At 37.7% G+C, this 140460-nt stretch overlaps 13 protein-coding genes and 1 pseudogene across 27 annotated transcripts in view; 6 read left to right on the forward strand and 8 right to left on the reverse strand.

The window, feature by feature from the left end:
• The first annotated feature begins 3959 nt into the window (after positions 1-3959).
• On the forward strand, positions 3960-10361 carry LOC127449308 (enolase-like). Of its 2 annotated transcripts, none has more exons than XM_051712657.1 (12): positions 3960-4077; positions 5130-5218; positions 5402-5497; positions 6137-6195; positions 6304-6373; positions 7132-7265; positions 7609-7831; positions 7937-8134; positions 8396-8597; positions 9536-9644; positions 9726-9784; positions 9930-10361. In XM_051712657.1, the coding sequence occupies exons 2-12, from the start codon at positions 5134-5136 to the stop codon at positions 9994-9996; spliced, it is 1302 nt and encodes a 433-aa protein (XP_051568617.1). In that variant the 5' UTR covers positions 3960-4077; positions 5130-5133; the 3' UTR covers positions 9997-10361. The 2 variants fall into 2 exon arrangements, with proteins under 2 accessions (XP_051568617.1, XP_051568616.1); XM_051712656.1 differs by having other exon boundaries at positions 4017-4219.
• A 1650-nt stretch (positions 10362-12011) lies between these two features.
• LOC127449291 (arginine-glutamic acid dipeptide repeats protein-like) lies at positions 12012-30050 on the forward strand. Of its 9 annotated transcripts, XM_051712631.1 has the most exons (19): positions 12013-12216; positions 12641-12886; positions 13028-13076; positions 13232-13356; positions 13499-13598; positions 13918-14016; positions 14846-14926; positions 15014-15167; positions 15456-15548; positions 15946-16148; positions 16735-16911; positions 18160-18270; positions 18382-19529; positions 20471-20699; positions 21201-21891; positions 22198-22338; positions 24770-24814; positions 25595-25772; positions 26550-30050. In XM_051712631.1, exons 4-19 carry the CDS (start codon positions 13337-13339, stop codon positions 26581-26583), a joined length of 3504 nt encoding a protein of 1167 aa, XP_051568591.1. In that variant the 5' UTR covers positions 12013-12216; positions 12641-12886; positions 13028-13076; positions 13232-13336; the 3' UTR covers positions 26584-30050. The 9 variants fall into 9 exon arrangements, with proteins under 9 accessions (XP_051568584.1, XP_051568589.1, XP_051568586.1 ...); XM_051712624.1 differs by lacking the exon at positions 12641-12886 and having other exon boundaries at positions 12012-12216; XM_051712629.1 differs by lacking the exon at positions 12641-12886 and having other exon boundaries at positions 12012-12216; positions 22198-22293.
• Positions 29800-36301, reverse strand: LOC127449294 (PPARGC1 and ESRR induced regulator, muscle 1). Of its 2 annotated transcripts, XM_051712634.1 has the most exons (4): positions 36210-36301; positions 31665-34376; positions 30079-30195; positions 29800-29940 (listed from the first exon to the last, which is right to left on the reverse strand). In XM_051712634.1, the coding sequence occupies exons 2-4, from the start codon at positions 34342-34344 to the stop codon at positions 29858-29860; spliced, it is 2880 nt and encodes a 959-aa protein (XP_051568594.1). In that variant the 5' UTR covers positions 34345-34376; positions 36210-36301; the 3' UTR covers positions 29800-29857. The 2 variants fall into 2 exon arrangements, with proteins under 2 accessions (XP_051568594.1, XP_051568595.1); XM_051712635.1 differs by lacking the exon at positions 36210-36301 and having other exon boundaries at positions 31665-35536.
• Positions 36302-36785: 484 nt separating this feature from the next.
• LOC127449309 (RING finger protein 223-like) lies at positions 36786-39775 on the reverse strand. Of its 2 annotated transcripts, none has more exons than XM_051712659.1 (2): positions 39706-39775; positions 36786-38123 (listed from the first exon to the last, which is right to left on the reverse strand). In XM_051712659.1, exon 2 carries the CDS (start codon positions 38099-38101, stop codon positions 37421-37423), a length of 681 nt encoding a protein of 226 aa, XP_051568619.1. In that variant the 5' UTR covers positions 38102-38123; positions 39706-39775; the 3' UTR covers positions 36786-37420. The 2 variants fall into 2 exon arrangements, with proteins under 2 accessions (XP_051568619.1, XP_051568618.1); XM_051712658.1 differs by lacking the exon at positions 39706-39775 and adding an exon at positions 38973-39452 and having other exon boundaries at positions 36790-38123.
• Positions 39776-41039: 1264 nt separating this feature from the next.
• Positions 41040-45834, reverse strand: c12h1orf159 (chromosome 12 C1orf159 homolog). 2 transcript variants are annotated; one of them, XM_051712660.1, is made up of 9 exons: positions 45708-45784; positions 45104-45179; positions 44188-44272; positions 43942-44028; positions 43503-43544; positions 43170-43304; positions 42902-42927; positions 42747-42777; positions 41040-42334 (listed from the first exon to the last, which is right to left on the reverse strand). In XM_051712660.1, exons 2-9 carry the CDS (start codon positions 45164-45166, stop codon positions 42231-42233), a joined length of 573 nt encoding a protein of 190 aa, XP_051568620.1. In that variant the 5' UTR covers positions 45167-45179; positions 45708-45784; the 3' UTR covers positions 41040-42230. The 2 variants fall into 2 exon arrangements, with proteins under 2 accessions (XP_051568620.1, XP_051568621.1); XM_051712661.1 differs by lacking the exon at positions 45104-45179 and having other exon boundaries at positions 45708-45834.
• A 586-nt stretch (positions 45835-46420) lies between these two features.
• Positions 46421-51581, forward strand: LOC127449303 (interactor of HORMAD1 protein 1). Of its 2 annotated transcripts, none has more exons than XM_051712649.1 (8): positions 46421-46932; positions 47042-47105; positions 47274-47430; positions 47622-47773; positions 47891-47939; positions 48064-48154; positions 48359-48456; positions 50209-51581. In XM_051712649.1, the coding sequence occupies exons 1-8, from the start codon at positions 46899-46901 to the stop codon at positions 51259-51261; spliced, it is 1698 nt and encodes a 565-aa protein (XP_051568609.1). In that variant the 5' UTR covers positions 46421-46898; the 3' UTR covers positions 51262-51581. The 2 variants fall into 2 exon arrangements, with proteins under 2 accessions (XP_051568609.1, XP_051568610.1); XM_051712650.1 differs by having other exon boundaries at positions 46422-46717.
• A 148-nt stretch (positions 51582-51729) lies between these two features.
• LOC127449320 (kelch repeat and BTB domain-containing protein 12-like) lies at positions 51730-56424 on the reverse strand (annotated as a pseudogene).
• Positions 56425-62443: 6019 nt separating this feature from the next.
• On the forward strand, positions 62444-67929 carry LOC127449297 (solute carrier family 26 member 6-like). The gene is made up of 19 exons (XM_051712638.1): positions 62444-62577; positions 62700-62839; positions 62933-63043; positions 63253-63428; positions 63675-63839; positions 63932-64084; positions 64440-64522; positions 64740-64887; positions 64978-65091; positions 65178-65255; positions 65384-65479; positions 65626-65732; positions 65878-65947; positions 66208-66300; positions 66416-66526; positions 66714-67121; positions 67232-67286; positions 67470-67615; positions 67803-67929. Exons 1-19 carry the CDS (start codon positions 62444-62446, stop codon positions 67824-67826), a joined length of 2412 nt encoding a protein of 803 aa, XP_051568598.1. The 3' UTR covers positions 67827-67929.
• Positions 67899-76319, reverse strand: p4htmb (prolyl 4-hydroxylase, transmembrane b). The gene is made up of 9 exons (XM_051712651.1): positions 75169-76319; positions 74975-75056; positions 73587-73777; positions 73304-73400; positions 71837-71999; positions 71486-71671; positions 71156-71246; positions 70893-71016; positions 67899-70775 (listed from the first exon to the last, which is right to left on the reverse strand). Exons 1-9 carry the CDS (start codon positions 75508-75510, stop codon positions 70555-70557), a joined length of 1497 nt encoding a protein of 498 aa, XP_051568611.1. The 5' UTR covers positions 75511-76319; the 3' UTR covers positions 67899-70554.
• Positions 76320-79933: 3614 nt separating this feature from the next.
• On the reverse strand, positions 79934-93341 carry LOC127449289 (myosin heavy chain, fast skeletal muscle-like). Its single transcript, XM_051712622.1, has 39 exons — positions 93138-93341; positions 92893-93036; positions 92594-92750; positions 92362-92389; positions 91663-91774; positions 89695-89787; positions 89539-89602; positions 89351-89449; positions 89120-89223; positions 88313-88451; positions 88076-88194; positions 87778-87927; positions 87533-87703; positions 87132-87438; positions 86813-86886; positions 86623-86710; positions 86352-86469; positions 85914-86037; positions 85699-85835; positions 85329-85584; positions 85007-85249; positions 84749-84925; positions 84470-84615; positions 84274-84364; positions 83797-84186; positions 83567-83693; positions 83316-83434; positions 83036-83232; positions 82771-82954; positions 82503-82668; positions 82260-82384; positions 81861-82169; positions 81578-81781; positions 81322-81447; positions 80975-81145; positions 80751-80855; positions 80572-80667; positions 80224-80355; positions 79934-80051 (listed from the first exon to the last, which is right to left on the reverse strand). The coding sequence occupies exons 1-39, from the start codon at positions 93339-93341 to the stop codon at positions 80031-80033; spliced, it is 5817 nt and encodes a 1938-aa protein (XP_051568582.1). The 3' UTR covers positions 79934-80030.
• Positions 93342-100385: 7044 nt separating this feature from the next.
• LOC127449313 (actin-related protein 2/3 complex subunit 4) lies at positions 100386-106506 on the reverse strand. Its single transcript, XM_051712663.1, has 6 exons — positions 106446-106506; positions 105351-105469; positions 104226-104337; positions 102179-102274; positions 101751-101921; positions 100386-101647 (listed from the first exon to the last, which is right to left on the reverse strand). Exons 1-6 carry the CDS (start codon positions 106446-106448, stop codon positions 101642-101644), a joined length of 507 nt encoding a protein of 168 aa, XP_051568623.1. The 5' UTR covers positions 106449-106506; the 3' UTR covers positions 100386-101641.
• A 1693-nt stretch (positions 106507-108199) lies between these two features.
• Positions 108200-109429, reverse strand: LOC127449506 (histone H1.10-like). Of its 2 annotated transcripts, XM_051712991.1 has the most exons (2): positions 108757-109429; positions 108200-108503 (listed from the first exon to the last, which is right to left on the reverse strand). In XM_051712991.1, the coding sequence occupies exons 1-2, from the start codon at positions 109360-109362 to the stop codon at positions 108495-108497; spliced, it is 615 nt and encodes a 204-aa protein (XP_051568951.1). In that variant the 5' UTR covers positions 109363-109429; the 3' UTR covers positions 108200-108494. The 2 variants fall into 2 exon arrangements, with proteins under 2 accessions (XP_051568951.1, XP_051568950.1); XM_051712990.1 differs by lacking the exon at positions 108200-108503 and having other exon boundaries at positions 108686-109427.
• Positions 109430-114665: 5236 nt separating this feature from the next.
• Positions 114666-121320, forward strand: si:ch211-157b11.8 (fibroleukin). The gene is made up of 6 exons (XM_051711633.1): positions 114666-114830; positions 115592-115778; positions 118318-118416; positions 118533-118645; positions 119269-119531; positions 120679-121320. Exons 1-6 carry the CDS (start codon positions 114666-114668, stop codon positions 121007-121009), a joined length of 1158 nt encoding a protein of 385 aa, XP_051567593.1. The 3' UTR covers positions 121010-121320.
• A 7859-nt stretch (positions 121321-129179) lies between these two features.
• Positions 129180-140460, forward strand: part of LOC127449072 (GATA-binding factor 2-like) — a 13179-nt gene continuing 1898 nt past the window's right edge. The window contains exons 1-5 of the mRNA XM_051712213.1: positions 129180-129308; positions 129736-129991; positions 130812-131357; positions 132204-132346; positions 140398-140460. The exon at positions 140398-140460 is cut by the window's right edge and continues 63 nt beyond it. Of these exons, the coding sequence (XP_051568173.1) occupies positions 129736-129991; positions 130812-131357; positions 132204-132346; positions 140398-140460 (1008 nt within the window). The 5' untranslated portion in view covers positions 129180-129308. The remainder of the gene's footprint in view (positions 129309-129735; positions 129992-130811; positions 131358-132203; positions 132347-140397) is intronic.

Below are 140460 nucleotides of genomic sequence, written 5' to 3' on the forward strand. Positions count from 1 at the left end.
GAGCTGATGAAGATGCAGGAGAAGGAAAGGACAGTCGGAATGGAATCTCAAGCACAACAAGAAACACAATCTCCTAAATCTCCTCAAGCGAAGAAACTGTTCCTACAAAACATCTAGGTTTTCAGGTACACCTTGGAGCCCTGCCCAGGTGTCATTTTTATGCCGTGACCAATCCTAGCCGTTCTTCTATGAGCAGGTATGTCTTGTGGCCTGTGATTGGCTAGTTTAGTGTGAAAGTGCCTCTGGGTTTCTGAGTACACATATGAGGCAAGCTTTTAACCTTCAACAAGACCACGCCCCATACTCGGTGTCTTTTGTTCTGGGTTAGGCTGTAGGGCACTAGACAAGAATAAGCCTCCTCTTTTCTTTATTTAATGTCTACTCTCCTTTTCTTTGTTTATCAGTAGATAGTATTAAAAAGTGTCCAGGAATCGATTATTCATTTAACAAATGAAAAAGTTTACACTGATAATAAAATGCATTGAGGAAATTAATCAAAATAGCAAGAGAACAGCAAAACTGAAACTGAAGGAACTGATAGTGACTATTCTGTTAACATAATTTACTCCTTAGCAATTTCTATATTCACAGTTTTAGCAATATAAATAACTAAATCATTTAAACTATGATTCCACAAACATTTACATGTAACAATGAGGTAATAAATCACGTAACTCACGTTCTCTGATTCAAACATGTATAATAGACTACATGTGAGATGAATGGGATTGAGAATAATTATGCAAGGATATGTATAAACCCAAACAGCTCATAGCAAATGCCTCTTTCCAAAACTTTACTGAGAAGAAATGACGTTGTCTCTTTTTATAGATTCAGTGAATTTGACTATTAAATTCAGAATGACAAACAGCACAACCTGAAAAGTGAAATTGTTTTTTCTTTTATACCTTTACAGTTAAAAAGACAAAGAGAATCATTCATGGAACCGCAGATTTTGCAGAGTTACTAGCTTTGGGGGTTGTTTTTATGTTAAAATATTTATTTTTGTTTATTGTAAAAATATTTTTATGATGTTGATATAAATGATATTACCATACTGATTAGACTTTTAACTTATTGCTATTAGAAACAAATGCTGATATATTAATTCTTAAAACTGTTGCATTATGAATTGTATGTTTTTTTATTTCATGTTTTGTTAAAAATGCTTTACTAAATAGCTAATAATATGTTTTGGCTACATAGTTATTTCTGTTTCCTCTAGTGATATAGTATCTCTAACTGTTTAATTCACATTTCAATGAATTTTTCTGGCCATAAAACATAAACTAAATATTATGATTCTATGTTTGGAACCCCTAAATGGTTCTATATAGAACAGTTTGGCAAAAAGAATCCTAAATAGGGTTCTATATAGAACCTTTTAGGGGTTCAAAATATGTAGCGAGAGATACAACCAGATACTATTTAGCAGACACGGGCCACTTCAATTTAAATGAATGGGAGAAATGGGAACGCCCAACCAAAAAGCTCTAGCGCCAAATGGTCAACAGATGTAGAAAGGAAGTCCCACCTTACAGATAAAAGAGCCAATCATCTTTTAGATACAGACATCACCCGTCAATCAACTCACTAACGTGCATGCGCATTAGCTATACATGACGGGAAAATTGCATGTTTTAGCGTAATATGAGGTAAAGAAGCACAATTTATGATTCCAATATTTTCAAATTTTATTGCTGATTTGACATATGTTCTTTGATCGTAATCTCGACCAACTGTTTTGGAGATTTCGGTGTTCCTCCACTCAAGTAGATAGGAGCTGCACTGGCAGGACTAGAAATAGCCTCCCGAGAACATTCCAAAAATGGCCGACAGTGAACTGACTTGCTAGAAAAACTTTGATACAACCCTTTAGGGTTCTATATAGAACATTTTCTTCTAAGAGTGTACTTAAACCTGTCCTCCAATAAAATGTAAACCTTGTTCTTAAATCTGTTAGAAATACATTTTTATAGATGGAAAAAGGCAAGCTGCCAGTAAAGCAGTAGACTGTTTGTTGGCTGTAAAAATAGACCTACTCCCTAAGCCTTCATAAAAGCACTATTATATTCTGCTTGTAGCCTGGTGCTGCATTTTGAGCAATATTTAAAATTTCATTGAGACAATAAAGTACTTGTGTGCAAGGTCTGTTCAGGACGGGCCTGCTACATGGGTGTCAAGGATCGGTAGCATCAGTTGCATGGGCTGGTTTGAAAAGGGCTGGCAGGTAAAATGAAAGTCAGCATTACAGAATGAGCTCATTTTTCAGACCACATCTTAAAATGAAAATTCAGTCATCATTTACTAACCCTCATATTGATTCAAAACAATTTGATTTTTTTCTTCTGTGGAACACAAAAGGTGACATCATGCAAAAAGACAGCCTTAGTCACCATTCACTTCCATTGTATGGAAAAAAGATGAGACTAATTCCTTACATCTATTTCTGTGTTCAATGGAAGAAAGTCATAAAGGTTTGGAACGACATGAAGGAGAGTAAATGATGACAGAATTTTCATTGTTGAGTGAACTTTTTTATATACATTTATTGTATGTTTAAAATAAAAAATTAAGTAAACAGCTTGTGCAATCAATAAAGAAATGTAGATTTATTGTAGACTTTGATTAATCTTTTCTATATAGTTGCACAACTAGTAATGCTTCACCATTAGTGAGTCACAATTTAGAATATGGAGCTCTGTGTATTGGACAAAAGATCTAAGACTTTCAACTCTAAGAGGAGTTCATGCTGGGACAAAGGGACAGTATTATAACCCAGGCAACAGGTTACTACCTCAATATCCACAAGTCTGTGTGGATTGCTAATGAGATCCCTGAGGTCGTGAGGATGGAGGAGCACAGGGATTAGCTGGCTGTCAGGGAAGCCTCCAGAGAACCATGAACCTGAGATAAGCAACAAAACAAGAACCATCAACTTTTTCCACAAAACTAACTGTGCACAAGGGAAAATGACATACCTGCATGTGAGACTGATCTAAACTGACATGGCTGGACTGAGGATTCTAGAAAGAATAAGAGAGAAGTGTACGTGGGAGGGAAGGTGGAAAGAGAGATATATATAGAGAGAGAGAGAGAGCGAGAGAGATGGACAAAAAGAGGGAATGGAGGAGGGAGGGGTGGGGGCAATGACCTGAGGGATTACTGGTCCAAGGGAATGAGTTGCCAGGATTCTCCAGCACACAAACACTCTATTGTGCCTCATGCAGTTGCATCACTTTCTCTTCGTAGACAAGAATATGAAGAAGGTTAACGATTTAACTATTTGAAATAATTTCTGTTGCTTTCAAGTATAAATCCAATAAGATTATATTTTCTCCTGTATCTACCTGTATATCTGAGTGTTGTATGATGGGGGCAATGTCAAAATAAATTTCTCAGTTTAAAATAAATAAATAAATAAATAAATATATATATATATATATATCAGGAACAGTGCTGCAAGTCTTTGGGAATATTAGAGTATATCTGATATTCTTAAACATTCATATAAATAAAACTTAAGTCAATTCATGGTGTACAAGCAACTCAAGCAGGCTGCAATTTATTGTGAAAACGGTATTATTAATGTTGCACTGTTAAAGAAAAGACTTCCTCCATCATGACATCTTCCCCTTTGGAGGGCAACTTACTTACTATGCTTGCTACCTGTCATATAAATGTAAACCCGGCCTAGCAATCTCTCTCTCTCTCTCTCTCTCTCTCTCTCTCTCTCTCTCTCTCTCTCTCTCTCTCTCAAATGATTTATCCAGTAAATGACAGTGGTTGGTCCATCCTAACCAGCGCTGATAAAAGTAACAGGTAGAACGTGATTAAACCGCCCGCTTCAGTAGCGGTCTGGACAATAATTCACACCTGAATATTGACACTGAGAAACCTTAATAGCCGTTAAATTGAAAATACACAGTAAGTGAAGAGTTCAGATGGGAGCATTATTAGTTAGATTCATTTTGAGAATACCGCCCACTTTTAGAATCCACGCCCACTTTGAGAATCCCGTTTCAATCTAGCTGCCGTTCTACCAGCTTGTATTCGATTTCTTTGATCTCCCCGAAGGTATGTACTTTTGGTGAGCACATCTTCCACACAAGGCTACAGGCTGTGAGCGTTGACTTGAACGACAGCTTGAGTCAAGCAGCAGTTGCTTAATTTACCCGGATTTCTTCATCTTGTGCTTGAGTTACACGGTTTTGCTGTGGTAAGACACATTGTGTTACGCATTTTAACGCTTAATGACGACATTTTTATATCTGTTTTATAGCTAATATTGTACTTTTTATATCGCCATCAACCTTGGTGTTTGTCCGCTAATATGTAGATTTAGTCAAGTTCGTTTCGAGCACGATATTAGTGAAGAGTCATAAATGACTTATTCAGAATAAGGATGTGACATTGAGGTCCCGCATGCGTGATGAATCGTGCTTTCCATCACGCCCAGTTCCATTCACACGCGCTGAAATTAGATTCAGTATTTGTAGAACAAACTACACAGTACGATTCCTGGAAGAAATGAAACGAGAAATGGCCAAGCGTTAGACTGGACCATAAACCTGGACGGTTGCACAAATAATATTGTTAATTATCCTGTCTTTTTTATGTTTATGTCAAAAACTTCAAGGCCGAATCAAGTTCAGTAAGCTTTTGTTCTCTGTTGATATCGCAATGATGACCATAGAGTGACAGCTGTTAATCCAATTAGACCTGAGCAGTTCATGCCCCAAAGTGGTAGATTCTTCAATACACAATGTGCAAGTGTAAAAGCTGTTATTGCTATGTTTGGTTACAAATGTGGAGTCTGTCGTGATGTTGAATTACTCATGCAGATGTTTCCCTACAATATAGGTTCATAGTAATCAGCCATCACCCACTTACATAGAGTGAGGCCAGAGGATTTGACAAAGCTGATGATGGTGAATGCTAACCTGCTCAATGTTTGTTAGTATTACTGTAATGCAGGTGGTGACAAGAGAGTTCTGCATTAGGTTACCTTAAAATCACCCATTAGATGCAGGGACATATTTCAGTAGAAACAGAAAACAATGTAGGCATATCTGACACCTAAATGATAAGCCTTTATCTTAATCTTCTGTTCTTTCTTTAATTTTTAGAAACATGTCTATCTTGAAGATACATGCCCGTGAGATTTTTGATTCGAGGGGAAACCCCACTGTTGAGGTGGACCTTTACACAGAGAAAGGTGATTTTTCCCCTTGAGTTTTATCTTTGAAGGGGACACAAAAGGATTGATTGCTCACAACTGAAAACGATTTAGCATGCTGGCACTTCAAGCAAAATTAAAACTCATCTAGTCACTAATGTGTCATTTTGATTCTGGGCATAACCATTCACTTCTACAGTACCTCTTGTGATTTCGTAACAGGCCTGTTTCGAGCTGCTGTCCCTAGTGGAGCATCTACTGGAATCTATGAAGCTTTGGAGCTAAGAGACAATGATAAGTCACGTTACCTGGGCAAAGGTAAATAACTCTGCTTGGTTACATCTTAAATGAACTCAGTAATAACATAAAGAAATCGGATTCTGTCTGGTCTTACAGAATTGACTGGTACAAGGTTAATTGTTTTGGGGAAAAATAGACTTTTGCCTGCCTTGTCCAATAAGCGCTATATTTAATTTATTTACGCTACATTTTATTTATGAATGGACTGTTTTTCTCCTCACCTCTGTCTTTCTCTATTAGATTGTAAAGGAGGACTTATTAAATGTACTGATTAATTACTGGGTTCAGCCTTGTGTTAACAGGTGAAAAATTGCTCTGACTGATGCATTGTTGTCAGTTTTTTATTGAATTGCATGTTATTCTCATGCCAGTGCTCAATTCTGTAAACAAATAGTGTAAAATGCAAAATGCTTGTTGAGCATGCAATTTACAATAATTAATAATACATTCTTTAATGTAGAACATCAATGTTATTGAATGCACAGTGTTTGCATGGTTAAACTTGTTTCTGACTAATGTTTCTACAAATTCTGACAAATGTCTGTCTACGGCTTTGTTGTTCAGTTGAACCAGACATGTGCATGCCTCTGATTGCTGAACTGTAATGTGGGGCTTTCTCCTATATTGCTCAAAACCATCTTTGTCTCTGCTATTCAGGTGTGACAAAGGCTGTTGAGCATGTGAACCAAACTATCGCACCTGCACTGATCAGCCAGGTGAGAGTATTTTAAAACTACAGTAAACAAAAGAAAGAATTGTATTATTTTTAAGTTAGGAAGGTTGGTAATGATTATTTCTGTCGATCCCTTTGCCCTGCCATGTAGGCAATTCCTGTAGTTGAGCAAGAGAAGATTGACCAATTCATGCTGGAACTGGATGGAACCGACAACAAATGTAATTCATAATATTTGCATTTGACAAAAAAAAAGTGCTTGGTCTTCACATTTAAGTGGTTTTCTCTTATTGGTAGGTCTCCATTCTTCCATTCTCCATTCAAAATTTGTTACACTCCATACATCAGGTTATGTCCCAATTAAACTACATTTGTAAGACATTGTCAAGAAGAAAGGCAAATGGGGGCCTTGGTAGCTCAGCGACTATTGACACTGACTACCACCCCTGGAGTCGCGAGTTCGAATCCAGGGTGTGCTGAGTGACTCCAGCCAGGTCTCCTAAGCAACCTAATTGGCCCGGTTGCTAGGGAGGGTAGAGTCACATGGGGTAACCTCCTCATGGTCACGATTAGGGGTTCTCGCTCTTAACGGGGCACGTGTTAAGTTGTGCGTGGATCGCGGAGGGTAGCATGAGCCTCCACATGCGGAGTCTCCGCGGTGTCATGCACAACGAGCCACGTGATAAGATGCGTGGATTGACGGTCTCAGAAGCGCAGGCAACTGAGACTTGTCCTACGCCACCTGGATTGAGGTAAGTAACCGCGCCACCACGAGGACCTAGTAAGTAGTGAGATTTGGGCATTCCAAATTGGAGAAAAGGGGATAAAAATAGAATAATAAAAAAAAAAAAAGGCAAGTAATAACACCCAAAAGATGTAAAACGTGATTTGAAAATCTCAGTGTCACTGCCAAATAATTTACGTATCATGTCATGTCTAGAATTAGTCAATTAATGCTTTTGTCTGTTTCAATCATTAGCTAAATTTGGTGCCAATGCCATACTGGGTGTGTCCCTGGCTGTGTGCAAGGCAGGAGCTGCAGAGAAAGGTGTTCCTCTTTATCGTCACATTGCTGACCTTGCTGGAAACCCAGAGGTCATCCTGCCAGTACCGGTGAGGAACAGAGCACTCCTGTATTTAGAAATGAACAATAAGAAAAAGTGTGACATACTGTAGATGTATTACAGTTCAGTTAGTGCCTGAGCTGAAAGAGCTAATTGTGTCATTTCTAATTGTGTACTTTTCATTTTTACATTTTTATTTTAAGGTATTCAAATTTGACTAGCTTCATCTTCATGAATAACTTAAGATGTCTCCAAAGTGGTCTAAGCCATTCAGAGACAATCTTTGCTCTTTCGCCATTTAATTACTACCAATAAACATGTTGTGCATACAAATTATTGGACAAAACATTGTTACCATTTAAGTTTTGCACTTTTGATTGTTTTCTTTGAAGGCTTTTAATGTGATCAATGGTGGCTCACATGCAGGCAATAAGTTGGCCATGCAAGAATTTATGATCCTTCCTGCTGGTGCCAGTAGTTTTAAGGAGGCCATGCGCATTGGCGCAGAGGTGTACCACAATCTGAAGAATGTTATAAAGGAAAAGTATGGCAAGGATGCCACCAATGTCGGGGATGAGGGAGGATTTGCACCCAACATCCTGGAGAATAAAGAAGGTATTAAAACATCTGAGTCATATTGTTTGGGACTATCCAACTGAGATAGCTTAATAAAATCAACTATAATTTTTTTCATTGTTTTCTGGATGTTTGGGACAAAAGCTTTAGAGCTGCTGAAAAGTGCCATCAGTAAAGCTGGTTACACAGATGAGATTGTGATTGGCATGGATGTGGCTGCATCCGAGTTCTACCGTGATGGAAAGTATGACTTGGACTTCAAGTCTCCCGATGACCCCAATAGGTATATCAGCCCTGATGAGCTTGCTGATCTCTACAAGAGTTTTATTCAGGACTACCCAGGTATCCATCTGTCAGTTGCTCTCTTCATTAATAATTTCACTGATTTTGGTTTTCTTTGGGATTGTAATTACATGCTGTGTGAGATCAAATTTTGTTTATATTTACTGTATGTACATGCCCCCACAAAACTAGCATTTGTTTTTAGCATATTATATGTATCAGTGTATAAATGTAGTGTAGTTCATTTCTAGATGTGAGATTGCGAGCATAGTGAAGTGATTTTTTTTTTGTGTGTGTGTGTGTGCTCTCTCACTACTTCAGTGGTGTCTATTGAGGACCCTTTTGATCAGGATGACTGGGAGGCCTGGACCAATTTCACTAACAGCACAGACATCCAGGTGGTGGGAGATGATCTCACAGTCACCAACCCTAAACGTATTGCTAATGCAGTGGAGAACAAGGCTTGCAACTGCTTGTTGCTCAAAGTCAACCAGATCGGTAGTGTTACCGAATCTCTGCAGGCGTAAGTTCAAAGTCCTGTTCACACATTTATATATTTGCTGAGCAAAGGGTTCCTAAAAAAAATCAAGGTCATATTCTTACATAATTTATGAAAACCCTCTCTTAAAGGGATAGTTCACCCAAAAATGAAAATTCTCTCATCATTGACTCACCCTCATGCCATACCAGATGTGTATGACTTTCTTTCTTCTGTAGAACACAAATTAAGTTTCTTAGAGGAGGTCCTCATAATGCAAGTGAATTGTAATCAAAACTTTGAAGCTCCAAAAAGCACATAAAGGCAGCATAAAAGTAATCCATACAACTCCAGTGGTTAAATCCATGTCTTCAGAAGTGATATGATGGGTATGGGTGAGAAACAAATAAATATTTAAGTCCTTTTTTTTTTTTTTTAACTGTAAATCTACACTTCCACTTCCATATTCTGGTGTTTTAGGTGAGAACAGACCAAAATGTAACAACTTTTTACTGTACATCTTGCTATTGCATTCTCTATGGCGATCGTGATTTCAAGCTTGATTACACTTACTAGTGCATGTGTAGAGTGCTAAATGGTGCTAGAAAGTGTAATCAAGCTTGAAATCGTGATTGCCAAGGAGACTGCTGATGTCAATATTTATAATGAAAAGGAGTTGTATTTTGGTCTGTTCTCACTCTTGGATCACTTCAGAAGATGTGGATTAAACCACTGGGGTCATATGGATTACTTTTATGTGCTTTTTGTAGTTTCAAAGTTTTGGTCACAATTCATTTGCATTGAATGGACCTACATAGCTGAGATACTATGCTAAACATCTTTGTTTGTGTTCTGCAGAAGAAAGTAAGTCATACACATCTGAGATGGCATGAGTAAATGATAAGAGAATTTTCATTTTTGGGTGAACTGTTCCTTTAAGTAGTTATATTTGTGGAAACAATTTCTTGCATGCCACCCCATAGATGTAAAATGGCACAATCCAGTGGCTGGGGTGTGATGGTGAGCCATCGCTCAGGGGAAACAGAAGACACATTCATTGCTGACCTGGTTGTGGGACTTTGCACTGGACAGGTACAATGCTGCAGTCTTCATTAAATGTATGTACTATGTAATTTATCTACTCATGTATTTTATTTTCCTCTTCTTATTCAGATTAAGACTGGAGCTCCATGCCGCTCTGAGCGTCTGGCCAAGTACAATCAGATCCTTAGGTGTGTTGACATCGTTTCTATAAAAACACAGATTTATTGACCAGCTATTAATAAGCATATTGTATCTCCATTCTTCTGCACACCTTTTTTTGTAAACCTATGAAAAAAATCCATATTGTTCATGGCTTGCTTTCTTGATTGACAGAATTGAAGAGGAACTGGGGGATAAAGCTTGCTTTGCTGGGAAAAACTTCAGAAATCCACTGAACTGAGACTACACTATAAGTACAGTCCTATTCACACTTAGGACCAAATCACTTAACCTCCTACAATACAGTAAATCTACTCGTATTTCAGTTCAAGATGTGGCAATGCCAACGTAGAACAGTATATGACAAAAGATTAATTTTAGGTCATTATTAGGAGTGATGCAGAACATCAAGTGTACAGAAACACAAATTACTGTATAGGCATAAGGTATTCAGTTGAATCAGTGTTACATGTACTTTTCTGTTAATGACTGTAATGCAAAGAAAGAGCAAACTGTATTTTTCTGTAAATGCTGCGTAGCAGATTTCTGAGGTTTGTGCTTGTAATAGTGGATGCTGTTAAAATAAAAAATCAACAAGTGAATAGCCTTTTTGTAGCGTTATTTTGTACCTCATGGCAAAATTGCAACAAAAAAAATAAATAACTGCTTTTAACCCAAAAAGGAAAATTATCTTACCATTTACTCACCCTCCTGCCATCCCAGATGTATATTACTTTTTCTTCTGCAGAACACAAATGAAGATTTTTGGAAGAATATTTCAGCTCTGTAGGTCCTCAGAGTGCATGTAAACGATGATCAGACTTTTGTAGCTGCAAAAATCAGACAAAAGAAACACAGAAGTAATCCATACTCCAGTGGTTATATCCATGTCTTCAGAAGTGATATGATAGAGATATAATCTAAGATATGGCTGAGAAACAGATCAATATTTAAGTCCCTGTCTTTTTTTTTTTTTTTTTTTTTTTTTCTGTAAATCATTGAGTAAATGATGAGAATTAAAATTTTTGGGTGAACTACCTCTTTAATTACCCAAAGTGTATCGGGTCATTAAAGACCCAAGACCCCCCCCCCCCCTTTTTTTTTTCTTTCTTTTCTTTCTTTTTTTTATTTTTTTTATTTTTTTTTTTTTGGCACTAACAAAAATAATCTTTTTATGATTCTCATATCTATATAAATGTATTATCACTGGATATTTATTTGTTTATTACAAGACAAATTAGCACTTCATTATTCATACAAATGACTATTATATCACGTTGACTTTCTATGTGAATATGCGTGTGCACACATATTATACATGCTATTTATTACTCTAGGTGGTGCTGATGTTTCAGTGATTGACTTGATTTACATTTGACGTGGATATTTGATGAAGAAGCAACATGGCAGTTAACTATAGCAAATGCAGCACAAGAACAGTTTGATTTGGCTATTGCAATTTAGGTGTTCTACTAAAATTATGCAAGGTGTGCGTCTATTTAGACTCAAAAAGTGCCTGAGATCCATTTGTGATATGTATAAAATCCGGGTCGCTAAAGATCATGTTTGGCTAAACACCCATGCATTTAAGGGTTAAAGGTGTCTCAAAATTGAAAAGCAGCATAAATTTTGGTTTGCTTTGTCATCAAGAAGCTCATAGGTGGAAATGCCCGTCTTTTAATAGCTAATAAATTCTGATGAACTGTTTTATTATTAATAAAAAATACTGATTATTATTACAAATACTGATATTATTATTAATGAATAATTCTAACAATTAGCAGTATTTACTATTATGATTATTTATGTAAATTAGTCGTTAAAAGAAACATTTTAGTATTACATATTAAAGCATATTTAATTTGTTCCAGAAGAATCACCGGTTCTTTTGTGAACAGTAGAGAGATATGAAGCCGTTTAAGCAGTTTAATGCTTCTAGCCTACAGTAATTCCACTGAGCCGAAATAAATCCACCGTCTCAGCAGTGCAGTCCTTTAAATCTACACGCGCTGTATTTATTTCCCTCAACCCACACACAGAAAAAAAATAAACAAGACAACATTGTTATTCTTCATACTGTGTGGTGTCTTCTATTAAATATGACAAAGGAGTGTCATTAAGACTGTGCTAGTTCGGTTTATGAGGATGTCCATATTTATGTGTGAACATTGATACAGGAGGATGGTTAGAGACATGATCTCCATAGACAGCGGACACGGTGATGATCCCATTAGCGCTGGCTGCAGTGGCACATGCTCAGTTACGCTTGTTGAAGGGGATCTCAGTAGGCTGCGCGTGAACACTGAGGTCATCGCCTGCGCTGAGGAAAAAATACTCAGCGCAGCCTCCATTTTGGGTAGTATGAAATAGACGAAAGCATAGTTTTGAGCCGCAGCTGCAAACAAACTGTTAACACTAGCGAAACGGCCTCTGCCATGGACGACTTGTTCAGTCCGCGAAGGTTTGTTGTTTCTTTCTGTTCCGGATTACTCGATTTGCACGCGCCTGCGTTTTGCAGGCGCCGCGGATACTTTTGCATTCTAGTGCAAACCGAGATGATTTTGAACTTGACAGCTCGTCTCGCTCGGCCACACACACACAAACACGCAAAGGCCAGCTAGGAGCCTGACGAGATAAAATGGGGCAGATGTTGTGTAGAAACTGTTGCTAACTGTTATGTAGTGCATACTGAATACGATGCTGTTCTAACAAATTAGTTTTATCCGTCTGTTATGTACATATTTGTTTAGGGAAATAATTTTCTGTTTTAGCGTACTGTTTTCTTTTGCGAAAAATGTCAAGACAACGAACGGTATTTGTGCACGTCGAGGCAGTAAGTTAATTCTCCTGGTTTTGATTTGCACTGTAATTGATTCTGCACACAGCGATTAAATGATTTATGTGTAAATACATAAACTGGAAGAGCAAGCACACGTTTATATAACCTTTGGAGGGAACGAAGCAGTCGGACGTTGATTGGCTTGTTTCGCGAAGTGGGCGGGATTTGGATCGATCATCGCGACTGCTGATAGGCAAATCAGCTTTGATGAACACTGAAAGGAGGCGATTTAAATGTGTGGAAAAGTGACATGAAACAGTTCGGATGACAGGGCGTGAAGTTTTCCTACTAAGTATGTTTCCATTAAAACATTGTTTATGTGTAAAAGTGGGTGTATTTTCTAAATGTCATTTCTTGCTTCTGCCTTGGAACTTTAATGCATGTACACAGCCAAGTTGTATGTAATTAATTTTTTTTGGGGGGGGTATTTCAGGCAGCTGAACAGTACACAAGGAGAGATTCGGGTGGGACCAAGTCACCAGGTGAGTAAAATTCTTACAAAGAGTTTCTAAAAAGTCCATGTTTGCAGATATATGGGATGTATTTATTAATAAAAGTCCTTAAACACACTTGACTTTTGCTCTGTGACTGTTATTGTCACAGCTGTTAGATAAACATCATGCTATAATGTGTGTAGGCCAAACTACCTGAATTACAGCCCCCACCAGCCCTGGAAACAGAGTTTGTGACAGAAAATGAGGAGCTGGTGTGGGCACCTGGGGTCAATGACTGTGACCTCCTCATGTACTTGCGGGCTGCCAGGTAATAGCTGCAGGGCCAGATGCCAGTTCATATTAATGTTTTACATTTATCTTCATAACCGCTTCAGGTTGTGTCTAAAAAGGGAAGTGATGTGTATGATTCAACATAACCTTTTCTATTTTCGTGTTTGCTGAATAATCAGGAGCATGGCAGCTTTTGCAGGGATGTGTGATGGAGGTTCAACAGAGGATGGTTGCCTTGCGGCTTCACGGGATGATACCACCTTGAATGCTTTAAATACGGTCAGTGAATGTGAGATCCTAACCAGTCTGCCAACCCACTAAATTAGATCATTTTAATGAGGAATTTGATTGATTTGATGTGATTAATTCAAGTAAGATATCATTGTAGTATTTCCTAATATTTAAGCAAGTAATTAAGCAATTATATTTTAATAAAAATTAATTTATTACCTTCAGACATTGTAATTGGATTAAAGGCAGTGTCAAAAGTTTGGTTTGAAATAAATTGTAGCTGTGCAAGTTATAAATTATTTTACATAAAAAAAATGATTGAGGGTTTGTTTTGCAACTTGTAAATTTTAATTTGTTCTGTGAACAGCTCCATGAAAGTCAGTATGATGCAGCAAAAGCCCTGCAGTGTCTGGTGAAGAAACCAGTTCCAAAACTCATTGAGAAATGCTGGTCAGAAGATGAAGTGGTGAGTCTTTTTTTATTCTCTCTCTTTATAGTGTTAAAGGGATAGTTCACCCAAAAATGAAAATTCTCTTATTTACTCACCCTCATGCCATCCCAGATGTGTATGACTTACTTTCTACTGCTGAACACAAATTAAGATTTTTAGAAAAATATCTCAGCTCTGTATGTCTATACAATGCAAGTGAATGGGGATCAGACCTTTTGTAGCTCCAAAAATCACATAAGTAATCCATAAGACTCCAGTGATTAAATCCATGTCTTCTGAAGTGATCCAATCGGTTTTGAATGAGAACAGACCAAAATGTAACACATTTTTACTGTACATCTTGCCATTGCAGTCTCTAGGCACGATCATGATTTCAAGCTTGATTACACGTCCTAGTGCTTGATGCATGCACACAGCACTAGATGGTGCTAGGAAGTGTAATTAAGCTTGAAATCATAATCCCCAGGTAGACTGCTGCTGTCATTATTAGTGCAAAATTAGTTATATTTTGGCATGGTCTTACCTAAAACCGATTGGACCGCTTCAGAAGACATTGATTAAACCATTGGAGTCTTATGGATGACTTTTATGCTGCCTTTATGTGCTTTTTGGAGCTTTAAAATTTTGGTCACCATTCACTTGCATTATATGGACCTACAGAGCTGAGATATTCTTTGAAACATCTTTGTTTGTGTTCTACAGAAGAAGAAAAAGTCATTCACATCGGGGATGGCATGAGGGTGAGTAAATAATGAGAGAATTTAAACTATTCCTTTAAGGTCAAGTACGACATATTGTGAGCACATATTTAAGGTTAAAAAATCCTCTTTCTGTTCATTTACAGAAACGGTTTATTAAAGGCCTCAGACAGTACGGCAAAAACTTCTTTAAGATCCGCAAGGAGCTACTACCCAGTAAGAAGACGGTAAGAACACCTTGCATTTCATGTCTAAATGTGTGTTTGTTTCTGTCAAATTTAAGTCTTCAATTTAAAAAATGCATCTGTGCTTAGGGTGAGCTGATCACATTCTACTACTACTGGAAGAAAACTCCTGAGGCTGTGGGGTCACGACCTCACAGGCAGCAGAGAAGGCAGCCGGTGTCTCGCAAAGTCAAAACTCGCAACGCAACAGCTGCGAACAATACAACATCACGCACTTCCTCGAGTAAGTCTAGCACATTGCACCATTTGTTTGATAATTAATTTCAACCTGTTTTTCCAATTGTGATAGGAAATGTAATACTATTAGTCACTATGTTATAAAGGCAGTACTTCCTATCAGTGCTGGTATCAACTACTACCTCACAATACGATAGACATTGCAAAACACTATGTCAAGATTCAATATATCATGATGCATCACAATATAATAACTTTGCCAAACCTTATTTGACCTAATTGACCTTATATTTTATTTTGGGTTGACTGTGTATTTCCTGTCTTCTATCTATAGTGGAGCCTAGTTCAGCCAGTGAAGATGATCTGGACAGTGAAGATAGTGAGCTGGGGGGCAAAGGTCAAGCCTGCAGTCACTGTCTAATCACTAGTAAGTTCACTTTACCCTTCATCAGTGGTGTTTATTAGGCTGTATATTCTGTGTATGGTACTCCATTCTGTTCATGTCGTAATTCTGTGACGATATGTGTGCGTTCAATCAGTAAGATACTTTATTTGGCCTGAACTTGGTTGAAATGTATGTCACTGTAATTTACCTGAATAAAAAAGCAACAAATTTCCAGTTCCTGGTCACTACATGGGATTCAGTATTCTTATGTTTAAGCTTCTTAATTATCAGTTGAATTAATTAATTTGGCAACACTTGTTGCTGTAAATAGTAACACTTAACAATAAGGTTCTTTATTGCAGTAGGAATCATGAACTAAATATGAACAATCACACACTTTCGTGTTATTAGACATTTTCGCACAAATGTTTTTTCTCAGACTCCAAGGACTGGCATCATGGAGGGCGAGACAATGTCTTGCTGTGCTCTAGTTGCTATTCTCACTTCAACAAGCACAGACGCCTGCCGCCTGTTCCAAAACCAGCTGATCCACCCTACCTCTTCAAACCTGTCAAAGATGAGGAAGAGGGGCTTGGAGTCAGACATGGGATGAAGACTCGTCGAAGCCGTGTGCCGCAACATGTAGGACTTTTTGTATAATTGGTTGTGCTCAGGGCTCTGTGTAAAGAGTATTATCTAATAGAGCTGTTCAGTCATGACATGAATTTGTAGGCCAACCAGGGAGGCTAATTCGCCATGGGTTCCCACTGGAATTTCTAATTGGTTTTTAGAATAGCAGTTTTTGATTTATGAGTAAAATAAGGTCTGTGGTTAACATTACTTGAAAAGACTGTCAGGTTTTGTTCTACATCATAAATTACACAATTTCATACCCTAAACACAAATTTTGAGTTGCTACATATGGATTAAAACATTTGTTCCATTAATTACCCATTATTAATCAAGCATGTATGTGTACATATTATACTTTATGCTTAGTAAATGTAATTCATCAGACAACCATTGTACAGTCCTTATTTTACCTTATTGAAAACTACTATTGTGAACCCCCCCCCCCCCCCCCACCCCCACATATACAAACAGAACAGCTCTATACTTCAGCCATCTAGGTGCTTTTAGATTGTGCCTGCTACCACTCTTCAGTCTCATTTTCTTATTTCAAATAAAAACATTGTTTAATTTAATCTTCTTATGTTTCCCCATGTAGATGTCATCTCTTCGAAGTGGGCGAAACAGGCCAACTGGAAGCCCTGACTCAGGCATGTCTCCCACCCCTGAAGATGCGCGATCTAATGGACAGTCCCCCAGAGCCAGTTCTACTGCTATGGCAACCAGGGCTTCCATCTCTGATAGCAAGAATGGAGTGACTGGGAAGGCCAACAAGGTGCTGATAAAAAGGGACCTTTTTTACTATTATTAAAAGTAACTGCTACTAAATATCTTCCCTTTCTCTTCCTTCACTTCCTGGCGGTAAGAAAAAAAAAAAAAAAAAAGACTAATTGACACTTTGCTAAGCTCCGCCCCCTTGGTTACAGTTGCTCGCTCTGATAAGCTCTGCAGAACTCACCATTGGAATGAATGGGAGATTGCCGTGAAAGACACGGTTTTTGGCAAGATATTCTCAAACAGAATGGATCATATTTTTCCCATTCATGAAGTTTTTTGTAAAATAAATTGTTAAATTACTCCGTAATTTGATTAAAAAACTGTGGAGACTGTGAATCTAATTGAATTAAGGAAAACTATTATTAGAGTCACTTGAAAAGAGAAACTTAATTTAATAGCGATTACACATCTAGTAACATTAGCGTAAGGGAACAGAGCTGTTTATAACGTCTCATAACACACTCATTTTGATGCTGTGATGCTATGACTTGAATCAATACATAAATGAATTAACCTTCAGTTATTAGCTTTAATTCACTTAGAGCAAATGTAGGTGTCGTTGCAGATGTTATGTTCATTTGGGAATAAGGGCTGACAGTTTAATCCATAACATGTTCTTCTCCAGATTTATTTAAAGATTTATTTTTTTTTCTAAAGAAAGAAAAATACTGCGTGTTTCCTCTCTGGGTAACTCGTGTCACTATTACAAATGACCCGGCAACTATGGTTTTTACATGTTTTTTTTTTTTTTTTGGATTATTTAAAAAAAAAAAATCCCATTTAAAAGTACTCAAACCCACATTACTTCCATAGGCTCTCATTGGAAAATAGCACACACGTGTCAGAGTAATGGCGGAAGGGCAACAGTTGCTACGACAGGATTGGTCAGAAGCGCTTTTAAGCTGGGGCTTAGCGAAGGGTCAGTTGCCTTAGCACAACTCTATGTATTTAAAGTGTGTAATAAAGGTTACATATCACAATGCCCAGAAATAATTTGTAATGTCCTGTCAGTTGTCTATGTATTTGATAACAAACGTTATGTTATTATGTAGGTCTATGGCTTTGTTTATGTCTTTGTCTTCATTTGTCTATATGTTTCTTTTGAGTTGTTTATTGATTAAGAAAAAAAAGGGACCTTCTCAGTCCAGAGTTTGTAAAAAAAAAAAAACTAACTTTGCAGTGCACAGCTGTATATGTATCCTGTTTGTATTTGTTTTTTTTATGTTTCTTTCTCATTAATCTTTAGAAGATGAAAGTCGAGGTATCCATAGTAAAGGGTGTGAAGAGACAGAGAGAGGCTGCTGCTCCAGATGCTGATGAGCCAGAAAGGAAAAACATGAAACGACCCAAGAGTCAGGTAAGGGGAACTCACCCAACAGAACTGCTACTCGGTTTTATCTAGTTAGTGGCACACGCTAAGCCAACACAACTCTGTAGAAAGCTTAACTGGTTACTCTGTCTCACCCAGCAGGGTCCCGACTCCCCGTCAGAAGGCGAGGGTGAAGGTGAGAGCTCAGATAGCCGCAGTGCCAATGACGACGGCAGCAGTGACACTAAAGACATCGATCAAGACAACCGCAGCTCTTCCCCCAGCCTGGCCAGTCCCCTGCAGGCCAATGAGAGCGATTCAGACTCCCCAGCACCGCCCCCTCCACCTGGCACCACTCCCCAAACCCTGCCCCAGCAGGCTACTCCTACCCCAACAACAGATACCCCTTCTCAAACACCACCACCTCAGCCCTCAGTGCCTGTATCCTCATCTGCACCCTCTCCTGGAGCTTCTACTACCCCCTCAAAGCCAGCATCTTCTGTGGATCTTTCTCAGGAGGTTCCATCTCCAAGCGCTTTCAGAAGTGGTCCCAGAGGCCCTGAATCTCCCACCTCTTATTCAAGCTCTTCATCTCAGCAGGTGCAGGGTCAGGGGCAGTCTTTCTCTGCACCATCCCATCATAAGCACCATCCTGGCCAAATGCAGAATCCTTCAACTGGGTCCAATCAGCCACCAGGGTTTGCTCCCAGGCCGCTACACATTCAAAGGGAGAGTTCAGTCCCTCCTCTTCCCCCTACAGCAGCATCCCAAATCAAGCCACCTCCAACCACACCAATTCCACCCTCTCCCAAGCAGCCCTCTCACCTTCCTGCTCCTCCACCCCATTTTCTCCAGATCCACCACAATCTGCCACCACCTCCTGCTTTGAAACCTCTCACCTCTTTGCCCTCACAGCACTTGCCTTGCTCCCAGCCTCCTCCACTGCACGTAATTCCGCAAAATCACTCCTCTCAGCCATCCCCTTTGACTCCATCACAGAGCCAGCAGGTTAAAGGTCACCCAAGTGGTGCCCCTCCGGCTGCAGCTAGTTCTCACCCACCTCTACCACAAAATCGGCCCAACCCTGAGTCCACTGCTCCATTCTCTGTTTACTCCTCTTCAGTTCCTGTCCCTGCTCATCAACCCTCCACGTCCTCTTCAGAAAGCACTCCTGTTGGACAGGCTCATATCAAAGAAGAGCCAATTGATGAAGAGGAGGAGTGTGATAGCCCGCTTCCTCCTCGCAGGAGTCCTTCTCCAGAACCGACAGTCGTTGAAATACCCATCCATGCAAGCCAGTCAGCAAGGTATTTGAGAACTGAGATCAACTTTTTCAAAAATATACCACAATACAAGTATAGTAGCATATGCATTTATGGGTAGTTGATGCATAACATGTCCATGGAATTTTTGTTTATCAACATAAAGATTTTAGGTGAAAAGTTATATGAATGTATAAGGGAAAGTGTGTAACTGGTCCCCATTTCTTCCCATGTCCTGTGGTGTGACGTATTTTTTTAAAAGTACAAACATTCCATGTAGTCTCTAATTTAATATGAGGTCATTGAAATGGCATGCATGATATATAATATATATATATTTTTAGCAATATGCTGTTTAAAAAAGTTTTTGATTTTAGCATGCTACACCACATTAAAATGTATTGTATGTATTCCCCCCCCCACACACACACACACACACAATCTGTTAAAATCCCTTTTACATTTTTGTAAAAAAAAAATAAAAAAAAGTCTGTCTAAAGCCACATATATTATATTTGATACATGGCTTTCTATAGCATCTACATCATACTGAATGTACCTGATGTCTACTGCCTAGTTTCCATGCTCTTCTGGAAGCAGAAATCCTTTTAATATCATTTCCAAAATGGTCGCCTTAATATTGTGATAAAGTAAAAGCAGTGCGTAAAATTAACTGTGGCATGTATCAAGAGAAACTGACATAATTGAAGTCCTATACAAAAATGAATTGCTGGGTCTCACAAGGACAATGACCTTTAAAGCCTGATTAAATATGATGAAAAAATCACATATTTAGTTTTTTAGATATTTTCTATAGGTTAAAAACAATTTTTTTTTCCTGATTATTTCAAATGTTAGGGTTTATATGGTTAAAAGAGCCCTGCATTTCCTTTTAAAACAAACCAGGTTTCAAAATAACACTCTCTAAGATTTAACATTTATTTTTTTCAATTTAGCACACAGTATAATTTGTTTGCCACTTGCAGATTCATCAAACACCTCAACCGAGGCTACAACTCCTGCTCTCGCACAGACCTGTACTTTACTCCTTTGGCCTCCTCAAAACTGGCCAAAAAACGAGAGGAAGCTACCGAAAGATCCAGGAGAGAGGCAGAGCTGAGTGCTCGACAAGGACGGGAAAGAGAAAGAGAAAGAGAGCGGGAGAGGGAGAGGGAGAGAGAAAGACAGCGAGAGAGGGACTCTGATAAAGCTTCTGTAAGTGGACATCATATTTACTTTGAATTATACTTGCTGTATTTCACCTCAAAGTCAAAGAAAGAAAGAAAAAATTATAATTTGCTTAAAGAAAATTATGACATTATTTTCATGACTATTAAGCACACCCCAGTTCTCAGTACTGTAATGCAATGTATCTAATTTAAATTAAGTATTTATGGTATAGTATTTGTTGTACTTTATTTTAATGTAAATCATTTGATTACACTAACTACTTATTGTATTACATAAATGAGAATCACTACAAAATCCAGAAAACATTCGGATGCATTACCATAATGAGAATATCGGGAAATGTGCTTAAATGTTCATCATTACTGACTGCACTATTTTGAAGGTATTTGCTCCTGTTTTATAACAATAACAACAGAAAAAAATCTGTATCGTGAGAAATGTCTCATTTGATATCTTTTGAAAAAACAGCTCTTGGAAAAAGATTGTAATATACAATTTTCATTGTTGTCATTTTTTTATTTACAGCGTGCTTCAAGCTCATCACATGATGGTCGCATGAGCGATCACCTGCTTTCTGCCCATGTGCAACCAGGTCGCCTTTCATTTGAACCCCCTCCCCCCACAACCGTGGCAGCTGTTCCACCATATCTTGGCCCTGACACCCCAGCCCTCCGCACACTCAGCGAGTACGCCCGCCCCCATGTCATGTCGCCCTCCAATCGCAACCATCCTTTCTTCATGCCTCTTGGGCCAGGTGAGCACCTGCTAGCCTATCACATGCCAGGTCTCTATGCAGCAGACCCCGCCCTCCGGGAGCGAGAGCTTCGTGAGCTGAGAGAGAGAGAGATCAGAGAAAGAATGAAGCCCGGATTTGAGGTCAAGCCACCAGAGATGGAGAACCCACTCCATCCATCAGCTAATCCTATGGAGCATTTTGCTCGCCATGGGGCCCTGCCTCTGCCTCATGTGCCTGGGCCACACCCCTTCGCCCAGTTCCACCCAGCCATGGAGCGCAATGTAGCAGCACCCCCCCGGCCGGAGATAACCTATGCTGAGCGGCTGACAGCTGAGCGACTCCATGCTGAAAGAATGGCCTCTGTTGCCGCCAGTGACCCTGTTGCACGGTTACAGATGCTCAATGTTACGCCACACCACCACCAGCACTCACACATACACTCCCACCTTCATCTGCACCAACAGGATCCACTCAACCAAGGTGAGAACTGAATATTCTTTAGAGAATTCTTTAGAAAATTTGAGAGTTTAATTTAAAAAAAAAAAAAGGTGAAGTATGTAGCTTCTGTGTCATTAGCATCACAAAACAACATTTTAAACACCTGATTTCAAACACGGAGAATGTTTTGACATAGCCAAAATGTTACACTTTTAGGTGAAATCAGTCTGCAAATGGCTTACTGATAGTGGACTGTAGATTAAGCTGGGATATGAGAAAGAATTCTAACACTCTTTACCTTTAAAGAAAGTATACTCAATCTCTAATGTTGACATCTTTTTCTTTTAGGCTCAGGTCCTCATCCTCTGGTGGACCCATTAGCTGCTGGCCCCCCTCTGGCTCGATTCCCTTACCCACCTGGTGCCATTGCCAACCCTCTACTGAGTGAGTTACCCCATGAGCACGAAATGCTGCGCCACCCTCTGTTTGGTGAGTCACCAAATAGACTCCCCTGTTTCAACCTCTGTTCCAAAAAAGAGAAATCAGAGCTTATCTGAAATGACCGGTGAATGTTTCTAACTTGAATAGCTGCTGAAGATAATTATAATTTTTTTTTTTTTTTTTTTTTTCTTCTCCCAATTTGGAATGCCCAGTTCCCAATGTGCTTTTAAGTCCTCATGGTTGCATAGTGATTTGCCTCAGTCTGGGTGGCAGAGGACAAATCCCAGTTGCCTCTGCATCTGAGACCATCAACCCGCACATCTTATCACGTGGCTTGTTGAGCACATTGCCACGGAGACATAGCACGTGTGGAGGCTTCATGCCATCCACGCTCAACTCACCACGCGCCCCCCCAAGAACGAACCACATTATAGTGACCATGAGGAGTTTACCCCATGTGACTCTACACTCCCTAGCAACCGTGCCAATTTGGTTGCTTAGGAGACCTGGCTGGAGTCACTCAGCACACCCTGGGATTCGAACTAGCGAGCTAGCGATCTCCAGGAGTGGTAGCCAGCGTATTTTACCACTGAGCTACCCAGGCCCCCTCAAAGATAACTTTACATTTTTTTACACTTATTAAAAGTTAACAACTTTAGTAGCACCAAGCGACTGCTGTAATGCGACAAAACTACAGTGCACCCATTAATATCAATGAAGCTGTCTAAACTTAAAGGGGTCATGACATGAGGAATTAGATTTCCTTGATCTTTTGACTTAAGAGATCATTGTACTATAAAAACACTAATTTTCTGAACTCAAAACTTCCTCCTCACTGCAAAAAGAGCATTTGTTGAACCCAAACTGCATAAATGACTCATTCTCTACTTCCTCCACATTGTGATGTCTACCACAGTGTGACATATGCATCTGACCACCTCCACAACAACACACCAACACCTACTTTATCACTTCTGTAGCCAGCCCAGTAGTGGTGAGCAGTGAGATGGCAAGGAGAGAGCAGGTCAGTCAAGAGCAAAGAGCCAATCATAACAGAGGGTGTTTACTGTCAAGTCTTAAAGGAGAAGCAGCAGCAAAACCAAGCATTTATGACAGAGGGTCAGAATGAGGGTGGAAAAAGATCATGTTTGACTAATTTATTTATTTATTTTTATTTTTTTATTTTTTTTGTGCAGTAAAAAAAAGAGGATAATTTTCTATCCGTTCCGGAGTGGAACTTCAATAAGTTGCCCTTGAAGGTCTCTGCATTGTTCTGTCTTTTCTGAGTGCTGAAGTAAAGCAATTATTGTTAATTCACACATTTGATTCCGTTATTCACTTTATCTGACTCTGAATTTTATATTAATCTGACTCCAATTTTAAGTTGACCTCTAATTTATATTTAAGCTCTAATTAATTACTGATCATTCTTTTAATGTAACATTTTTAGGTTATTGATTACTCTAAATCCTCTTCTATTCATTGTCCTTTTGATCTTTGGAGACTTACGCCGGCCGTTATTAAATTACGTAAACCTCCCGAAAATGGATAGCCAGTTCCGTTCTTAGTCAGCGGTTGTAGGGTTAACTAATATCGTCTGGTTTGGCTTTTCTCATAACCAGACGATATTGCCGCTTATTCACATACATACAACTTGCTAAGACGGGCGGTGAGCAGTGACTGAGAGTCTTTAAATGGCGTTCTCCTACCCGGTTGTCCTGGGTGGTTTCTCCTATATTAAAGCTCCAGTATGGTCTACCCTGGTCTAATGAAATTCAAATCCTACCCGGTTGTCCTACCTGGTTGTCCTAGGTGGTTGTCCTACCTGATTGTCCTGAGTGGTTTAAGTTCAAACTGAGAGTCTTTAAATGGCTTCCTCCTATATTAAAGCTCCAGTAATGATTTCAGAGGAATTCAGAATAAATCAAATAATAACAATTTATTTGTCAGGTAGGATATAAAACATTGTTGCAGAAATTCAAATCAAAGCCAATTTCACATGATCAGAATAAACAAGCATTACTAAAAAATAAAAGACAAGTCAAAGAAACATACCTGACAAAACTACATGCAGCAGTACAGCATGGGAGATCTGCTTACAGATCCCCAGAGCTTCATGCCAACTTTTCTTAAATATCTAGACAGAATAAACATTGTGTACCAAATGGTATTATCCTTTGAACAATGAGAATTTGGGGGTGAATGGGTTCTTGACTTCCTGGGGTTTAACCTTGTTAACTTATAGGAGATCATTTCAATTGTAGGTCAAGGAGGGGGATAGACCTCCAGAATTATGCAGTATTTGGCAAAGACCTTATAACTTTGTTACCATTAGTTTTATCAACATGGGAAAGAGACCACTATACCAGTCGCACAGAGACCTCTTAAATGATATCAAACACATACAGTTGCATTCTTTGTTTTCATGGTATTTGTTATATTTTTACATATAAATCTTGTGTCTTTTGTGTTGGTCCAGAGCTGATGAAGGTGAGAAGGGGGAGAGAGAAGGGGGGGCAGCAAGGTGATTTGCAATTTATCACACTGTGGTGATATTCAGGTGTTGATTTCAGCTTTTGTGAGTTCTATGATGTTGATTCTCGCAGAGTTCTTTGACTTTTACCGGAAATGGTGCCTTTTGGTTGTAAACATTCTGGTGCCAGCCTTACATGCAAAAAACTTTATTAATATTATAAGTGAATCTCAAGGAACATATTGAAATAATAAAAAAGGCGTGTCATTACCCCTCTAAAGCATAGCGATTTTTGTGTGTGCTTCCTATGCAGACAATTTCATTGATTTTTTTTTTTGGTACTAATTTAGTTTTGTCCTGTCACACAGCTTGCTTGTAGTGTAGACACAGTGTATCGTTATAATGCATAACAGATGAGTTGTTCATGTAGGATGTTTCATAATATTTGTTACTATTTAATTTACATGAACTAATGACCTGTTAAGCATTAAATAATATGGGGATGGGCATGAGTACTCAGAAGTGACTGGAATGATCGATCACTACAGCACAATACATGTGGGACAGTTTTTGTTTATTCTCTCATAATGGAACCTCAACAAACATCCAATAACAGCCAATAATCTTCATTTTTAAGTGTGTTGATTTCTCTGTGTACTCGAGCTGCCAAAATGACCAAAATGCACATCCCTAATGTAACTTAATGTTTGTTAACCTATTATTGCTTTATTGTTTCACAATAACCATCCAGAGTCAATATATACAGTACATTATAGTCAAATAGCAGGAAGTACTGTAGTTAAATGTTACTGAAGGGAGTTTTCTTCACAGGGGCACCATTCCCCAGGGACTTACCAGGACCCCTGGTTCCCATGTCAGCTGCACATCAGTTGCAGGCGATGCAGGTGCAGTCAGCAGAGCTGCAGAGGCTGGCACTGGAACAGCAGTGGCTACATGGACATGCACACTTGCATAGTGCTCCTCTCCCAAGCCAAGAAGACTATTACAGGTGAACCACAGGGGCCTTGACATTTTGTTCTAAGTGCATGTGTAAATAAGCTCTTAGTTTGACATGGAAAACATCTGTGACATTAAAGTTACTCATAAAAGGCATCTGCCAACTTTTTACTTCCGTTATGTGACATTGGCTATTTTCTGTGAGAAGGGCTTGAATTTTATCTATTAGGAATTTATTGGATTGCGAAAAGGGGTCTCTATATGACAGGTGGTTGGAGGGTAAGTGTTGAAAAATAAGGGTGCTTGGTGAAATCAGCTGAAAAGGAAATTCATTTTAGAGGCAGAGCAAGTTATTACATTGTGATGAAAGATTACAAAGACAAACATGTTTTTTTCCTTTTTGAATAACATGCCCTGATGAATTGTTTACAATAACAACAGAAACGTCTATTAAGAAAGTAGTTGGGTCTATTCTACTTCCATTAACTTTAAGACTCAGAGTTTCAGAACACTATTCTCTGCTTTTAGTGCAGCCTGTAGAGCATACAAACATTTTTAGTTAACCAGAAAGTGGCTTTAATTTACAGTGTTTTTTATAACAGAATTTGCCGTCTCAGGCAGATTACAGCTGTTTTTAACATCATTATGGCGCATGAATTACTTCTTTTCGATCACTTTTGTGGGAATCACATTGTGTATTGTGCTCACAATGCAGTTTATCTCTGCAAAAAGACAAAGTGCACAGTAAGATTTCACATAGGCTTTTTTTTACCTGCCTGCTTTGATTCTCAATGGCTTTACCTATTTGTTCTTGTTTTCTTTTCAACAGTCGTCTGAAGAAAGAGGGAGACAAGCAGTCCTAAAATGATTGACACCTACACTGTTGAGTGGATTCTGTGTTCAGGGTATCAGACCTTTTATTTCAGAAGTCCCTGCATGGGTTTATCCCTTTTTCTGCACTTATTGACTCCTTTGTGCTATATGAAATAACTAGCCTTTGAGCACATTGAATTTGCTTTCCTTGCATGAACACTACTTAGAAATGGTTTCTATCAAAAATGAAAATCCCATGTAATGTTGCTACTACGCTAAAAGCAAAGTACTGTAGATTTCCTAAGTATTTGAAAAGTGTTGTCCAATCCAGAGTTTATCACAATTTAGTTTCAAAGTTTTTTGAAGCATTCGTTTTGAGATTGTAAATATTATATGTTTAAAATAATATATTAACTGTTAACTTTAAAAGTTGCAATGATAGATTTGGATACAAAAACTTCAAATGACCTGTGTGCAAAAAGTGCATGCTTTACATACTGTATCCTACTTTTTCTCTGACAGCCTCTTTTCATCTATACCTCAGAGCACTTATTAATATGTATAACCCAAGAACAGTAAACTCTACAATACTTTTTCACCTACCTAATTTAGCTTGTTCATCATTTGTTTTAGACCAAATGCAGCCTAAGTATTAGTATGTTGTTAACTGTAGTGCTGATCTTGCCCTGTATGGATGCAGTCCATTCCAGAGCTCGTCCATATTGGCATAAAAAGTTGCTTCACTGCCATGGTCATATTGAGGGAGTCCATATTTAAAAAAAAATATTTTCTCTATGACACCTGTAGACTTGAAAGTTGCAATAAAATACCTAATGGCATATATAATTATATCCTCATTACCAGCTACATTTGACATTTTAACTCCCCTCCAAGCATGTGCACTTGGTAGCAAATTTAACAACCTGGCATCTGTTTAGGAAGTGGTGACAATGTTACATTTTCATAATTAGGCAGGATGGGAAAGAGCACAGCATTATCACAATAAACTGAAATTTATTATAAACAAACCACAGACTAATTTTGTGACAGTTTATTGCATTACAAGTGGAATTGTTGTGCACTACTATTAATTGTTAATATAACAATATAAAACATGAAATGGTGTGCCATTGTTTTGTAAATGGGACCTGAGTGTTCAACAGCATTTTTTTTAAGTATATGAATATTTTAAATGGGAAATATACTCCCATTTTTAGTATCCATGTTTATATACTTGTCTTTACATGCAAGTGTTCTGTAGTTGCAAGTAGGTGAACATTTTCGAAACTACACTGTCATTTTGATAGATGATGATGATTATAAACAGCTTGCACCATAATTACCCTTCATACACCCCAGTACATTAATTAACTTGTCATACCAACGGCAACAGTCATCAACTCGAGATCTTTTTTTTTTTTTTTTTTACTAAATTCATTGTTTTTATGCGTTTTTATTTTTTCTGAAGCTGTTTCATATACACCTGTTCTTATCACACTGACATCAGTCTCCCTTTACAACCAGTGTGTTAGAAATATTTTACATACAGGAGTCATAATGGCACTTTCTGATAACTCCATAACTTCCAACTTTATTTTTATGCGCAAACTATATTCTTTCCTTCACTGAAAATTATATGAACTTTTTTTAAGCTTTGGTAGCATGATGTATTTGCATTTAATAGATACATCTAGAGTTATTATTATTGGAAAAATGAATTTTATTCACTGGCGACCAAAAGTTTGGACTAATGTACAGATTTTGCTGTTTCGGAAGGAAATTGGTACTTTAATTCACCAAAGTGGCATTCAACTGATCACAAAGTATAGTCAGGACATTACTGATGTAAAAAACAGCACCATCACTATTTGAAAAAATTAATTTTTGATCAAATCTAGACAGGCCCCATTTCCAGCAGCCATCATTCCAACACCTTATCCTTGAGGAAACATGCTAAATTACTTTGTTAAATTTGGTACTGTAAAATCACTTGCCATTATATCAACACAGCTGAAAGCTATTTGGTTCGTTAAATGAAGCTTAACATTGTGTTTGTTTTTGAGTTGCCACAGTATGCAATAGACTGGCATGTATTAAGGTCAATATTAGGTCAAAAATGGCAAAAAAGAAATGGCTTTCTCTAGAAACTCATCTGTCAATCATTATTTTGAGGAATGAAGGCTATACAATGCTTGAAATTGTGTACACTACAGTCTTCACAGACAAAGGACAACTGGCTCTAACAAGGACAGAAAGAGATGTGGAAGGCCAAATGTACAACTAAACAAGAGGATATGTACATCAGAGTCTATTTTGAGAAATAGATGCCTCACAGCTGACAGCTTCATTGAATTCTGCCCTATCAACACCAGTTTCATGTACAACAGTAAAGAGAAGACTCAGGGGTGCAGGCCTTATGGGAAGAATTGCAAAGAAAAAGCCACTTTTGAAACAGAAAAACAAAAAGAAAAGGTTAGAGTGGGTAAAGAAACACAGACATTGGACAACAGATAATTGGAAAAGAGTGTTATGGATCTTAACCCCATTGAGCATTTGTGGGATCAGCTAGACTGTAAGGTGCGTGAGAATTGCTCGAAAAGACACCCACATCTATGGCAAGTGCTACAGGAAGCGTGCAGTGAAATGTCACCTGAGTATCTGGACAAACTGACAGCTAGAATGTCAAGGATCTGCAAAGCTGTCATTGCTGCACATGGAGGATTTTTTGATGAGAACTCTTTGAAGCAGTTTAAGAAGTTCTGAACATTTTTTTCAAATTGTAATAGTAATTTTTCACTTTTCATTTTTTTTGATCAGTTGAATACCACTTTGGTGAATAAAAGCACCAATTTCTTTCCATAAGTGCAAAATCTGTACATTATTCCGAACTTTTGGCCACCAATGTATATACACCACAAATTAATTTGTATGTGAATTACATAAATATGTATAGCACAACTTGGGTCCTGAATATAACTGATGCAAAACCAGTTGCCACTTCTGGTCCATATCAACCTAATATCTAAAGCAATACATGTCTTCTAACTGAACAAGTGTTTGTACGGAAAAACATATTTGTTTCCCCTGTTACTTTGAAGGCTTTTCTTTAAAAAAAATAAATAAATTGTCCTTTGATAAGTTATTTATTGATTGAACACATATTTTGTAACATGAATATATTAAACATGAAAATATTAGACTGTTAGGAAATATGTCCTAATATGTGTATTTACTAAAGAGTGTTTGGTGTGAATTTGTGCAAAATGATCCCGTTCCTGTACACTGGCCCCTTTGTGAGAAATACTCCAAAATAATACTAGATTTTTATGGTTCATCCTCTGTTACCTCTTTTACGTATCGCCGCAAGTACTGGATAGCAGATATTGCGCTCACATTTGCCAGAAGAGCTAAGAATTAATAGAGGGAAAAAGGATTATGTTAATTTTGTGTGCTCATATTATCTGAATAAATTGCCTAATTTAATATGCAACAGACTGATCATTGTGTCTTATTATAGAAATCTAGCATTTTCAGGTTTGTCTTACCTGCTTTCCACATGTCTGCGGATTGTAGGTTGGTTGATTTTAGTACCCATGATGCAAAAGCAATGCAAACAAGGCACATGTCTGCTTGCTTCAAGGAAAAAAAGAAGCAATCTCTGTCTGCAAACACAATTTTCAATGTTAGTTTAAAAATTTTCAATCTCATCCATTTCCTCAAATTTTACTGACAGCATAAGGGTGCATGTCATTAAGAAATGTTCAGGTCATGTTTCACACCAAAAGGAAATAAATATACAGAACTGTTAAAAAGTCAGACAAATTAGATGTTTCACGAAAAACATTTGATGTTTATTTTATATTTTCTGCTTCAGTGTATCAATAGGAAATGTCAATTTTAGATTTTCAAAGATTTATTTTGCAAATAGAAAACAATAGAAGTAAAAAAAAAAAAAAGAGGTACACAGAGCCCGGACCTCAACATCACTGAGTCTGTCTGGAATTACATGAGAGACGGAATATTTTTTTAATTTAGTTTAGAAGTAGTTTTTTGTGTGTGTTGACTGCTCTTTGTATAAAGTTAATTGATAAAAATTATTCATCATTTTATTTTTGAAAACATCCTCACTTTACATTTTTCACATCTGCCTATAACTTTTGCACAGTACTGTATATCATTTTGCACAAATATATTGAAAAAATAAAGTTTTTTTTTTTTTTTTTGGCATTGTGACTATTTTTATTACAATTAAGCACAGTTCCCCTCAAATTGTCATTACTGTCACAATAAAAACGCTCCTACGCATTTTTTATTATAATCAGCATAAATGTAATTAAGTATAAGAAATACTTCCTTGATGTTTAAATACTGTACATTTGTACTTAAATGCACTTTGAAATGTAAATAATTTATTTTTATCTCCGCATTACAGTACATTACTTCATTAATTGTCATGAAAATAAAGCAAAAACATCTAATTGTCAGACGTAATCTGATTACAAAGTAATTAGTTACTGTAATCTAATTACGTTTAAGATAAAAATAATGTAACATTACATTTGAATTCTTGTAATCAGATTACAGTTACTGACTTTCAATTAAGTTAATTACTTTTAAGTACATTGCAAGGGATATATATTTCTAAAAAAATATTATGTAGAATTCATGTAAAACATGAATTATGTTCATATGTACATCTGTTTGCATTTCTGTGACAGCTGGAGGGCGAGCGTCCACTAATGTGTCATTGTAAGGGAGAAACGTATGGTGCTGAGAGTATGAGTTGTGGGACAATGAACAAAGAGGAAATATAGACTTTATTTAAATTCGTAGAGTGAAACAAATAATTAGTAATGATTACTTTTTCCATAAAATAATCAGTAAAGAAATCTGATTAGAAATTTGGAGAAGTAGTTAGTAATTTGTAGTGGATTACTTTTTGGGTAATTTACCCAATACTGATGGTCATAGACTTCATGCAAAATATATTTGCAAAATCTAATTTCTTGTTTTTTCCTTTTTGTTTTTGGTGTAAAATATTGTCAAGGCAGTTTTCATGAAGACAATGAAATTGTAAGACAAAGAAACTATTTTAACACACTTACATAAATACATGTTAAACAGACTTTACCTGGGCCTGAGAGAGTTGCCCCTACATGTATCTGCTGATCTGTCAATCGTCCCAAGGCCTGGTTCTCAAGGAGAAGCATTGGAAAATTTGAATGAGCTACAGAAGAATTTGAGGTTATTCTGGTTCCACAATTTGCTGTAATGGCTTTGTCAGCTGTTGTAGTCTTAGGAAAAACACATGAGGTGGCCATTCTACACCAGGTCTTTTCCATGAAAGACAATTTGATTCGTCTTAAGGAAAGGTTTCTCCATGTTCTTTGGTTACTATGGCTTGTAATATAGCACAGGTTTGGTGTTCCAGAGGGGCTTGCATACCTTGTTTGCTGATTTCGGATTTGGGCACTCTTTTTTTCACTGTCTGAATGTTTCACCTCTTCCACCTCTGGAAACACTAGGTCTCTGACCACAGAGTGAGAGGAGGAATATATAGGAACCATCTTTTTCTCACTTTTCGTCGTACTTTGCTCTGAAGTAAAGAGAACATCAACCTCAAAGTCTGACAACAAATAATCATATGTCTCAGGCACAGACAAGTTCTGTGCAAATGGAAGTGAAACGACAGAGGTGCTTCTGCCTGGACTTCTCTCCTGGCGTTGCTCTAATTGAGTGTCATTCCTCAAAATTTCAAACAAGGACAGCAAACACTGGTCTTCTAGAATATCAGAAATAGATAAAACTGGAGAAGGTGTTGATCTCCTCATGTTACAGTGATCCAATAGAAAGGTACTCATGGTGTTGTCTTGATCACTGGTTGTAAGAAGCATCTCTTGCATCTGTGCTTCCGAATACATGTAGGGTTGAAGTTCACTCTCAGGAGGACATAGACTTGCAATCTCCTCGGATTCACTTTGATAGCTTGACTTAGTTTGTTCTGGACCTTCTTGTAGGAGGTCTTTTCCAGATGTAGACCCAAGGAAATTTTGAGTTTGCTCTTGGCTGTCAAGGGGCTCAGGACTAGGGTTTGCACTTGTATGGAAAAGGTTTAGAAACTCTTCATCAAAATCCGAAAAAGTTGAGAATTCACAACTCGATCGGTCTGGTCTAGAGTCATCGACATGTGTGAAATAGTCCGAATCTGCAGCGTCATCTACCAGGCCACTATCTTCTACGCTCTCATCTTTAGAATCAACCTCACCCCTGTCTTGAAGATGGGCATCAGCAGTTTCTATAGGGCTGCATTCCCCTTGAATAATGCTTTCTCTCAATGGAGAGCTGTTATTTCCTGTTCTAAGCTGCAAAATATCATTTATCGTAAATTTTTCCATTTCATCCCAAAACGAGGAAATGGCATATATGGGTCGAGTTGGACCTACTGCTGCTTCTAGAGTCTTTGCACTGTTACTGGAGGATTGTAGACAATGTATCTCTTGGGGAGTTAAGGACTCTTTTACATTATCCATAGACTGTCTAAAAAGTTCTTGCAGTTCTTTTCTTTCTTCTTCAGTGTCTGAAGGAGCAGTTGGAGTGGAGGCACCCAGAATAAATCTGGGACTTCCCTCCCCTGTGTCATTAAAGTGGCTTAAATGATCAATTGTTGGTTGACATTCATAGTTGAAAGCTGTCCTTTCATGATTCCATATTTGTGGCAAAGGGCCATCAACATTCTTAAATACTGACTGTGGGATCTGTTTAGGAGTTAAAAGTGACGATGAATTTATAGAGGGAGGATTACTTTCTAATTTTGCTTCTGGAATATCTGTTGTGCTTTCTTTTTTTAAATGTATGGCATAGCTTATATTTTCCCATTCATCATCAGATGATCCAGCAGGTGATTCACATTTTATATCTTGATTATGAAGTACATCATGAATATTGGGCAAGTGAGAGGAAGAATTTTCATTGTGAGCATTGTTTTCTTCAGATGCACATTTGGGAGGTTGTTCAAATTTGACCTGTATTGTTTGTCTTTCAATTATTTTGATATCTGCCTCTGTATTGTTATTTAAGGAAGCATGATTCTCTATTATAACACCACTATGCTGACTCACATTTTTAGAAGATTTTTTTTTTCTTCTTTTTTTTTGCCCGGAAGTGCCAGCCTTTTCTCTCAGGCGAACTGGGCTGTCATTCACAGTCACAAACCAACGTTCCTTCTCTTTTGTTGGCACTGATGAACTGTCTGTCACCTCAGTTCCTGTTTCTGTACCATCTGTGCTGTTTCCATGCCCTATATCCTGGGTAAATGGTGAAGACATTTCCGAGACTAACTTGATGATGGCTTGGCTTGATCTATTCTCACCCTGACTCTCGCCATTTCCTCTTAAAATCCCTACATCTAAGTCTGTCTGGTCAGAGGAGTTGCTGTCTTCATTAGTTTTGTTGTGATCTAATTCCAAACATTCATAAGAGGCTCCCTGGTCATTCAATCTGATATCACAAGCCTGTCCAGCAGTCTTGGCATTGCATTCTGTAAACTCTGAATTCTCTAATTGACCTATTTCTTGTGTTTTGCACTGCGTCTGTCCTTCTGCACTGCTATCTTTTTTATAGAGAGGTTCAGAGCTTGCCTTTGTGGAAGGAGATGACACATGGATGGATGTTTTGTCATCGTCATTGTCACTTAGGCCAGAGTCATCCAAGACTGCAAGCTTGGCCTGCTGTACAGAGCATTCCTCACTCACTGTACAGAAACAGTCCCAGTCCTGCTCGGCTATTAGCATGCTGTGGTCAAAGTCATCCATTTCAGCTGGGCTTATACGCTTTGTTCTAACATCTGAAAAAAATAGAATATCTATTATTTAGAATTATCGATTAATTTGTTTTGTACACCTTACATTGCTTCTTTTGGAATATTTAGGTGGAGAGTAAATACTGGGCGCATAATCACTTTTGAAAGTAATAGACAAAGGTTTTAAAAGAAAAAAAAAACACCATAGCAACACATTAGCAACTGCTAGAACACCCTATCAACAAACTTGAAACAATTCCGAACACCTTTGAAAATATTGGGAAAGTTGCCTGGCCAACTATAAAATCATGGTGGCACACAAATGTCAAATTGCCTACAAATCTAGTTTGTTATTAAATGGTTGAGTGAAACTCAAGTGAAAGGTTGTGTTAGTAACAATAAGATTCTAAGTCAAAAGATCACTTGTACAAATGTGTGTTTCAATACAGAAACTGACTTGCAAAAATAAACCCACCCTAAGAAATATTCACTGGAGTAAAAAAGTGTGACAAATAGCGCCATTCTCCTATTAAAAAAACAAGATCTCTATAGATTATTATTATTATTTTTTTTTTTTATGGGTTATTCAAATATCCCCCCCCTCCCAAATATGTGGTCTTGGAAACCAAATACATTTTCAACAAATAAACAAAAAGGGAAACATCCTTCTGTCTCTAATTAATGCAAATAAAACCTTTTAAAACAATACTCTGTAATCTTCTTATAACTTGATGCTTCTTATAACTAGAATGCACCCAAAATGTCTCCAATGCCACTTTGGGAATCATCCTGTAAGCTGACTCCAGAGCAGACTGTACCCAGAGTACATATTCACAACAACTCACTAGAGAGTGATTTGTGGACTTAAAACATGTCTGGCAGTAGCAACAGCCAGACCCACAAAACATACCAGCATGCTCTCCTTTTGTCTTAGTGTTGTTGTGCCTTTTGCAAATATTTGCATGGCCCTAATTTTATGACCTGGATTTGTCACTTGATACCTACAATTAAGATCATGATTTACGACCATTAATAAGAAATAGTCTTATCTTATCTAGCTTGTGGGGTGTGTCCTTACAAACATTCTGGGTGCTGCAATAACTGCATTAAACTATGCTCTCTTTTGTTATTTTTTCCTTTCATTACAATTTAAAGGAAGGTGACTCAGTGTAATTTTCTGGGAAAATCATGGCAATAAAGAATCTTTACAATGTTCTTTCAATGTCCTTGCTCATTTGAGATTTTATGTAGGGGTTTTGCTAAATCATGTTTGAGTTTTATAGATATAGCCATCATTTTAATACACAGACTGAGTTTTTACTATTATGTTAGTGTGTGTAGTGTGCAATAATTCCATGATGCCAGTGCAGTGCCAGTCAATTTTCATATACAGGAAATCCCTTATCTGTGTGTTTCACTTCACAACCCTTAAAAAAGCCCATTTGCACTATATGATATGCAATATGATAGACCGGGCTAAAGTTTACATCAGGAGCCTTTAACATGCTTAAAATCTTGTATTACATGACCTAGGTCTTTTCTGTTGTGCAGCTGATATAATGTAGCATATTTTTAAGCATGCATTTTCATGCTGTGCACTGTTTTCTTTGACCCTCAATACATGTAATCGGCAGCCATTGAATAGTTGTATTTTGTTAATTTTAGAGCAAAAATAGTTGAACTCTTATGTATGAAGTGTTTTTTCCTTGGGTTCATGGTTAAGGACTGTTTTGGTACAGTATCACTAGTGCACACACCACAGGCCAATGGAAAATATCTCCACATGCAAAAACTACTGAAGCCCTTAAATAAATGCTCCACAAAGTTCTAACTCTTTCATATTTAGTTCCTATACAACATCTCTTATGTTTTTCCTACCTTTATCTGTTGATCACACTTTCAAAACTCTTCAGTGTTGATCAAGGACTGGCATGGCACACAAAATCCCACTGCCCTTGTGTGAAGGAGAGGGGGCCCTCTGTCCAGGTCTGTTATAAATAGAGCTATGTGTCTGATCACATGGAAGTTTATGTGTGTGCTGGAATTCTCAGAGGGGAATTCTGTTTCAGATTTATAATTAGGGTTTCTCTGGAGACATGATATGTATTTGTCACTGGTCAGCTATTATCTATTGCTCATCCATAAAGGGTTAAACCACTGAACAATGTGCTCGGTGGAAGGGTCTCCACTTTGTATAGCTTTAAGGGAGGAAAATAAGTCTCCAGGATCAGTCTCCACTTATTTAGTGTAATAAAAGCCAGAAAAGTGTCATAAAGAATGACTGTAATTGTAAAAGAACAATTACCCCCCACCCCCCCCAAAAAAAGCAAAAACAGACAACAGTGACTATTTGCAATAAAAATAAATTAAATAAATGTTAATTTAGTTGTAAATTTTTTTTATAACAAATAGATAGATTGATATATAAGACACATAATATAAAAAAGATAAACTACATAAATTAGATAAAAATTAACGAATTTCATATGTTACAAAAGATTTTTCTGGAAATTCTTGATAATACCACAATTTAAAAAAATGCCATTTGGTAATGTAAGTGCCAAAATACAAAAAGTGCTTACTATAATCAAAACACACAACAATAATTTGTAAATAAGAGAGCATACAAAAATAAAAATAAATGGTATGTTTTTGTATTTGACAGCAGGAACTATTATGGAGCTTTAGCCAAGACAATCTCTAAATAGGATGTTGAATAATTAAAAAATATTGTCAATTTGTAGTCAATTATTAAAGCTGTTTAACCTTAGAGTCAATGTTGTTAATCTGTTTTAAACACAGAAATACATTTTTAACATTTACAATGGAATATGGGAAGCATGATACATCAATGAAATGGCAAACAAATATTTTTGTTTTTTCTTTCACTTAGGTCAAATTAGAAATTTAAGGTCAGAGACTTGTACTATATCTAACCATTCGTGAGCTTATTACTGCTCTGTGGCGCTTTCAAAAACATTGCTCTGTTTGTTTAGTGCATCCTGACCAACACAACCTGGCAACATGAACTCAGCATAAAAGATAACCTTCTCTGTTTCACAACATTGCTGTGTGCACCTGTATGTGCCTTATGAACCCATTGTAGGCCTGGGAATGAACGGAGTTGGATTCATTGATGTGTCCCTGAAACATACTGACAGGGAGCCTTTGGTGAAAAAGCACTGGACAGGCCACAGTACCACAAAGAACAGCACAAGAAGAATCACAGTGAAGAGCACCAGCCTCTTCCAGTTACCGTAAAATCCCATGAATCGCAGCATGCTGCTCCAACAACCCTCTCTTCTCTCCTCTATCCTCTCATTCTCCTCCTGTTTATTCCCGCTGATGTCAATGCAGATGCAGTTGGGTATCATTGGGTTCGAGTAGCACAGCCTCTTTCCATCTAGGAAAACTTTCTCCACTTGTTGCTGGTGACTTGGGAGTTGACCCAAAACTTCCTGGCTTGTGACCAGATCTGGAGGACCATGTGCAGGCACAGACGTTGGCTGGCGACAAAGGGGGCAGGTGATCAGGGTGCCTGCCTGCTCCGGTGAAATAGTCACAAAGCGCGCGAGACATTCCAGACAGAAGGTATGGGTACAGTCTAGAAGCTTTGGTGTCTTGAATGTGTTGTCGTATGCACTGAAGCAGATTGAACATTCCGGACCGGCATCCCAGACATTGTCCACGTCATCGCCGGAGGGTACTGTCTTGTTTTTGTGCCGTATGGTTCCAGATGGTGTTACTGTTGACACTTCTGGTTCCTGCATCCTACTGTGTGCTCAGCAGAACCTGAAATGCATAAATAATCCCTCAGTTATTAATTGGCACAACCAATTAAAATGCTCTTTCCCAATCTCTGAAATGTTCAATGACACCTGAGAGAGGGTCACATTCATTACTGGAGGACATTGCTTTTACTTGTTATTAATAATATATATTCCCGATGTATAATCTGCTGATGAAAAGGTTGGAATTATAATAGATCACTTCTTAGGCCATTTTGATCTTGCTCTAAATAAGCACAAAAGTTAAATGCTGGATAACAAAAGCATGTGATCACAGTTAACTCTTTTTCAGAAGAAAAACAGTTTGAACTCCCTTATTTAAATACAATTATTAATGACTGACTGATTTGAGGCTTATCTGAATTTTATTATCCCATTAAGGTTATATGGAAAGATTACAGTATCTGACGTAGCATATACCAGAGTGTTAATGTGGTTGCTTTGGGCTATAGGTTGCTATAAGGTGATGCTGAGACTAAACACACAAAAGTCTAAATATCAGTTATGAAAGGAAAGTGCTTTGAATGCCAATTTAATGAGGATTATGATGGTATCTATAATTTTACACTTTTATTTGTCATCAAATGTACCTGTTCATTGTGACTCACTTGTTTGACATTTAATGCACAGTTACTGGGAAAGGATACACCTGTCCCCCACAGTACAATTTCCTTAATTGTTTACAATGTGGAAAATTTACACATTTAAAGATTTTCCTTTCTCATCATTGGAAAAAAATTGTGGACAAAACAATCTGCCTGAAAAATTGTTTACAGATTATTTTATAAAGTTACATTTGAACATCCATTCACCTAATGTACACCTAAAAGAAGTTGAAGAGCCATATTATTACCTTAAAAGTAGAAGAGAATATCTTTCTTTAAACCTTGTTGATGCTTTGAGATCTTAAAGCTGGATACAAATTTGGCTGAACACCGAAAAGTTTTCCAAACAAGTACTTCACCGCCTGTCTTTCTCCAGACTGGTCTGTTTCAGTCTTCCAGTAAACTCACTGCCCTCACCTGTTCCTCAGAAGTTTGATATACTTACAGTACAAGCTCTGACTCAAGTCAGTTAAGCTGTAAATCATTAAATTATTCTTCCTCTCTCCATTTGTGATCCTCAACTCGCCACCCCCATTGTACATACTCCAACTGACACACTTACATGTGCAAATTATGGAACAGCAGGTGGGACAAAGAAAGGGAAGTAGGAAGAAGTTTTCAGATAGGTTTTGTTTACAGTATGCAGTCATTGTAGACATATGGTAATGGAAGAATAACAAAACATTGTAAGTGACTAAGGTTTGCCATGCAGGACTTGTACATTTAAAGGTAGTTTAATTTGAATGAATAAAACATTTTTAACAAATAATTAGCCACTGAATTTGGTGAGACAATCTTTAGATAGATTGCATTAGGCAGTATGCTGTCTGTTTGTTGACAAACTGCAACATTGTTTACAACATTTACAAGTTTACTTTAAGTATTCTTCCAGTTCTTCAAAACAATACTTTTGGTCACTGATAAGACATCACTATGCATCATAAAAACATACTAATAAAGAAATTGGTCATAAATTCAAACCGTTTTCAAAGTCACAAAGTAATGATTGCTGCATGCATGCTCTTGCTCTCGCCCTCGCTTGGAGATAAGCAGCCAGGTATGAGAAAAACAAGGTCTGGGATGTTTGGACGTTCACATGTGCAATAATGTTCACGTGTCATCACAAGTCTCACCAAAGGTGTTTACTTTCCTGGTGTTTTACTGTTCATTTTATAGTGTAGTGTGCCAACTAGTGCTGCTAGCATGGCTTCACTTGTGCTGAATGCTTCAAATAGTCCCTCGGAAATGTGTACATTTGCAATTATGTTACACATTGAGGCATGCCATATTTGCAGTAAACAGCACATAATGGATTGAGCTAATGGAACGGCCATGTTTTTCTGGTACTTGCTTCATTTTGGTCCAGTATTATGTCTCATGAGGAAGTGATTATATTTTGAGACCTACAGTAAATGGGATCAAAGTCCCCCCATCTGTTTACCAAAGGCAGATGAATGTCACGTTCGTATGGGTTGTGGTTTCCTGATCACAATAGCCGTAAAGTTTGATTATGTGAAATTGCTTTTGATGCCAAGTCCAACTTGCTCTAATCTTCTATGATTTTAATAACTATTCTTCAGAATATAACACAATGATAGTAGTTAACCACCACACCCAACCTTGTCAACACTTTGATGACCAAAACCAGCCACCACCTGGATTGTTTATTTTGCACTCTGTGGCTCTCCAAAAGAACCATTGGTTCATATTTGTTATGCTATTTACATAAACATACAACAAATTTTAATAGGTTATGACAGGCCTTTATGTTTTGTGATATGATGCAATATGATGGGATTGTAGAGCCATTAAAACTAATAAAGAAAAAGAATTGTCCTGTGAATCAAAATGTTTTTTATTTCTGTAAACACTGACATCGTCATCAAATATGATTCAATATGGGTGATCAATACTCACTCCCTTAAGATATCAACATAAAAATAGGTTCAGCATCTAATATCTGTACATAATTTAAAAAACAAACAAAAAAACAAAAACAACAACGTACATGCTTGGCACAGGAAATAACTTGAATATCTGTGGTTATATTCTGAAATCATTATCATTGCTGTATCCCCACACACAAACCACATCATTTACCTTTACCTTAAATACAAAAACCTTCCTTGCTTTCCGCTTAAACCAACACTGAAGATTTTTGAGTTTACAAAATAAATGTTCTAATACCCCTTCGTAAACCAATTAAAAAAAGAAAAAAAAAAATGACAATCCTTCAGGTAAACAGAAGCATAATAGAAATACAAATGAGAAACTAAACAGAAAATCACAATCACATGAGATATGACAATTTGAAGGCCACTTTTTTCAAATAAAGTAAAAAATAAATAAATAATACAAAAAAAAAAAAATACAAAAAAAACAGTAATTGAATAATCCAGCTATTTCATAGAAATAGTAGTGAATCACTCTATTTATGACATCAATATCAAGATATATTTGCCTCTCTAGATCCAAGGTTTTTTTTTAACATCTCTTCCCAAATATTATATTCTAATTTGGTAACCAGGTCTTCTTCATCCATTATCACATTCAGTTAATGGCACATTGTCTTATAAAGTGGAAAGACAAGATGATAAAAGTGGTCAAGGACAAGGTTCCTCAAATTAAAAACTGTATTTCTTTATTTGGCAACACATTTTCGTTACAATTTTGCTTAGATTTGTGCATTGACATCATAGTTTGCAACTTTAAGGCCTGAGGCCCATTTTAAATCATTATTATATATTTGGGAACAACTTTGGTGCATGCTATAACACACTATGAATATTGAAGAGCTCTATGAAGAACTAGCCACTGTTAACAGGAGGATCTTTCATACTTGTTAGTATAACATGAATATGCTGTTAAACATTTTCTGACCAAAGCCCATATTTGTATTTTATATTGTTATTATATATATATATATTTTATATTCATGAGGAATTAATAAAGTGCTAATGGAATATGTGAACAAGGTACATAATCGATAGAAATAATCAAGTTGTTTTGTACAGAAACTGGACACTTAAACTGCTTTATCCACAAGTACAAAATGCTAATGGATCACTGTGTGCAAATATCATTATGGAAGTCATGTTTTGGATCCTAGGTACAATGTCAAAAGATTCAAAAGTACAATAATCACATGAAAATACTGACAATGAATATAAACATTACAAAATTCATTGAGAAAACAAATTACTTGACAAAATTATAGATTTACACTAAAAAAATACTCCAGGTGACATTAAAAAAGGAACAGCATGTGTGAAAAATATATAAATAGAAATAAATATCTGGCTTTTTCTGAGCATGTGAAAAGAATATAATGAATCTAAAAAAAATTCCAAGAAAAAAAAAGCCTATGTCAGTTGGAACATTTCACTCGCTCATGTACATAACTAACGGAAAATTTCACTGCTCAATTCCTTTTTAGAAAACAGTGCTGGCGGACAGACTGTCCCATGTTTTGAGAGGGGGGCACATAACTGGCCCTTTGAGGCTGGTCACACATTGTATACCTTTGTTACTGCACCAGTTGCCACAGTAGCACTGTGGGAGGCTGTTGTTGCTGAAGGCCTCTCTCTCCTGACATATCTTGGTTTGCGAACTGCAAACATAACAAAAATCATTAAGAAAAACAATGGCTAGCTTTAAATGCACTTTCCAAATCTCAAAATATTCAGACACCTGAGAGACATTTAAGTGCGAAATTTATCATATATACTAATCAGAGCACACTGCTTTTACTAGAAGTTAATAATAATCAAATATTCCCAATAGATGGTCAGTCAATGAAAATATAGTGCAGTTGGTACTAGAATAAACCACATTTTGGCCTATTTTGATCCAAGTATAAAATATCACAAAACTTTAGATAATAATTATCAGATTAAGTACTAAGGGAGTTTTTCCTCGCTGGAAAATGTGAGTCACTACACTTTGTAAAGCTGATCTGTATTGTGAAAAGCACTGTACAAATATTTTAAATGAACCGAAGTAATAGTTCTAATTCCTCATACCTGAAGATGTGGCTTCAGGAATCATGACAGCCTTAGAAGAGAAATATTTCCTCATTAGTATTTTTGGTATCCTCTGCTTTGATAATATTTGAAGGCCAGTGCTGCAATTATTCACATTACATTCAAAGAACATTAATGGATTATAGAGATCTTACCGTCTCACTTGGCTGGAACATAAAAGCTGACAAAGACAAAAATCACAAACTTATAGTTTACATATCCAAAAACAAATACAAACAGAAAAAGAAAAAAAAGATTACAATTACAATATTAAACACAAATGGGTAAAGAAGGTTAACCTTAAACTTAAAGAGCCTGTCAGTAACAAAACTGTTCCTGTAATAATTATATGATAACAAAATGGAAAACATAGGAAACTTTTATAGATCTGTTTATGCAGCAATCATAGCTGTAACTTTTTACCCTTGTTGCGTCTGTAGAAGAAACCAGGAAGGCGGTTTGAGCGCTTCAGGTAAAAGAAAGATGCCACAGTAAGGATGATGCCCAGGCTGATCAGAAGAGTTCCAAGAAGGACAGAGGCTGCTACACCTGAACCACCTGCCATTACACACACAATGCACAAAGGATGAAACTACTGAGTGCCAGTAAAGAAAAAAACTATTTGTTTTTAAAGCTGTTTTGTTTGCGGGCTGTCCCCATTCACCCTATGGAAGTGAGTTTCATTATAGGTCCGTCTTCTCTCACTCAGTCTGGAACATTTCAACAGTGGTTTCACATTACAATCAGTTAACTTACCAATCAATATGACTGCAGGTACTGGAGTGTGACTGATCCTAGCTAGAGGGTGAGCAGAAAATACAATGAAAAGCAATAAATAGACCTTATTCACAGTAGCGCCATCTTTGATCACATTTAGATCACATCTGATTTTCCACAACTCATATGTCTGGAGTTTGTCTACAGTGTTCTTGAAAATATATTTTTTCAATGTTTTGTTGGCGGAAGGATCCAAAAACACTAAACTGCAGTACAGATCATTGAAGAGACTGAACGTCAAAGCTGGCGCTACTGTGAATAAGGAGTTTTCAAAATCTGTTTTCCTAGATTTTAGCTTAAACATTTAAATGAAGAAAAATCTAAAAGCATGACGCAAGTGCACATGGTGTTTATTCAACTGTCAAGCAATCTTATAGACTATGTAACTACACAATAATGTCTATAGCACAACACTTACTATTGTTGAATGTTGAATTCCCCTGCTCCAGTGAGTCACATGACACACAAAAAACATTTGTACTGTTCTCTTGAACATGAGGAAGCCCTGGTGATGGATTCAGAATGACAAAATATATAATGCATAAAGCTTTTTGTTTTTATATAAATGACATCTAAATGTTTCAGAACAGACTTCGCACCAAATAAGCATAGAAAATCTCTGAGAACTATTCAACCAGGTTTTTTTATTAAATGACAAACATACCAGGATCACAGAGTGTAATGTTTGCACAGGTTTCATTCATTCTCTTTATTCTTTCACAACAGTCATTGGAGTTTTCTAGCAGAGCCTGAAACACATACAAATCCAAAATATAAACATAAAAAATGGAATTGGTCTTAATAAATACAACCAAACAAGCTGCTTTGTTAAAGGGATAGTTCACCCAAAAATAAAAATTCTCTCACCATTTACTCACCCTCATGCCATCCCAGATGTGTATGACTTTCTTCAGCATAACGCAAAGATTTGTAGAAGAATATCTCAGCTATGTAGGTCCATACAATGCAAGTGAAAGGTGATCAGGCCTTTGTAGCTCCAAAAATCACATAAAGGAAACATAGAAGTAATCCATATCTCCAGTGGTAAAATCCATATCTTCAGAAACGATGTAATAGGTGTGGGTGAGAAACAGTTCAAAATGCAAGTCATTGTTTTTACTCTAAATCTCCACTTTCACTTTTACATCTGAAAGTCACATGTGGTGCCTGTTTAGTTTCACTTTCACATCAGAAAGTGAAAGTTAAAGTGGAGATGTAGGGTAAAAAAGGACTTAAATATTGTTCTTTTTCTCACCCACACCTATTATATCCCTTCTGAAGATATGGATTTAACCACTGGAGTCATATGGATTACTTCTATGTTTCCTTTATGTGATTTTTGGAGCTACAAAGGTCTGATCACCTTTCACTTGCATTGTATGGACCTACAGAGCTGAGACACTTTTCAAAAAATCTTTGTTTGTGTTCTGCTGAAGAAAGAAAGTCATACACTTCTGGGATGGCATGAGGGTAAGTGAATGATGAGAATTTTCATTTTTGGGTGAACTATTCCTTTAAGACTCACACTGAGAGTTGTGTGATTATTCCAAAGATACCTGAAGGGAAAAGACAAGAGATACCTTGGTTTCTGGAATTTCTAACACAAAAAGAGCAGCACTGATGATGTAGTAGGCTCTACTCATGATGAAATTACTCCTGTGGGTTAGATTGAGTCAATATAGAGCTGAAACCCATTATGTTTACCTTCTGAAATGCCATGTTCTAAGCAATGCTATGTTAAATTTAACATGTAACTTTAAGAGATGAAAAAACGGAGGACGGGCACATCAACAGTTGAGCCATGAAGTTGTTCTTCAACTTAACTCTTCGTTTCATTGTGCATTTAATTAGTAAGAAATGGCCTTCTTCACTGTAATTTTGTGTCTAACTCTTGGACTCGTGGTTCAAATTCATTGTTTTGCCGGATGGGTGTGTATTAGTAAATATGAAGAATGACATTTTACCACCAAGTACAATGACATTTGGCAAATACGTTAACCCACCAAACAGGTTCTTTATAAGTCTAGTGACTGGCAATCTGAGCAGCTGGTTAATTAGCTTGCAGTCTGTTTTAGACGCTACCCTTCAAAAGACGCTAAAAATAAGAGCAGTAAAGACTGTCACGTTTTCTTTGTTTCCCGACAATAGAATCCAGATTTGATGATAATAAACACTTGAACTTACCAGCGAGACGTTTTAATGTGTCAGAAATCTGTTGACAATAGGAGTTTACTTCCTGGTTAATAAACGTTCATTGCCAAAATACAGGTCTTTGTGTTGACAGTTATAACAACAGCTTTGCCATTACTAGAAGGATTTCCATGCCAAATCCATACTGTCATACGAATACCATTTAGTAACAAAAATATACATAAAACAGACGCGAACGCACTTTCGTAGCCAGCCAATGTAAAATTAAATGTTTCGTGTCTCAGTGAGGCACTTTAACAGACAGTTTTCTGTGCAAAAACATTTTTTTTTTTTTTTAAACAGCTGTTATGATGTATATGAGATGCAATAATCTATGAGATACTGGGGAGATGGATCACAATATCAGAACTGAGTTTACATGACTTTACATTTTCAAAGCTCTGTGACTTTTATTATGCAGACAAGCGCATTCGTATTTTTAGTTGCTAGGAGACAGTTAGCTCATGAACCCGAGTGACCAATAATTAACCCTATGATCATACAGAGGGGAATACAAATGGAATGAAACTTCTCAAAGTCCTATGACGCTACAGACGACATCGTATTTGTATACGACATCGCAAATGCACGTACACATAAAGTAGCTTAGCTAACTTCATTAGGCATGTGCTTCTGCTGATAAGTTCACGAAATATATTAGCTCATGTAATAATAATAATAATAATAATAATAGCCATTTAAAATAATGAAGTGGAATTTATTGACAGTTTCCTCTGATTTTCAATAAGTATTTAAAGAGTGCCATCTAGCGATAATATTTCTTAGCGTCCTGGACAGACTCGCTGGAGATGGTTTGATGTAAAATATATTACACATTTTTGAATTCTGTAGCCCGGGAAAACTGCCGCAAACCGTTAAAAAATGTCACGCGCGCACACTCACATAGCTTGATTAAACCGTAACGGTCAGGATAGGCGGCGGCTAAATAAACCAATACGAATAGTTTCTTTCGACATTATAGAATATATCAACGTAGATTACAGGTAAGACCAAGGTCTTTGAAACGAACACTGTAGACTTGTAAAACGAGTCCAGTTTTCTAACTCTGCATTAGATTGTCTTGAGTAGATGAGCTTTGACGACAGCCGTTGGCCTCGCGAGTCCAGACGTTGGTGTAATCACACTTGACGTTCGCTCGGATAAATAAAACTATAAAGGATTAACATGAAGAAACACAACTCACTATTTTATACTAATGGTCAGACATTAAAGTTTATGAAGTTTTTGTCAAAGCTTTGCTTTGTTGAGTGTTTTTTGTGGATCAAACATATTTGAAATGAATGTGTCGTTTTCGTTGACCTCGAAAGCCTGGAAAATGAAGCCGAATGTCTGGAATATAAAGGAGATTTTGAATGCCCCCGCATCTTCTGGGTATGTCTTGTGCTTGAATTGTTTATTAGGGCATTTGTCAGCTAGCCTAACTTCTGAATCGTTATCATCATTATTTGCCCTTAAAACTAACAATGTAATTTAGTGCTTATTTATGTATGGTTCGCCAATGGCACAAAGCAGCATATTCAGAACTCTTGTCTGTTACAGAGGGATTAAAACAAGCAAGGGTTCCGGAAACAGTGACTACTCCAGCCTGACTGACTCCCAGATTCTGTTGAGCTCTCAACTCTGGCCTGACAATTCTCAAAGCCTTTCTCAGGAGATGAGTGGCCAGAGCAGAGGCTCTCAGCAAACCTCACAGGAGGTCATTAATTTTTACAGGCCTAAACTATGCATGATATGTGTGGCTGTGGCACCACATTTCCTCTTGTCTAATATGCTGAAAGTTTCTTGATTTGAACACCTATTTTCTTGGTCAGCAGCTGAAAATCTATCAATTATGTAGCCCTGCACTATTATCTGTGTGCTTCCTTATTGTCTTCATCTTGTCTACAGATGAAGGATATGATTGTGTCTAGCAATTATAGTTCTAAGCCATTTTTGTTTGGTGGTGATGGGAAAATTCCAAACTTCATTGGTGGCAAAGCCGTAGGCATGTTGGACAGATTTGAAGAGGAGAAGAGGAAAGCCAAAGACAAATATGAAATGTAATCAGTCCATCCAATCTGATAACTTGCTCAATGAAAAACGATTTTATCCATACAAGTATCTATCACATTTTTCATTCTATCCTATTATATTGGCATGCAATTGTCCTCTTTCAGGGAAATTCTCACTCATGGAATTCTTCAGTTGCAGGAGGCTCTAAAAAATGTAAGTACTGTACCAAAGGCACACATGCATGGTTAACACTCTGTTGAATGATTTGAACAGAGTCACAGTTTAATGGGTTTCAGTGCTACTGGACAGAAACTCTGTTTGACCCCCCTCCTTTTAGATCAGAGAGACTTTGTTAAATCGCATTGATGGAAGTAATGACATGACCAGAAAAGTTTTAGTGGAGAGAATGGATCATTTTTCAAAAACAAGTAAGTTTTTGTTTGTCTGTTTCTTTCTTTAAATGTATGGAGTACCTTACAGTTAGCTCATGCAAGTCCCATAAATGCCACTGTCATTAAACTATTTCATTAAAGTAGTTTAAAAAGCACATTTTTAATATAGTAGGTATATGTTTTTATTCCTTTTATAAGTCATTTGTATTTTAACATTAGCTAACATCTTCTCCATTGCAGTTGATGGTTATTTAAACAAAATGAGTGAGGGCATAACATGCCAGTTTGAGACTCTGCAGAGCCAAACACAAATAGGGATGGATGACAGAGAAAACAAGGTAAGGGCAGACTGTTCATAAACAAGGAAAGGGCAGACTGTTCATCTGCATGTCTTGACTACTAGACAATTTTTGTAAATCTATTACATCTAAAATGACTATATATACACACTCTATACTGGCATTATTTTGAAAAACCAAAGACATAGCAAGATTAGAAAGCATTAAAACTCGAAGTCAACATGACCTGGTTTAAAGGAAAATTCTGTTCAATACAAGTTAAGCTCAATTGACAGCATTTGTGGCATAATGTTGATTAGCACAAATAATAATTTCGACTAGTTCCCCCTTTTCTTAAAAAAAAAAAAAAAAAAAAAAAAAAAAAGCAAAAATCGAGGCAGTTATATTGGAAGTGAATAAGGTCCCATTTTTGGAGGGTTTAAAGGCAAAAATGTGAAGCTTATAATTTCATAAAAGCACTTACATTAATTCTTCTGTGAAAACTTGTGTATTACACTGCCTGGCCAAAAAAAAAAAAAAAAGTAGCCGTTTGGATTTATATAAGCAGATACTTAAGAGCCTATGATTGGATCATTATTGCAGTGATAAAATTGTTTCAGCTGGCAACAATTCTTTTAACCCTAACTGATGCAGTGTGTAGCTTCTCATTCCTTAAACAACCATGTTGGAAGACATATCCTATGGTCGTGGAAAAGATGTTACTTTGTTTCAGAAGGAGCAAATTATTGGCCTGCATCAAGCAAAGAAAATAACTAAGGAGATTGCTGAAATCACTGGAATTGGGTTAAGAACTGTCCAACGCATTATTAAAACTTGGAAGGATAGTGGTGAACCATCAGCTTTGTGGAAGAAATGTGGTCAGAAAAAAATCATGAATGATCGTGATCGCAGATCACTAAAACTCTTGGTGAAGTCGCATCGAAAAAAATCAACAGTGCAACTCATGGCTATGTTTAATAATGAAAGTAAGAGCATTTCCATATGCACAATGTGACGAGAACTTACAGGATTGGGTCTAATTGGGTATATTCCAGGACGACAATGGCAAGATTCATCAGGCTCAAATTGTGAAAGTGTGGTTCAGGGAGCGTGAGGAATAATTTTCACACATGAATTGGCCACCACAGAGTCCTGACCTTAACCCCATTGAAAGTCTTTGGGGTGTGCTGGAGAAGACTTTACGGAGTGGATCGACTCTCCCGTCATCAATACAAGATCTTGGCCAAAAATTAATGCAACTCTGGATGGAAATAAATGTCGTGACGTTGCATAAGGTTGTCAAAACAATGCCATGACGAATGCATGCTGTAATCAAAGCTAAAGGTGGTCCAAAGAAATATTAGAGTATGCAACTTTTTTTTTGGCCAGGCAGTGTATTTGAGATGTAGAGTTTAAATAATTTTTATGGTCATTTTAGGGTTTCAGGGTTTATGGTGTTACATTGTCATGGCAACAAATTTGTAAAATACACAGAAAAGGTTAGTAAGCGATTTTACATGCATAGATTTAGGGACAAAAGGGCATTACATGCATATAATGTATGTCTTGTAGCTAAACATTTGAAAAGGTGAGTATTATAATGTTTACTTACTTCAATTTTAAGTGCTTCACTGTAACCCAGATTTTTTTTTTTTTTTTTAAAGGAGGGACAAGTCAAAACACATTTTTGTGGCAATAAATCAACATTATGTCACAAATGCTGTTGATTGAGCTTAACTTCTATTGAACCCGGAATATTCCTTTAAGTGTTTATCAGTTGAATAAAGGCACATTTATTTTCTATTAAATTAGATCAGTATGGCTGTAAAAGATTTGGGCTCAAACATGCTTAACCTCCATCGGCATCTGGAGCATCTGAAAGCAGAGCAGAGCAAGGAGCAGGGCATGCTGGGAGAGATTCTGTCACAGCTTGGGACATTGATTGCCATTCACAATCCGATAGCAGGACCTAGCTCTGCCAGAATGATTGACAGTGAAGTCCAGACATCCCCTGGACTGTTAGAGAGATTCTCTGTCATATCAGATGAAAAGCATTATCAGAGCATAATGCTATGCAGTAGGCCTGTCAGTTATTCAGGGAAAACAGCTGAACAGGACCTGTGTCCACATAAAACACCTAAGACTCAAAACAGAAATGCACACATCCGACCAGTACAAATACAACAGCAGCTTAAGCAAACAGAGGTCACAGAGGAGTTTTCACCTGGTGCCTCACAGAGATTGGTTGGACAGTTGATTGTGACTAGACCCTCAAGCCGACTTGTTGATGCTTCATCCAGTGCATCCATAGAGAATCATGGAAGGGAGTATGCAGATAGACCCCTTGTGCATATGGAACCAGAAAAGGCATTGTACATGAGAGGGAACAGATTGGGCACTCACACTGAGACTTTGTCACCACAGAAAGTCCTCAGGAGACGCCAAAAAGCCCCAAATTTCAGAGGGAAAAAGAGAGCCTTGGTACTCCCACAAAGACAACCAGTGAGAAAGAAAGGGGCTGTAAAGCTCTCCAAGGACAGCCAGCAGAAGAAAGACTTTCAAAGTGAACAAAAAGACAGAGTACCTCTGTCTTCTCTTTGTGAACACTGGAAAATGACCAACAAATCGGTTGCAGATGACTTAAGACCACAGCAGCAAGCCTCTGTAGCACCAGTCAGTTGGTGTGTAGCTGAAGAACCTCTAAACCCCTTCAGTATGTGGTCCCAGGACACAAACAGCTCCCAAATGATTGTGGAATACAAGATGAGTGAGTGGGAAGAAGTGGTGCCTAAACCCAAGGGCAATATCATAACAGGAGAAGGTGGCCTCTGGCAGCTCTTTGACTTTAATAATGACTCAGAATGAGATGCAACATACTTCAATGCATGTTAAGTACACAAACATCCAAGAAATTATATAAAGTATGTTCTATGTTCAGTTTCCTTCACATTGGATTAGCCTTGTAAGTGGAACCTAGAAATTGCATGTGACTGGTGAACTTTGATCTGTATTTACTTTGCCTGCTGTAGACATCTGTTCTTTTGTTACTGGACATTGTGGATTCTTTTTGAAAGACATTCATTGACACTTGTGGATATTATAAAAACCCTGAGACAGTATGGCAGATCTTACTGCAACTAAAAGTATTCTGTTCTACTTTAGTTGGACCATATGCCACATCCAAGCACATTCTGTAACTCATGCATGTTCTATCAGTTTTCACAAATAATATTACAAATGTGGATGTAACAAAACGATTAAAATTTGTACTGTTTCTAAGAACTATCTTGAATGTTTGTAAAGTTCTTGCAAATATTTTAGACAACCTTAATATAACATCAAGACATAAAATAATTATTTTAATATTTTGAAATATATTTTGAAAGTTTGTTTACAGTTGAAACATAACACAGTTGTTAAATTGGACAGATTGACATCTGTTTCATAAATTGCATAGACTGCTTAAAAGTTGCAAATATTGTGCAACTCAATCCAATACATTTTTACTATGGTTTTCACTTCTGTTCATCTGTGATCTGTAAATAATATCTCGCATCCTTTGACACATTGCAGCTTTCAACTTGTAAAATTAATAAATAAAATCAAGGAACTTAAAACATCACTTTAAAATCATTAAAGCACTTGCTGCATTATAATTCAAAATAGTTGGAGCTATAAATGAAAGTCCTATTGTCGCTAAATCTACTCTTTCATCCTACACTACCACCTTGCAGATGACCTAATAGCCTAAATCCAACTTATGAGAAATCTCAATCAGATGTTGTCATTCATCTACCAAGTCAGCAGGAGGTGGCAAGAGTCCACCAGGTTTCAGATTTGCCACCAAGCACACATCGTAACTGTTGTGCATTAGAGCCTGCTTTGCCATCACAGTCCATACATTTTCCCAGGGGTCCAACTGCAGGATGTCTTTTGTGATGATATCATGACAATCTTGGGAGAGAGTGAAGTTTACTTGTGTATGTTAAAATTACAATGTTACGGAGGTGTAATTTAAGAGTATCCACAGACAAAATTTTCCATCAACCACACCAGCATTTGATACATTGCTGTGAAGTGATAGGAGAGGCCATGGTAAAGGAGGGTCATCCCTCCAGAAATCCCCATCAGGGTTGTAGATCTCCACTACATTGAGACAGTGACGTGACTGGCCACGATCCACACTTTCACACCCAATACCACCTGTAGGAATAGACACTGAGACTTATTTTAAACAAAGCCAACTCTGCTGTATGAAGATGTTACAGAATTGCATGTGGTATGCTTAGGTGTTTAGATTCCTTTTGTATTTGCGGAAAACCATTCAGTGAAAAAAAAAAAAAAGTTTTCATTATTTTAAGAGAATAACAAAAGTAATACAGGTGATGGTGAGAAAACCATTGTATTTACGGCTACTGTTATAAGCTTCTTACATACGGCATTGTGCCAAGCAGTTTTAAAATAATCCACTGGTAAATCCCATTCCTTTGCTACAGAAGCCCACAAGTCATAAAAACATAGTTTTAGATAGAAATTAGTTGGGCTCAAACGTATTAGCATACTGTGTTGTCAGGGTTGGGAGGGTTACTTTTGAAATGTATTCCACTACAGATTACAGAATACATGCTGTGAAATGTAATTTGTAACGTATTCCGTTAGATTACTCAAGGTCAGTAACGTATTCTAAATACTTTGGATGACATCTTCAGCACTGGTAGATTTTTTCACTTGTTTTGACTATAAAAACTCTGCCAGTACAGTAAGACAAAATACACGTTAAAATATACATTAAAAATACATTCTCTGAAAAACCTACATATCTTATGCAGTGTTGTTCTAACACAAGATTAATAAAATGGATCTTGTTTTAAAGATTTTTAGATATTTTTACAGGAAAACAAGACAAAAATTATTATCCAGAATACGATTTTTTACCCTAATATCAAAGGTCTTACTAGAAAAAAGAAATTATGATCCAACGTGAATTTTCTTGATGATAAAAATATAATCGTGCCTGGTAAAGTGCATGCAAAATGGCTAAAAATAGCATTTTAGCTTAGCGTAAAGCTGACAATTACACAATGTTTATTTCTATTTCTTCTGCTCCAAACTTACTTCAACTTACTTCTCTGTCTGCTTTTATGAATGTAACACATCATAAGAAAGTGTTTCACCGCTGTTCAAATGCACTTTGGATCGCATCATTTATATGTATAAATGTTTTCCATCTGAAAGGACTAAATATTAAATGAAACAAATGACAATAAAATGCAAAGTAATCTCTTCAGTAATCAAAATACTTTTTGAATGTAACTCTATTCTAAATACCAATGATTTAAATTGTAACTGTAGTGGAATACAGTTACTTATATTTTGTATTTTAAATACGTATTCCTGTTACATGTATTTCGTTACTCCCCAACCCTGTGTATTGTATTCATTCTGTTGACATTCTCACCCAGTACATCGATTTCCCCATTGAGTGCAACAATATTTTGAATATTTCATTTGACCAAGTCCACTCCATTTGTTGGTTTTTGGGTCAGACTCAAGCAAGCGATTACTCATACGGTCAGTCTCATCATCTGCGTGGTAGGACTGTTGTTCATGAGACATGGCAGAACAGGTGCAGTTTAGGGAAAGGCAAAAGGGAGATGGCAATAAACTTTAAAAAAAAAAGTTACTGTGGTCCTCACTTGGTTTTATTTTCATTTATTTGAAGAAATAAGAGTACGTGCTGACAGAATAGCACACAAGTTTTTAAAAATGTTTAAAAAAAAAAAAATTGAAATTGAAAAAAGAAGTGTTGTACCTGATTGGTCCGTCCTCCTAGCACATATAGGCGGCCCTTCATCCGAACGACACTATGATATGCAAGGGGCATAGGCAAAGGGGCAGCACTGCACCAAGGCCCACCCTGTAAAGACCAGCGCTCGGCACTGTTGGTGATGAGGAACTGGTTATTCAGCTTCATCTGACCCCCAATCAGATACAGATTTTCTCCCAAAGAGCTCAGTGCATAAGAATCATGATACTCTGCTGAAGTCAGGTATTTCCAGCTACCCTGGGCTTCATTGTTGTATCTGAAAGGAACACAGGAAAAATTAAGTTCAAAAACAGGCATAAACACTGCAAATAAATTAATAAAATAGAGTAAGACATTAGATAAATAGGTCAATTTATAAATGTATTTTCTTTCTGAAACTGTAAAAGTTTTGAAAATGTGTGAAATTTGGTTTGATTATTTAACTTATCCCACATAATGACAAACATTATCAAAGCATGTCCTTTATATTCTCAGTATACCTGTATATGTTTATATTAACATCAAGGTTCAATTTCTTATTAAAAGTAATAATGTCGTAATGATTCTACTTTTAAAAATGGGCATTTAATTATTTTGGGCATTATATTATATGAACTAATGCACAGATTAAGTTGTAGAAAGAAGTTTTAAAGTTGTTTTTATTTTTTATTTTTATTTAATATGTTTGATGTTGAAAACATACAGTATGTACAGTATTACTGTAATTTTCTCCTGCAGAAGCCTGAAAAATCTCGACGTATCTCTCTTTCAGTCTTGCCATTCTTCAAGCTCCTAGCTCTCCTGACACAATAATTGCATTTCTCTCAGTCAGCACCCCAGCACAGACATATCCAAGCACATCACCATATCATGGAGAGGTGATGAAAAATGTTCGGCCAGTGTTGGGAGCATAACAGAAGCTGCGCTCAGAGTAGCTTCTATAACATGAATGTATCCCTCCTCCATCATTACCAATGCAGAGCAATAGATCTGTTGTCTCCATGCCATAGCGCAGCTTCAATCTGCAGGATGGAGCATCTGAATCCATGCTTACTGCTTCCACTGCCTCTTCCATCATCTCTAGACATTCAGCATCAGCTAGCAGTGCTGTGTTCCGTTTCATTGTCTCCTTCAAATAATGCACATCCACCAGTGGAAGATGTGCCTTCTTTAAGAACTCTGGAAGGGGTCTGACACGATTCTCTTCCTCTGACCCTACACCACCTGGGCAGTACTTCACCCAATGCAGCACCACATCCAGAATGCTCTCTTCCCACGAAACATTGAGGTCGTCTGAGCCCAGCAGCGTTCCTAGCTGGTGTGCCTCCAACTCAAGCATTTCCTCACCGAGGCACACATCAGTGAAGTGCTGCCACAGGTAGCGCTGAGCCTGGTCAGCCAAATCCTCTGCCCCAAGTTCCCGGGTGTAGTAATAGATGCCTAGGCAGTTGGAGGTATCCATGTTGTCAATCATGTAGATCTGACAATGGCTGAACACATCATCTATCTGTAGCAGAAAAGCAGCAACAGAGATCCCCTGCACATTGGCTGCAGTGAGTGGAAGATAGGAGCTGTACATGTACTCCAACAAAAGGGCCAGGCTTTGGGCCGGCATATCTCTTAACACTACATGACGGTTGGTACACTCACACAGGCTGCAGGTGAACATTACGTGAAAGTAGGGGCTGAATGCAGAAAGCACTGTGCGATGACATGGGAATCTGACTCCCTCAGCCATCAGAACCACATCTGTGAACTGCTCAGCGTCCCGCATTCGATTTAGCTTCGATTCGAAACCATGCTTGGCTCTAAGATCCATTTTTGTTCTTTGTCTCTTTATATCTCTGCCCTATCTTAAACACATCCTGGAGACCCTTAAAAAGTGAAAATTCATCTGAAGAGATAAAAGATAGTTCGTAAGCTAATGCAGCAAAGTGAGATGGCACAGAAACTTGCAGCAACATGTTAGCGTATGCTGTTGTTTTTATATTGCAGAGTCTGACCCAGTGATTAAAAATCCACAGAAGCACTGATTCAAAGTTCTATTCTTATTTAATTTTATCATTTTGATGGAAATTAATTAATTTTTTCCTTCTTAAATGAGTCAATGCTTTGACATTTAAATGAAATGACATTTATAGTCGTATCAGTCATATGGCATTGGCAACAGTGCCAGAAACATGCAAAGTCAAATGCATTACATTAGCACATGCATTAATGAACCCTACCAGATCTCTGGCTTCCTGTGGTTTCTGCCTACAGGCAACAATGTGTCCATTACCCACATTCGACACAAACACACTGGCTGCCTTCTACACTTTACTGTGCTTCTGACAGTAAACACTGGGAGAGGGCTAGAGAGCTCTGTGTACTCAACATTCCATGACCATTCCAGCTAAGCAACAGAGCTAATTATAGACCATGATTTGTGAAATGGCTGAACTGGGGGAGACAACAAAAATATTAAACAAATAATCTTGTACTTTAAAAGATTTACATTACTTGATATTTCAGCCTGTGCAGAAGGTAATAATGGCCTTTTGGTCCAGTAACTTTCCTACACTGTTTACGTTTTGGTATTTCTGTTATGGATTCTGGGGAAAGGCCCTCAGTACATTGGAGTGTAGAGGTCAAATTTCACCCCATCGTGCTCTTAAAGTGATCACACAATCTGTGTGTAAGCATTTGTTCCTTAAAGGAATAGTTCATCCAAAAATGAAAATTTGCTGATAATTTACTCACCCTCAGGCCATCCAAAATGTATATACCCCATGTGACTCTACCCTACCTAGCAGTTAATAAAGTTTTAATTAGCAATTCGTTTTTCACACAAACATATCGATTCACTTCAGAAGACATTACTTGATTAGCTGGAGTTGTGTGGATTACTTTGATGCTGACTAAGCGTGCTTTTTGAACTGTCAAAAATTGGTGTCCATTCACTTGCATTGGATGAAGCTAAAAACATGGGATACTTTCCTAAAAATCTTAAATCCTGTTCTGATGGGGGGCCTGGGTAGCTCAGCGAGTATTGACGCTGACAACCACCCCTGGAGTCGCGAGTTCGAATCCAGGGCATGCTGAGTGACTCCAGCCAGGTCTCCTAAGCAACCAAATTGGCCCGGTTGCTATTTAGGGTAGAGTCACATTGGGTAACATCCTTGTGGTTGCTATAATGTGTGGTTCTCGCTCTTGGTGGGGCGCGTGGTGAGCTGTGCGCAGAGAATAACTTGGGCCTCCACACGCGCTACATCTCCGCGGTAACGCACTCAACAAGCCACATGATAAGATGCGCGTATTGATGGTCTCAGATGCGGCGGCAACTGAGATTCATCCTCCGCCACCCGGACTGAGGTGAGTCACTATGCCACCATGAGGTCTTAGAGCACATTGAGAATTGGGCATTCCAACTTGGGGAGAAAAAAATCCAGTTCTGATGAAGAAAGAAGGTCATATACATCTTGGATGGCCTGAGGGTGAGTAAATTATCAGCACATTTTCATTTTCAGTGTGCATTTTTGGCTGAACTATTCCTTTAATGAAGCTTTTGACCTAATCTTAACAGTTACTTTTGGTTCAATTACAACAGTTGCTGAACAGTTATACTGGATTCTGGAATAAATGTTATTAAATTATTATTAGTGAAGCTAGTGAAGGAGTCAACTAGTCAGTTGGTTTTGACTTGTCAGGGTTAGGGTTAGGGATAGTATCTAACTAGTCATGTAAAAAGAACCAAAATGGCAGCAGCCTCAACAGTTAACCCTTGTGTACTGTTCGTTAGGGTGCATTCTCGTGTCTTTGGGGTCAAACAGTAACAATAACCATTTAATTTTGTACCATAATCATGGAATTTTTTAAACAAATGTAATAACACTAACTTCACAAATTTAGTTAACTTCACATTAATTTTCATATAAAATAAAATCATGTTATGTTACATTCACTTCAGTAAAGATCTACATTTCTCAATTTCAGTCAGGGAGAAAATATGAAAAAGGTGTCATGCGTTAGGGGCAGATTAGTGTTTTTACGGACATTTCCAACCTTTCCCTCTTCTTGTCTATGGTCCCCACATGATTTAAAACGTCCATCATTGTGCCTGTAACAAAGCAACTGAAAATCACTTGCTTAAATGACTGATGTCCTGTTGCTCTGACCCCCATCATCAGCAAATGCTTTGAGAGGCTAATCAGAGATTACATCTGCTCTGTGCTGCCTGCCTCACTGGACTAACAGCAGTTTGCTTAGCACAACAACCACTCCACTGATGATGCCAATGCACTTACACTACATACTGCTCTCTCCCACCTGGAAAAGAGGAACACTGATGTGTGAATGCTGTTTGTAGACTACAGCTCAGCATTCAACACCATAGTGCCCTCCAGTGTTGATGTGAAACTCCAAGCTCTGGGCTTAAACAGCTCGCTGTGCAGCTGGATCCTGGACTTCTTGTCAGGCAGACGCCTGGAATGGGCAACAACATCTCCTCATCACTGACCCACAACATTGGAGCCCCGCAGGGCTGTGTTCTCAGGCCACTCCCGTATTCCCTATTAACACATGACTGTGTGGCAACACATAGCTCAAATGCCATCATGAAGTTTGCTGATGATACGACGGTGGTAGGTCTGATCACTGACAATGATGAAACAGCCTACAGAGAGGAGGTGCACACTCTGACACGCTGGTGTCAGGAGCACAGCCTCTCCCTCAAGGTCAGCAAGACCAAGGATCTTGTGGTGGACTTCAGGAGAAAAGAGAACACAGCCCCATCACCATCAATAGAGCACCAGTGGAGAGAGTCAGCAGCTTCAAGTTCCTCGGTGTCCACATCACTGAAGAACTCACATGGTCAGTCCACACTGAGGCCGTTGTGAAGAAGGCTCACCAGAGCCTCTTCTTCCTGAGACGGCTGAGGAAGTTTGGAATGAATCACCACATCCTCACACGGTTCTACACTAACACTGTAGAAAGCATCCTGACTGGCTGCATCACTGCCTGGTACGGCAACAGCACCGCCCTCAACCGCAAAGCCCTGCAAAGTGTAATGCGAACAGCCAGGCACATCATCGGAGATGAGCTTCCCTCACTCCAGGAGATCTACACCAGGCGGAGTATGAGAAAAGCTCGGAGAATCATCAGAGACTCCAGCCCCCGAGCCATGGGCTGCTCTCCTGCTACCATCAGGCGGTATTGCAGCATCAGGTCCCGCACCAGCCGACTTGATGACAGCTTCTTGCCCCAAGCAATCAGACTTTTGAACTCTTGATCGCTCATGATACATATATCAGCACTGCACTTTATTTGCCTCAGACTGGACTCACATTTTATACTTCTCATAATAACACACTGGCAACTGACTATCAGCCGACAGCTGAATGTCAACACAACACTTCATATTTATTTCCACTGATTACATGTTGCTTGGAACTGACTTTCACCCACTGTTGCACATGTGTATATGGTTGAGTGACAATTAAGGGATTTGATTTGATTTTGATTGCTGCCATATGCTGGAATTTTTTTTTTTTTTTTTTTTATGAAAATGACCTGAAATTACTACTATAACCAGTAGATGGCTGCAGAGGTCCACTCATTTGCTTGGTTGTAGCAAACAGATTTTTTTTTTTTTTTAGATCTTATCACAAAGTTATGCATTTGGAGATATATTTAGATATTATTAAAGACATTACAAAATCACTATTTTTTCAAAGTTTAGCATTTTTTTGTTTGAGGTGTTTTGAAGTGTCAGTTTTTGCAACGATGCTATAGGCTATGTTATAGTCTCACCTATTTATTCCTGTGTGTGTATGTGTGTGTGTGTGTGTGTGTGTGTGTGTGTGTGTGTGTGTGTACGTGCACAGGTTTAACTATATTTGTGACTGCAACATTTTTGAAAATGTCCTCACTAATACAGGGAAACTTGTTGAAAACCCACTAGTGAGGAAATTTAGGTGGTCCTCACTAGTAAAAAAGGCTCGTAAATCGACCAAATCATGTTTAGCTTTAAATCTACTAATGTGCACAGATTTCTGTGAGGGTTAGGTTTAGGGGTGGGGTTAGGGGATAGAAAATATCATTAGCCTGCCATGAAATCAGTGGAAGTCTATGAGATGTCCTCACTTATAGTGAAACAAACCTGTGTGTGTGTGTGTGTGTGTGTATGAATTAGTGTGTGTGTGGGTGGGTGGGTTTGGGTGGTTTACAAGGATATTTTTTAGGTTAAAAACTAGTAATTACAAGGATATTATATTATGCTATAAATGTGGTTTATGAGGACATTTCTAGTGTCCCCATAATCAAATCGCTTAAAAAACATACTAAACTATGTTTTTTTGAAAATATAAAAATGCAGAAAGCTTTTTGAGGGTTAGGTTTAGGGGTAGAGTTAGGGTTAGGAGATAGAACATTATGTCTATGAAGAGTCCTCATAAGGATAGCCGCACCAACGTGTGTGTGTGTGTGTGTGTGTGTGTGTGTGTGTTCTGCATTATGGCTGATTTTATTTGACAGATTCTATAAAAAATGCTCTCTGTTCTCACCTATTCATTCCTGTGTGTGAGTGTGTGTGTGTGTGTGTGAGCACGTGCATTACGCAAATTGGATGTGTTATAGTATCACCCCTTCATTTCTCTGTGTGTGTGTGTGTGTGTGTTTGTTCTGCATTGTGGCTGATTTATTGATTTTATTTGACAAATTAAAAACAAAATGCTTCTTTTTATTGTCTCACACATTCATTTTCTATGTTGGGTCAAATTTGACCCTGAACACAACAAGTGTGAATTTTTCTGTCACACCACCAGAATCCAGCCCCATTTGTGTGTGTGTGTATAGATAGCAAATGTAGGAAAAGTCACCAAACCTCATGCCACTGAGACGAAGGAAACCGTGTTTTTTTTAAAGAAGCACAGTTCAAAAGGGGTCATTTTTACCTCAAAGCTAAGGGTTAAAGGTAGTTTACATATATTTCTGTTTGAAATTAAATTTGATTATAGTCAGTGTTGCCTGGATTGCTTTCTTTGTTCTTAAACATTAGGCAAGAACATACAGAGGTGAATTAATGAATTAACATTAATGTGATTGCTATAATGTGTGGTTAACAACAAAGCCACACATGGATCTGTTTAGGCATTATGAGTGTTGCCAGGTCCAAGGACATGAACAGTGAAATTGTCATATTGTACTGTAATTACATTACGACATGACGTGCACGCAGCATATTCAACTCGACAAGATGCAAAGCAGATTTCAAACATGAAGAATTGATAACTGTGGTTTAATTAAATAATGTGGGGTTTATTGAAGGTTGTGTAGGGGGTTGTAACTAAATTCAGTAGACACTTTAGGTAAGAAAATGTGCTTAGAACCCGCATGCATATTTATGTTTACATTTACTTATAAATGTGAATGGGGTAAAAAGAGGATATAATCTGCAGATATCAGAGGCCTAAACATTAGTGGACTCAATTATTAATATATTAACCACAGAAGAGAGGCATTCAACCTTCAGCCCTTCTGCACCTACTCCTTATCCCATTTATTTCTAGACCTGTTAAGGACCTAGTGTACACAGATGTGTATGTCTTGAGTTGTAAATATTAGAGGATGAATGACTTCAAAACATCTTTTCCTGTTTTCTTTGGTGAAGTCATCAAATCATACATGATAGATTGCATATCACAACGGAATTTTCTACTGGAACAGGGAAAGTTTCCATTGAAGTTTAACCCAGACTGCACTAACGAGCGGATACTAATGAACACAGGAGGAAAGGCTGAGTCAGCATAGTACTAAGATAATACAATAGAGCAAGATAGAATTCGCAGTTTGAAATTCAGTGGGTCAGTTTTTACTGTGAAAACATGCACATTGGAAAGACATTTGTATTTTTGTATTTTGTATTTTTTTTATGCTCATTTTAGTATTGTGCAATAGAACGTATTCATCAAAGTTATTATACATTATCACCTGTGCTTAAGTTAATCATTGGTAGAAAGCACAACCTCTTGTTACTACAGACCAACCCCATCATCTCCCCTTTTAAATATCCCATTCAGGGTTAGATTGAAGGTATATCAGTGATCACTATCCTGCAGAATGCCTTGTTATGAAGTTTTTTCGATACTGAAAGGACAGTGTAACTTTGTGTTTTGAGAAAAGAGTGGTTTATAATTTTTAAGTCACCACTTGACACAGACCATTTATAACAAGTATAGCATGCTCGCTCACAAAATAGAGAAAATGGACTCAGGAAATGCAGGGTATCGTGTACAGAGGGAGGTTATAGATGAACAAAGACTGAAAGAGCTATCTCAGAGAATGGACTTCTCCCAGACCAACACTCCCTTTTCCCATCGGCTGAAAAAGTCACTCAGGTAAGCTTCAGTCATGCATTGTGTTTGTGGGAATGGCATTAGGCCGAATTGTTTATAGATTTAATTCCAGAAGTGCTTTCAGTTGACACCAAAGGACAATCTCTTTTATGTCTCTATGTCAGCTGTTCTGTACCCAGACTGAAACATAGCATCATTGGTTTTTTGCCTATTCTATCCTGGTTACCTCGTTACTCCATCTGGGATTATGGCATGCCAGATCTTATCTCTGGCATCAGTGTGGGCATCATGCATCTTCCACAAGGTAAGAGGACATGTCTGGGCTATTTTTTTTGTCAAGGACTGTAAATATAACCTTTGATTAGGGGTTTTTAAGGGTCCTGTTTGTGTGTTTTAGGAATGGCCTATGCATTGCTGGCCTCTTTGCCTCCAGTGTTTGGACTTTACACATCCCTCTATCCTCCATTAATTTACTTTATTTTTGGAACCTCCAGACACATCTCCGTAGGTGAGAGCAAAATGTGCCTTCTTTTCACATCGAAAATTGAACAACAAAATATTAGCTCATTTCATTAGGTCTGAATGGATTGTTTTCTGCATTAATTTTGCATGAAGAATACATTTTTGATCAGTTCTGCTTGCTATTTTTCATCTTTATTATTTAAATTGAACCTCATAATGCTCTGACTTTAATTGTGTTTGTGTGTGTATGCATAGGCACGTTTACTATCCTTAGTATTATGATTGGAAGTGTAACAGAGAGACTGGCCCCTGATGCAAGTTTCCTTATTTACAATGGCACTAATGTGACTGAGGAGGTGGATATCATATCTAGAGACTTCTATAGAGTACAGGTTGCTGCTGCCGCCACTGTACTGGGAGGTCTAATTCAGGTTCCTAAATACACGCACACATGCAAACACATACTCATGCATGCTGTACATAAAGTATATCTAAACTCACCACGTAAATGTAAGTTTGTCTATAAATATACATCATGTAATACTCTTTACAAACAGAGAGGTGAATTTAAACATACGCATTATATCTAATTACATAAACACAAATATCTTTACTAATGTAGGTTTATTTATTTATTATCTCTCCATTTGAAATGTCCATTTTGTATTCTCACTCAGGTTGTATTAGGATTGGTGCAGTTTGGATTTGTCGGTACTTATCTTTCAGAGCCGTTGGTCAGAGGTTATACAACAGCAGCATCAGCTCATGCTGTAGTAGCCCAATTAAAGTACATCCTTGGAGTCTCACCCAAGCGCTTCAATGGACCTCTGTCTATTGTCTATGTGAGTATAATCAAACAAGCATTGGATATGGATGTCTCAGTGCATGCATGATTACGCATTAATAAGCACTACACTGTCATTTCTCTGTGCAGACTCTGGCAGACTTGTTTTGGTTGCTGCCAGAGACTCATCTCCCATCACTGCTGGTCAGTGTTGTGTCCATTGTGGTTCTCATCACTGCCAAAGAAATTAACAACACATTCAGACAAAAACTGCTGGTGCCCATTCCAGTAGAACTTTGCACTGTACGTAAAGTTCCAACTAATTTTTTGATAATTCACTCATGTTTGCTCGCATCTCTTCTTCATAGTTTGAATTCATCCCATTGTATGTACTTGTAGCTGTTTTATTTTATAGGATTTGTTAAGCAGGGTCTCTGTCGAATCCCTTGGTAGTGGTTGTCCTTGATGCCCTCTCTGTGTTATTAATCTGCGTAGTCAGCATTTCCGTTCTCTGCATCATACTGTTTGCATCAAATCTCTTAGCAATTACTAATAGTATTACCTAGTCTGGCTTCTTATTTACTACACAGGAATCATTAACCTAAGTTTACCCTTAGCTCATGAAATTTATTAAAGTTTATGTGTATGTTTATGCTAGATTGTAGTGGCGACAGTTATATCATTCTACACTCGGTTGAATGCAAGCTATACAATTTCGGTTGTTGGGGAGATCCCAAGTGGGTAAGTTTTTACATCTTAAAATATTTTAATAATAGGTTGTTTTTTTTATTTTTATAAATTATACTTATTCACAATAATATCTTGTGGAAATAAGTTTATGACTATAATATTTACTGTAAAATATCACTCAGTTGCACTAATGTTTTTTATTTTATTTTTTATTTTTTGGTTTTTGGGTCAACTGGCCTTTAATTTGCCTTAATTTGTGCTTGCTAAGACTTGAGCCTCCTAGAGTTCCAAATGCCAGTGTCTTTTCTGATGTGGTGGTAGATGCCTTTGCTATGGCCATTGTTGGCTATGCAATTTCCATCTCTTTGGGCAAAACCTTTGGTCTCAAACATGGTTACAAAGTAGAGAGCAACCAGGTGAGTAAATCACCATAGCACATAGGGATAAAGACAATCAAATAACTACACTGTAACTGAACTCTCTCTTTCTCTCTCAATGTATTGTAGGAGCTGGTGGCTTTGGGTCTCAGTAATACAGTCGGAGGATTTTTCCAGTGTTTTTCAGTTTGTTCCTCTATGTCTCGAAGTCTTATACAGGAAAGCACTGGAGGCAAGACACAGGCAAGACAAATTCACATGTGTGGCTGACCCATGCATGCACTTAGGCATTTACTGAGGCTAGTATTGTTTTTTTGCATTTTGTTTAGATCGCAGGAGTGGTGTCTGGGGTGATAGTACTGGTGACTGTGCTGAAATTAGGTTCACTTTTTCAAGAGTTGCCAAAGGTATGTGTAAATGGTTCTCTTTGAGGACTGAGTCAGACTCCATCTATTTGTGTCATATCTGCATACATTATTTTAGTATGAGCTTTGAATAAAGTCTTAACTAGATTCCATTCTTTTTGTGTGTCCAGGCAGTTCTTTCTGCCATTGTCTTTGTGAATCTGAAGGGAATGTTCAAGCAGTACTACGACACAGTTACACTGTGGCGTAGTAGCAAGATTGATTTGGTAAGTAAAGTTTCCTACAGAAATGCTGTATTCTTCTACATTCATTTTATTTTTCAAATGTAATCCTACAGATTGTTTTCCATAATTTCTGCTTTGTTAATGTGCATAGTAATTAATCAAAGTCCTCTGTTTTTTGTTCTGAGTAGTTGATATGGTTGGTGACGTATGTGTCTACCATACTCTTTAACTTGGATATGGGTCTGGGTGCCTCCATGGGTTTCGCTCTACTCACTGTTATCTTCAGAACTCAACGGTTAGAATACTTCCTTCTGCTTCTAATCTTGCAGGCATATTTCTTTGGGAGCACTCTTTTTAGGGGTTCTCCATTCTCAATGTTGTTCCATTCACTTACTGTACCTTGTTTGACTGTATCGTACAACATCTGCTTTCTGTTTAAGGCCCAGATACTCACTACTGGGACATCTCCCTGGCACTGAGCTTTATCTAGATATGGAGACACACAAGGAGGTGTGGTATATGAGTGGTATCTATTATCATATTATCGTACAAATAAAAAATTGAACTGGATTATTGAACTGTCTGCCATTTGTTTATAATGGCAGCTAAAAAATAATTAATCGATATAAATAATCTCCTGTCCAGAAATATCAAGGAAAATGTATTCCATATGGCCCCCATTACACCTATGTGAATATGTATTTCCAATTTACTGTATTTGCGTAAGCAGACCTATAACTAACATGCTTTATGGTCTATGCATTTGTTAGGTGAGGGAGGTACCAGGCATCACCATATTTCGCTCCTCTGCCACCATGTACTTTGCTAATGCTGAACTTTATCTTGAGGCGCTTAAGAAAAAGGTAAAATACTTTGTTTGCAACATGTACTATTCAGTACTTTAGAATATCTAAGAAGATACACCTACTCCTATTCACTGTGTTCGCTAATACACATTCAATTGCTGTGTACAAAAAGAGTGGCCTAGACATCGGAAAAATGCTCACCTATAAGCGCAGACAGGAGGCCAAGCAGAGACGCAGAGAGAGGAGAGCTGAGCAAAGAGCACGAAGAGAGGCAAAAAGACAGGTAGATGACCTCTGCTAATTGTTTTCATGGTTACTGGATGATGATATTATAAATGGCTTTCATAGTTTCTTTGTTTTTTAACTTAAGCAATTGTGTGCGTACAATACTGCCTACATATAGTTGTGGCTTGAATTTCCAGTGAACAGTTGTTCAACTCTGCACAAACTTTCATTCTCTTCTGTTACAGAAAAAAGCTCTTAGAGCAGCCTCTCAGCGATCCAAAAATGCCGTATTTTCAGTGGAAGAAGAGGCAGGACAGTTGAGGGAAAGAGATGAAGACACACAAAGAGAGGGAGAGCCTGGCTGGAGAGAGCGAGAAAACAGTACAGTGTTTGTAATGCCCTCTGATGGCAATCATACCTGGGTATACCTTAAGGGCACTGACCCTGAAACCAGCACCCTGGGGTCAATGTCAGATTTACTCGATGGGGACACCACCACGATGGACTCCAGTAGTGAGGACACTTTAAGCAGGGACCTGGAGAGGGTTTCTCTGGGATCTCTGGGGAAGTGGACCTGGGATATCCACTCTATCATCTTAGATTTATCCACTGCTAACTTTATTGATGCAGTGGCCATCAAGACACTACGGAATGTGAGTGATCCAAAAGTCTGTAAGAAAATACTAAGCCGCTTTTTGCAAAAAGTGATTTTGTATTGAAACAGAGCAAATTGTACAGCTTTCGTCTCAATTCTTTACTCTAGATATTCCACGATTTTGGAGAGATTGATGTGGATATTTACTTAGCAGGCTGTCAAGGTAGGTGCATCTCTCACTTTCAGAGCTTCTACAAAGTCTGACAATGAGGTTAGTTGTATTATGGTTCATCAGATTTATTACTTTTACATTGGACTTCAGACCAACATTCCTCTCAAGTCATTTTATTCAATCCAAAACAAAGCTGTTATGGTTAAATTATGTGGGCTATGCTTTGTTTTCAAGCACTGGTGGTGGAACAGCTTGAGCGTGGCGGGTTCTTCTCTGATGACATCACTGAGGGCCATGTATTTGCTACTGTGCATGATGCAGTTATGTACTGTCTGAAGCATCGAGTAGCTGGGACTATACACAGCTATGAGGATGCTCTGGTAGGTTCTAAATTATATAAGTACATTCACCAACACACATTTACACACACCCATGCACACAAATGTGAACACACATTAATTTATTTTAATACAAATTAGCATGCATGCCTGTTAAGAAAACGTACAAACATTCATAATGGAATATGATTTCTATCATTTACAGCATGTTTTAAACTTCTCATTTCAGGATGTGAGTGGTACCCGACTATAAGGATTTTTGATTTGTTCAGCATGCTCCTCGTCTCATTCACACTGTATACACAAAAACTAGACCTCAGCATTAACTTATCTACTAGCATTTTGGTCAGGAGTTGGGAGTAATAAGGTACAACTGTTACTTCAGTGTTCTGATTTGAGATGTTTATGAAATGTAGTCTTTTAAAACGTATTATGCATGTTTGTTTCAATTTCTGGTTTTAGGTTACTAGTAAGGGAATATTGTAAATTTGAATGATTACTCGTTTCTAAGGTGAATACCTATTTTTAATTGAAATGCAATTACTGTGATTTATGAGTTTTGTGATAACAAATCATCAAATTGGAGGAAAATTTATTTTTTGAGAGTATAAAAGTCGTGTGTTTTTAAAGAAACTTACTTAGGCATGACTTGTCTTTATTTAATATTTTATTGAAGAAAGTGATTCTGTGCATTTTAAGGTCACAGCAACAGTGTGACTAAACTACAATAAATAAACAATAAATAAATAAAATTAATTTCAGTTAGTCTTCTTTGGATGCAATTCATAAAAGGCAAACATTGTAATTACTAAATAAAACATTTCAATATAAATGACTAAAATCCAAACAAATCATACAAGATTGTGCAAGTTTAACATGCTTATCTTCAGGAGTATCTGAGAGGGAATAAGTGCAAGAAACATCTGGCAGAGATGGAGGCTTACTACATGTCACATAGGTTGGACCTCCTGGTGTTTTTAGTTACTAAAGCTAGTAAACAAACCTGTAGTTCATTGAAACTACAACTATCTAATGCTTCAAGGAATATTCTGAGTTCAATACAAGTTAAGCTCAATCGAAAGCATTTGTGGCATAATGTTGATTACCGCAAAAATTAGTTTAGACTCGTCTCACCTTTTCTTTTTAAAAAAGCAAAAAATAAGGTTACAGTGAGGCACTTACAATGGAAGTGAATGTGGCCCATTTTTGGAGGGTTTAAAAAGACAGAATTGTGAAGCTTATAATTTTATAAAAGCATTTACATAAGTTCTTCTGTTAAAACTCATGTATTATTTGAGCTGTAAAGTTGTTTAAATTGTAATTTTTACAGTCATTTTAGGGTTTAAAGGTTTGTTGACATTACATCGTTGTGGAAACGAAGTTGTAAAATCGGCTATAACTTGCCACAAAAAAAGTTAGTAATCAACTTTATGACACTAAAATCATGTTTACATGCATATTATGTCTTGTGGCTATACTTATGAAAAAGTGAGTATTTAATGTCGTAATAAAAAATTGGCCCCCATTCACTTCCATTGTAAGTGCCTCACTGTAACCTCGATTTTAGATTTTTTAAAGAGTAGGGGATAGTAATGGCATTGAAGCTGTAAAATACACAAAAAAGGTTAGTAAGCTATTTTATCACACTAAAATCATGTTAACATGCATATTGTTTACTTCTTGTAACTATACTTTTGAAAAGGTGAGTATTGTAATGTTTTTGTTTTTTGAAGAAAAGGAGGGACAAACTAAACTAATTGTTAATTTTTGTGGTAATCAACATTATGCCACAAATGCTGTCGACTGAGCTTAACTTGTATTGAACCCGGAATATTTCTTTAACACCCTCTGCAGGTCATCTTCCTCAAACACATTTGGGAATTTTAAATGTGCGAAATTCTCTTCAGTAGAAAGCAACTGAATATTTTTCACACTCTTTGGCCACATACACACTGCAAATTGTTTGAGAAGGGTATAGCTGCAGACAGAGCTCCAAAAAGGGGCAGGAGCTCCAAATCGCCAGCAAAGATATAGGGAGCACCTTACCTAACCCTAAACGTCTGTGGAGGTGTCGCACACTTTTGGAGTTCACACATGACTAATAAATTGCTGGAGGTCACCAAGTCGCTGTACTGTGTGTTATTAGTAGTTATTCCTACTCAACTACACTATCCAATGGTATCAGGAGGCGGATCACGTGAGATCCAGTGCCAGCACTGCCACAGTTAGCTCTGATGCTGCTTTGTAGCTGCAAATTACTAATTAATATGTCACTGCATTAACAACTATTTGTTCAATTCGGTTAATTTTTAGTGAGCGAATCCTGTTGAAGTATGCGGTTGTCACTACCCTAAAACCATCTTTAGCTGCAGTGTGCATGTGGCTTTTAAAAGGTACACTAGAGTGTAAACACAATATGTAAACATAGTTATCAAATATGGCTGCATTTCCATGAAAAAATAAATAATAATTCCTTCAGATATCTACAATCGGAACAGTAGCATTGTCGTTCACAATTAAATAAAGCTCAAGCTTATTCTTGCTTATCCCTGAATCCAACCTAGTAGAAGTTCCAACTTAGTCACTGGGACTGCTGGAGATCGGGTGAAGCCTCATTCAGTTCTGAATATGAAGAGATGTCTTTTTTATAATGTTTTTTTTTTGTTTTTTTTTTGAATGAGACACAAACAGACGTATTTTGTATATGTATTGGTATGTGTCTGCGAATGAGGTCAGTGTGTTTAAATGCTTTGGGGTGTATGAGTGATCCTGAGGTATGTGTGTGTGTGTGTACACGCGATTTTCTGCTGGTAATCGAATGGTAATGTGTCTATTAGTCTTGGCATGCATGGGTGTGGGTGTGTATGTGTGATAAGAGAGTGAGTAACTATCTATAGATCATGACACACAAGTGAGTATGTGTATGTGTTGTGCATTGCTCTAAGTAGAAGTGTGTGTGCTACAGAACATGCTGTGTATTTTTACAGGTCTTGGTGTGTTTCTGTGTGCTGGTCCGAGTTCAGTTCTGAAATCAGTTCTTCCTGCTCCTGTGTCTCTTGTTGTTGTGAAACAAACTGTTGGTAGCGTGCCTGCCGCTGGTAGTCTGGGTCTACATTGATCCAATTATTAGCGACCCACTTGGTCCCTCGCGTGACCACACAGCCCCCATGAAGAGAGTACTCATCCTGATCACCCACCCAACCTACAGAGGGCAGCACATCAAGTTTTTATAGTTTATGAAAAACACTTTCTAGATAGGTAGCACTATATAAAACAGCAAAAATATACTATAAAAGAGAAGATTAGTTATATTTATTACCTCTGCCATCGGAAAGATAGTTATACCAGAAAACCGCTGTCCCCTTAGTGGGCTTCACTCTCAGGTTGCCTTTATCACAGTGTTTCCTCGTGTCCAACAGATCCACATCATTCTGTATCAATGACTGGAGAACCCATACAAATATGCATGTAATTTTTGGCTATAAGTGCTAAAAAAGCGCAAAACTGTTGCTTTTGAATCAAGAACAAATGTCCATATACAAATACACATGATGCAAAGAATTTATAGTAATCTGCACACACCGCTTCTTCATAGGTCCTGTTATCTGCCACCGGAAAGGTTGTTTCCCCTCCTTCTTCTACATTATTAAGGTAAAACAAAACTGTGATATACCTGCAAAGACAACATAAACAATATGAACCTTGGATACATCTACTTAGCTCAAGAACAAGTATTCAACATCAACAACAATTTAAACCAAAACAAAACCACTTACAAAAGGAATAATAAAGACATAATAGACAGTATTTTTGGCATTTTATCTTACAGTGTTTGTAAACCTAAAGCTAAATACATATTCCAATTTATTAACATATACATTAGAGTTGGGAATCTTAACCTCTGTGATTCACCTGCAGGAAGTCTGGAATGGGGATGTGGTGTTGGCAGCGAGGTGAGTGTGTGTACAGGCTGTTTCAGGGTACACTGGCCCACTATCATGATGAGCGTGGTAATGGCCTCCCTGCTCATAGCGCACTACTTGAAGCGGTTCACTTAACTCCACCAGCGAGGATGGGAGTCGTGTTAAACGTGTCACTCTTAAAAGGCAGGAATAAAAACAGTAGAGCAAAAGAGAGAGGAGAGAGAGAGAGAGACATGGAGAAAGAGAAGCTTGTGAAATGCTGTATGAAGTTAATACACTTTACAGGACAATGATGAGAAAGAACAGATATAGATAGGATTGAGGAATTAGGGGTGGACACCTTTTGCGGAGGTCTTGTAGGACCCAATGTGCTCCCTGGCCCTGGTAGAGCCAGGTATGTCTGCTGTTCCTCACCAGCTGGCTCCTCTCCACTCCACGCTGTAGCAGAAAATGCTGAAAGGCATCACTTCTCAGACATCCGAACTCCTCTAAACTCAAGAGACCTGTGTCAAAAAAACAAAACAGACATACATGCATACAGTACATACACTCAAATTGAACAAGTATTTGTCAGGTTATGATCTATGTGTGGTAAAGGAATAGTTCACCCAAAATTGATAATTCTCTCATCATTTACTCACCCTTATGCCATCTCACACTCATCTGACTTTCTTCTGCACAACACAAAATTTTTTTTAAGGATGTATGAGGCATATTTGTCCATATAATGTAAGTCAATGGGATCCAAACATCCTGAAAAACTCAGAAAAGGACATAAAGTCAGCATAAAAAGTAATCCATATGATTTGAGTGCTTTAATCCAGGTCTTCTGAAGCGATATGATAGCTTTAGGTGAAAAACAAAGCAAAAATTTATGAAAAAAGTTATGCACGTTCATGAGAGAAGCTTGTCCACAAGTCCTCACACTTGACACATACATGTTTGCATGTTCGCGTGAGAACTGACGCAGGCACAATACAACTGGAAGTTCTCGCGTGACCTTATTCAAGTAGTGCCATCTTTGATTTTTAATGGGAATGACAACGAGGATGTGAGAGATAGACTTACAGTCTCTTCAATGGGCTGTATTGCAATTTAAAGTGTTTTTGGATCATTCTGCAGACAAAAAAATATATAAATATATGTCCAAGAACAAACAGTATACAAAGAACTCCAGACAACATAAGTTGTGGAAAATCAGATGTGATCTAGGAGCTTTATACTGCTTTATACCGTCCGTGCCATTAAAGAAATGGTAAGTCTATCCCTCACAGCTCGTTGTCATTCCCATTAAAAATCAAAGAAGGCGCTAGCTATGTTTGGTGAATGGACTGAATTTTTTTCTTTGTTTCTCATCCCAAGCCAGGGGCGGACTGGCCATCGGGAGACCCGGGACTTTTCCCCAAGGGCCAGCTGCGAAACTGAACTGTGTTATGCAGAACGGGCCACAAAACGGCGCCGCAATATGCCGAACAACGATATGCAGAAAAGGACAGTGACCCCCCCCCCAACAACTTTTGGGCCAATTTCTATGTAAACTCTTCTCTTCCCAGTCCGCCCCGTCCTAAGCTATCATACCACTTCAGAAACCATGGATAAAACCACTCAAATCATATGGATTACTTTTATGCTGCCTTTACATCCATGTTGAACCCCATTGACTTGACAAAAATACCTCATACATCTTTCAAAAAAATCATGAATAAATGGTGAGAGAATGATCATTTCCTTTAAGTTTTGTTGGTCCATTTTGGTAGACCTGCAGTAATGCTGTAATGTTCGTAGAATCTCCAACTTGGGTCTTTACCATTTCCATCCTGATCAACTTTTAGGCCATCATAGATTTCCTTAAGGTTCTCGGAAGTTAACCAGATTCCATCTCTCACTCGAGAGTGTGTCAATATCTACATCAGAAAATATAGCAACCAAGTTACAGACTGTAAATGCAAAAAAAACCACAAAAAAAAAAACAGATATAAACACTGATACATGTACAGCCACAAACACACACTTTTGCCCAAAATATCCATGCGGTACAAACATACACTTTTATGCGAAAGCAGGGCTAATGGATAATTGTTGATAGATACCTCATGAGGTTGCAGTTGGCCATCCTGGTTGAGGTCAAGGAAATTAAAGATTTCTTCGGGACTTAGGTTAAGCTGCTGATTAAGCTCCTCTTGACCTTCAGGAACCATAACCTGACTCTCCATCAAACCCTTCAGCTGAGCCAGGTGCACAACTACACTACACTCCTCCTCTGACAGAAATTCAGGGATCTCTACAGCAACACACAAACAAACAAACAGACTCACAATGGTGTTTTACATAGGTTAATGGATCATTTTACTGTATAAACTACATTAATGGATCAACATGTAAACTATTTAACAGCAATATGAAAGAGGGGATTACATTTTTAATCTAATTTAAAGGAATATTTCACCCAAAAATATAATTTCTCCCATTATTTACTCACCCGCATGCCATCCCAGATGTGTATGACTTTCTGTCTTCTGCAGAATACAAACGAGATTTTTAGAAGAATATCTACACTCTGTACATCCATACAATGCAAGTTAATGGTGATCAAAACTTTGAAGCTCCAAAAAGCACATAAAGGCAGCATAAATGTAATCCATACGACTCCAGAGGTTTAGTCCATGTCTTTAGAAGCGACCTAATCGGTTTTGAGTGAGAACACACCAAAATGTAACTCCCTTTTCATCGTACATCTTGCCATTAAATTCATTAGGCAAGATCATGATTTCAAGCTCGATCACACTTCCTATTACTTGAATCTTGTGCAGAGCGCTAGATTTTGCTAAGAAGTGTTATCGAGCTTGTAATCATGATTGCCAAGGAGAAATTTATAGTGAAAAATAATTATATTTTGGTCTTTTCTCACCCAAAACCTACTGGATTCAGAAGACTAAACTACTGGAGTCTTATGGATTACGTTTATGCTGCCTTTATGTGCTTCAAAATGCTGGTCACCATTCACTTGCAATGTATGGACCTACAGGTGAGGTGAGATATTCATTTAAAAATCTTTGTTTCTGCAGAAGATAGTCATACACATCTGGGATAGCATGAGAGTGAGAAATTGATTAGGGAATTTCCATTTTTGAATTAACTATCCCTTTAAAGGAAATGTTTGCCCAAAAATTCAAATTCTAGTCATGTTGCATCAGAGCTACAGAGACTACAGCGAATAGCAGCTTAAATTTGAATCTGTTCCTCATACAAAGCTTTTGTATGGCATCAGAAAGCTTGATATATATGGACTACATTTGTGGTACTTTTTCGGAGCTTGACAGCCTCTAGTCAGTTTTAACTATCACTGTATGTAAAAGAGCACCTTAGACACCCAGTTAATATATCCTTTTGTGTTCCTTGATAGAAAGAATTAGGAACAAGCGGGTGAGTAAATAAAAACTGTTGGGTGAACTATTCTATAAAAGCAACTTTTCTTTACCAAACAGTAGGGGCTTTAGACTGAGTGTCTTCATCACATGGACTTTGCCTGGCACCAATGACACTTTCTGAACATGACCCACCTAAGTAAAAAAAAAATATATATAAATAAATGAAATATCCTATTGTTGTTTGGAAAACCGTAAAATATGACAACACTCACAGAGCCCGAAAAACATATGCAATTCTCTGTACCCGTATTCCTTCAATGCGTGGAAGATACATATTTCGAGGGAATCCAGAGTCTGCAGGAGTCTGCAAATCCGGTGATCCGGTAACTTTATGACTGCTACCTCGACTCGTGAAATCCCGGTTTGACGTGCTCGTGTTAGAGCCGTTATTATAATGAACATACAGCAGAAGTGCAATGACATTGATGATGTAAACGTGGAAGAAAACCATAACCACCATGAAGTAGGAGCGCGAACACACGCTGCTCTTCTGCAGAGAGACGCGCTGACGAGGCAGAGATGTGGGTTGCGGTGATGTCGATGATGCGGTGTCATCCTGCTCAATATTTTCCTGGGGTTCCATCATTTTGACAGACTCTCTGTTGACAGCACTTTTATTGATCTGTATAAACCCCACTATTTAAAGGCTACAAACCTGTTTCTAAAATAACATTATGATGCAAGCCACAGCCAATGTTTGGCTACTAATACACACAGAAAATCCCGCATTAAAACAAAGACGTCACCTTCGAAGACATTAGCTGCTGACTTGCTTAGGGGCCGTTCACACCGAACACGTTTAGCGTCCGCCTATGCTGTTTTTCTATGTAAACATGCGCTTGACGGACGTCTTTGCCCGTTGCGACGCGTCTCGTGCGTTTCTGTTCGATTCGTTACACTGCGTCTAGGTTTTGTAATGTGCAATAACACGTTCGGTCTGAACGGCCCCTAAGTTGCTAAAAGGCTACTTTTCTAACAACACAAACGGATAGCAAAATTCGATAATTTCCCCTGTCTTAAACTACTACCGCGTGAGCGTCGATTTTTTGTGTCGTCTGCACTAACGCTCCTCCAGCTCGAGGCAGCATCACACTCTGTGGCTTACTCAGCACTTAGTTGTCAACATTCACTCTCTTGTTTACTTCGAGTCGAGTGATTAAAGGAGCTGCGTAGCTTCTAGTATCCTTCGACCGGTTGCGTTGCGCCGGAGCACTATTTTGAAATCCGATGTCCTTAAAATCCTCGTTGTGAAGATCTTTTAGTCTTTGCTGAATTATGATTTTTATTTATCCGGCAGCTTCCTTGTTTATGCATCTGTAAGTGAAACTGCAACTGTCTGCGGCATCTCCAACGCACCGCTCACAGCTCATATCCCGCTGCTCACTGATAATAACACTGACAGCAGCAGTGTTACTGCGCCTAGAGCGAGTACAGCACTGCAACCCCCTGGTGGTCAGATACTGTAATGACATAGTTAGAGGAATGACCTGAGAGGTATGTTGTGGGTGGATGGGAGGGCATGTATAGGTGCATGTATGGTGACCAGACGAGCCGAGACGATTTTACGAGCCGTGTCATTCTGCTGAATTACTTCAAACTGTTGTTCCACAATGAAAAGAACTATAACAAAAAAACATTCAGATATTGGATATGAATATATTATGATCCATTTAAACCCAAGGCATTGACTGAAATAATAAGCTAAAATATATACAAAACCATAATTTATAGGGTACTTTCTATTTTCCAACCTTTAAATCAATGTATGAAAATAATATATACTGTATATTATTATAATTATTATTATTTTTAAATATATTTGATTTATTTTAAAGAGAAAGAAAAATATTTACCTTCTATTAAGGGTTAAGTTTAATAATTCATTTTAAAAAGGCTGTCCCACATTCTGATGTCACTACTGAAAGTTTTAGTAGTCCATTGGCTAAGCCTGATTTTAGCCGGCATTTTTGAACGGGAACAGGAAGTGAGACTATAATGGCCATACATAGACCAGTTATTCCAATCACTTCGAAGTAAATGAGACCCAGAGTCAGAAAAATTAGTGTGTAAATTTAAGAATGGTCAATACCAAACACATTCTCTGCACATTTGAGGTTTAATCTGAAATATGATGTTTTATGAAGGTACAGTTGTTCAAAAGTTTATTATTTCTCAATAATCACAAGCTAAAATGAGCTAAAAAAAAAATAAAAAAATTAAAAAAAGCAACACATAAACAGTCTGAAACATATGATAAAATAGTAACATGATTATTTTAGTAGTGATAAAATGTAATGTTAAACCACTAATTTTAAGGAAATAATCAAGGCTATGAACAGTTGTACAAACACAAAAATAATAATATTTTAGATTAAAAACCAAAAAAGTTGGGTCTGGGTAGCTCAGCGAGTATTGACGCTGACTACCATTCCTGGAGTCGTGAGTTCAAATCCAGGGCCTGCTGAGTGACTCCAGCCAGGTCTCCTAAGCAACCAAATTGGCCCGGTTGCTAGGGAGGGTAGAGTCTCATGGGGTAACCTCCTCGTGGTCGCTATAATGTGGTTCTCGCTCTTGGTGGGGCACGTGGTAAGTTGTGCGTGGATCATGGAGAGTTGCATGAGCCTCCACATGCTGTGAGTCTCCACGGTGTCATGCACAGCGAGCCACGTGATAAGATGCGTGGATTGACTGTCTCAGAAGCGGAGGCAACAGACTTGTCCTCTGCCACCCGGATTGAGGCGAGTAACCACACCACCACGAGGACCTACTAAGTAGTGGGCATTCCAAATTGGGGAGAAAAAGGGGATAAAAAAAAACAAAACAAAAAATGTCTCCGCTGGGTCCAAAGTTGGTCAGATTGTTCTGTCACAATATACTTGAGGAAGGACCCAAGATGCAGGATGGCAATGAAAGGTGTTTTATTGAAACCAAAAAAATACAAAATGCTCACGAGGGAGAAATAAAAGATAAGAAAAATAGAACTGAAAACAAACAGACAAGAACAGCTAAACCAAACAGAAAACAAAAACTATCACTAGGGAGAAAAAACAAAACAAGACAAAAGGACTGGAGACTGAACACAACACAACAAACTGACGGGGAAGACAAGACGAAGGAAAGAATATAAAGAGGAAGGGAAGACTGAACACAGGTGCTGCCAATAATTACAAGTGTGAATCAGCACTGTCATGACAAAGCTGAATGCGCTGCTGAGCAGCACCCATGGAGAACACAAGGGAAGGAAGAAAACAAAAGCACATGGACAACCTGAGAGAGAGGTAGAGGAAACTGTCACAATCCCGCCATATAACGAATAAAACCAGACCAAAATGGCAGGATCATGACATAGACAGCTTTAATGGCAAATAAATCCAGACAGGATGGCTTTAATGCATAAGAGCAGATCCATACGAACAAACTGATATTATTTGAGTTATAAATTTGAGTTATAATGGAAGGAATACTACAAAAAACGGGCTGAACTGACTGACCAGTGTGAGCGGCTGTTTCCTACCAGCTGAGATCATAGACATTAGACAGCTCATATAGCAAATAAATTCCTTAAAGAGTCTTTAATGTATAAGAATATATCCACAGGAATAAAATAATGTAATTACTTTTAGTGAGAATCTGACAATTGTAAATGGTTCCAGCCATTTGCCAAAGTGGCTGGTCACAAGACTGGCCACTAGCTGGCTGCTTCCTGCCAGTACGGACTGGCAGGTCTTGTGAGCTGCCACTGTCATCTCCCCATCTGCCAGTGGTTGGTGGCAGGTCACACGATCCGCCAGTGGCGCCTCCTGCCAGCCAGTGAGAGATTGAACCCCTACAGAGAAAAGTTTACTAAGAAGAGTTTAGGTCTACTGATGTGCTTGATGCCAAAAACTGTTGAGGGACAGATGATAATAGCGTCGAACAGCACAGGTCAAGGTAATCATATAGCAAAAAAATGCATCCCCTTCCTAACATTGTATGGACCAAAAGAGCTGAGAAATAATTTAAAAAGTCTTCATTTGAGTTCAGCAGATGAAAGAAAGTCAGACACATCTGGGATATCATGAGTGAGTAAATGATGAAAGAAGTTTCATTTTTGGGTGAACTAATCCTTTAACCCAGTCGCCGATAAGGCGAGAGTCAAAATGGTAGGTTGAGCTCATGGATCAGGTTGTTTGGTGAATGCGACATACTCTGGCCTCCATTGATGTTTGAGGGGAGTAGGTACTGCATTTAGTACCAAAACCCTTTAAAAAATCAAGAGTTCATGGCAAATTTGCTGCCAACTTTCTGCAAATTCTCTACTGATCATATTAATATGCAAATGAGCTTTGTGGCATACTCGCTGCAAATTGTCCATTGTTGCCAAAGGTTTGCTGCAGGTTCACCACTACCGGTGAAGAGCTGTAAACATCTGGCAAACATTTGCGGCAAATCACAAGCTCATTTGCATGTGAAAATAATGAGTGGCATATTTTCTGCAAGTTTGGGAGAACTCTAGCTTTTAGACTTTTTTTTTTAAGTAACCTTGGTTTTATGTATGTGTGTGTTTATTTGCACATTTTGCACCTCTTACGAAGTAAACAACATCTTAGGAATGCCATTCCTGCTTCCTGGTGTGATCACTCCTTGTGACTGCTTTGGTCCCTATCACAAGCACATTTCATTGGAATTCTTTGTTAGTTGGCTCATTCACACTATCCTAACAAACAGGGTTCAAAACCATGGCTAAGGGGCTTAACAAAACCAAAAAAATAATTAAATGTGGGCATTTGTTGGGACAGTTTATTTAGAACTTTTGATGTTTGTTCTGAAAAAAAAATCCTTATTTTGGGGGAATTTTTCAAAAAATATTTGCATATTAATAATTATGTTAGCAAAATAAAATAAAAATCCTGACATTTGAATGGCTACTTGTATTTCATAACGGGTATTTTATAACTGAAATTAATGAACACACATTGCAGCAAGTTTTAATAGAACAGATACACAAAGATACACCAGATCATACGTTTGTTTGCTTTTTATTAGTTACTAGACAAATCTATTTGGCATTTTTATAAGAATCTCATATTATATGAGTTCTTGTTTCTGTCCACTCTTTCTCATTGTTCATTCTTCAGCCTCTTTACCCTGTAAACAAATACAAATTTAAATTAAGCATTAAATAATCAAGCACATAGGCTAATGTAGTTTATTAAGTAGGCCCTTTCATTTTGTGGACTTTATATACAATGCTTATGTGCAAATAATGTGACTGTATACATATCACTTTATTTACAAGCTGTATGTGCATGATAATTACCTTTCCAAATTCACGGCTTTTAGTTCTCAGCTTGTTGACCTGGGACTCGGCGATGTCAGCTCTCTCCTGAGCCTCCTCTAGCTCATGCTGCACCTTCCTGTACCTGGACAGGTGAGTGTTGGCCTGTTCTTCCTGTCAATGGAATAACACATGGTAAAGGTTCATAATATCTAAAGTAGTCCTGCTCTGTTTCAAACAAAATGTCGTACCATAACCAATTTAGACTGACATGTTTGAATCATTTCTAATTTAATGTATATGTACAGTAAAGGATATTTCTTCTGTCAGTGTTGGAAGCAAGAATCTGTATCCCACAGGCTATGAAACTTAAACTCTAAAATCACTCACAGCCTCTTCATTCTGTCTCTTGTAGGCCTTGACTTTCAGCTGAAGTTTGTCTACAAGGTCTTGCAGTCTGACAATATTCTTCTTATCTTCTTCAGTCTGTGTCAGAATAAATATTAGAAAGTGTCTCAATTTGACCATTTTCTATCCCTAAGTATACAGTATGTGTTAGATTAATTTACCTGATAAGTGAGTTCTTTGACTCTTCTTTCGTATTTGCGAACACCTTTCACAGCATCAGCACCACGTCTCTGTTCTGCTTCAACTTCACTCTCCAGCTCACGAACCTGAAACACAGGAAATATTAACTGACTTTATGCCTGATCTTATAGTACTTGAGTTGAAATAAATTAATTCAGACTCCTGTATGTGGTGTGTAGCACAGCACATATTTAAAGACACATACCCTGGCCTCTAGTTTCTGGAGCTGCTTCTTTCCCCCTTTCATGGCCAGACTCTCAGCCTCATCCAGACGGTGCTGCAGGTCTTTGACTGTAATCTCTAAGTTTTTCTTCATCCTCTCAAGATGAGAACTTGTGTCTTGTTCTTTCTTGAGCTCCTCTGCCATCATGGCAGCCTGGAATAATTTGTATTCATTTTTAGTTTTAGTTTTAGTTTTTTTGCTCAAAAAAGTTCATATTACGACTGCAGCTTCAACAATATCAAAATATGTGCAACTTATTTAGTCTTAACCTGCAAATAATGTTGCAATTAGAACTCAGTTGATTAGCATGAATTCAGTTTTTAACTTGCATCAGTAATTGCTTTTTTGGCCTTCTCCTCAGCATTTCGTGCTTCCTGGACTATATCCTCCATCTCGCCTTGAATCTGAACAAGATCTGCTTCAAGCTTCTTTTTGGTGTTGATAAGACTGGTATTCTGAAGAAACAGAAATGGATGGATATTTTATTTTAAAGTTATAAACATATGTTGTTTAATAACTAGGTTTATGAGTTAAAATGTTTAAAAAAGTTTCAAATAATGCTTTATAAAAAATCATTCCTCTTACTTGGGAGTGTAAGAGTGTCACTCGTTCACTCGCATCCACCAGTTCTTGCTCAGCCACTTTGCGGCCTCTCTCTGTTTGCTCCAGAGCAGCTCTCAGCTCCTCAATCTCAGCCAGCATCAGGTTGTTCCTGCGTTCCACCACGGCAACCTGTTCTTTCATGTCCTCCTGACTCCGTAAAGCCTCATCAAGATGCAGTTGAGCATCCTGAAGCAATTAAGAAGCAATTAGATCTAGCAATTAATCAGATGGAGCTACAGTGCTACACCTCTGTAACAGACCAAACCTTAAGCTGTCCCTGGATGTTCCTGAGCTGTTTCTGAGCTTCAGCAGCCTGGCGATTTGCATGGCTCAGTTGAACTTCCATCTCGTTGAGGTCTCCTTCCATCTTCTTCTTGATTCTCAAAGCATCATTTCTGCTTCTGACTTCAGCATCCAGAGTGCTCTGCATGGATTCAATCACTCTCTGGCTGTTTCGCTTGATCTGTTCAATCTCCTCATCCTTCTCAGCCAATTTCCGGTCTATCTCTCCCTTCACTTGATTCAGCTCAAGCTGGACACGAAGAATCTTGGATTCTTCATGCTCCAGGGTCGCCTAAAAAATTAGGACTTCAAGGATTATGTTTGCTGGAACAATGAAGATAATTGCCATTTTAAAATGTGTGTGAACTAAAAGTTAGCTTACCTCAGCTTCTTCAAGAGCAGTCTGGATTTCAGATTTTTCAGACTCAGCTGTTTTCTTCCCTTTTTCCAGCTCATGAATAGTCTTTCCAGTCTCACCAAGCTGCTCAGTTAAATCTGAAATCTCCTCTGTATACATGAAAGGACACGAGTATGTTAAAAATGTTCTTCAAACAATTTTATAGAAAAAGTCTAACTAGGAAAAGAACAGGTAACTGATAATTCTGCAGTGAAATACTGTACATACGCTGAAGGTTTTTGTTTTCCCTCTTCAGAGTCTCCAGCTGGTCCAAAGTCTCCTCATAAGAATTTTTCATTTTGAAAAGTTCAGTGCTAAGAGAGCGAACCTCTTTCTGGGCTCCTTCGAGTTCTGCCTGGTTTTCCTCATACTTCTGCTTCCATTCTGCCAAGACCTTTACAACATCAAAATCAAAGTTTAAACTGGAGGAACTGATTCCATCAAATCATATTGCAAATTACATGCGGTACGGTGCATAAAAATTGGTTTACTTTACTTTATCAAAGTTTCTTTGCTTCTTGTCAAGGTTGGCAGCCAGTGCATTAGCTCTCTCCACATCAATCATAAGATCCTCAACTTCACCTTGCAGTCTCTGCTTGGTCTTCTCCAAAGAGCCACATTTAGCATTCACAGCCTCAATGGACTCCTCTGCTTCCTGCAGACGCTGAGCAAGCTTTTTCCTAAGAGCAATGAGAAAATGATAGTCACTGATGCTACTTCATTTCTTGTTGCTAGAACATTAAATTGTTGATTTAATTTACTTTGCTTCCTCAAGTTCTTCAGTACGCTGAATGGCATCAGTCTCGTATTTGGTTCTCCACTGAGCTACCTCACTGTTGGCTTTAGACATGCCACGCTGGAGCTCAGCTTTGGCCTCCTGTTCCTCCTCAAACTGCTCTCTGAGCAGATCACAATCATGGCGGGAAGACTGAACAGCATGTGCCAGAGCATTTTTGGCCTTTTAAACAAAGAATGTTCTAGAGTTATTCAATTAAACTTTGTTATGTTCAGTTCCTAAATTCATACTGACAAACATGTTACCTTGACTTCCTCCTCAATTTGCCTCTTCAGCTCTTCAATCTGCTGAGTGTAAGCCTGTTTGCTTCGAGTAAGCTGAGAAACTAAAGCCTCTTTTTCCTCTAGCTGACGTCCCATTTCACCTAAAATGGATGATAGTCAATAATTGCAGGTTTTTCAGTGGTGCTATATTTTATAGATGTTTGTAGCCATTGTCACTCCCATTGCACATGGACATGTAATTTAATGATCTCTTGTGTAACCAAATGATTTACCATTTTCAGTCTGGAGTCTTGCTTTTTGGGCACCAAGATCATTCACCTGGCGTAGATGTTCATCATTCTTCGTCTTTAACTCACTCACCTGATCCTCCAGTGTACGACACATCTTTTCAAGATTTCCCTGCCAAACACAGAAAAATATTTCATTTTTTGATGGAGTTTTTTTTACACCAATTCAATACTGTGTAATGTTTCGTAAATAATAAATGTCATCAATTACTTGCCTTTGATTTGGCAACAGACTCCATACTGCTGGACAGGTCATCAATCTCCATTTTAAGCTCACTCTTTTCTTTTTCTAGCTTCTGTTTTACACGCTGGAGGTTATCAATCTGCTCTCCCAGCTCTGCCACACTGTCAGCCTGTTTCTTGCGAAGAGTTGCAGCTGTTGCTTCATGCTGCAAGGTGGACTCCTCAAGATCACGGCGTAGTTTCTGAAACTCTGCCTCACGTTTCTTGTTCATCTCAATCTGGGCAGCGGTGGCACCACCTGCTTCTTCAAGCCTCTCGCTTATCTCCTCCAGTTCCCTGGAGAGATCAGACCTCTGCTTTTCAACCTTTGCACGGGCAGCACGTTCTGCCTCAATTTCCTCCTCCAGCTCTTCAATTCGAGCCTGTGGTAGCATAAGAAACAGTTACAGTTATTTAAAAGGAGCAGCAACAAGGAGCAACAACAAAATCACAACAGCACTTTGAGTGACCTGAAGTTCTTTAATCTTCTTCTGAAGCTGAGCACCAAGAGATTGCTCATCCTCGACCTTGCTCAGAAGTTGACTGGTCTCAAAATCCTTCCTGTTTTGAAAATACAAAGGTTTTATTAAGATTAATTTTTATTCTTTATTATTTTGAAAGAGAATGGTAGGTAGTGCATCATAACATTATTTACTGGTCCCTCACTTCTTCAGCCTTTCTTCTAGTTGTTGCTTGTCATTCTCCAGGTCCATTATGGATTCCTGAGCTAGTTTGAGGTCACCCTCAAGCTTTCTCTTGGCTCTCTCCAGGTCCATGCGGAGTTTCTTCTCCTGCTCCAGAGAGCCCTCCAGCTGTTACATAATTTTTAAAGGAATGCAAGGATATTAGAGAGCATTTTTTATTCTAAATACTATTTTCATGGTTGATTTTCTGCAGGAAATCTGCTAGATAGATCAGTACTAATGTGTTGCTGTTCAAACTCACATCATCTACTTGCTGCTCAAGCTTTGCTTTGGCTTTAGTTAGAGTATTGACTTTGTCTTCTTCTGCCTGGAGATCATCAAGAGTCTGTTGATGTGCCTCTTGGAGGGCTTTCTTCTCCTTAGTCAGCTTGGCAATGACCTCATCTTGAGATGCCATTTCCTCAGTAAGGTTTTTAACCTAGGAGACAGGTATGTTAGAATAACTGAAACCTTTACTAAAATATCAAGATTAACACTACCTTATTCTCGAGTTATTAACCTTGTTCTCGGTGGCATGCTTCTCCTTCTCCACTTTAGCTAAGGTGAGCTCTAAATCATCAATGTCTTTCTTCAGCTCAGAGCACTCATCCTCTAGTTTTCTTTTCTTCGCTGTCAGTTCGGCATTGATTTCCTCTTCATCCTCCAGTCTCTCAGTTGTCTCTTTAAGTTTAGCCTCGAGCTGGATCTTACTTTTGATAAGACCCTCACACCTTTCCTCAGCATCAGAAAGATTCTCACATTCCTACAATGAAATCATATATATGATAAGGTCTACTTACCACACACAGTAATAGTTATGGGATGAAGTTGCAAAAACTCACAGATGCCACTTGTAACTGCAGGTCATTTTTCTCCTGTAGCAGAGAAACCATTTTCTCCTCGAGCTCCTTCTTCTTGGCAAGTGCCTTTGCCAGATCCCCCTTCATTTTTTCAAAGTTCTCCTTCATGGCTGCCATTTCCTTCTCAGTCTCTGCGCTCTTCAACAGAGGCTTGATCTTAAAATACAGCTTCATCCATGGCCAGTGTTTCACATTCATGAATGAGCGGATGTTGTATTGGATGGTATAGATGGACTCTCTATTTTTAAAATAAATAGAAAAGGTCAGAACAAGTGTTGAAGAAGTAGAGCAAAGGAATCCATAAAACAATTCAAGCAGGGCTGGATGATGACATTATCTTTAAACATAATACCTTCTCTCCATCATTTTGACAAACTCTCTCCTCATAAGAAAGCCCCTGCACAGTGCCTGAGTCATGGTCACAAGAATTACAAGTTTTTCATCTCGCATCTCCTCAAGAAGACCCAAAAGTCCAGCTTTGAAAAACACCTGAAATTTGGTTTTGACATTGTTAATGGCAGCTGTATTTGTCAAAAGTCATAAATTTGATCTTGTGTCATTCCTAACCTTGGTGTGTCCAAACTTGTACTGGGTGTGATCCACATCAATTGAGCTAAGGAGCTTCTCTGAGGCCTTCTTATTGTCAATGAACTGACCATCAGGGATGACACTAGCATTCAGTACCTTGTATCTGCAAGAGAAGACATTCAAAAATAGTTTTCTTTTATATATTTAATTAATGCAGTAATTTTAGCCTACAACTGTTTCAAACCCATTTTGGGTACAAAGATGATTGTTCAGCTTGTATCAAAGCTACTAAAAGTTATTGAACCTGAAGATTTTAAACTCTAATATAAGTTCTATGAGATGGATGATAGTTCAAAATGAAGAAACTAAGACAGCAGAAGACTCATGGGGCACATATTTTTATTTGCTAAACTAGTTAGACTATATTGAAATATTAATTAATACACAATGAACTGATACATAATTTCCGTTAATGACCTCTGTTTAAAGTCACCATAGAGGATTCTGCTTGGGAAACCCTTTCTGCAGATTCTGATTCCCTCCAGTACACCATTACAGCGCAACTGGTGGATGACCAGAAAGTTCTCCATAAGACCTAAAAAACAGTCAATGCAAACTAAATGATTATACAGCACTTAGACAAGTTGCTTATGTTTATTTTGAACATTGGACCACTCCTCTTAAATATCACATGGTTGTTCGCTGGATGGTGCTTTGAGTCTTATTTTATAATGAAAAAATAATTGACCTGGAGTCTTTGACTCATTTGGAATCAAGCAACGCACAAAATGAGGATGAGTGCTTCTCAGATTAGTCATCAGCTTGCCCAAGTTCTCCTGTTGGTTTAAGAATAAACAAAGGAGCCATCAGCTAGTACACCCTTGTTTTGTATAAAATATTAAAAATATAAAGAGTAAAATGGAACCATAGAATTATACCCTGAACAAAGCAGACACAGTCTGGAAGGAGCCACCCTTCTTTTTCCCACCCTTTTTGCCACCTCCAGCATCAGCTGTTGGTAAATCATAAAAAATAATGTAACCTCTGGTAAACAGTACCATCTACAGAAATCAGAAATCTAATAGAAATGTAACCTAAGATTTCAATCAGAAATGTGTAATCTATAGCGGCTACATGAGAGCATACAGGTGAGCCAGCTGTTTGATGTTCAGTCTCAAGAAAGTAACTGCTTAAAAAGACGTTAAATTATAGACCTTCATATATGAACAGATGGTTGCACAATTCAGAAATAATTACCGTCAACAGATGCATGAGAAGCATATAGGTGAGCCATCAGTTTGACTGAAGACTTCTGGTACAACTGAACTGCAGAGTCATTTAGAGGGTCCTTGTTCTTATCCAGCCAACCTGTGATGTTGTAATCCACAGTTCCAGCATAGTGCACCAAGGAAAAGTGGGCCTCAGCCTTGCCTTTGGTAGGTTTGGGTTTCTGGAAAGCTGCAGTTTTACCAAGATGCTGATCATGCAGCTTGTTCTTGAAGGTAGTGTCTGTTGCCTTAGGGAACATACACTCCTCCTCAAGGATGGAGAAAATGCCCATTGGCTACAAGAAAGAGCACATTTACTTCTTAGATATGATGAGGAATCAAAGTACAGCAGTTATGTTAAAATGAATAACACAGGGAGAGATTTGTTACCTTCTCAATGAGTTCAATGCAGGCAGCCAAGTCCATACCAAAGTCAATGAACTCCCACTCAATGCCCTCTTTCTTGTATTCCTCTTGTTCCAGCACAAACATGTGGTGGTTGAAAAACTGTTGCAGTTTCTCATTGGTGAAATTAATGCACAGCTGCTCCAGGCTGTTGTACTACAGAGAACATGAAAACATTCAGTCCATACTGTATACTCAAATGCATACGCAGTATCATCTCCTATACTTACATCGAAGATTTCAAACCCAGCAATGTCAAGCACTCCAATGAAGAACTGTCTTGGCTGTTTGGTGTCCAACATCTCATTGATTCGGACAACCATCCACAAGAACATCTTCTCATAGACTGACTTGGACAGTGCCATAACTGCATTATACACCTAGTTTATAAAAAATTATCATTATATGCCGTTAACAACAGCCTACTACCAATACAATTGAAAATACAGTACCATTTAATTTTTTTCAAAGCATATTCACAAACAAGTTCTAATATTTACTGGTGCATCACATGTAAGGTCTGCATACCTGAGGAACAGTTTGACCCTTGGTCACAAATTCATTCCCGACCTTCACTCTGGGGTAACACAAAGCTTTCAGCATGTCAGCAGAGTTTAGTCCAAAGAGGTAAGCAATTTTATCAGCCACTGGAAAAAATATTTAAAATAAATGACTTAAGTTATCTATATTGTAACCATGTATCCATATTTCTTGCTGAGCCATCTTGAACTATTTTAGCTAAGCTTGAATTTAAGTTACACAAACCCTCAGTTCCATCAGGCTCTGCCTGCTCCTCCCTCTGCTTCTGCTTGAACTTCATGTTTCCATGATGCATCACAGCTCCTGTCAGCTTGTAGATGCTTATTTTTTCCTCAGCACTGAAGCCCAAGATGTCAATGGCTGTCTACAAGTCAAAAACAATCGTCTCTAGTCATAGACAATATACACTCACCGACCACTTTATTAAGTACACCTGTAAACCTACTTATTCATGCAATAATCTAATCAACCAATCATGTGGCAGTAGTGCAATGCATAACATCTTGCAGATACGGGTCAGGAGCTTCAGTTAATGTTCACATTAACCATCAGAATGGGGAAAAAATTTGATCTCAGTGATTTCGACCGTGGCATGATTGTTGGTGCCAGATGGGCTGGTTTGAGTATTTCTGCAACTGCTGTTCTCCTGGGATTTTCATGCATAACAGTCTCTAAAGTTTACTCAGTATGATGCCAGAAACTAAAAACATCCAGTGATCGACAGTTCTGTGGATGGAAATGCCTTGTTGATGAGAGAGGTCAACAGAAAATGGCCAGACTGGTTTGAGCTGACAGAAAGGGTCTGGTAACTCAGATAACTACTTTGTACAAGTGTAGTGAGCAGAATAGCATCTCGGAATGAACATATGACATAATTATAAATTGATCAGTTAGGCCAAAAGGACTACATGTCAGATATATTTATGATATATGGGACTTAACATTTAAGTCTTTGTAGACAATGATGCATCCCGGCTTTTTTGTAAATTAATAGGCAAAATGATAATGCTTAAGCATTTGATTTCCACTTACATCAGTTGCAATGAACTCTTCCACATCATTGATGCTATTGACTGTGATTTCACCATGACTGATCATGGGATAGTCATATGGGTTGGTGGTGATCAATAGAGCCTCTGTAGGAAGAAAATATTTAATCAAGTTTAATTCACTAATGCAACATCCAGTGTATTTGACACATGTTTAAATAATGTAGTTCACCAGTATATCATACATTTCTATGTTACTAAAATATTTTTATACCTAGCAGTTCTGGCTTATGGCCAGTGCAGAGCTGGTAGAAGATGTGGTAGCTCCTCTCAGCAGACAGCTGGAAAGTTACCCTGGACTTTTCCAGTAGATCTATGGAACAATCACATGGTTATCATAAGGATTAAAAAAAAAAAAAGTCTATATCAATCAGTTGACATCTGAAAGAAAGAAGGACTCACAAGTTTCAATATCAGCTGAGGCCAACTTTCCAGTGGACGCAAAATGGATTCGTATGAATTTACCCTACAGGGTTTGACCAGAGATTTATTAGATAATTATTTGACATTACAGAATCAGATCACAAAGTGAAACATGGCAGTTGGCTCAGTACTCACAAAGCGAGAGGAGTTATCATTCCTCACAGTCTTTGCATTTCCATAGGCTTCCAGCAAGGGGTTGGCTGCAATGATTTGATCTTCCAGGGAACCCTAATGTGTAGAGAATATGTTTTAATGTAACAGTCATGTAAGACCTCTACTGCCCGCTTGACAAGAATGTTTATGTGAATGCCAGTGACGTGCACAGAACTTAGCAGGGACAGGGGCAGAAGAATAAAAAAGATCACATTATTTTTTTTATTTATTTATTTTTTTTTTTTTGAATGAGTAGAAATAAATACTTCTTTGCTTTTTGAATATTTAACCATTTTTTTTGTATATATATATATATATATATATATATATATATATATATATATATATATATATATATATATACTGTACCTGTAGTATATAATTTTTTTCAATTTTTCCTTTATTATAAATAATAGCCTATTCTGTTATGTTTCAAAAACCATGGTATAAAACTTGTTTATTTATTCATTCAGACATGTTTTGTGATAACCCCATGTTTTTGACGTGTCATAGTAGAACCATGATATTTTTTAAAGTAAGTGGAGTACCTTGGAGTACCATGAAAGTATCATGAAATATGAACATGATCAATCATTCAGTTCCATAGCATTACCCTAATAACGGCACAGTATAAGTTTTTTATTTATTATAATTATTTAATTTTTTTGTAATAGGGCTCTTATGTTTTTCTTGTCTCATCACTCATTTCACTTTCTCTCATTGTCTCATCCACAAATATATGGGACCTTAACCCAATAATATGGCAGAACCATGGTACAATGAAGGTCAGGATAGTGTACCATGGTTTTGAATGGTTATCATGGAAGCCTACATGTCCAAAAAATGGTAATGGTACACGACCGCTCCCATTATAAATCCCCCCCCCCCCCCCAATTTGGAATGCCCAATTCCCAATGCACTCTAAGTCCTCGTGGTGGCGTAGTGACTCAATCCGGGTGGTGGAGGATGAATCTCAGTTGCCTCCGTGTCTGAGACCGTCAACCCACGCAACTTATCACATGGCTTGTTGAGCGCGTTACCGCAGAGACATAGCTCATGTGGAGGCTTCACGCCATCCACCGCAGCATCCACGCCCAACTCACCACGCGCCCCACCGAGAGGGAACCACATTATAGCGACCACGAGGAGGTTACCACATGTGACTCTACCCTCCCTGGCAAACGGGCCAATTTGGTTGCTTAGGAGACCTGGCTGGAGTGCTCCCATTATAATGAATAAATCTGTCTACACAAGGGGTACGCGATGTCGGAAATGCTGTAGCAATCGAGTATTATTCTTGGAGTGGACTTGCTGCGGGAGGGGATGCAACTCAAAAGCTCATTCAAAACAAAAGTGAGAAAAATATCTTTTCTCGAAGGGCCCTTCCACAAGAATGTTAGCGAAGGGTACACTCATACAGTAATGCCATGTTTCCTTCAGAGTACCCACTTCAAGGGCTCTGCACCATAGAGTGAGTATAGGGCATAGTGAGAATCACTTGCTATTGGAATCTGCCCCCCGATCTGCTGTAGCACGTGCGCTCAAAGGCACCTCTGCTTAATTTTCTTTAATACACACGTCATTTACAAAGAAATCTCATAATAACACACTATTACTGTTATTGTGAGATTATTACAAGATTTTGTTTTATTTACCTATTTTGATTTAATTATTAAAATTTCTCCCTTTTTCTGGATGACCAAAAGTGCACCTTTAGGTTTGTGAACGAAAGGGGGTTGTGTCCCTGCTGCCTCCGTTCTGTGCACATCACAGGTGTATGTCTTACAAAACATAAATGAAACTGACTCCCTGACTATATTAATAAAGCTGTCAATTCAATCAATTTCATTAAACACATATTTAATTAATTTACATTTAAACCATTATTGACAAACAAAGCATTTAAAAAAACTTTAATATCATATATTGTCAAAATTAAATGGCAAATACCTGCATTTTTCCTGGAATGTGCTCCGTCTTCTTCTGTCCAGAGACAGCGATTGTCGCAAAGTATTGGATGACACGTTTGGTGTTTACAGTCTTTCCTGCACCAGATTCTCCACTGAAAATATATTAGCCTATATAATAATAATATAATATAATATGCATCAGACTTCAGTGGCGCCTGCAGCTGTACGGCCATATGCACTGTGCATACCATGAGCGCTCTGACTTACATAAGAAATATTTACTCTCAGAATATTTCACCAATAATGAAATGTGTCCCGTATTTGTGTTGGCTGTTTAAAAGAACTAGCAATGCCCAATTTGTGAAATGAATAATTCTTTTGAGTCGGATCTTTTCAGTGAATTGGCCAAACAGGCTTGCAAAATGGTCTAAATCGATTCGTGATTCAGTAGGCTACAATTCGCTCAGAGCGCTCTCTCACCGAATCATTTGGAGCGGTTTCTCACACAGTAAAACCGTGTCAGGGTATTTATGAATACAGCGCTGGATACAGTGTATCGTGTACAGTGTATTCAGAATATCGTTCGGGCCGGGTAGGGTCGGGCCACACGGTCTCAGTTTCGGGTCGGGTTCGGGTTTCATTTTAAGGCCCATGCAGACCTCTAGGCAGATTTCTGTGCCTACCCTCAGATTAAATCCTGCAGGCGCCCATGCCAGACTTGAACGAGAAAAATACTTACGTAATCAGGATAGACTGATTCTCACGATCTACAAGAAAGTACAAAGAAGTTCATTATATCTACAATAGTGCAGTAAAACTGTGGCTCATAAATCATTTAGAGGGTCTTTTGACAGTCTTACTTTGACTTAAACTTCATTCAAAATCTTTAAAATATATATATATATATATATATATATATTTTAAAGATATATAATAAATTTATTTATTTATTTATATATAATAAATCATACCAGTGAGCATGAACTGATATGCATTGTCAGAAATTGAAAAGATGTGAGGTGGGGCTTCAATCCTTTTCTTGCCCCTGTAGGCTGTCACAACCACACTATCGTACACTGGGAGCCACTTGTAGGGGTTCACAGTGACACAGAAGAGCCCAGAGTAGGTCTGAAAGAGAGCAATGTTCTTTACATTACTCTTGAGTGGCAAAACTTCATGAGTCGTAAAGACATTTAATTGATTTTTTTTTTTTTTTAATAAAACAGTATAACGTGTTTGACATGGGTTAATATTAAAATTGTTCACTTACGTAGATCATCCATGCTGCATAACGCTCTTTGAGGTTGTACAGCACAGCAGGTTCATTGAGGTGGGTCATCATGGCCATGTCCTCAATCTTATCAAACTTGGGGGGATTCATCGGGTAAATTTCATTCTCCTTCACTGTAATGGTCTGGAGAGAAAGTAATAAAAAATAAAAAAAAGCAATTCTGATGTCAAATTTACATGGCAAATTTATTGACAAATTTACTTGACAAATTATTTTGTACCCACTTTGCCACACAGAGTTTCCACCGTGGCTTTGCCACCTTCCCGACTCTTGAGAAAACCCTTGAGGTACATTTCCTTGGGTTCGGTCACAAAGTATGCAGTTTTGGCATCAAATGGCGTATTTTGTGCCTCCAGCCTCTCCTTCTCTGGCTTGCGGAGGTAAATGGCAGCGGGGCCAAAACACTCCATTTCAGGGTCCCCACTCATGGTGGCACTCTTCCAGAAAAACACTCAATAAATTTTATTGACTAACAACTTTATATTTCGGTAATGGTGGTTGAGAATTACAAAACATTTTTTGTTATAAAATAGAATGTGCTTCAATTAGGCATTAATTTTTACAAGCTGCATGAGGAATGTCAGTTTAAAATTGTTTAGTATTTAATTTTATTTTGTCAAAGATGCACCCATTTTTACCTTTGTCTTACACCGACTCTTGGGAACTGGTCTTGATGTTCTGATTTACCACCTCTGTATACTGTTAACAAAAACAAGGCATTCATTTTCAGCTGAAACTTTATAACTAACCCAAAAAATAAAATTAAGCACGTAAGGTAAAAGTAATACCTTAAAGTTATAAAAGTAATACCTTAAAGCATAGTTTTCTCTAAGATGCACAATATTATAATAGGAAATTAAAAAAGACTACAGAGAGTACAGCAGAAAAATGGAAAAGAGAAATGTGCATGGAGAAAGTCTGCTTTGTAGGTTGAAGTTGAGAAACTCACCTTAGCTGGGTAGCTGTGAGCCTTGGGAGGGTCTAACAAGATTCTTATATAGGGGTGGAGCCGCCTGTCAGCATCTCATTTTGGGGCATGAAAAAATTTTTGTCCACTTACATCTGTTCTCTTAAACAGCATCACTGTATTATTTTTATCTCTTGATATATTAAAGTCACATTAAAAGGAGTCTCAAGATGGTTTTTAAAATGTCCAGTACAGCATTGAGAAGAGTTTGGCTTGTTTTCACAATTTAAATTCATGATTGGATATTAAATATATGTAATCATGAAATTATCATTAACTGTTTAAAATTACCTGTCCCTGTTGACTAGAGTTTTGGGTTGGCATATGAATTATATTGACAATTACATTGCTATACATAAGAATGAATCCAGGTAGAGAAATTAATTCTAAGAATTCTGCCTAGAATGGTAATCAATTATTTCAAACTTAGATCAACAGAAATGAATAAGGGGAGCAAATGAATAACCCCAAAGTTAAGGTCATTAGCCCCAGGTATTTGTACTTTGAGTGTCTTCTGGCAATATAAAGCCTTGGTCTTGGAAAGGAAAACAAATGTCACTGGTATAAAGTTGCAGGAGCCTTACAAGTTTGAAATGTTTTATAGAAATAAAATTGGTATACCTTTATTCCTCCAGTTTCAAGAAACAAGGGGGGGATGCCAAAAGATCATGCCTTTCCATGCTAAGAACAGCTGAGGCTCCCCAAACCTCTCCCAGGGATGCAACAAAGTCCAAGGTGGTGACAAACTCCATCTTGAGTCATTGTGTGATTATAGCCCTGCTTTTCCACAGCAAGAGTGGTAAGAGAGTGTGGAAATGGGGCCTTTCTATTTACTTTCTATGGACAAATCATTAGGTATTTATCATTGCCATTTCAAAGTAACAATCATATTACATATTCACTTCAGTTTACATGCAAGTATCACATTACACTCCAACCTCCTGAAATGGTAGCAAAAGCATTTTAATATGTATACGTACACAATTTTCCTGAATAATATGTCTAGTAAATGAGCTGAATTCCAGGATTTCTTCATATTCTTTTGCATGCCACATTTTCCTCAAAAGAACTATATGCATCTTAGTAGAGTGTGATACTCCCTCTGTTTGGCAGTAACATGAGATTTGATTGAAAGTAGGCGTTATCAGCCATAAGGTCAGTCTTTCCACTGGAAAGGTGATAACCTGCTGGCAAAGAGCAAAAAGCTTTTAAATTGTTGGGGGAGTTACTGATGAGATATAATGGGACCCACTGAATAAAAATCTGAAACTTGATAGCCCATCCATAAACTTACATTCTTATTTGGACTAAATACAAATATAGCCACCAGTGATGTCTTGGCCTTCCAAATGGCAGCATGCTCAGGGGGTTTATTGTGTCCTGAAGTTCCTGCATTGCATTACAAAACCCAAGTGTTTCAGTGTCTGTCAAGACCATGTAAATGTGCAGTGTTGGATGTAAGTATCACTGGGTCCTTGGATGAGTCACATCATAGATTTATGAGGTTGTATGTTGGCTGTATTTTGGATATTCAATATGTGAGAATAATGACACGTGTACTTTGAGCATAGATTTAAAGTGACTATAGCTTTAGTGGATGCAGCTGTTTTTTTTTTTAATTAACAACAGATGGGTGAGAACCATTATTATTGTTAATATAACATTTCTTGATGTACACATACTAAATATATATATATATGTGTGTGTGTGTGTGTGGGTGGGTGTGGGTGTGTGTGTAATTATTTTTATTTTTTTTGTCTTTGGTTACATGAACAAATATTGGAAAGACAAAGTTTGATTAACCAGTTAACAGCACTCTGGAATAATTAAAAGGTTGTTTAATAAAATAAAATAATATATTACAACTAAGATTCTGCAAAAAAAAAAAAAAAAAAAAACATTTGTTAGTTTTCAGTTTCATTCCTTGAACTGTTTCTAAACCTTGATAAAAAGAAAACTGAAACCTTAATTGGCTTTTAGGTCATTATAGCAACATTTATTGTACTGTGGGAAAACATGTTTGTGCAATTATTGCAAGGGCCATCTATTAGTGTGATGATATGATTATTTTTTGTGGTTAGAAGAGGAGAGAGATGTAACCCGCCTTTAGTTGTTTTCTTTGTGTGAAAGGAGCACTTTGTCATGTTTTTGGCCACTTGTCTTTTTTAATTTCCCAATAAATTGGCCCAGGCACCCAACAGGCTAGAGCCCTGGGCTGCAGCCCAGGTTAGCCCGTGCATCAGTCCGGTCCTGACTATATGTCTCAATCAAGTTGATCAAGCTGCCGCTTTTTTACAAAGTTGAGATGTTTGCTGTCTCTTCTTAAATTATGAAAATTAAATGAAATTTTACAAAATAGTAGGCTACTCATTCTTTTTGTTTATTTTGAATGGCTGCATTATACTTAATAAAGCTAAAATAAACTAATTAATTAAGCTAATCAAAGCTACTTCTTTAATCGCACAATAATTTACTGTTAGTCTCTTTATCACACTATCAGCTTTCTCTTTCTCCTTTGTTTCTCTAACAAAACAACACACCACACGTAGTTTGTCTGATTTAGCTGAACTTTCATGATGGAGATGCCCAATGCATGCAATAATTTGTGTCACTGTTGCTTCATGCTCTTTGTCAGCTCAGTTCTTTGCTTTCACTCGCTATGTGCTACAGGAAGCGTGGGGTGAAATGTCACCGGAGTATCTGGACAAACTGACAGCTAGAGTGCCAAGGATCTGCAAAGCTGTCATTGCTGCACGTGGAGGATTTTTTGATGAGAACACTTTGAAGAAGTTTAAGAAGTTCTGATTTTTTTTTTTCAAATTGTAATAGTCATTTTTCACATTATTAATGTCCTGACTATACATTGTGATCAGTTGAATGCCACTTTGGTGAATAAAAGTACCAATTTCTTTCCATAAGAGCAAAATCTGTACATTATTCCAAACTTTGGGCCACCAGTGTGTATATTTTATTATAACAATGTGAAGTTGTGCAAAGATGAGGTTCATCGCTTAAAACTGAAATTAGAATACTTCAGCAAATAATTTAGAATATTTTGATTAATGCATGTTCTGCTTAAAATAACCAACTCTGCTCTTTACCACTATGTCTACTTGATATAATCTATATTATAGATATACCCTTACTTATTTTTCTAACCCATTGTATGTGATAAGAGGCAGAACCCTTCATTTTCTAATATTCCAGTTGATCAGACTGATGCTTTTCTCTTTTGCCTTTAATGATTAGTCAATTTTCCATGTAATGCTTCCTCATCCTATTTCTTACAGCTTGAATTATGGCATTAACACATAGTAACCATTGTTGACATGATGTAAATTTAGTTGTTGTTGTAATCACAAAAGGCATCTCTCCTTCTGAACTAATCAAGGATGGATATACACTATATTGCCAAAAGTATTCACTCATATGCCTTTAGACGCATATGAACTTAAGTGACATCCCATTCTTAATCCATAGGGTTTAATATGACGTCGGCCCACCCTTTGCAGCTATAACAGCTTCAACTCTTCTGGGAAGGCTTTCCACAGGTTTAGAAGTGTGTTTATGGGAATTTCTGACCATTCTTCCAGAAGCGCATTTGTGAGGTCAGACACTGATGTTGGACGAGAAGGCTTGGCTCGCAGTCTTCGCTCTAATTCATCCCAAAGGTGCTCTGTCGGGTTGAGGTCAGGACTCTGTGCAGGCCAGTCAAGTTCTTCCACACCAAACTCGCTCATCCATGTCTTTATGGACCTTGCTTTATGCACTGGTGCGCAGTCATGTTGGAACAGGAAGGGGCCATCCCCAAACTGTTCCCACAAAGTTGGGAGCATGGAATTGTCCAAAATCTCTTGGTATGCTGAAGCATTCAGAGTTCCTTTCACTGGAACTAAGGGGCCAAGCCCAGCTCCTGAAAAACAACCCCACACCATAATTCCCCCTCCACCAAACTTCACAGTTGGCACAATGCAGTCAGACAAGTACCGTTCTCCTGGCAACCACCAAACCCAGACTCGTCCATCAGATTGCCAGATGGAGAAGCGTGATTCGTCACTCCAGAGAACGCGTCTCCACTGCTCTAGAGTCCAGTGGCGGCGTGCTTTACACCACTGCATCTGACGCTTTGCATTGTACTTGGTGATGTATGGCCACTCAGCCATGGAAACCCATTCCATGAAGCTCTCTATGCACTGTTCTTGAGCTAATCTGAAGGCCACATGAACTTTGGAGGTCTGTAGCGATTGACTCTGCAGAAAGCTGGCGAGCTCTGCGCACTATGCGCCTCAACATCCGCTGACCCCGCTCTGTCATTTTACGTGGCCTACCACTTCGTGGCTGAGTTGCTGTCATTCCCAATCGCTTCCAATTTGTTATAATACCATTGACAGTTGACTGTGGAATATTTAGTAGCGAGGAAATTTCACGACTGGACTTGTTGCACAGGTGGCATCCTATCACAGTACCACGCTGGAATTCACTGAGCTCCTGAGAGCAGCCCATTCTTTCACAAATGTTTGTAGAAGCAGTCTGCATGCCTAGGTGCTTCATTTTATACACCTGTGTCCATGGAAGTGATTGGAACACCTGAATTCAATTATTTGGATGGGTGAACGAATACTTTTGGCAATATAGTGTGTGTGTGTATATATATATATATATATATATATATATATATATATATATATATATATATATATATATACAGTTGTGCTCAAAAGTTTGCAAACTCTGGCAGAAATTGTGAAATTTTGCCATTGATTTTGAAAATATGACTGATCATGCAATCTTGATCTTTTATTTAAGAATAGTGATCATATAAAGCCATTTATTATCACATAGTTGTTTGGCTCCTTTTTAAATCATAATGATAACAGAAATCACCCAAATGGCCCTGATCAAAAGTTTACATACCCTTGAATGTTTGGCCTTGTTACAGACACACAAGGTGACACACACAGGTTTAAATGGCAATTAAAGTTTAATTTCCCACACCTGTGGCTTCCTAAATTGCAAATAGTGTCTGTGTATAAATAGTCGATGAGTTTGTTAGCTCTCACGTGGATGCACTGAGCAGGCTAGATACTGAGCCATGGGGAGCAGAAAAGAACTGTCAAAAGACCTGCGTAACAAGGTAATGGAACTTTATAAAGATGGAAAAGGATATAAAAAGATATCCAAAGCCTTGAAAATGCCAGTCAGTACTGTTCAATCACTTATTAAGAAATGGGAAATTCAGGGATCTCTTGATACCAAGCCAAAGTCAGGTAGACCAAGAAAGATTTCAGCCACAACTGCCAGAAGAATTGTTCGGGATACAAAGAAAAACCCACAGGTAACCTCAGGAGAAATACAGGCTGTTCTGGAAAAAGACAGTGTGGTTGTTTCAAGGAGCACAATACGACGATACTTCAACAAAAATGAGCTGCATGGTCGAGTTGCCAGAAAGAAGCCTTTACTGTGCCAATGCCACAAAAAAGCCCGGTTACAATATGCCCGACAACACCTTGACATGCCTCACAGCTTCTGGCACACTGTAATTTGTAATATGGACACAACCATAAGTGCTATGTTTAGAGAGGGGTCAACAAGGCCTATAGTGAAAAGAATACCATCCCCACTGTGAAGCATGGTGGTGGCTCACTGATGTTTTGGGGGTGTGTGAGATCTAAAGGCACGGGGAATCTTGTGAAAATTGATGGCAAGATAAATGCAGCATGTTGTCAGAAAATACTGGCAGACAATTTGCATTCTTCTATACGAAAGCTGCGCATTGGGACGCTCTTGGACTTTCCAGCACGATAATGGCCCTAAGCACAAGGCCAAGTTGACCCTCCAATAGTTACAGCAGAAAAAGGTGAAGGTTCTGGAGTGGCCATCACAGTCTACTGACCTTAATATCATCGAGCCACTCTGGGGAGATCTCAAACGTGTGGTTCATGCAAGACGAACAAAGACTTTGCATGACCTGGAGGCATTTTGCCAAGACGAATGGGCAGCTATACCACCTGCAAGAATTTGGGGCCTCATAGACAACTATTACAAAAGACTGCACGCTGTCATTGATGCTAAAGGGGCAATACACAGTATTAAAAACTAAGGGTATGCAGACTTTTGAACAGGTGTCATTTAATTGTTTTCTTTGTTGCCATGTTTTGTTTTATGATTATGCCATTCTGTTATAACCTACAGTTGAATATGAATCCCATAAGAAATAAAAGAAATGTGTTTTGCCTGCTCACTCATGTTTTCTTTAAAATGGTACATATATTACCAATTCTCCAAGGGTATGCAAACATTTGAGCACAACTGTGTATATACTGCCTTACAGCAGTTAACCTCACTAACTTGTAGGATCAACATTTGAATAACGTATGAAGGCCAAACATTTAAAAATAGAACGCTTTCTTACCTCAACTTTCCAAAATTCAATGCAATGGTAATTATGGAATACTGGCATATTGTGTGTGAACCAAGAGCTGTCATTTCCACAGTACACAAAAAATACAAACAATAAAGGGATTTATTTAGCATCGCTATTGTCATCAATATTTTCCTATCAATGATATGGTTTGTAAGATCTGTGTGCACCAGCGTGAGGGTTTATTTATATCAAAACTCAACATGAAAATGGTCATTTGAACACAGTATACATATTTGTAAAAGAAACACTGACAAAACAAACCGTTTAAATTATTGGTACAATATTTTTCCTTTGTGCTCATGAGCATTGATTGTTTTGCTTTTTTCTATATAGACTCACCCTGATTTTAAAGTTTGTTAGAAAGGCATAGGTAAAATGAGTCTAAGCATTTTTAATATGTACAAACTTATAAATATTCATGAGCACAAGGGAAAGCTGAGGCATATTCAGAATATTGCAACGCTGTGAGCGCTTTACTATAAAAAAAATGATAATGAGGGATCTAAAATAAGATAACAAGAAGGACAGAATTTATAAATGGAACTTTAGAGTGCAGAGGAACAGAATACTTTAAAAAGAAAATTGGGTTGTTTGCAAAAGGGCATTAACACATTTTTAAGGAGCCTGGGAAGCTCAGTGAGTAATGATGCTGACTACCACCCCTGTAGTTGCGAGTTTGAATCCATGGTGTGCTGAGTGACTCCAGCCAGGTCACCTAAGCAACAAAATTGACCCAGTTGCTAGGGAGGGTAGTCACATGGGGTATCCTCCTCGTGGTCACTATAATGTGGTTCGCTCTCGGTGGGGCGCATGGTGAGTTGTGATGCCGCGGAGAACAGCATGAAGCCTCCACACGCGCTATGTCTCCACGGTAACGCGCTCAAGCCACGTGAAAAGATGCGTTGATTGACAGTCTCAGACACGGAGGAAACTGAGATTCGTCCTCAGCCACCCGGATTAAGGTGAGTCACTACACCACCACGAGCGCATTGGGAATTGGGCATTCCAAATTGGGGAGAAAAAGGGGAGAAAATAAAAACAAAACAAATATAAAAAAACAAAACAAAAACAAAAATCAAACAAAAAATTAAAACGGTTTAGAACAGAACAGCAAAAGAAGTACCATGCCCGACTTTACTCTGGACTTTGCTCCATTACTCTGCTCTTGAGTTAAATTACTGCAATACTCAAAATTCATTCCTGTGATAGAGGGCCCACCCTCTGGATCCAACTGTTACACTTTAACTCCTCCTTACTGGCCCCAAAACTCTCCATCCACTTTTCTGGTGACCAAGGTAACAGGAGTATTGCAGCCAGCAGAGGGTGCTGTTCATTTCCTAAAACTGTTGAGCACCAAAAGAATACAGCATGAGATGATGTTGGTGAGACAGCAAATTCTCATTCTGTAAAATCTGTTATATTTCTATAAAATCAGGAGAGACTCACATTTTTGAGGAACTCCTCTGCAACTATGCGGGCCCTTGCATTGACAGACAGTTTCATTTCGCTGATTTCCTTATCGATCTCCTCCATAAAATGGATGACAAAGTCCACTAACTTATGCTTGTACATCTGTTCTGTGTGGAAGTTAGTAATGAGGAAACTGATGTCATATCCCTGAGGAAAGAGAGGATAGAAGAAAAAAAAAAAACAGAGCAATTTACTGCTAAAATATAATATTCATGTGGACATTTCACTACATATTCTTTTTTTATTATTATTATTAACTATATTTTAAACTAGTTTTTTGGCAAAAGGACAATATAAAAAAGGCAAAATTGAACCAAGTAAATAAGAAAAAATGCACTGCAAGCACAAAGATAGATATATATAGATATATATATATATATATATCACATTTTGCTCTCCCTCACCTCCACAGGTTTTCTCCTCAGAATGAAGAAGTTCTCAGCTCTCATCATCATAAAGCGCATGAACTTATGGCACAGGATCTTTTCAATCTCATCAGCCTTTAAAGGACCAATTGAGGTGCATCATCCAATCACAGTTTAAAACAATTTCAAACAGAAATGACACACGAGTTCTGTATTGGATTCTTAGCGTGTTCTGTTAGAAAAGTGCATCACTCACATACAGTTGAAGTCAGACGTTTACATACACTTAGGTTAAAGTCATTAAAACTAATTTTTTAACCACTCCACAGATTTCATATTAGTAAACTATAGTTTTGGCAAGTCATTTAGGACATCTACTTTGTGCATGACACGAGTAATTTTTCCAACAATTGTTTACAGACAGATTGTTTCACTTTTAATTGACTATATCACAATTCCAGTGAGAAGTTTACATACACTAAGTTAACTGTGCCTTAAAGCAGCTTGGAAAATTCCAGAAAATGATGCCAAGCCTTTAAGCAATTAGCTTCTGATAGGCTAACTGGAGTCAATTGGAGGTGTACCTGTGGATGTATTTTAAGGCCTACCTTCAAACTCAGTGCCTCTATGCTTGACATCAAGGGAAAATCAAAAGAAATCAGCCAAGACCTCAGAAAAAAAATTGTGGACCCCCACAAGTCTGCTTCATCCTTGGGAGCAATTTCCAAATGCCTGAAGTTACCACGTTCATCTGAACAAACAATAGTACGCAAGTATAAACACCATGGGACAACGCAGCCATCATGCCGCTCAGGAAGGAGATGCATTCCGTCTCCTAGAGATGAATGTAGTTTGGTGCGAAAAGTGCAAATCAATCCCAAAACAACAGCACAGGACCTTGTGAAGATGCTGGAGGAAACAGGTAGACAAGTATCTACATCCACAGTAAAATGAGTCCTATATCGACATAACCTGAAAGGCTGCTCAGCAAGGAAGAAGCCGCTGCTCCAAAACCGCCATAAAAAAGCCAGAATACAGTTTGCAGGTGCACATGGGAAGGAAGATCTTACTTTTTGGAGAAATGTCCTCTGGTCTGATGAAACAAAAATGTAACTGTTTGGCCATAATGAGCATCGTTATGTTTGGAGGAAAAAGGGTGAGGCTTGCAAGCCAAAGAAAACCATCCCAACCGTGAAGCATGGGGGTGGCAGCATCATGTTATGGGGGTGCTTTGCTGCAGGAGGGACTGGTGCACTTCACAAAATAGATGGCATCATGAGGAAGGAAAATGATGTGGATCTATTGAAGCAACATCTCAAGACATCAGCCAGAAAGTTAAAGCTCGGTCACAAATGGGTCTTCCAATTGGACAATGACCACAAGCAAACCTCCAAAGTTGTGGCAAAATGGCTTAAGGACAACAAAGTCAAGATATTGAAGTGGCCATCACAAAGCCCTGACCTCAATCTGATAGAAAATTTGTGGGCAGAACTGAGAAAGTGTGTGCGAGCAAGGAGCCCTACAAACCTGACTCAGTTACACCAGTTCTGTCTGGAGGAATGGGCCAAAATTCCAGCAAATTATTGTGAGAAGCTTTTGGAAGGCTACCCAAAATGTTTGATCCAAGTTAAACAATTTAAAGGCAATGCTACGAAATACTAACAAATTGTATGTAAACTTCTGACCCACTGGGAATGTAATGAAAAAAATTAAAGCTGAAATAAATCATTCTCTCTACTATTATTCTGACATTTTGCATTCTTAAAATAAAGTAGTGATCCTAACTGACCTAAGACAGGGAATGTTTTCTTCGATTAAATGTCAGGAATTGTGAAAAACTGAGTTTAAATGTATTTGGCTAATGTCTATGTAAACTTCTGACATCAACTGTTCTTGTGTGTGTGGCCTATCACTTTCAGTGGACGGAGTATGTATAAGTGAGTCAGAGTGAAACCATGCATTTTCATGAACTGAGTATTTTTACCTCATCGCCATGACAATAGTTCTCTTTTTTTATTATTAGTTTGTGAAATATTCAAGACCTGTAAAACCTAAGGAACATTAACAAGAGAGAATTTGGGATTACCTGTTTTACAGCAATGCTGACTCGCACAGAGTTGATGGAACCTTCTATTAGAACCTTCTCTTTATCATTCCTACTGATCACAACAGGCTGAAGTAACAACTCCTTGCTGCTCCTGGAGAGAAAGACACAGATACTTGTGTAAGAATAAGACACAAAGGAGACATGCTGTGTTCAAAACAACACAGTATCATACTGACTACAATACAAATGGTCTAGATGCTATTTGATATATAGGAATACTAAGTATGCAGCATACAACAACAATGGTTTCAAACTGTTATGCTGAATCGCTGCCATATGACCTACAGTCTACCTAATTTCCATTGACATTAGGTTTCAGTTCAATGCACATCACAAGATTAAGTAAATGACCCACCATGTGTCTTTGTTATTAAAATATATTAACCATGACAAATGTTCCAAATCGCACATATAGTGAGACAACTCCCATAACAACAATGACGTGCAATTTTAAACACCTTTAAATAACCACCATCAGAAAAGCAATGAGGTCCTTCAGATGAGTGGCAAAACTTAATATAAAATAAAGCCTAGATGCTCATGAATAAAACGTTACCAGACATTCATGCATATCCACTAACCCTATTTCTTTAAAAGATGAAATGAAAGTTTGGATGCTCATTGACAACATTGCACTGTGGGCAAAGCTATTATGTTTGGCTGTATGGACAGTGTCAGGGCAGACAACATATTTAATTTGACACAAACAAAAAAATGACCCAGTGTGGGATGAAAGCGAGGTCTGTTCAATGGGTTTGACTAGGTCACATAAAATTTTTGTCTCCTGGAAAGTTTCTTGTCCCCTTTAAACTTTTGGAATAAAGTATTTTTTAATGTTTTGCCAGCTGAACAATCTTTGAAAGCTTTGCTTTTATTCCCGTAAAAAAAAAAAAAAAAAAAAAAACAGTGTTTAAGGTTTTGAGCTAATGGCAAATACAGTAGGTCATTTAGGTACCATGCACATACCAAAAATGTGCATGTACCTGTTAGATACAGTATGTTTTATGCTAGTATGCTATTTCAATCACAGCTATTGCCAAAGCGCTCATACTGCAAACATACTACAACTGTCAAAAAGGCAACATGAATCTCACATACACTTACCGGACTTCGACCTCAGGTTTGTTGTGTCGTTCGACCACCTGTGAGGAGAAGTTCTCCAGACAGAGAGCTGCCTGCAGTGTAGCACGCACTGCATTCAGGTACGGACGCAGAGTCGCCGTCTGCCGAAACAAATAAACAACTAAATCAGTTCTCGGTATAATGAATCACCTCTGCAACATCACAGCCAGCACGAAGATAGCAAATGGTTCACAATTCTGTTTTCCTTCACACACATCTGAACCTGCAGGGTAATTCTTGGGATGCTATAGTCCTCCACAAGCCCTCTAAAGGAAAAAAATGCTGTACACACTATTAAGTTGTTCAGTCAAACAGCTGCAAACACCATATATGTCTTTGTAGAATGCACTTTCATAGAATTTGCGCTGTTTGATGTTGGTCACTTGTCACTTCCTGAACTTAAATGCATGCCATGGAGGAAGTGCAAACCCTTGAAAACCACTGTATGCATTATTAAAACACTGACCTTATTTAACTTATAGTTATGATGACTTCCGAAATAACTACATAACCACATAGTTATTACGAAACTAGAAATAAAACAGACAGTTGTCTGCTCAAATATATAATACTTCTAAGGAAAGTTAATAGTGTTAGACAGCAAATTCTGCAATACATATTAAATAAGTAGGTTGAGTAACTATCTGTACAGTCAGTTGTGTTACAAAAGAGGTAAAAAGCACAGGATACCATACTAATTTCACTGAAGAGTGAAATGTAGGCTAAAGCATAAACATAGTACTTTGTTGTACTTGACAATTATGGGCTGTCTATCAGTTAATTTCTCGCCATCGGTTTATACGAAAGGAGGTCAATTTGACTTTGCTCGCAAAAGAATGCCACATAAAAAAATCGTTGGCAATGTCAGTAAACACCAAATGCTAAGGCGAAAGGGAAATATGGGTGTGGATGTAAGCTAGCTGTTTAGCATTATTAGCCGATTTAGCAACTTCCAATCAGTGCAGAAAACAATCAGGACCCAAACAATTGTATGAAAACGATAATTTCATTCACGTAACACAAATGGTGCATATTGTCTTAATAGATCTGTTATGTTGTGTTGAAAGACAGTCCTACCATTTCTGAGTACCCGATGGTGCAGAAGACGGAAGTGCTACAAACACCGGGCGACTTCCGTGAGCAGTCATCGGGAGATACCACTTGTTCGGTAAAAAAGGGGTGGACACTATGATAGTTCATCTGATATTAAAATAGAGCTCATTTGACATACCTGCAAGTACTTCATTAACTGGAAGGACTCAGTGGGTTCAATACAAGTTAAAGATATAGTTCACCCAAAAATGAAAATTCTCTCATCATTTACTCACCCTCATGCCATCCCAGATGTGTATGACTGAATTCGGAATCATATCTGTCTATGGCAGAACTAGTAAGAGTAGTATATTAGTAGGCCTATGAGATTCTGAACTCGGCTGATGATTTTCTTTCTTCATCTGAACACAAACGAAGATTTTTAGAAGAATATTTCAGCTTTGTAGGTCATCACAATGCAAGTGATTGGGTACCACAATTTTGCAGCTCCAGATGCGCATAAAGGCAGCATAAAAATAATCCATATGACTCCAGTGGTTAAATCCATGTATTTTGAAGTGATAAGTGTGGGTGAGAAACAGATTAATATAATAAAAAGTCATATTATTATCAATCTCCACTTTCACATTCTTCTTCTTTTGTTTTTGGCGGTTTGCATTCTTCATGCATATCGCAACGTACTGGGCAATGAGGATAATTTATAGTAATAAAGGACTTAAACATTGATCTGTTTCTCACCCACACCTATAATATCGCTTCTGAAGATATAAATTTAACTATGGGAGTCTTGTGGATTACTTTTATGCTGCCTTTATGTGAATTTTGGAGCTACCAAATTTTGGTACCCATTCACTTGCATTGTATGGACCTACAGCGCTGAAATATTCTTCTAAAATCTTTGTTTGTGTTCAGCACAAGAAAGAAAGTCATACACATCTGGGATGGCATGAGGGTGAGTTAATGATGAGAGAATTTTCATTTTCGGATGAACTAACCCTTTAAGCTCAATGGACAGCATTTTATTGTAAGTGCCTCAATGTAACCTCAATTTTTGCTTATTTTAAAGAAAAGGAGGGATGAGTCGAAATTACATTATTTTTCGTGGTAATCAACATTATGCCACAAATCATGTTGACTGAGCTTAACTTGTATTGTAGCTACCCAGAATATTCATTTAACAGGCCACTGCAGTTTACAGTGGTACAAAATATGTGGTTAAACGAGGAATCATAGTGTAGCTATTGATTCATTTTATTATTTTACATTTCTCCCCACAAAAACATGTTCAGTTGGATTTATTCTGGTAACTGTAGGACACCTGCCCAACTTGTTTTTATTTATTTTTACAGTTCAAGCTAGTTGTATTTGCAGCATTTAAGTTGAAATTGCCATTCAGATCATTTGGTTTTAATACAATGTATTTTTTTTATTATTTTATCTTTTTTTTATCTTCACTGCTTTTCATTTATTGTTAGTCTTTTCATAATTCTGTGTTAATCATATTTAATTATCAAAATTTGCAAGAGGACTATTAACCGAGTAGACTAGCAGGGATTGAGTGGAAGAGGGATCTAATGGCAAAACATAATTGAAGCATTCTTCATTGAAATGTATCTGTTGTCATAATTTGCTGTTCTTGCTTTGGAAAAAACAGTTTTCTAACCTACAATACCTTTAAATTGGGCACATTTTCAAGTTGGAATGATCACGTATTAACACTCAACAGAAGTAGTCGTACAGTCGTTTTTATTAAAAAAAATTAATAATAATAAAAGAGAGAGAGAGAGAGAGGTTTTATTTTACATACAGATTTGCAGACAGGTTCAGGGATACAATGCAGGGATGAAGTAGTCTAACAGACGTATAAAATATTCTAATGCTAAATTCTATTTACAAAGCGTCACCAACATTTTCATCAAACAGACAAATTCAAAGCCAGTAGCCAATTTTTTTTTTTTTTACTGCAGCGAGCAAAATCAAAACAGCAGCAGTGTTGCTTTCAGTTCTGAAAAGTATGACGTCTTGCAGCGCAGAAACTAAAGTGGGTGTGTCTGCGACTCCGGGAAGCTGTTTCTAGAAGACCTTAAAAAAAAATAAAAAAAAATAAAAAAATATATATATATATATATATATATATATATATATATATATATAATTAATAATATTGAATTAGTCCCAAGTAATCATAAGCGATTTTAAGGAATCAAATCCGAATTTATCCAAAAGTTAAAAACGCTTCCCCCTATATCTCAGTACTATTGAAAAAAAAAAAAAGATATATATATATATATATATATATATATATATATCAGAAAGTCTATTTGGGTTTCTTTGCCTTTGTCGCTTTCTTCTCCACGACTTTTGGCTTTTTGGCAGCTGCTTTCTTCGGTTTGGTTGTCGTCTTCTTCACGCTCGGTTTCTTCGTGGTTGTGGAAGTCTTCTTTTTAACCGGGCTCTTTTTGGCGCTCTTCTTTGCACTCACTTTCTTTGGCACAGCTTTTTTGGACGCCGGTTTTTCAGACTTCTCTGTTTTGGTCGCCTTGGCTGCACTTTTCTTTGCCTTTTTCTCAAATTTCTTTTTATTAAGCTTGAATGAACCATTGGCTCCCAGCCCCTTCACTTGCACGAGCGTGTCGTTCAGCAGGAGCGCGCGGATAGAATAGCGCAGATACATGCGACCATTCTGCTGATCAAACCAGCTCACTTTCTTCGCTTCATTGAATATCTTGAAAAGGGACGAGCCGTTTTTCTCACCCAATGTTCGGATCGCATCAATGACGAGCTGGCTGTACTTGCCGGGCCCCTTGCTCTTCTTTTTCTTCTTTTTAGCTGGAGAGGCAGTTACGGCAGGTTTTGTCTTACTCGCCGGTGCATTCTTGGTTTTGGTTGTTTTTGGAGCAGGAGCTTTTTCAGGCGCTGACTCTTCGATTTGTTCAGACATGATCAAACTTGATGCGTATATGTGTGAAGCGGCTCAGAGATGCGCGTATTATCCCCGAGTTTCATGATTCGCATTTAACGGAGATACGCGGACGTGATTGAGAACAACAACAACACAGTCGGCAGAGGCGCTTGTGGAGTTGTGTTTTCTTCCACGACTTTGGGAGCTTCTATCTTGTTGTTTCAACGCATATTACTCATTCGGATTATTTATTTGGAAAGAGCAGACGATGCTCTTTCTAGCAGTGTGCGAAAGACGTTACATAAACGTGACACTCTGTCTAGAGCAAGCAAAGAAAAGATCTCACCCACAGAATATTTTACGATTGCGGGTAGGGGCACCAACTTTGCGATCAAAAAACTTTTTATGGATATACTGACAGTCCGTGTATTAGGCGTAAGAAAATAATTAAGAAACTCAAGAAGCAAGAATTATATTACTTATATCGAGTTTACCAAATGTCCTCGAGATACGAGAAGTTTAATTTCACTCAACTAACACATTAAACGCCCTCGCGTGGCTGTATTGGCAAACTTTTCTCTTTGTATTTCATTTTGTCTTCCTGGAACGGTAGACTCTGCCATTTATGAAAGACTTAAGTCTAACTTCTTATAAGGTAAAGTCTTATTTAAGTAAAGTCTTGAAATAAATCTTGAAAATTTTGGGGTGTTTTTGTTTTTTGCTACTGTGAAGTCGCCACATATTTCGAGTTTTAAAATGCCCAAAGTGGTGCATTCCTGGCATGAGAATTCTTCTGTGCATCCTCCTTTTACATCTGTATCTAAAAACTATTTGGGTGTTGAGAGTACTAATTTCAAGTACTTACTAATATGATCATATTTTACTTATGTGTTTGTTTGGTTTAAAAATGAGTCTCAGGCTGTGAATAGTTCAGGGGCATTTTAAATAATTTTTGGGGTGAGAACTCCGCCCCTAAAGTGCCATGAGCAGTGTAATTATTTCAGGGGTCGCCAAAAAGTAGGCCTGTTTAAAACCTGTCAGATCCAGGTTTGGTTAATATATAATCATAACAGGAAATCCCTGGGGACTTTAAAACATTAAGGCAGAGGCTATTTGCACTAAGTGTAAATAGCAATCAAAAGCATGTTTACACTAAATGCAAATAGTGTTAGATACTATCTGCACCCCTTTGCCAATTCTAGCAGATACTATTTGTACCCTTAATTAAGAACTAACATACAGTATAGGTGCATCACTGCAGCGTGTTTATTTATTCAAAGTCCTACAGGCACCCCTAAACCTAACCCTAACCTTCCCTTACAAAAATGAACCATGTTTTTTTTCTACAGTAATAGTTTAACCATGGTGCTTTGGAGCAAAATCACAGTAACCACGAAATTGGTTACTGTGGTTACTATATTAATACAATATTACTGTAGTAACACCATGGTTAATTGCATTAAATGTATAGCTTCTGCCAAAAACATGGTTAATGCAATATTACTATAGGAAAACCATGGTTAATTTGACCCGGATCAAAACTCTCTCAACCTTCACCGTGACCAAATCACTGCAAGGAAATCAACCTTTATATTAATTTGTATTTATTATTATAAGTAGTATTAAAGGAAATATTCAGAGTGGTGACAGAAAACAGGAAAAACTGGGGATCGAACCCAGGTCAAAAAACACACCCACAGTGTCTTTGCACATGATGCCAATGAAGCGGCACTTGGGGGTGCAGTTTGCCTTTAATTTCACTGTTTCTACCAGACTATTTGTATGCAAACAGACATGCTGTGTGGCAGGTGCTATTTACACCTAGTGCAAATAGTCACTCCGATTATTATAAATATACACCTTCTTTTTTAAACAATGTACATTGTGGAAGTTATTCAGTTATTATGAGAGATCAATGTTCTCCAATTTCAGATCCACCTGCAGAGCTCAACAAAAAGGATGGCCCGCTGGGCCAGTGGGAGAGAGTTTCAGGCCAGTTGATGTAACTCTCACTTGCCTTTGTCCAGTGCTGCATTTTCGCTAAATGTTACATTCATTGATTTTGTATGTGTTTTTATACCTTGCGACTTAAACGTGGATTTCTTAGCAAATTCTGCTCATTTTGTAACATTATCTAACTGACTTTTTATCAAAATGGTAAGAATATTTTGTGATAGTCTTAGATCAGGGACTAAAAACAGCTCAAGGATGAAAACAGAAACTAAATTTTTTAGCAGAACGTAACAGAAACCCGGAACAAAGTGATTTTCAATGGTTCCGGAGTGAAAACTTTATTTTTAAATGCTGGTAACCGATTATTATTTTGGTTCCGATAATTTTTTCATGAAACCAAAGGCCAAAGGGTTTATCACAGTACATTTTTTGAACTACATGTTGCCTGATAAATTGAAACATGTGCTTTGATCCTGAAGGAAACTGCTGCATCACAAATGTTTTGCCTAATTGCCAGTTGTGGATGAAGCATTCTGTGAATGAAGACCTTTTGAGCAACTATGTATAATTACTACATATACATGCACGGCTAATCCAGATACAAAGAAAAAGATTATTAGAAGTAAAAAGTACTTTTCTCAGTTGTGTCCAAGTCTTCAATGAATTATTGTTAGATATGATGCATTAATACAGATTTGATGCTGCTGGGCTTTGACTCAGAAGCAGATCTGTAAATAAAATTATACTTAACTGTTAATTAACTGCTTGTTAAGATTATTATGCCAATAAATTCACCACATGGAAAAAAAAAATAAAAGCATATTTTCGAATATGGCAAGTGGCTTATTTTGGGCTTGTTTTTCCAGACCATGTTGCTTGTTTCTCTTGTGAGATCTGGCAACACTGCAATTAGTATTTCACCCACCCCTTAGTGCAGAGTACTGACATTTTTAAAAATAACATTATTAACCTTTCTTTTATTTTGTTCTAACCAGTAACCTTTTGGAAAGCAGGCTGCAAAACTTATGAACCGGAATGAAAAAATAAAATTTTTGCTCAGAACAACCGAAATGAAAAACATTTCGTTTTTAGTCCCTGTCATGGATTCATCAATAAGAATTGGTTGAAAATGTAAAAATGAATCACTGATGTTTTGCATTATATGACACCGTTTTACAGCAAAGCTAGTTCATTGTTAAGAAAACTTTACATTTAATGAAAAATATAAATAATTATATTTTATTCATTTATAATTAATATATATATATATATATATATATATATATATATATATATATATATATATATACTATTTTTTTATTCATGGTACATGAACGTAAAGGATACATTGCTTAACATACTATTTAGAATTTTTATTATTATTATTATTATTATTATTATTATTTGTTGCTTTTTGTGGTGGGGCCAGTGACATGTTGGCAGGGCTAGTAAGACAAAAATTCTTAACATTGAGCCCTGCAGCTGCGTTGCTTGACTGCACAATAAATATCAAAGACTTTGTAAGTTCACACAGGTAAACAGCAGATTCAAGAATTTTCTTTAGAGAAACTGAGAAATGTAAATGGAGTATCTCCAGAAATGGAGAAGCTGTCTCTTTTATAAGACTGCTTTAAAACCTGAATCAACATGTCAAATTTTTGCAAAGCTTTGTTTCCTAAAGAGACAAAACAGGTGAAAAGGCTTTAAAAATTTTTATTTATTTATTTATTTATTTATTTTTATTTTTTTTGTAAGCATTCACTTGATTCTCTAAATGTGTTTAATTGAAACTCAAAGTAGCAGAAATAGACTGCACTATAACAAAAAGGCAGAATAAAACAAAGTGAAGTTCAAGATCTGCGTTTAAATGTTTCATTTTTGCTTTTTTTTTTTTTTTTTTTTTCGGTTTCCCCTCATATTTCTTACAAAACAACTGACTGATGGTGTCATTGCACAAATTTAGCACTAGATGGCAACTCTACTCTATCTACTGGTAATGATTTGTGTACGTTTGAAAACACGTGGTATGTACAAGTTGTTTAGCTTGTCAGAAACTTGGTGTAGCACAGATGATAACAGCCCATACACATCTGAACATTGTTGCATAAATGGAACAAATATGGTTTTATCTTTCTGCAACCCAGTGAATTACCTGCTGCTTAGAGATAATGTTTAGTGGTTTGAGGACATCTGTTAATTTCGACCCAAATAGATAAACAAAACAGGCGAATAACACACCTCCACTGTAATATCCATTAGCTCGTTTACAAGTTCACTTGTATTTATAGCATACCACTTCCTATTACATGCACACGTGCGCACAAAGAGTAAACATCCCTCAATAAAACAGATCTAGCACCTTCCTCCTGGAGACAGAGAAAGGTTAAAGGTCAAAGTGTAGCAGAGGTCAACCTATTCAAAAGAGTTTTATCCTTCACTGCCTGTGTGTATATATGAATTAGTGTGTGTGTGTGTGTGTGTATGGGCAGGTTTAGGTGGTTTATTAGGTATTATGCTATAAAAGTGGTTTATGAGGACATTTCTAGTGTCCCCATAATAAAAATTTTAGGTTTAGGGGTAGAGTTAGGGTTAGGGGATAGAATCTATAGTTCGTACAGTATAAAAATCATTATGTCTATAGAGAGTCCTCATAAGGATAGCCACACCAACATGTGTGTGTGTGTCTGTCTGTCTTTTAATATGAGAGTCAAAAGAGGAATTCCTCACGATATTTAAGACCCTTAACAAACTCAGTAAACTTTACACACTCTCCACAATGAGACACATACACTGAAGATATCAAGCTAAAACCTGAACAAAGCATGTTTTTTCTTGCATTTTTGTGTGATGTATGAGCATGTATGATAATTTATTTGTAAGTTTTAGAAAGTGTAACCCCAGAAAGGATTCCAGACGGTGATTGCTTGCTTGTATGTGTACGTATATACTGTAGGTATGAGTATGTGTGTGTCTGTGTGTTAGGGGCTAGGTGTACCAGTGCATGTCAAAGAGCTGCAGTTATCTAGGAATCTGAGCCAAAAGAGCCTCACAAACAGAAAGGAAGTGCTCGGGAGAGCAAGAGGGAGGGATAGAGGAGAGAAGATCAAATAAAAGAGAAAAACACGAGAGGAGCACCTAGTGAGACAGAAAGACAATGTGAAGGACTTAGAACTTGATAGAGTGATAGACTGCAGAAGATACAGCACAACCGTTTTAAAGACAGAGAAAACATCATTAAAGATAAGTTGCAGACACCAGTGGACTAGAGAGAATAACTGAGGAAGCAGGTGCATATACTTTGGACTCCTCTCCGATTTCCCACTAGCGGCCTGAGCAGCATGCATGTGAGTGAGCGTGTTATGCCCTTGCTTTTTTTGGGTGTGTACATGATGAGCATCTGTGTGCTGTGTCAGAAGGACATCTTGGTGGCCGGTCCTCCAAACAGAAAATGTGAGGGTGGCTGCAGTGCAACAGCATTGCCCCCCAAAATACACCACCCACACACTCAGGACTCACGACTCAGAAAGACTCCAGAGAACCACAGAAATGCACAGGTAAGCATATGTGAGTGTCTGAATGTGTGCAAGACAATAATGTTGGTAATATGGTGCCCAATAAGAGATATTAGTTCTGTGTGGGCGTGTATATTGTGGTGTAATGCATTAGGATGTGTATCCATTCTGGAATTATGGAATTTACTAAAGAAAAAAAAAAAAAAAAACTAAAAATAATAATACAGCTATTTCCTGATAAAAACCATACCTAGATCATTTGTATTTATAAGACAAGTATATGTATACATGTAGATATAGGTCAGATGTAATATGCAATTTTAGGAGTATGTTAAATATAGCAATCACGAGACATTAGAATTCTTAAATCATGATATAAAGTAATTTTGAATTTTGAATGTGGAAGTGGTAACACCTTATCTCAAAGTGCCAGGCTATCTAATGGTTCAATGTTTATGGTCATCTTATTAATTTTACAGATGGAAAGTAATAGTATATGCAATAGTGTAATATCCAACAATTTGCTTGTTGATGTCAGGAAACACTGTATGAAGAGAGCATGAAAGATACAGTAGTAAATACTCCTGACTATGTGGCAAAAAGTGTAAGTGTTAACATACCGGCAATTGGCTTACAATAAAAAAGTTGAATAAAGCTTTCCATTACATGTTAATTATGCCTCCAATTAGAGATTAATTGTAAAAGTTTGAAGTGTACTCTAAGATACTTATAATGACTGAGATTTAAGATATAATTACTTTGTGTGTGTCTGTGCGTTTTTATGTATGTGTCCTGTACTGTAGGTGTCTGACACGTCTGAACGTCTCATCCAGCTGCAGCGCTGTATGCTGCAGCATGAATCAGTGGTCGTGAGTCAGGTCGATGGGTCTAACACACTGGTAGCCTTTTTGGCTCTCATGGCAGCAGTGCTGACAGAATGTGAACTCCACTGTCATAGTCAGAGACTCAGAGAGATGGCCAACAGGCTAGGTTGTTACATTACATAACATATCTGATTTACAACCTATCTGATTCACCTTAAAGGAATAGTTACCTTAATTCTTTTTAAGAATATCCTACCTAGACAGTCTTTCCCTATAATGAGAATGAAAGAGGACAGTGGCTGTCAAGTTCAAAAAAGAAAAAAGAAAAAGAAATAAAAGGATCATAAATGATCATAAAAAAAAAAAAAAAGAAATAAATATACAGGTGCATCTCAATAAATTAGAATGTCGTGGAAAAGTTCATTTATTTCAGTAATTCAACTCAAATTGTGAAACTCGTGTATTAAATAAATTCAATGCACACAGACTGAAGTAGTTTAAGTCGTTGGTTCTTTTAATTGTGATGATTTTGGCTCACATTTAACAAAAACCCACCAATTCACTATCTCAAAAAATTAGAATATGGTGACATGCCAATCAGCTAATCAACTCAAAACACCTGCAAAGGTTTCCTGAGCCTTCAAAATGGTCTCTCAGTTTGGTTCACTAGGCTACACAATCATGGGGAAGACTGCTGATCTGACAGTTGTCCAGAAGACAATCATTGACACCCTTCACAAGGAGGGTAAGCCACAAACATTCATTGCCAAAGAAGCTGGCTGTTCACAGAGTGCTGTATCCAAGCATGTTAACAGAAAGTTGAGTGGAAGGAAAAAGTGTGGAAGAAAAAGATGCACAACCAACCGAGAGAACAGCAGCCTTATGATTGTCAAGCAAAATCGATTCAAGAATTTGGGTGAACTTCACAAGGAATGGACTGAGGCTGGAGTCAAGGCATCAAGAGCCACCACATACAGACATGTCAAGGAATTTGGCTACAATTGTCGTATTCCTCTTGTTAAGCCACTCCTGAAACACAGACAACATCAGAGGCATCTTACCTGGGCTAAGGAGAAGAAGAACTGGACTGTTGCCCAGTGTTCCAAAGTCCTCTTTTTCAGATGAGAGCAAGTTTTGTATTTCATTTGGAAACCAAGGTCCTAGAGTCTGGAGGAAGGGTGGAGAAGCTCATAGCCCAAGTTGCTTGAAGTCCAGTGTTAAGTTTCCACAGTCTGTGATGATTTGGGGTGCAATGTCATCTGCTGGTGTTGGTCCATTGTGTTTTTTGAAAAGCAAAGTCACTGCACCCGTTTACCAAGAAATTTTGGAGCACTTCATGCTTCCTTCTACTGACCAGCTTTTTAAAGATGCTGATTTCATTTTCCAGCAGGATTTGGCACCTGCCCACACTGCCAAAAGCACCAAAAGTTGGTTAAATGACCATGGTGTTGGTGTGCTTGACTGGCCAGCAAACTCACCAGACCTGAACCCCATAGAGAATCTATGGGGTATTGTCAAGAGGAAAATGAGAAACAAGAGACCAAAAAATGCAGATGAGCTGAAGGCCACTGTCAAAGAAACCTGGGCTTCCATACCACCTCAGCAGTGCGACAAACTGATCACCTCCACGCCACGCCGAATTGAGGCAGTAATTAAAACAAAAGAAGCCCCTACCAAGTATTGAGTACATATACAGTAAATGAACATACTTTCCAGAAGGCCAACAATTCACTAAAAATGTTTTTTTTTATTGGTCTTATGATGTATTCTAATTTTTTGAGATAGTGAATTGGTGGGTTTTTGTTAAATGTGAGCCAAAATCATCACAATTAAAAGAACCAAAGACTTAAACTACTTCAGTCTGTGTGCACTGAATTTATTTAATACATGAGTTTCACAATTTGAGTTGAATTACTGAAATAAATGAACTTTTCCACGACATTCTAATTTATTGAGATGCACCTGTATATTACTTGTGCACCATGCCTAGTTTTCTAAAGCCATATGATAGACTGTGTGAGGAACAGGTTAGTTTTGTGAACTGTATCAATTGATTAATTGATCTAGCTCAAAAGAGCTAATTGTTCAGGAACTGGACATCATAATTGCTTTTATGATGCTTTGTTGTAAATTTCAAGTTTGATAGCCCCAATCCTCATTCACTTCCATTACATGGAAAAGGGTATTCTTCCAACTCAACTTTTGTGTTCCATGGAAGAATGAAAATCATTCATATCTGGGTGAGTAATCCAATATGTGGGTAAGTGATGACAGGATTTTCAGTTTTGGGTCAACTGTTCCTTTAAACATTTACAGTTGCATCATATTAGGTCAATATTTTAATTCACTAACTTCTTTTTCTATTGATGTTCTTTTGTTAGTATTCTCTCATTCCTGTTGTTCCCTTAATGAAGTCAACTCCCAATTTACACTCAGCAAACAGAGGTGTTCTTTGGAATGCAGGACTTGTAGACCCTTGAAAGCCTTCATTTGACCCACTCATTACCTTTCTCTAACCTTTGTATAACCTCACACTAATCCCTAACTATTCTGAAATACTTAACTAGCAAACAAACCATTTTAAAGATAATTTAATCACAACCTTCTAATATTTAACAACCTTTATCACATTAGATTCATGCATTTATTTTATTTTTTTCTGTTTTAACTCATTTTCACTGTCTGTCTCACCTTCTCTGTCTTAGAAAGTGCGGTAGGCAGAAATGGTGAGAAAGACTTGCTGCTGTTGCTGAAGAGTTTCACACATGCTACACCAAATGGCTCCAAACCAAGGACTCCTACAGGTGAGACACAAACAGATAGATACACACAGAACAAACAGTCCCATGCAGCCCAGGAGAGTACTAGTATGTTTAATGCACAAATGTTCACAGATGTTTTGGTTCTGTGTATATGGCAGTGCCTCCCACCACAGGGCTTTACCCTCAAGACTGTCATGAGATCTACCAATTAGGAATCAAAGAGAACGGAATCTACACCATACAGCCAGATCCAATGCGGCCAGCACTAGAGGTACAAACATAAAAGAAGGCACAGACACACCTGTTTATAATTGGTCCTGTGAAATTCCCATATATTTCCCCCTTCCTCTTGCAAAATAAAGAAACAGAAGAGAAGAGACAACTTTTGGAAAATTTTGTGTGATCCAATCTCCAGAATGTCTGTTAAGCCAAGTTAGTGGCGTTTGCTTGGGTCACCCATCACTATTGTTCATACTCAGGGTTAGACAATATATAGATACAAATTTGTGGTAAAACGTAGGGTTTTTGCCTGGTGGTCAATAAAACAATAAAACATTGCATAGACTTGCACTGAAGGACGGGACAAGAATATCTCAAACCACCCACCCAACCACCCAGAACACCCTAGCAACCACCTAACAATGCCCTCACAACCACCAAGAACACCACAGCAGCCTGCTAGAAACCACTTAGAACCCCACAGCAACCATATAGAAACACTCTGGCAACCACCCATAACATCTTAACATCATGGCAGTGAGTTGTGCATGGGGAAGAACCAGTCACATTTTATTTAGAAAATGTAAAAATGTAGTTAGGTTTGCAATTGTTACGAATATGTGTGATTTCTTTGCGATGCGTCTGTGTGCAACTAATGCTCCTTTCTCACTATAGGCTGTGTGTGACATGGTTTCGGCTGGTGGGGGATGGACGGTGTTTCAACGCAGGTTTGATGGACAGATTGATTTTAACCGAACCTGGCAAGCATACCGTGATGGATTCGGATCCCCACAGACAGAGCACTGGTTAGGAAATGCAGTTCTGTATGCCCTGACTGCAAACGGGCATTACACACTCCGCATCAGTCTCCAAGACTGGCACGAACAGACACGTCATGCTAACTATAACACCTTTAAAGTGGCAGGAGAAAACCAAAGGTAAAGTATATGCATACACAGACATAAACCATGGCCTAATGCTAAAGTGGTCATTTTTGATTTAAGAATCTTTCCCTCAGTTTCTTTTTAAAATCCAGTGCCAAGGCAAAATTTCAACCTAGCTGTAGGAAATGGATCCAACTATAAACCAAACAAGGAATTGTTTCCCATAATTACCTGTAAATTATACAGAGTCCATAACCTTCTCAAAACAAATATGAACATTTACACAAGCTCTAATTGGAACCTTAAAATTAGAGATAGACCAGTATACTGTATCAGCCAGGCTAAAAATAACAGACCTTACTCACAGTAGCGCCATCTTTGATTTTTAACGGGAATGAAAACGAGGCTGTGAGGGATGGACTTACCATCTCGTCAATGGTATGGATGGTATAAAGCTGTATGCTCCTATATCCCATCTGATTTTCTACAACTGTTGTCTAGAGTTGTTTTGTCTACTGAGTGTTCTTGGAATGGTATTTTTTCAATGTTTTGTCTGCGGAATGATCCAAATACACAGCCTATTGAAGAGACTGTACGTCAGTCCCAACAGCCTCATTGTCATTCTCATCAAAAATCTAAGCTGGCGCTGCTGTGAATAAGGTCTTTTGGACAATATTTGGCCATTTTGAGATGAACCAATATCCGTTCCCACTTGGGTGATTAACAAAAGTGTTAGTTTCCAGCATTCCTGTCAATTTAAACAAATTCTTTTTTTCTTTTTTTTTAAGTGAATTTTGAGTAAACATTGTATAAAATTAGGGTTGTTTACATCTCATTTTCCTGTCATTAAATTATAATATGTATACTGTATATTGACATTATATCGGCAATCGGCTACCTTGCTCTTAAAATATTTGTATTGACATCTGCCTCTGAAAAATCGATATTGGTTGACCACCACTTAAAATATTGCATTTAAAGTAGCTAAATCAGAAAGATGCAAACATGGACGGTTGAATGACATGCCCTCATTGAACAATCCTTAAAATTTTGCATTTATACATAGGGATAAAGAGAAAAATGCTTTGGACAGAGCACATACAGTCTGGTGTCCACAATTAAGGTCCTCATTATATAACAACACCTCTTTACAAACACACATGGTAACAATTTCTTATGATGTGTGTTTTCTCTCTGTAAGGTTTCGGCTAACTGCTCGAGATTACCATGGTGATGCTGGCAATGCACTCAGCTATAGTAAACAATATAATCATAACGGCAGAGCTTTCAGTACATACGACCGGGATCATGATCGCTATGCTGCTGGTAACTGTGCCCGTTATTATGGTGCAGGCTGGTGGTTTGACTCCTGTTTGGCTGCTAACCTCAATGGCCGCTTCTACCATGGGCGTTACAGTGGCATCACAGATGGCATCTACTGGGGCACCTGGTATATCCTGACTGACTATCGCACAGAGGAAAGATACTCATTCAAAAGTGTTGAAATGAAAACAAGACCAAGTAGGAGCTAAGACAGACAAATAATTGAGATTTTGACATGTAATCCATTTACTGTATATTTCATTTACAATGTTTTAGTAAATTATAATATTATATGGAACTTTCATTATATTGAACGTGAGATGAATAATTCTTTGAAAATACATTTGAAATGTCAAAGTTTAAGCAGTGTGAAATCTTTGCCTCTGTCACTGTGTAAATTCTCAATTATTTCAGTTATATTTGTTTTATGAAATGCAAACAAACTATCACATGCTATTCATACTGCAAAAGCATGGATTTATTTTAATTCCAAATAAAACATGGTCTTTATTTAAATTTATTTCACAGCTGTCTGGGCTCCTTGATTGTGACTGGTCAATCACAGCATTCTTCTGTCAAATACTATTTTTTCCTTGTCTAAGCTTCACAATTGACCATCATCACAGGCAACCAATTTTCTACATAGCTGTAGTTTCATACTTATAACTCCAGATTTATTTGCAATAATGACAGTATGTGTATTCCCTGGGAATCAAACCCATGATCTCAGTGTTGATTGTGCTATGTGCTACCAGTTGAGCTACAGAAACACCTTTCTGAGTGGTGTTAATGCAAGCTGAACCAACATAACTGGAAATCAAATGGCTGATCAAAGCTTTGTTTTACTGTGTATGTGTGCTCGGGTCATTTCTACCAATACATTTTCTCTGTTCAGTCTCCAGAAGAATGGCTGCCATACCAAAGCTATCCTACAAGACAGTCAGTTGCGTTGACATATCTTTCCCACCAACACATTCTAAACCATAAATCCTTTTTACATCTTTGACTAAAAGGATAACAGTAAACTGTGGATGCATTGGGGTTGGGTGTAAAAAAAAATAAAAAAAATAAAGATAAAAATTTGTAAGCTACTGTGGTCAGAGTATTGGGATTTCAGTGTGATGGCATCATAGATTAAATTTGAAATGCACATAAACAAACTCGCATGAACATGGCATAATAAGACAGACCTCTGATCTTGATGCTTGAAAGACAGAAAGTGTGTGTGTGACAGAGGGAAAACAGAGTGTGTACACAGTTGAATCTGCCCCATTTAGCTGTCCTCACAAAGAGATGTCAGTCTGTTCAACACACTCTCGGTATCTATTAATAACATTTGACTTCCAACCAGATATGATATTTCACAGACACTCACTAGCATACACATGCACACACATTTAAACGCACTCATGCACACAAAGGAATGCTGTAGTACATTCTCGTTGAAGGACTGTTTTAATCAATTCAGTGGCTTAAATTTTGTGGGGCCTTAGTCTACAAAATCATTTTGGGGTGGGTCAGGGAATCTTTTTCTTTCTTAATGATCTATCTTTCTGTTTCACATAAAGTAGATACACACACACACAAAAAAAAAGTGTATGATGCTTAATGTGATACAAATTATTTTTTGGTCCAGATCTATTAAATTATTTTAAAACATACATTACAAATGCAATGCACAAAAAACTGTTATTTCAATACACCTCTTCTATAATGAACATGTTTTCAATCCTGAGTTCAAAGTCATTTTGATATTTTTATGGGGCTTAAAGTAAAAAATGTGGTGTATCCATCAAAAAAAAGAAAAAAAAAAGAAAATAAAAATCAAAGTCTCATTAAAAGCTGGAATTCTTGAAATATAAATGTTGGCATGAGTGGTGTAGAATAATTTTTTATTATGATTTCTTTAAAATAATCAATTAAGCTATTTTATTTTACAACCCCAATTCAAAAGTTGGGACAGTATGAAAAATGCTTACAAAAGCAAAAAGAAGTTATTTGTAAATTATATTCACCCCTTGCTATATTGAAAGCACTTCAACTAAACATTATATGATGTTTTACCTTGAATTTCATTTTTTTTTTTTTTTTATGTACAGTCATTTCAAATCAGATGATTACAACACACTCCAAAAAAGTTAGAACAGTCGAGTGTTTACCACTGTGAAACATCACCATTTCTTCTAATAACACTTATTAAGAATTTTGGCACTGAAGACACAAGTTTGTTAAGTATAAGAAGTGGAATTTTCTCCCATTCATCCATTATGCAGGTCTTCAGCTGCACAATTGAACAGGGTCTTCAGTGCACCACATATTCTCAACTGGGGATGGTCAGGACTGCAGGCAGGCTAATCTAGCACCCGCACTCTCTGCTTATTCAGCCAGTATGTGATTTGAAGTTGTCCTGCTGAAAATGCCGGGACGTCCCTGGAAAAGACAGTGCTGCAAGACAGAAATGTATGTGCTGCTCCAACATTTTTACATATCTGTCTGCATTATTGGTGCCCTCACAGATGTGCGAGTTACCCATGCTATGGGCACTGACACACCCCTGGCCCATACAGACACTGGCTTTTGGACCTGATGCTGATAACAGCTTGGATGGTCCTTTTCCTCTTTGGTCCGGAGAACATGACGGCTGTGTTTTTGAAAAACTATTTGAAATGTGGACTCATCAGACCAAAAAACATGGTTCCACTGTTCTTCTTTCCATCTAAGATGAAACTGAGCCCAGAGAAGTCGGCAGTGCTTCTGAACAGTGTTGATGTAGGGCTTCTGCTTTACATAGTAAAGACTTAACTTGCATCTGTGGATGCAGCGGTGAATGGTATTGACTAACAAAGGTTTACTAAAGTTATCCCAAGCCCATGTTCATGATATCCATTACAGATGAATGATGTTTTTTAAGACAGTGACGTCTGAGGGATCAGAAATCACGCATATTCAGAAGTGGTTTTCGTCTAGCCCTTTATGCACTAAGATTTGACCAGATTCCTTGAATCTTTTAACTGCATTGTGCACTGTAGAGCGTGAAATGCCCAAAATCCTTCCAGTTTGTCTTTGGGGAACGTTTGTTCTCAAAGTGCTGGATTATTTGCTGAAGCATCTGTTGGCAAATTGACAAGTCTCGAATGATCCTTGCTCTTGAAGTACTAGGCTGTTTTTGGAGGCTCCTTATATACTATGACACAATTGCCTCACCTGTATAACATCTCCTGTTTCACGTTGCCCTGTTATTTAAACTCATCAAATTGTTATTAGTCTTAAATTGCCAGTCTCAGCTTTTTTGGAGTGTGTTGCAATCATCTGATTTGAAATTACTGTACTTTAAAAAAACAAACAATGAAATTCACAAGGTAAAACATCATATAATGTTTAGTTGTAGTGCTTTCAATATGGCAAAAGGTGAACATAATTTATAAATAACTCCTTCTTGCTTTTATTTGCATTTTTCATACTGTCCCAACTTTTTTGGAATTGGGGTTGTAAAAAATGATTATATCTGAAAAACTTTTGTTCACCAGATCAAAGTCATGTTGTGTAACCAACCATTTTGTGACCCTCAAGGCTGTGTGTGAAGATAAAAAACAAAACAAAAAACAGAACAAAACAAAAAAAACATTATTTTGTCATTTCATTCATTATATATCAATATTTTTACATTTTTATGCAAAGGCACATTTGGTTCAGGTCATTTGGTGCAACCTGAGAAAACGTCTGTATTTATTTATATAAATCATGATATTTGTAAAAAGCCTTGAAAAATATGTTTGAAAACCTTTTTTATTTAATGATTAACTTGTATGCACTCTGGTGTATACAAAGTGCAAGGAAAGCATTTTAATGCATTTTTCTTGATAGGTATACAACGTGACATTTTTAAAGTCATCAAATCATTTGTTTTTGTAGAAGATACTATAAATGTTTTTCGAAAATTTGTGAATCCAACATGGACTCACATTTCTACAAACTTGACTCATGTTTTTGTTTTTTGTTTTTTTGTTTTTTTTTAGCTAGATTTTTAAAAGATTTCACATCAGACAAACTTATTTGTCAATGATCCTTATAAAGTCAATTTTTAAGTAGGCCTATGAATGCCATAAGTATTTGCTGTTTGTTCACCCACAAATGCAGATAAAATCGCATGCACATGATAAAATGGGCCTCGGATTAATTTAGGTCTTTAACAGTCCACAATTTGTCATCTTATTTTTAGCGGGTGAATAAACCAAGTGGATCAAGAGCACAACAAATAAACACTGTTAATTTCATTGAAGGCTTCTCTTAACCTCTCCACAATCAAGGTCACTATAATGAAGCAGAAGCCAGCTCGGCTGTTACCACAGTATCCTGGCTGAGTGCCTGGCTGGTGTGATAAAGAGATAAAAGGAGTGATGGGGAAAGTGATAGAGGGAGAGGGAGAGGGGGAACTGGCAGTCTGCAGGCGCCCAGTCCGGAAACCCAAAGCGGGCAGCAGTTACCCAGCACATCCCCTTTAAGCTGAAAACACTCATGCACGCCTACACTCTCTTGCCACACATTTTTACACACCGCACATAGCGGAGAAATGCTCATGTGCATTTGTCCCCAAGGAAACTTTCAACATCTAGATATCTGTTCCAGAAGCACACCTTGTTAACGTTTAAAAGCTACTTAATGCATCGAAATCACCGCTATATTTTATGTTTATCTTCTAAAGAATATGGTATATATCCATATTCTCCCTTTATTTAAGTTCCTCAGTCTGGTCAATTAGAATACAGGGCCTGAAGTAGTTGGCTGGTTGTATGGTGAGCATGTTTTCTTGGTTCAAGTGGAGTGCCATGATTCTATTCCCCTAAGAATGGCCAGGAGATGGCAGCTTTGGGTTAAAAATGGTGGAAAAACTTATCTCCAGCTCCTCAATTTGATTTCAGGGTGCAAAAGTTGCTGACCTCAAGAGATTCAAATTCCATCATGGTTTAACATAATGCAAACTGGTGAAACTTTGTCAGCACTTAATCCTATTCTATATATATATATATATATATATATATATATATATATATATATATATATGGTCTAAGAACCATGATTTAAGTTGCTCTTGTCCCCCACGCTCATTAAAACACCATTCTTTTATTCTTTGACCTTTCTGCCAAATTAATCCAGTGTCTTCTGACCCACTATCATGCACCCACAAAATTAAATACACTCATTTATATAAACAAAATGTCGCATTTAAATAGTTTAAAATCTTATTTAACTAGGGGGAGAGTTTAGTTAACCTTTTTTAATTTTAAGTGAGTAAAAATGTAATTGAATGCCAGAATAGAGTTGCAATGTAACTGCTCCTTTAAAATATATTTGCATAAAAAGGTCATGAGCTCATAATTTGAGTCCATGGTAGGAGTTCCAAATCATGAATGGAAAGACTCTAGCTTGCATCCAACATACTTCATGATAAATGCTTGACTTTAATCAAAATCACCAACTCACTAGCTTTGCTGACACCACAAAATACCATTGGCACCCCTCTCTTGCAGATAATATAGGCTACATAGTATTCCTGGGATACCCCAGCAGATTCAAAATAAATAAAGATCATAACAATGTTAATGTCAAAAGTGCTGTAAAGTAAAGCCAACAAAACTTGGTTCCCCCACTGGAATTTGTGTGCACTGTGTGTAATGGAGGTCTGGTAGTCATTTGCACAGGGTGGATAAGGCCTAACACCTGCAATCGAACATGTGGATTTGACTACATAATGACTGTGTGTGTATGATATGAAACAAACTGGTAAGGAGTGGCTAGAATGTCATGAATGTAATAACGTGAATAAAAGCAAGTGTCCGTTACAGCACCTGTCCATCTGTCTAAAGAGGGATGTACATGTGTATGACACACACATTGCGGTGCACCAGCGCTCCGTTTCATACCGGAATTCAGCCAGCAGCCCTGTATCCTGATGTGGTGAAAACCAGGCCTGCAAGGCATTCTGGGTATGGGAGGGGTGGAGGGTTATTCACACCACTTCATCTTCATACACACACACTCACACTCATATGCACATACACAAACAAATGCACTTACTAATTCACACATATGCACACCTACACATTGCAATTCCTTAAACCTTCCACAGAGGGTTTAGTTTAGGACAACAGTACTATGCCTTCAGCTTTCAATATTCCAGAATCATGTCTGAAACAAGAAATAATTGACATGGACTTGAAGAAATAATTGAAGTCAATAAATAACTGGAATCTGTTCAGGTAAGGTTTCATGAAACTGATCGACAGCATGAAATTTGGTTCATGATCAGGTAAAAGTGTTAACAAAGCAGGTTTGATTTGTGTAAAACTGAAACAAGGAAAAGATACACAAGATGCCCTTTTGAATAACATAACTGACATTCCAACCTTAACTGAAAGTAAGTTTGTGGGAAAAAAACAAACAAAAACAAAAAACAAAAAAACAGACTAAATTAAGTGAATTTATTGTTTGCAATTTTCTATTGGGTACTATTAAGCAATTGAGCAAAATTTGACTCTGTGGTTTCCCACATGTTACAATTATGACCAAGAATAAATCTCATACTTTCACTAACTTGGGGAATAATAATAATAATAATAATAATAATGAAAAGACATACAGTTTATTACATTGGGCTATCCAAGGAGTAAAATATATGTAGCAGGGAAAAAATTGGGAATAAATTAAATAAGCAAACATCTCGGGCACAAAGAGGTTTTTCTTTTTTTTTCTTTTTTTTTTTTGGTAAAAAAACATTTAAAACCAGTTATAAATGAGATGATCATAAAAATATTTATGTTGATTTACATGAATTTATTCAGCAGTAATGTTTCCATTATGTTGATGAATTAATTTATTTATAATTTTCCTTAATTAGTCTATTTGCGATGTAATGATGGTCATGATAATTAAAAAAATGTGTCAAATTGAAAAAACTACAAACACCATCTTGCTTTCACATGAAAGAAAATGCCCCTGTGTAGGCTAGCTCTATATTTGTATAAAATAAATATAGTTAAATACTATTAAAAATACATTATTTAGTTGTTTTTGGAGATTGTTGTTCTCTTGGCTTGAAAATACATTTATGGGAAAAATAGAAAAATAATAGTAACTTTATTAGGAGTGGGTACAGCTCCTAAAATGTACTTAGGAATATTTAGGCTATACGTTTCCAAACAAGCTAAACGGATTGACGGGACACAATCACAGACACAGATACATTAGTAATGCATATTTTTATGAAATAAATAGTCCTATACCGCCTGCAAAAGAGCTCATCTTAACTACCACTGCTCTTCAAAACCTGTGGAAACTAAAGGACTCTGCGATCGATATGTCATCTCCCTCTCTCCATCTCATTCACTCTACCTATCACCCTTTCACTCTCTCATCAAAGTGATGGAAAATCTTATGATTGAGGGGAGGTGGTCAGCGGTTTCGTGTTGTCACTGACCGCGCACGCTGATTTCGGCTAAAGAGAAATCGGCGCACACTTGCCGAATTTTATGTGAGATCAGACTGCATGAGACATGTCTGCCGAGACAGACAAAACGTGCATGCTGGCCAGAAACTTTTGATTCCCTGAATAATTCATTGGGAGAAGTCGATGGAGGTGGCCGTTGCATTGCTTCTTGAAGAAATTCTCACCTGGACCAAGGAATTGAGCGCGCTGTTCTTCTCAATGACATCAACATTAGTTGGGCTATTTTTATAACCATTTCATAAAGGCAGACTTATTTTTCTTAAGTGACACAATTTATTTTCATTCTGTTTTATCAGTTTCTAGATAAGTGGGAGTTTAGACATATGTGAATATAGTCCACTAGTTGTATATGATATTTTGTTGTCGTTAAAGCAATACTGAATTCCATCTTGTCTTGTTAAGATGTAGCTGATTAAATAAAAGCAATATTAATATGTTCTTAAAAGTGAGACCCTACCTCTTTTCAGCTTTTAAAATAGGCCTAGTTTTATAATCGTGAAAAAATAAAAATAAATAAATATAAAAAAAACTCTAAAGTAAAATAACACTAAGGGCCAATATTGAAAAGGGGAAATTATTCTGCATTAATTTTGTTCATAGCCTAAACACAGACATAGTTTTCTGTACGTTGTAACAATGTCATTGGAAACATTATGCAAACAGGATGCTGCTAAAGGGTGAAATGTGAATAAATTTCTTGTAAGCAGTGCAGACCTATAGAGAAACGAATGGATGAGAAGCTGCCTAATGTTAAGTGGAGTTTCAGGTGTCAAGCTGGAAAAGGGACTGACTCTAATTGGCTAGAAAAGCTCCATCCTGGCGGGAGGAGTCAACCCTTGGCCTCTGTCTCATAAAGTCTTTTGCATATAGGCTTTTTGACCAGTTGCTCGAGTACCTGTGTCAATCCTTCCCGAAGCGTATCCTTGTACGGACGAGTACAAAGAAAGTGGTCTGATACATGCGTGCTGCAGCTCTGCCATGGAGTTGGAGTGACAGATAAGAAGGTCGGTTGTTGTCATTGGACTCTATGTTCCACCCAAATAACAGGATTTTGTTTTAGATATTAGGGTATCTGTCCTAACGATGTGAATCAGTTCACACAAGCACATATAGCTGAGGTAATCAGTAATTAATTGTGTTATTTTTAAGGCGCGAGATCTTAATCTTTGAGGGCATCGCTCGCGCTCATCCTCTTAAAACTGCATGTGGGGAGATGTCACACTGTTGGCAGTGAGTCTAATCGCGTAGATACAAGAAAGACACGCGAACACCTGGCTCAACATTGTATTATATGTTAATTTACGTTTACGCTTTCAGAGGTGTACTAAAGCATTTAAATGTAACGGCGGGGAAAGAGAGGGCACACATTTGGGAAATAAGCATTCAAGCTGGATGAACTTGGATTAACTTTTTTTTTAACCGCATCTACAGATGGAGCTCCCGGCGGAACCCCGGTGGATGATGCATGCTCATCATTCAGCCTTAATGGGTACCCCAGATTCAGTGGCTCCTCACCCTGGCTTAGGGCATCATAGCTCGGGATATATGGAGCCAGGAGCCCCGTTATTACCACCAGATGAGGTGGACGTATTTCTCAGTCATTTGGACTCTCAAGGAAACCCCTATTATCACACACATGGAACCTACTCTCACACTCGTGCACGAATGTCTTACAGTCAAACGCATGGTGAGTAGGCCTGGAGCATTATTGTCCTTCCAGTATTTTCTTAATAGTTGCCTTTTAACCAGTTTTCAGTACTTACATTTTTGCATAAGTTGAGGTTGAATGAAGTGCTTTTCAATCCCCTTTCCATTAAATTGTCGGTCATATTTATTAACTCATCGGGGTATGGAAAATAGGCTAGTGCTATTTTTTATTTTCATTATTATTATTATTTTTTTTACATCCATTATTGTCTCCAAGATTAATTTCCAAAAGAATGTGTACATTTTATAATCTTTCAATTGTTAATAAAAATTATCCATTATTATAATTATATTGTAATAAAGAACAATGGTATGTTGGTTGAATTCTGTCTTAATATTCTGAAATGATCACTTTTCCTTTCCATATTCAGTAAACACTGAATGCAGCATGTCAGCAAATTTGCACTTAGTTTAATGGCCATTTACATAGATTTAAATATATTGCATTTATGCACATTTTCTTGTTTTCTTAACTAAAAATTGTGTCATGAAATATATTGTTTTTACACACGTTTTTTTTCTTAACCGTTTCATCAAAATTTGTTCCATCAAATTATAACTATAATTTATCTATTGTTTTAATTGTGTTATAATAGACCCTATTGTTATAAGATTGTTATAACACTGTTATAACTTATAACTGTGGTTAAATGTAGTGTGATAACGCAAAGAATTTAGAATAAAAAAAAGTTGACTATTCACGTAATGGCCAGGTGTCTTGACCACCTTTGTCTTGGAGTAGTCTGACTCTACATACAGTAACATTTCAAAATTAATTTTTATTTTTTTATTTTTTGCAGCACGGCTTACGGGTGGCTCAATGTGTCACCCCCACCTTATCCACTCTCAAGGACATTCGTTACTGGAGAACAGCAAGCCGACCCTGTCGGTGGCCCAACACCACAACAAATGGGCAGTCAGCCACCTGGGTAAAGCGGTTCTTCATTCAGCAGGCGCTGAAAACTCAAATGGATTTTACATGGGCACCAGTACACCTGCCCCAAGTTCGATGCCTTGCCTGACAATGACACAAGACTGCAGCCCTCAGCTCTACTGCCTACCCCCTACTCCACCCAAGGACGCGTCCCCTGACCCAGTGTGTGCTGCTGCTGTAAGAGACACTGGGAAGTATCATATGCAGCTTTTTGACGGGATGAAAATGGAGTGCTCTAGTCCAATCCGTAGTAATCTGGCACAGACTACATCACATATAGGCCTACCTCCATATTCCGATTATGCTTTTGTGGGAGCACACGACTTTTCCAGCAGTATGTTTCATTCCAGAAGTTTGCTCGAGAGCAGTGCAAACAACATGACGTCAAAAAGCAAAAGCCATGCTTTCTCAGGTAAACTCAGAGTTCACAGTTCACCGTCAGATGTGGAATGTGTAGCTTTAAACATCTGCTTCTTTTACACAATTAGGGCCACACTTACAGTGTTCATATAACAGTGTTATTACATTAAGTGGGCATGCTCCAGTAATTGGCTACTAATGAACATGTAGACTTACTTGCCTACTTTATATTATTTTATGGAGCAACTTGCAAACACCCACTTTTATTGTTATTGCAATAAATTACAGTATATTAAGTTATACAGACACTGTAATGTAAAGTGTTACTATAATTTGATGACTATATTATCACAAGAGGCACAGTTTATGCATCTGTATTATGGATATGCACCTGTACACTAAAAAAGACCAAAGATAAAATGCAAAACAAATTAAAAAAGTTTGAATGTTTCAGGTGCAGTTCATTTATCTGACACTGCTTCTTATAACATAGCACTCACAGAAGTGAAGAATCATATTTTGTATGTGTCCTTCATTGGTAGCTGTTTATGGACATGATCATGTAGGTTTACATTTTTGCACGAAGATGGACAGAGAATCATCTTGCATGCTGTTGAAAGATGTTATGAAGGAAGTGTCTGGTGCGCACCTCATGCCAAATAGCCTGTGTTGTTTCTGGAACAGTTCTGAAGTTAGCACATCTGTCCTTTTGTGTTATACAATATTGTGATGTGAAAACTTGTTTCACACTTTCTCAAAAAAGATTACGTGATGTAAGCTGTGATGTTTCAGTGCACAACCACACTATGCATTCATTCCACTCAGCATGAATAAGTTGCTTAAACTTATTTCCTCTCTTATCATTTTGTGCATCTCTGTGGATAATATATGGTGGAAGGGCGTGAATGTGTGAATTGTGGAGCGACATCAACTCCTCTGTGGCGGAGGGATGGAACAGGTCATTATCTGTGTAATGCATGTGGACTCTATCACAAGATGAATGGCCAGAACCGACCACTCATCAGACCCAAGCGGCGACTGGTAAGTGCCAGACACAGACATGTACACCTTTTCATATGCTTGCAAGCACACACAGAGTTCCAACACAAACATCTTTTAGGACACTGCTCTAAAAACAAACTGAAGAAAAGCTTTGATAAAGGTTTGCCTGCTAACATTTAACCTGCATTTTGCCCATATATTTGGGAAATGCCAATGTTTTCACCCCATGACAAGGGTAAAGAAAAAAAAGGAGCATCAAGAATTCTTCATGTAGACAGTCAGGTGATAAATGGCAATAAAAAAACACTGCTCATGTATGTAAAGATCTTGAGAGTAATAACATTTACAGTTAAAATTGTAAAGGTTCTAAATAGTGACTACTAACATTGTGACCATGTGATGTACACTGTAAAATAAAAATCCGTAAAATTTACGGTAAATTACAGACAGCTGTGGTTGCCAGAGATTTACTGTGAAAAATACGGTAACCACGTTTTAGGCTTTATGGGATGTAATTTTGATGCCTGTATATTTTACGGTGCATTACCGTTTTTATTATTAAATGATAAACTTGATACGTTAAAGGTGCTATATGTAAGATTGACAACAAGCGTTTGAAATGGGTATTGCAGTCCAAATTCAAAATATTGGAGAGTTGTCTGCCCCGCCTCAGACTCGAAGCTCATGCGGGTTGTCAGAATGTTGACAAGCAAATTAGCCAACTCAGCATCCGTTTTAAAGGATTTCTGGGCTTTAAGCTGTCTCCATCTTCCAAAGGCATCTCCAATATTTATCCTTGTTTTACTACGCCTCTGATCATGGTGGTTTTTAGACGGATGGCGAGGCTTTTTAGGTCGGGTGGAATCTGTTATCTCTGATCCAGTTCATTTGCTGGCTTCCATAGCTGCAGCACGCAGTGTTGTTTGCCTGCAAACTTGTTCAAATCTGGCAGCCCGGCAGTGTCGAAATACTATTGGTGAGTGGGCAGTGGGCGGGATCACACAGGCCAAAACATAAACAGAAATTCCGGCCCAGAATGGAAACTTCAAAGTAGAATATACTGGCTGTAGCATTGTTATCGGAGAAGACAGTATTTCAACTTAGCATGTTTCCTAATTCTATAATGACATATTATGGTCATTTATGATTTAGTACAGTACAAATATTACATATAGCACCTTTAACCTTCTGAAACTGTAAAAATCTGCTTTTTACTTTATAAGGTATTGTTAATCACCGTAGTAATTACAGAAGAGCACATGGTGACATGAAGTTCATCAATAGTTGCCCTTCTAGGAGCAATGACCAATAAACATGTAGAGACAGTGCTCAGTGTCACTCACACAAACACTAAACACCATCAGGGTAACACATGTGAAATTAAATTAATGCAATAAACATTAACAAAACTACATCAAATATAACACAGAACACCCCAATGTACATAACTGATATTAAAAATAAGAAGAAACAAAACTATTCCCATAAAATATAATGAAATGCAATGGTTCATGTAGGGAATTCTGGGAACGCCCGATTACATTTTTTTAATGTAATTTTAACAACAATTTACCTTTAAAACGTACATGTACTCATAGTATACATTTAAACAGAGTATATATTTTTACCATTAATTATACAGGAAAATCATACTTTTTACATCTAAATAATGTAATTTATTAGCATTTTACCATAAAATTACATGTATTTTCTTTTTAGATATATTCTAACTTTTTACTGTATATTTCAAGGTAACTAACAGTTAACCAATTAAGGTTTTTTACTGTAACATTTTTACAGTCTTTTACTGTTAAAATTATGGACATTTTATACAGTGTATGATGGTTGTATTACATGCACTGACAAAGAATATGTACAGAGGCTGGAAAATAACAGAGAAATAGAAAGAGAAAGTCTTGTGTGTTTATGTAATGGACCACTGAAGCCGCCTTTTCACTGCATCCGACAGACGATAGACCGGAAGCTTTTGGAATAACAGTAAACGTGTGATTAAATGTGTACATGAGTCATTTATTTCTGCACATGCAAAATCTACATATTTAAAATCACATCTATGAATTTCTGATTCATATTTGCTGAATTAGGGTTGTTGTTGCTGTTAATGATCATAATATTAACTATAAAAACAGTAATAATGATAAATAATACTATTAATGATAAATAATGAGTGAATATTAATCCTGAATTTTTTTTGAATTCATTCATCTGCTCAACAAAATCACACTCAGTAATGTCATTCTGAGATACACCTCTGGTAGCTTCACCTTCAATGAATAAAATCCATTAGGAGCAAAATGACTTCATCATGACTGCCACTAGGGAGAGAAATACGACAGTCGTATGCAAATGTCGGAGACAGTGAAAAGGCAGCTCGAGTTTCCATGGCCCTATCCACGATTTTCACGGCCGGTGAAATTACCCATTTTGCTTAGCGTGTACTCCCAATGCTACAGACTTCCGGTTCACAGCTTATTCACATTACCAAGCAATGAAATAATCACTAACGACAGTCAAAAACGATGGAACACTCCCTATTTACTTAACTTAAATCCCTTTCTCACTAAAATCTGTGTATGGACGCTTTCGACGGCAATCGCTGAATAAATAAGTACACAATCACACACATTTACATGGTAAAGTTACTACACTGGGCTCTCACGCTTTCTGCACATGCCCTGTGCGTGTGTGTGTAAAAGAGAGAGAGACACACAGACATTCAGTGCGCAGAGAGAGAATTCACAATTATGATGCGCTGGATTTCACCGGGTTTCTTGTTGCACACACAATGTATGATGATGATGATAGAAAGCACTTCAATATGAAAACTGACAAATCTGGGAATCTGCTTTTTAAGGTCCAAAAAAGAGGATGTACATGAAAAGAGGACATATGTTCTCCCTAGGTTTCATTTAAAAATCAGCAGATTTGAGGGACGTATCATTTGGAATTATCCATCAGTGTTAAAAAAAAAAATAGGCAAATGATGGAGAATTATGTTAATGCAACCTCTGCTTATTGCATCTGGTGTGACTCAAAGTTTCAGGCATTGACAGCTTTTGGGTGGGTTTATTGTTGTAACATTAATTTTCCAGTAATTTTTTAAATCCACCTGTAGTTGTTATAACATCCTCTAACAGCACAAATGATAGGCATCACCAGTAACGTCTGTCTAGCTCTAGCGTACAATAACAACAATTAAGCAGAAGCGCGGAGCATCCGAGAGGATGTAGCTCGCCATAATGGCGCCACCCATGGAGAAGTCAGGAAAAAGGTTAATTATGGTGGCCAAGAAGTGCAAAAAAAATAAATAAAAACACAACGGTAAATCCAAAGACAAAATAATTTAGAAACACAACAACAAATAATAAAACACAACAGCAAATCCGAAAACACAACAGCAATTCAGAAAACAAAACAGCGAATCCAGAAACAAAACAACAAGTTAGTAAACACAACAGCAAATTAAAAAACACAACAGCAATTCAGAAAACACAACAACAATTCAGTCGAAACGGAAAGGGTAGATACCATAGCTTCTCACCTGATTGGTTGTGTGGAGAATACCTAGTCCTTTCCTCAGGACTGGTTCTCTGCCCACTTGTGCGATTATTTGAAAATTCATTCCAAATGCTCAATTATGGAAATTTTGAGTGGTTTTTCACTCAGTAAAACAGTAATGGGACACTTGATAACACAGAGAGAAAAAAAAAAAAAGAAGGAAAAAAAAAAGGTTTTAGGTATGATGTTCATCTATGGTATGTAAGGGACCGTCTAAAAATTCCACAAACTGCGCTAAAACGTTATTAAAACATGGTTATTAAAAAAAGCATTTTCACATTCTAAAGATTGCAGTAGACTGCCGGCGTGATGGCTCACTTTCTATACTTGAAGCCAGCATGTCCAATTATGAGTACAGTGTTCAATTATTTTAGAAAACAAATTGCTGAAATTTTACCAAGATATTGTTTTCGTATTGTAAAGGTTGTAGAAGGCTGCTATTAGATATGCTGACATACTTTAGGTGAGATTTTCGCAGGATGAACTGATGTCACTTTGCTTAAATTAGTTCACATTTAATATATAGTCTAGTCAAAAAAAGTTAATAATGTTGACAAATTATACAGATGCTATTTACAGCTACTGCAAATAGTCAACCCTTTCTTTTAATGCTTACAATTCTAAATACACATTTTCATTCTAGGCCTAAAAGTCAAGTGTCAACTCTGTTTAGAACTTCATTTTCATTCAAGTTCATAATGGTTCAGTATTCACTCAAAAAAAATAATTTTGAGATTTACACATTTTAATTTTTATAACAAAATTTCATCAAAATGAATTAAGTAATCTTTAATCAAATAAACAAAAATAAATATTTAAAGTTTTAGTAATTCAATTTTGTTAAATATTACACAATTCAATTTGATGGACTTTTGTTTAAATTGAAATAGTAGTACAACTACACTCAGCAAGTAACAGAATTGTTTCTATTCTGCAAAGCCTACATTAAAACTACATTTGTGTGGTTAGATATAAGTAAAGAGAAGAAAATACTTTAACATTAGTAACCGTTCAAATAAATATTTCAAGTAGGCTTGGCCTATTATAATCTGATGAGGGGACTGTACACTATGCAGACGTCTGCAGAACTGCTACCGTGACAAAAAAATGAAGGGAAACACCTAATAAATCAGCTTGAAAGTGGCTGCCTCGATGAAATTTGTATGACCCTCTTTCTGAGCGTATTAGCTGTAAATTAGACTGACAAACTTCGGAACTCATGCTTTTCTTCAGTGTGTGACGAGCGCTGCTGCATCAGCTACAGGTCGTATATTTAAAGAGGGCCTGTCGAAACAGGTCGGTCCATTTGTTTCCGTGGCAGGATGTCTGCCCGGTACCGATAACTTCGTGAGCCCTGGAAGAGCTTCCGTTCGTGGTTGTTTTCTCACTCTATTTTTTTTGACATGTGAAGAGTCTACAATAGCTCCTTGAGCACCTCTCCACAGGACAGGCAAAAATATGTAACAGAGATATATGGATGGGAAAGGCGTTAAACGAGTCACATATAGGCTATAAATACGTGAATTTATGTTTTTTTGAGGGCGTAATTGTAGAGTTAATAACAAAGATTCTGACCAGGCCAGTATGCTGTTTCTTTGTTTTGTTTTGTTTTATTTCTTAATAAAACACTGGCTTCATAAAAAAAAAAAAAAATTAAAAAAAAGGATCTTATATAATCTTTTCTTTAGCTGCAGCATGCAAATTTGCAGTCATTTTGATAAAAAAAAAGAAAAAAAAAGTCTCCTGTAGACCAATACAAATGCTTGAAATCCTACTGTTAACATTAAGCTCTGAGGAGATACTTTTCTGTACATGATCCAGCCTTCGTTCATATGGAAAGTGTAGTGGACCTTATTGGTATCAGGTCTAAATTGGCAGGCATTCCACAAAGGATCTTGACTAGCAATCTTCTTGTTATTCATATATATATACACTATATTGCCAAAAGTATTCGCTCACCCATCCAAATAATTGAATTCAGGTGTTCCAATCACTTCCATGGCCACAGATGTATAAAATGAAGCACCTAGGCATGCAGACTGCTTCTACAAACATTTGTGAAAGAATGGGCCGCTCTCAGGAGCTCAGTGAATTCCAGCGTGGTACTGTGATAGGATGCCACCTGTGCAACAAGTCCAGTCGTGAAATTTCCTCGCTACTAAATATTCCACAGTCAACTGTCAGTGGTATTATAACAAAGTGGAAGCGATTGGGAATGACAGCAACTCAGCCACGAAGTGGTAGGCCATGTAAAATGACAGAGCGGGGTCAGCGGATGCTGAGGCGCATAGTGCGCAGAGGTCGCCAACTTTCTGCAGAGTCAATCGCTACAGACCTCCAAAGTTCATGTGGCCTTCAGATTAGCTCAAGAACAGTGCGTAGAGAGCTTCATGGAATGGGTTTCCATGGCTGAGCAGCTGCATCCAAGCCATACATCACCAAGTGCAATGCAAAGCGTCGGATGCAGTGGTGTAAAGCACGCCGCCACTGGACTCTAGAGCAGTGGAGACGCGTTCTCTGGAGTGACGAAGCACGCTTCTCCATCTGGCAATCTGATGGACGAGTCTGGGTTTGGCGGTTGCCAGGAGAACGGTACTTGTCTGACTGCACTGTGCCAACTGTGAAGTTTGGTGGAGGGGGGATTATGGTGCGGGGTTGTTTTTCAGGAGCTGGGCTTGGCCCCTTAGTTCCAGTGAAAGGAACTCTGAATGCTTCAGCATACCAAGAGATTTTGGACAATTCCATGCTCCCAAGTTTGTGGGAACAGTTTGGGGATGGCCCCTTCCTGTTCCAACATGACTGCACACCAGTGCACAAAGCAAGGTCCATAAAGACATGGATGAGCGAGTTTGGTGTGGAAGAACTTGACTGGCCTGCACAGAGTCCTGACCTCAACCCGATAGAGCACCTTTGGGATGAATTTGAGCGAAGACTGTGAGCCAGGCCTTCTCGTCCAACATCAGTGTCTGACCTCACAAATGCGCTTCTGGAAGAATGGTCAAAAATTCCCATAAACACACTCCTAAACCTTGTGGAAAGCCTTCCCAGAATAGTTGAAGCTGTTATAGCTGCAAAGGGTGGGCTGATGTCATATTAAACCCTATGGATTAAGAATGGGATGTCACTTAAGTTCATAAGCGTCTAAAGGCAGGTGAGCGAATACTTTTGGCAATATAGTGTATATATATATACAGGGTTGGGAGGGTTACTTTTGAAATGTATTCCACTACAGATTACAGAATACATGCTGTGAAATGTAATTTGTAACATATTCCGTTAGATTACTTGTTAAGATTTTTAGATATTTTTACAGGAAAACAATACGATATAAAAGAATACGATTTTTTGCCCTAATATCAAAGGTTTTACTAGAACAAAAAAGAAATTATGATCTAACGTGAATTTTCTTGATAAAAAATATGATCGTGCCTGGTAACGTGCATGTAAAATGGTTAGAAATAGCATTTTAGCTTAGCGTAAGGCTGACAATTTACACAAGGTTTATTTCTATTTCTTCTGCTCCAAACTTACTTCAAACGTTCTTCTCTGTCTGCTTGTATGAATGTAACACATCATAAGTGTGTGCAAGTCAGTCAAGTCTCAATACTCAAGTCTTAGGCACATAAGATACTTCACAAAAACATTTGTCTTAAGATGATTATTTATATTTTCACTTTTAGTGTGTCAATAGGAAATATAAATGTTAGACTCCCAAACATTACTTTTGCAAATAGAATAGAATAGAAGAACAGGAGGCCCTGCAACAGATGGCATGGTCCCCACAGATACCTCCACTGAATATTGAGTCAGTCTGGGATTACAAGAAGAGACAGAAGCAATTGAGACACCCGAAATAGATAGAAGAACTGTGGTGAATTCTCCAAGAAGCTTGGAACATCCAATCTGCCAACAACCAAGAAAAACTGTGTCCAGGTGTACCTAGGAGAATTGGTGCTGTTTTGAAGGCAAAGGTGGTCACACCAAATATTGATTTAGGTTTTTTTTTTATGTTTACTGGACATTGTATGACATTAATTGATAAATGAAAACTATTTATGGCATTATTTTTAAAGACATCCACTATGCAACATTTTTCCCAAGTGCCTAAAACTTTGCACAGTACTGTATATATATATATATTGCAAAGCTTAAATGTCTAATCTAAATATTTATTATTTTCATAACATTATGTCTATCATATAATTTCAGAGTCATATCCTTTTTAAAATTTTAGTGTTTTAATGGAGACAAACAATTTCTTCCTGTTAAAATTAATTTAAATAACATTTACTTTAGATAACTTTTAAAAAACCTTTTTTTCTACATGCCATTTCAACTTTTAAGCCAGAGCATACAGATCTTGCTACAGGCTTCCTAATATTGGACGTGAAACTGTTTTTTCCCTCCTGCTTGCCCTACTTGAATTATTTTGTTCTTAAGTTTTATGTTCTGTCATTGACCATTCTCTTGGCATTTTAACTCTGTGTTTTTGTGTGATATGTGTGTGGCAGTCAGCATCTAGTCGAACAGGAACCTGTTGTGCCAACTGCCAGACAGGCACCACCACACTTTGG

Source organism: Myxocyprinus asiaticus, chromosome 12 (genome assembly GCF_019703515.2).
Source record: "Myxocyprinus asiaticus isolate MX2 ecotype Aquarium Trade chromosome 12, UBuf_Myxa_2, whole genome shotgun sequence".
Taxonomy (NCBI): Eukaryota; Metazoa; Chordata; class Actinopteri; order Cypriniformes; family Catostomidae; genus Myxocyprinus; species Myxocyprinus asiaticus.

What these genes read in the sequence shown, in the direction of transcription:
- LOC127449506 (XM_051712990.1), bottom strand. Translation starts at nt 109,362, where the DNA reads ATGTCTGAACAAATCGAAGAGTCAGCGCCTGAAAAAGCTCCTGCTCCA.
- LOC127449303 (XM_051712649.1), top strand. Translation starts at nt 46,899, where the DNA reads ATGAAGAAACACAACTCACTATTTTATACTAATG. An exon ending in CTCAGCAAACCTCACAGGAG is followed by an intron (nt 47,431 to 47,621) that starts GTCATTAATTTT and finishes TCTTGTCTACAG; the next exon opens with ATGAAGGATATGATTGTGTC. An exon ending in GGATCATTTTTCAAAAACAA is followed by an intron (nt 48,155 to 48,358) that starts GTAAGTTTTTGT and finishes TCTCCATTGCAG; the next exon opens with TTGATGGTTATTTAAACAAA.
- si:ch211-157b11.8 (XM_051711633.1), top strand. Translation starts at nt 114,666, where the DNA reads ATGAGCATCTGTGTGCTGTGTCAGAAGGACATCTTGGTGGCCGGTCCT. An exon ending in AGAACCACAGAAATGCACAG is followed by an intron (nt 114,831 to 115,591) that starts GTAAGCATATGT and finishes CCTGTACTGTAG; the next exon opens with GTGTCTGACACGTCTGAACG. An exon ending in GTGGCAGGAGAAAACCAAAG is followed by an intron (nt 119,532 to 120,678) that starts GTAAAGTATATG and finishes TCTCTCTGTAAG; the next exon opens with GTTTCGGCTAACTGCTCGAG.
- LOC127449289 (XM_051712622.1), bottom strand. Translation starts at nt 93,341, where the DNA reads ATGAGTGGGGACCCTGAAATGGAGTGTTTTGGCCCCGCTGCCATTTAC. An exon ending in CCATAAGCCAGAACTGCTAG is followed by an intron (nt 89,224 to 89,350) that starts GTATAAAAATAT and finishes TTCTTCCTACAG; the next exon opens with AGGCTCTATTGATCACCACC. An exon ending in TCCAGAAACTAGAGGCCAGG is followed by an intron (nt 80,856 to 80,974) that starts GTATGTGTCTTT and finishes CCTGTGTTTCAG; the next exon opens with GTTCGTGAGCTGGAGAGTGA.
- LOC127449308 (XM_051712657.1), top strand. Translation starts at nt 5,134, where the DNA reads ATGTCTATCTTGAAGATACATGCCCGTGAGATTTTTGATTCGAGGGGA. An exon ending in CATCCTGGAGAATAAAGAAG is followed by an intron (nt 7,832 to 7,936) that starts GTATTAAAACAT and finishes TTGGGACAAAAG; the next exon opens with CTTTAGAGCTGCTGAAAAGT. An exon ending in TTTTATTCAGGACTACCCAG is followed by an intron (nt 8,135 to 8,395) that starts GTATCCATCTGT and finishes TCACTACTTCAG; the next exon opens with TGGTGTCTATTGAGGACCCT.
- LOC127449294 (XM_051712634.1), bottom strand. Translation starts at nt 34,344, where the DNA reads ATGGATGACTTTGACCACAGCATGCTAATAGCCGAGCAGGACTGGGAC. An exon ending in GGCAACTCTCTCAGGCCCAG is followed by an intron (nt 30,196 to 31,664) that starts GTAAAGTCTGTT and finishes TTGTGTTTGCAG; the next exon opens with ACAGAGATTGCTTCTTTTTT. An exon ending in CGCAGACATGTGGAAAGCAG is followed by an intron (nt 29,941 to 30,078) that starts GTAAGACAAACC and finishes ATTAATTCTTAG; the next exon opens with CTCTTCTGGCAAATGTGAGC.
- p4htmb (XM_051712651.1), bottom strand. Translation starts at nt 75,510, where the DNA reads ATGATGGAACCCCAGGAAAATATTGAGCAGGATGACACCGCATCATCG. An exon ending in CTACAAGACCTCCGCAAAAG is followed by an intron (nt 71,672 to 71,836) that starts GTGTCCACCCCT and finishes CTGCCTTTTAAG; the next exon opens with AGTGACACGTTTAACACGAC. An exon ending in CTATCTTTCCGATGGCAGAG is followed by an intron (nt 70,776 to 70,892) that starts GTAATAAATATA and finishes TGCCCTCTGTAG; the next exon opens with GTTGGGTGGGTGATCAGGAT.
- LOC127449313 (XM_051712663.1), bottom strand. An exon ending in TCAGCATTGCTGTAAAACAG is followed by an intron (nt 102,275 to 104,225) that starts GTAATCCCAAAT and finishes GGTCCTTTAAAG; the next exon opens with GCTGATGAGATTGAAAAGAT. An exon ending in TGAGGAGAAAACCTGTGGAG is followed by an intron (nt 101,922 to 102,178) that starts GTGAGGGAGAGC and finishes CTCTTTCCTCAG; the next exon opens with GGATATGACATCAGTTTCCT.
- LOC127449291 (XM_051712624.1), top strand. Translation starts at nt 12,191, where the DNA reads ATGGACGACTTGTTCAGTCCGCGAAG. An exon ending in CAGTCACTGTCTAATCACTA is followed by an intron (nt 15,549 to 15,945) that starts GTAAGTTCACTT and finishes GTTTTTTCTCAG; the next exon opens with ACTCCAAGGACTGGCATCAT. An exon ending in TGACTGGGAAGGCCAACAAG is followed by an intron (nt 16,912 to 18,159) that starts GTGCTGATAAAA and finishes ATTAATCTTTAG; the next exon opens with AAGATGAAAGTCGAGGTATC.
- LOC127449309 (XM_051712659.1), bottom strand. Translation starts at nt 38,101, where the DNA reads ATGCAGGAACCAGAAGTGTCAACAGTAACACCATCTGGAACCATACGG.
- c12h1orf159 (XM_051712660.1), bottom strand. Translation starts at nt 45,166, where the DNA reads ATGAGTAGAGCCTACTACATCATCAGTGCTGCTCTTTTTGTGTTAGAA. An exon ending in ACCTGCAGTCATATTGATTG is followed by an intron (nt 43,305 to 43,502) that starts GTAAGTTAACTG and finishes GTGTAATGGCAG; the next exon opens with GTGGTTCAGGTGTAGCAGCC. An exon ending in TCCTGAAGCCACATCTTCAG is followed by an intron (nt 42,335 to 42,746) that starts GTATGAGGAATT and finishes TTATGTTTGCAG; the next exon opens with TTCGCAAACCAAGATATGTC.
- LOC127449297 (XM_051712638.1), top strand. Translation starts at nt 62,444, where the DNA reads ATGGACTCAGGAAATGCAGGGTATCGTGTACAGAGGGAGGTTATAGAT. An exon ending in CGGCTGAAAAAGTCACTCAG is followed by an intron (nt 62,578 to 62,699) that starts GTAAGCTTCAGT and finishes TCTCTATGTCAG; the next exon opens with CTGTTCTGTACCCAGACTGA. An exon ending in TTGAGGCGCTTAAGAAAAAG is followed by an intron (nt 66,301 to 66,415) that starts GTAAAATACTTT and finishes GTGTACAAAAAG; the next exon opens with AGTGGCCTAGACATCGGAAA.